At 33.7% G+C, this 140,638-nt stretch overlaps 17 protein-coding genes, 1 long non-coding RNA gene and 2 pseudogenes across 25 annotated transcripts; 10 read left to right on the top strand and 10 right to left on the bottom strand.

The window, feature by feature from the left end:
• Positions 1-4,826: 4,826 nt before the first annotated feature.
• On the bottom strand, positions 4,827-5,743 carry LOC107616111 (uncharacterized). The gene is made up of 4 exons (XM_088498248.1): positions 5,438-5,743; positions 5,263-5,340; positions 5,028-5,180; positions 4,827-4,935 (listed from the first exon to the last, which is right to left on the bottom strand). Exons 1-4 carry the CDS (start codon positions 5,741-5,743, stop codon positions 4,909-4,911), a joined length of 564 nt encoding a protein of 187 aa, XP_088354374.1. The 3' UTR covers positions 4,827-4,908.
• Positions 5,744-5,846: 103 nt separating this feature from the next.
• Positions 5,847-8,145, bottom strand: LOC110266989 (protein FAR-RED IMPAIRED RESPONSE 1-like). The gene is made up of 6 exons (XM_021112103.2): positions 8,008-8,145; positions 7,028-7,764; positions 6,542-6,942; positions 6,298-6,378; positions 5,930-6,207; positions 5,847-5,852 (listed from the first exon to the last, which is right to left on the bottom strand). The coding sequence occupies exons 1-6, from the start codon at positions 8,143-8,145 to the stop codon at positions 5,847-5,849; spliced, it is 1,641 nt and encodes a 546-aa protein (XP_020967762.2).
• A 1,620-nt stretch (positions 8,146-9,765) lies between these two features.
• LOC107616113 (putative membrane-associated kinase regulator 1) lies at positions 9,766-11,435 on the top strand. Its single transcript, XM_016318112.3, has 2 exons — positions 9,766-10,855; positions 11,168-11,435. Exons 1-2 carry the CDS (start codon positions 9,799-9,801, stop codon positions 11,188-11,190), a joined length of 1,080 nt encoding a protein of 359 aa, XP_016173598.3. The 5' UTR covers positions 9,766-9,798; the 3' UTR covers positions 11,191-11,435.
• Positions 11,436-19,766: 8,331 nt separating this feature from the next.
• LOC107616764 (uncharacterized) lies at positions 19,767-21,111 on the top strand. The gene has a single exon (XM_016318695.3). It carries the CDS (start codon positions 19,944-19,946, stop codon positions 20,781-20,783), a length of 840 nt encoding a protein of 279 aa, XP_016174181.1. The 5' UTR covers positions 19,767-19,943; the 3' UTR covers positions 20,784-21,111.
• A 539-nt stretch (positions 21,112-21,650) lies between these two features.
• LOC107618993 (Leucine-rich repeat (LRR) family protein) lies at positions 21,651-25,618 on the bottom strand. The gene is made up of 8 exons (XM_016321195.3): positions 24,788-25,618; positions 23,608-24,059; positions 23,150-23,285; positions 22,974-23,045; positions 22,825-22,893; positions 22,641-22,712; positions 22,287-22,358; positions 21,651-22,202 (listed from the first exon to the last, which is right to left on the bottom strand). Exons 1-8 carry the CDS (start codon positions 25,405-25,407, stop codon positions 22,148-22,150), a joined length of 1,548 nt encoding a protein of 515 aa, XP_016176681.1. The 5' UTR covers positions 25,408-25,618; the 3' UTR covers positions 21,651-22,147.
• A 12,325-nt stretch (positions 25,619-37,943) lies between these two features.
• Positions 37,944-44,371, top strand: LOC107616115 (ARM REPEAT PROTEIN INTERACTING WITH ABF2). Of its 3 annotated transcripts, XM_088500684.1 has the most exons (20): positions 38,136-38,453; positions 38,583-38,746; positions 39,349-39,436; positions 39,526-39,698; positions 39,797-39,917; positions 40,009-40,083; positions 40,204-40,298; positions 40,433-40,508; positions 41,098-41,205; positions 41,328-41,456; positions 41,578-41,646; positions 41,834-41,893; positions 42,044-42,167; positions 42,274-42,413; positions 42,610-42,673; positions 42,792-42,871; positions 43,246-43,310; positions 43,399-43,516; positions 43,602-43,726; positions 43,867-44,371. In XM_088500684.1, the coding sequence occupies exons 3-20, from the start codon at positions 39,434-39,436 to the stop codon at positions 43,958-43,960; spliced, it is 1,719 nt and encodes a 572-aa protein (XP_088356810.1). In that variant the 5' UTR covers positions 38,136-38,453; positions 38,583-38,746; positions 39,349-39,433; the 3' UTR covers positions 43,961-44,371. The 3 variants fall into 3 exon arrangements, with proteins under 3 accessions (XP_088356808.1, XP_088356809.1, XP_088356810.1); XM_088500682.1 differs by lacking the exon at positions 39,349-39,436 and having other exon boundaries at positions 37,944-38,453; XM_088500683.1 differs by lacking the exon at positions 39,349-39,436 and having other exon boundaries at positions 38,007-38,453; positions 41,113-41,205.
• Positions 44,372-45,251: 880 nt separating this feature from the next.
• On the top strand, positions 45,252-46,301 carry LOC148546932 (2-hydroxyisoflavanone dehydratase-like). The gene has a single exon (XM_088500685.1). It carries the CDS (start codon positions 45,252-45,254, stop codon positions 46,221-46,223), a length of 972 nt encoding a protein of 323 aa, XP_088356811.1. The 3' UTR covers positions 46,224-46,301.
• A 102-nt stretch (positions 46,302-46,403) lies between these two features.
• On the top strand, positions 46,404-49,708 carry LOC107617878 (cysteine-rich receptor-like protein kinase 25). Its single transcript, XM_016319754.3, has 7 exons — positions 46,404-47,312; positions 47,560-47,712; positions 47,863-47,978; positions 48,101-48,311; positions 48,428-48,665; positions 48,874-49,024; positions 49,131-49,708. The coding sequence occupies exons 1-7, from the start codon at positions 46,493-46,495 to the stop codon at positions 49,518-49,520; spliced, it is 2,079 nt and encodes a 692-aa protein (XP_016175240.1). The 5' UTR covers positions 46,404-46,492; the 3' UTR covers positions 49,521-49,708.
• Positions 49,709-50,006: 298 nt separating this feature from the next.
• Positions 50,007-52,833, top strand: LOC107617879 (2-hydroxyisoflavanone dehydratase). Its single transcript, XM_016319755.3, has 2 exons — positions 50,007-52,018; positions 52,115-52,833. Exons 1-2 carry the CDS (start codon positions 51,628-51,630, stop codon positions 52,669-52,671), a joined length of 948 nt encoding a protein of 315 aa, XP_016175241.1. The 5' UTR covers positions 50,007-51,627; the 3' UTR covers positions 52,672-52,833.
• On the top strand, positions 50,057-51,158 carry LOC148546931 (2-hydroxyisoflavanone dehydratase pseudogene; annotated as a pseudogene). The gene has a single exon (XR_015900213.1). The product of XR_015900213.1 is annotated as a 2-hydroxyisoflavanone dehydratase pseudogene (transcript).
• Positions 52,834-53,896: 1,063 nt separating the features above from the next.
• RANGAP2 (RAN GTPase activating protein 2) lies at positions 53,897-56,494 on the top strand. Its single transcript, XM_016318741.3, has 2 exons — positions 53,897-54,147; positions 54,705-56,494. Exon 2 carries the CDS (start codon positions 54,716-54,718, stop codon positions 56,312-56,314), a length of 1,599 nt encoding a protein of 532 aa, XP_016174227.1. The 5' UTR covers positions 53,897-54,147; positions 54,705-54,715; the 3' UTR covers positions 56,315-56,494.
• Positions 56,495-57,274: 780 nt separating this feature from the next.
• LOC107616824 (putative ATP-dependent DNA helicase CHR12) lies at positions 57,275-65,018 on the bottom strand. Its single transcript, XM_016318740.3, has 12 exons — positions 64,620-65,018; positions 63,442-63,586; positions 62,553-62,617; positions 61,658-61,846; positions 61,415-61,564; positions 60,845-61,234; positions 60,269-60,528; positions 59,907-60,125; positions 59,559-59,766; positions 59,332-59,485; positions 58,315-58,920; positions 57,275-58,214 (listed from the first exon to the last, which is right to left on the bottom strand). The coding sequence occupies exons 1-12, from the start codon at positions 64,791-64,793 to the stop codon at positions 57,505-57,507; spliced, it is 3,270 nt and encodes a 1,089-aa protein (XP_016174226.1). The 5' UTR covers positions 64,794-65,018; the 3' UTR covers positions 57,275-57,504.
• Positions 65,019-73,393: 8,375 nt separating this feature from the next.
• On the bottom strand, positions 73,394-93,741 carry LOC107616826 (methyltransferase C9orf114 protein). 2 transcript variants are annotated; one of them, XR_001614657.3, is made up of 12 exons: positions 93,445-93,741; positions 93,252-93,299; positions 92,979-93,143; positions 92,795-92,861; positions 92,133-92,194; positions 91,777-91,855; positions 91,386-91,501; positions 91,172-91,251; positions 90,925-90,994; positions 90,734-90,811; positions 90,450-90,636; positions 73,394-73,655 (listed from the first exon to the last, which is right to left on the bottom strand). XR_001614657.3 is itself a non-coding variant. In XM_016318742.3 (11 exons), exons 1-11 carry the CDS (start codon positions 93,658-93,660, stop codon positions 90,574-90,576), a joined length of 1,044 nt encoding a protein of 347 aa, XP_016174228.1. In that variant the 5' UTR covers positions 93,661-93,741; the 3' UTR covers positions 90,266-90,573. The 2 variants fall into 2 exon arrangements, 1 of the variants encoding a protein (XP_016174228.1); XM_016318742.3 differs by lacking the exon at positions 73,394-73,655 and having other exon boundaries at positions 90,266-90,636.
• On the bottom strand, positions 73,864-74,982 carry LOC107616116 (protein FAR1-RELATED SEQUENCE 5-like; annotated as a pseudogene).
• Positions 77,732-83,472, top strand: LOC107616117 (protein root UVB sensitive 3). Its single transcript, XM_088499854.1, has 15 exons — positions 77,732-77,982; positions 78,054-78,111; positions 78,220-78,279; positions 78,358-78,396; positions 78,483-78,545; positions 78,649-78,705; positions 78,828-78,891; positions 79,482-79,565; positions 79,717-79,799; positions 80,661-80,790; positions 81,366-81,458; positions 81,652-81,790; positions 82,360-82,400; positions 82,494-82,681; positions 83,015-83,472. Exons 1-15 carry the CDS (start codon positions 77,858-77,860, stop codon positions 83,108-83,110), a joined length of 1,320 nt encoding a protein of 439 aa, XP_088355980.1. The 5' UTR covers positions 77,732-77,857; the 3' UTR covers positions 83,111-83,472.
• EMB1006 (Pentatricopeptide repeat (PPR) superfamily protein) lies at positions 84,649-89,476 on the bottom strand. 2 transcript variants are annotated; one of them, XM_088498130.1, is made up of 4 exons: positions 89,112-89,476; positions 88,126-88,352; positions 87,057-88,045; positions 84,649-86,377 (listed from the first exon to the last, which is right to left on the bottom strand). In XM_088498130.1, exons 3-4 carry the CDS (start codon positions 87,935-87,937, stop codon positions 85,069-85,071), a joined length of 2,190 nt encoding a protein of 729 aa, XP_088354256.1. In that variant the 5' UTR covers positions 87,938-88,045; positions 88,126-88,352; positions 89,112-89,476; the 3' UTR covers positions 84,649-85,068. The 2 variants fall into 2 exon arrangements, with proteins under 2 accessions (XP_088354256.1, XP_088354255.1); XM_088498129.1 differs by having other exon boundaries at positions 88,126-88,271.
• Positions 93,742-94,859: 1,118 nt separating the features above from the next.
• Positions 94,860-98,615, bottom strand: LOC107619294 (protein phosphatase 2C 70). 2 transcript variants are annotated; one of them, XM_021111204.2, is made up of 13 exons: positions 98,338-98,615; positions 97,993-98,086; positions 97,602-97,772; positions 97,322-97,497; positions 97,073-97,231; positions 96,696-96,839; positions 96,514-96,575; positions 96,097-96,232; positions 95,894-95,988; positions 95,692-95,807; positions 95,449-95,578; positions 95,219-95,273; positions 94,860-95,122 (listed from the first exon to the last, which is right to left on the bottom strand). In XM_021111204.2, exons 1-13 carry the CDS (start codon positions 98,473-98,475, stop codon positions 94,979-94,981), a joined length of 1,620 nt encoding a protein of 539 aa, XP_020966863.1. In that variant the 5' UTR covers positions 98,476-98,615; the 3' UTR covers positions 94,860-94,978. The 2 variants fall into 2 exon arrangements, with proteins under 2 accessions (XP_020966863.1, XP_016177036.1); XM_016321550.3 differs by having other exon boundaries at positions 97,900-98,086; positions 98,338-98,600.
• A 4,852-nt stretch (positions 98,616-103,467) lies between these two features.
• LOC107619215 (small ribosomal subunit protein eS27y) lies at positions 103,468-104,383 on the bottom strand. Its single transcript, XM_016321459.3, has 4 exons — positions 104,248-104,383; positions 104,053-104,154; positions 103,929-103,957; positions 103,468-103,816 (listed from the first exon to the last, which is right to left on the bottom strand). Exons 1-4 carry the CDS (start codon positions 104,248-104,250, stop codon positions 103,690-103,692), a joined length of 261 nt encoding a protein of 86 aa, XP_016176945.1. The 5' UTR covers positions 104,251-104,383; the 3' UTR covers positions 103,468-103,689.
• Positions 104,384-105,278: 895 nt separating this feature from the next.
• Positions 105,279-111,019, bottom strand: LOC148546930 (uncharacterized). 2 transcript variants are annotated; one of them, XR_015900068.1, is made up of 4 exons: positions 110,360-111,019; positions 110,123-110,223; positions 109,109-109,310; positions 105,279-105,621 (listed from the first exon to the last, which is right to left on the bottom strand). It is a non-coding gene; the product is annotated as an uncharacterized LOC148546930 (long non-coding RNA). The 2 variants fall into 2 exon arrangements; XR_015900067.1 differs by lacking the exon at positions 109,109-109,310.
• A 20,015-nt stretch (positions 111,020-131,034) lies between these two features.
• On the top strand, positions 131,035-132,204 carry FAF3 (FANTASTIC four-like protein (DUF3049)). Its single transcript, XM_016318737.3, has one exon. The coding sequence runs from the start codon at positions 131,176-131,178 to the stop codon at positions 132,127-132,129; it is 954 nt and encodes a 317-aa protein (XP_016174223.1). The 5' UTR covers positions 131,035-131,175; the 3' UTR covers positions 132,130-132,204.
• The last annotated feature ends 8,434 nt before the right edge of the window (positions 132,205-140,638 follow it).

Here is a 140,638-nt window from a genome sequence, read left to right as displayed (position 1 = left end):
ACGAACAAACACGGAGATCTTAGGGGATATTCTGGTGGCGGTGAACCATGGACTAAGGAATGGACTGTTGCTGAGCTTAGAGAAGCAGTAAAGGAAGAACAAGTTCGGGAATCGGTATAGATACATATGTACATGTATTTAATTTTTTTACTATGAACCTAGGCTTGAGAATTAATTAATATATGTAATAGGGTCTAATTCGGAAGATTGATGAATTACGAAAATCCGAGAGGGAAAAGGGCAACGTCGATGAACCACAAAAGAGAACACGTGATAAGCGACGGGGTGCACAAGTTAGACCTCGAACTAAGGAGCAAACAAGAAAAAGGCCGAAAAAAATTGTTGCCGAGTCAGATGAGGAAGAATTTCTCACCGAGGCTGACGTTAGCGATAAAGAATTATGTCATGAAGAGAACCCAGGCTCAACATCCTCAGATAAAATTAATGTTCCCTTGTCTCGATATCGAGTGTTGAGTGGCACAAAAAACCGGCAGGAAAGGCAAGTTTAAATGACATTTTTCTTTAAAATCGTATTTATATTCCTTCTTTTTGTGGCTAGATTTGTATGAGTGCAATTATTCATTATATTATCTAATAATTGAATGAATTGGTGTGTATAGTCTTGATCTCCAAGAAGTTTTCGATGCTAGAATTGAAAAATAAGTGCATTTACTAATTATTGATGTTAGAATTTACCTATATGATATGTACACTAGTATTGGAAAGAATATGTATTTGTATCATTTTGGATGTGTTTCAGCAATTAAATGTGTAACGTTATGTAATTTTAGATGTGTTTAAGTAAGTCCTATTATAATGAGTTAAATGACTTAGTGTGTGTAGACATGAGCTCCAAGAAGAAGTTGTTGCTGATTGTGGAGAACCTAATCCTGTGAGCAACGAAAAACACCAAGCTGTCATTGCTAGTATTGAAAATTAAGTGCATTTACTAATTATTGATGTTAGAATTTACCTATGCGATATGTACACTAGTATTAGAAAGAATATGTATTTGTAATATTTTGAATGTGTTTCAGCAATTAAATGTGTAACGTTATGTAATTTTAGATGTGTTTAAGTAAGTCCTATTATAATGAGTTAAATGACTTAGTGTGTGTAGACATGAGCTCCAAGAAGAAGTTGTTGCTGATTGTGGAGAACCTAATCATGTGAGCAACGAAAAACACCAAGCTGTCATTGCTAGTATTGAAAAGTAAGTAGGTTTACTAATTACCACTGTTAAAATTTACCTATGCGATATGTATAATAGTATTGAAATGAATAAATACTAATTGTATCAATTTGGATGTGTTTCCACAATTATTTGGATGCCATTTTGTTAATTTAGATGTGTATAAGTGACTCTGTTTGTGTTATATTATATTGACATAAAGTACATAGTGTGTGTAGTCATGAGCTCCAAGAAGAAGTTGTTGCTGAATGTGGAGCACCTAGCCCCATGAGCAACGAAGAGCATCATGTTGTCAATGAATCGAGTGTAAAGTAAGTACATGTATTAATTATTGTTGTTTCAATCTAGGGATACAATATGTACACTAGTATTTAAGCGATTATAAACTGGATTTCTTTGGATTGGCTATCCATCTTTTATTTGGGGATTGCAGGACATCAAAGTGTTTAGATATGGTTGTGTATTCTGGACCCCACAGAAGTGTGAATAATATGGAAAGCGGCGAAGTTGATCATGGAATGCCCCAAGATGATGTTGAAGAGTGCAATAGGCTTTCCTCGAAACCAACATCTGTCAATAACACTCCACCAACGCCTGCTCCAGTTATAATCCCACCGGATTTTGATGAAAATGCAAAAGAGAAGGTGTACAGATGGGTAATAGATGACAGAAATCCGTTGGATGAAGTTATCGTGTGGTACCGGACACATTATACGTTGGACCTAACACGAAGAGATCTGAACACATTAAAAAGGAGGGAATGGGTCGACGGTCGGGTAAAAAATCTAACAAATAATAACTATATATATAGAATTTTAACCTACTTTTATCATCTCTTTTCATTTTGTCCTTTATGCTTTTATGCATGTGCAGGTGATAGAGTGCATGTGTGCACTCTTTAATGGGCTCCCAGCCAAGAGGTTTCAAGAAGATTTCTACTGCATTAATCCAATGATATTGGTATGATGAACACATATCAATGTTACTTTTTACTTTTTCTTACACCGATACACTTAGTAATAAACTAATACGGAATAAATGTGTACAGGGTCGTGTTATGACACCTATGAATGTTGAAAAATTTGAGGACAAACACAACTCAGAGTATGTGGGGTTAGCAGAATGTTGGGGGAACGAGATCCGTCTGTTCAACAAGGTAGAAGCAGCCAAGAGACATACGGTATATGTTCAAAAATATTACATCCAACAAGTATAAAGTTTTTTGTGCATCCCTTTGTATCTTTGTAAGAGTATCGAAAAATAAAATCCGAGTATGATGCAGTTCTTTGTACCCATCTGCCTGGATAATCACTGGTGGTTGTATGCTTTTCATCCAAAAAGTGCGACATTCTTTGCTCTTGACTCCCTAGTTAGACCCCCTCTTACCGATCATAGGGTGAAAGTGGATGAATATGCGGTAAGTATAAACACGGTCGATACAAATTTCAATCATGTCCAATTAAGATCAATAACCAATTGCATTTGACTAATTTTGGTATGTCCTCTTATATACAGGCCAAGCTTATTGACGAGTTGGCCCAACTCACTTTTTCATGGTACAAAGTCCAGGACGAGGGCATAGGAAAGCCCCTTTATGTGGATGTTCCGATTCAACCAAACAAGTATGGTTCAATGTGATGTCTTATTTTATTGGGTATCAACACCAAATTAACTTGATGCATATTTGCTTTTATCTTGATTGATAGTTATGACTGCGGAGTTTTTGTCATTAAATTCATGGACTCGTGGGATCCAGAAACTCTTGACATGGATGATTATGTTGTGCCAGTTTGGACAACGGTAGGCCATAGATCCATTTAGAACAATGTTTCTAATATTTTTTATGATATTATCGTTTGGTGACATTGAACATTAATGCATGCAGGAAGACATGGCTATAATGAGGAGGAAGTACCTACTAGACATCGTGCTTGATCCGTGGAATGGTTATCTGAATACTGTGGAGGCTGTTGCCCATGCCCCTTTACGCCGTGCACCTCAAAGGAATAAAAGAAAAGAGTTGAGAGATCCTTGGACTGCGCCAAACACTGCTGAGCTAACAAGAAGAGCAGAAGAGGCAGCATGCAAGAGGGCCAATAGGAGAAACAGAAAAATATAGCACTGTGCAGATAAAATTAGCTATTAAGATGGACATATTTTTCTCATTAATCTAGGATACCATCTCTTTATTTTTCGTGTTGTTAGGAGACTCACTTAGCCTTAGTTATTTTCATGTGTTTATCTTTTGTGTTAATTGTTCATGCGTTGTGGATACAGCAATTAAAATATATGCAGATTAATAACTAGGTGTCCGTTTTACTTAAACATTTTGGATCAGTAAGGCTAAAAAAAAAAATTTTCTTGTGCTATTTGATAGAATTTTGGATGTGTTCCAAAAATATGTTCAGTTCGACTGTACTATTTTGTATGTGTAATAAACTTACGACATAAACTAATTTCAACTATTATCTAAAACTACCAACCAATAACATCAATAAAATAACTAAGATGAATAAATACTAATGCTCAAAAAAGTAATATAATTATTTTGGATGTGTTTTAAACATATTTTGTATATAATATCGTACTATTAGATGTGTTATAATTAAAAAATAAGAACATGATTTTTATGACTATACCAGCTACATCTTCTCTCTTAAACGCTAAATTATTTTTTGGCTTCTTTACTCAAAATACTTTATTTTTCTCTCTTAAACGCTAAATTATTTTTTGGCTTCTTTACTCAAAATACTTTATTTTGTGACAGTTCAAATAAGAAACGAAAAAAACCCAACTAATAATTTACATAATAAATATTAGATGCATTTTATCGAATAAAAAATCAAAAAATTAATTGTATTCCGTACGTTTATATTTAAAAACTAGCATTTAGCGATTTTGAAAATGTTTATATTTAAAAACTAGTAATTTTATGATTTTGGATGTGTTTTAGAAATATTTTGTATATAATATCATATTATTAGATGTGTTATAATTGGAAAATAAAAATACAGTTTTTATGACCATACTAGCTACATCTTCTCTCTTAACTTCCAGATTTTTTTTTTTGCTTCTTTACTCAAAATATTCTAAAGGAATTGTCACGTGATTTTTTTATTTCCACAATTTATTAGTCATTTAATTGAGAAAGTAAGTATTTCTGCCGTTCCATTCAAATATAATTAGTTATCAAAATGGATATATTATGCTCTTTAATCAAGGATGTCGTTTTTTATGTTGTTAGGAGACTCAATTAAGCTTAATTATTTTGCTATGTTTATCTTTTATATAATTGTTCATTCACTGTGCATAAGCTTGGTTATGCCAGGTAAAATTTGTTTTCAACTGCTAATTAAATTAACTTGCAGCACATCCAAAATCATAACCCATCTTTTAAATTGGTTCCTGAACACATCTAAAACTCATTCATTTGAACCAATAAACCTAGCCTTTGCAACTGCTAAGTAATAGAACATAGGTAACGTCATCTATATTAATTAAACAAATTACCACTCCAAAATGAGAAACATACCCTACCCTTTTATGACACATCAAAAATGAGATTTTTGTAATATAAAAAAGGAATTAGAACACATCGAAAATTCAGAAATAGAAATGAAATTGTCAAAAAAAAAAAAAAAAACATGAGACACCCTAATATAAAATTGGGATTTGGAATATGTAGATGCTGGAGCTGCTATTGCATGTGTTATCCTTTAGTCAATATTCATATAAGAGTGCGCCTACAAACAAATATAACAAACTAATGTCAACAAAAAATGGATGAATACAACTTAATATATAAATAAAAAGTTCTCTGATGCAAAAATCTTACATGAATAGAAGGGTTCTGGAACGAATTCAACAATGTTGTAAATCCCCCCGAGCTTAAGGAATCCATTTGCGTATTTTTTGCATGATGAAAATGTTCAGGGATACAAGAAAAGGTGTTGTGGGTGAAACAGTCTTCTTCAATAGGAGCAAAATCCTGCATCCATACATGAACAATATTTAAATTACAAAATACAGAAATTATAACATACTCTCTAGCAATAAACACTAAAATAAACCTTAGGGTGTTTGCTAGCAGTAATGCATCTCTCGGTGGCCTTGTTTAAATGTTTGTCTCCTTCAACAGCTGCACCTTCCTGTACATATGAGAATATCTTAAATTCAACAGGCTCAACACATGAAAAATATAACAAGAGCAAGATTATTGTATAAACCATGGCCATTATAACTAACCTTTGTACGTTTACTACTAGCTCGACGTTTCTTAGAACCATTCTTAATTTTCCGGTCCACATCCGCCTCGAGTCTCTTGAAGCTTGGGCGCCCCCTAGGTACCACATGAGGAGGGCTCCGCAAAGCATTTAATCCATCAGAACACTCACTTGTGCATACGCTTTCTGAATGTTTTGCCCGATGCTCGGTAAGTGCCACTTTAGCACTCGCAAAAGCGGAACGCAATATATCAGCCTCCTCCTTGTCATGCACAAAGTCCTGGGCCACATTGTAGAAGTCAACACACAGTCCCCTAAATATATTCATGCTTTCATCAGAGCGTCGTGAGTCGTGACTACTTCTAATATGAGTGTGCTTACGATGAACATTCTTGCTCCACCGAGATAGTATATACGACGATTTCACCTTGTCAACCCTACATTGGGATAAAACCGATAGGACATGGCAACAGAGGATACCATATGACTCAAACCTGAAGCAGTTGCACCTAACCTGGTGTGAAATAGGACAAAACACAACTTCATACTCGCTGTAAAAAGACATCCCCTTAATTATCTTCTGTTGAGTCACTTCATAGAAGTATTGGTTGTCCTTCACTGCCCTTGGAGACAGGTTGCAGTCACACTTTTTGATAAATTCGGCTTGAACATTGCGAAATATGTTGTTGGTGTACTCATATTGGAACTGCTTCTCAATAGGAGAGTTCGATACACATGGGATCAGGCCCCTATTGTCTGCTGCATCGCACTCCAACTCCTGTTGTTCCTTATCTGCAAGACAATTGTCATACTGGTGCACAAATTGAACTAAACTGCTCCTACACGTTAGGTACTTATCAAAGAAAGAATGCATGCTCTCACTCCGTTGTGTACTCCTCATGCCAGCCCAAAATTCATGCTCTAGAAAAACAGGGACCCATATATTGCGAATATGATAGATATCTGCATTTGAAAGACATATTTGCTTTTAAAATAGTCACCTATGTTGTCTCACTAAACATGCATGAAAGGATATTTAGCTTAAGTTCATTTTTTTTACAAAATCTAGTCAACACTTAAAACGACAAATAAACAGACCAATCAAGTTTTGCATGTGCATTCATACCGTTAAGCCAGTTGTTGTCATGAAGGGTATACTCTTCAATGAAGTCATACCATGAACTTTCAAACGATTCTCGCGAATGAGACTCCCAAATAATCCCATGCATTGTAGCTTTAATTTCCTCATATCGGCTCAACTTTCCAAGTTTATGGGGTATCTTCCTCGTGATGTGCCAAATGCACAATCTATGCCTAGTGTTTGGCATGACATTTCGAATGGCTGTTGCCATGGCTCCGCATTGGTCAGTTAAGATTCCATCTGGTGTTTTTCCCATACATTTTATAAATGTTTGCATGAGCCATTCAAAGGACTCAGTCTCTTCGTTGCCCAATAAAGCACACCCGAAAAGACATGACCTTCCGTGGTGATTAACACCCACAAATGCTGCAACTGGCATCTCATATCTATAAAAAAATCAACACGTGGGGCACTCAGTGAGCTTGTAAATTAATGAATCCTATAAAAAATAAACCAAGAAAAAGAAGTTACTTGTTGAGTTTGTATGTGGTGTCAAATGACACCACGTCACCAAAATACTCGTAAGCAGCTCTTGATCGAGCATCCGCCCAAAATGCATGCTTGAGACTATTGTCACTATAGAGACAAATGTCGTAGAAGAAATTTGGGTTCTGCTCTTTCATCCTGGTAAAATAGTCCAGCATCTCTTGCGCATCAGTATCATCTCCATTGATTCGGAGTTTACCAGATATATAATTTCTAACATCCTTCTCAAGAAATTTCAGATTAGAACGACCACCAGCTTCATCAGCAAGCGCCTGAAAAGTCTTCGAAGGTCGTATACCAGCCTGGTCATTGCGTTCAATGACATCCTTAACGTGCATGGTGAGTTCCCTGTTTTTCTTAAACATCCATGACAAACTGGGATCACATCGATGCGTGTGAGTTAATTCTACCTTCGACAGTATCCATTTTTCAAGCTCTGTGTCAAGTTTCACATAGATGCGAGCTTTACAGTGTACAGATGAGACTGTGTTTGACCTATGGGTTACCGGATTCTTCTTTGTTCGGTATCCATCTCTATTACACTGTATGGATTGGTTAATGGGTGTTTTTCCATTCTTGTGGAAGTTAGTGTTTCTTATATGAGGCTCGAATCCCACTTTATTGGCATAGTTGTAGTAAAATTGGCGTGCTTCTTCGAGGGTTCCAAATAGCATCCCCACTTTTGGAATCTCCTCATCAGAAATAGTGGGATGAATTATGACCTAAAAAAACAAAACATACTAACAAGGATTGTGACACAAAAATAACACAATAATACGTGCATATATATATATATATATTTATAGTGCCATTACTCGGATATTTGGATGTGTTCACAGGAATATATATATATATATATTAAAATATAACCTATAATTAGCATGCAAGAAAAAAAGTCGGCCATAAATATCAGAAGAATAAATTAATACATTATAAAAAATTCCAAATAAAAAAATGTCAACTACCTCAGTCGTGCACTCAGTTTCTGTAGCAGAATTGCTTGAGCTATTACAAATATTTATATCGTCCATATCAATATGGGTATCAAATGAGTGAAGTTCTTCTGATGACGGCTGCGTGTTCAAGTCTATAGCAAATGCCATGTTGATGTCTAATATTATAAATAAAATAATGGTCATTATAATATTAGAAAAATACAAAATTGTAATTAATTAAAATATTTGCAAATTAATAACCAAGTGTCCATTTGGTTAAACAGTTTGGATCAGTACGACCAAAAAAAAATCTTGTGCTATTTGATATATTTTTCGATGTGTTCTAGCAATATTATAAGTTCGATTGTATTATTTTAAATGTGTAATAAATTTACGAAATAAACTATTTCCAACCATTATCTAAAATATCCACCAATAACATCAATAAAAAAAATTAAGATAAATAAATATTAATGCTCAAACAAGTAATAAAAATTCCAACTAATACCATGATCATATATGTTAGATATTTTTTATAAATAAAAAACAACTTAAATTAATTGTTGATTATAATAATTTTGAAAACGTTATTGTTCAAATAAGTATCGAAAAAAATCCAACTAATAGTTAAAATAATAAATATTATATACATTTTATCGAATCGAAAATAAATACATTAATTGTATTATTAACGTTTATATTGTATTATTAAAATTGGCACGATTTTGGATGTGTTTTAAAAATATTTTGTATAAAATATCATACTATCAGATGTGTTATAATCGAAAAAAAACAATACAATTTTAAATTAATTGTTGATTATAATAATTTTGAAAACGTTAATGTTCAAATAAGTATCGAAAAAAATCCAACTAATAATTTAAATAATAAATATTGTATGCATTTGATCAAATAAAAAATTAAAAGATTAATTATCTTATTAATGTTTAAATTTATATATTTAAATATAGTATAGTTTTAGATGTGTTTTAAAAATATTTTAAATAAAATATCATACTATCAGATGTGTTAAAAATGAACAATAACAACAGAATTTTTATGACTATACCATCTACATCCTCTCTCTTAAACTCCATATTTTTTTTTTTGCTTCTTTGCTCAAACTACTTATGTACAAAGTATTTTATTTGTAACAACTCTATTAATAAATTAAATAAGATCAACCATATTCCAATTAAATAACAATAGAATTTTTATATTTAAAGTAAAATATAATTAGAAATATTGAAAATGATACTTCTCTTTAAATTATATAAACACGTGTAGAAAGTAAATTTACCTACTTACCTTTTAATAATGCAGAACGAGGGAGAGGGAGTGCTTCAGCTCTGGAAAATGGTGATATGTCTTCACCAACGAATAAGAGAAGAAGAATTCAGCTGTGCGTACCTTTTTGGTTTTGGAACATGTAACGCACTGTGCTTAGAATAAGGAATAAAAGACTTTAGTTGTTACTTGAAGTTCCGAAAATAAAGGAAAGTCACATAACTACTAATAAAGTGGGTAGATTTTAAAATTTAAATTAAATTTATTTATGGATATGTATCTATAAAATAGGAACATGTTTTAATAAAAAATAATTAAATATTATTTAAATCTGATTAAAGGCTGAAAAGTATTGTACAACTAGCATTTTCCATAAAAAAATTGCAGTGAAGACACGTGATAGTCACGTGGCATTGTTGTTAGAGAAGAAGCATTGACCAGTCATTCAAAGCTGTATAAATGGCAGAATCTTGGTCAATAACCAAAACTTTTTTTTTACCTCGAAAGAACAACAGCAGTAGATGAAGAAACAAGATGGGGAGAAGAAGAAGAACGAGAACAAGTAATAATAGACCAAACCCTTCTTCACATTCATCCACTCTTCCACCATCCCCAACCCATTCCTTTTCTTCTTCTTCTTCTTCTGATTTCGAGTTCACAATCTCAATCTCACCTCGAAAATCCTCCACTCTTCTCTGCCCCGCCGATGAGCTCTTCTACAAAGGCCAGCTCCTCCCTCTTCACCTCTCCCCTCGCATCTCCATGGTCCGCACTCTCCTCCTCTCGTCCTCCTCCTCCGCCGCCGCGCCACGTCACTCTACCGCCAGCACCACCTCCACCTCTTCCTCCTTCACCTACGACTGCGATTCCTCCCGCCCCAGCTCTGTCACCGACGACGAAAACAACTTCGTCAACCGCCATAACACCACCATCACCAATGCCTTCCACTGCGACAAGAAAACCGCCACCACCACCGCCGCCACGAATAACAACAACAACAAGTACTTCTCGTTCTCTAGATTCTCCTCTGTTTTCCGCAAAAACCGCGTCGAAACTCATGAGAGCGTCTCTGTTTCCGTTTCTGAACCCTCAAGGTCGGTGAAGAAAATGGGAAGCACCGCCAAGGAGGTTATAAGAAAGTATCTGAACAAAGTGAAGAAGCCATTGTTGTTCTCTCACAAACATAATAAGGATCACCAGAAAACAACGCAAGCGTCATCGTCGTCTTCGAAAAAAGTAGCAAACAGATCCGCCATGGAAACACAGAACGCTCCTCCTCCTCCTCCTTCTTATTCTTCTTCATCATCATTTTCCTGCTTGAAGAAGGAAACGACGGAGATCAATAAAAGCGCACTGGTTTCTTCTTCGTCGCATTCTTCCTTCTCGGGAAACTTGAACTACCCTCGACGAAAGAGCATCTACGTTTCAAGCTGCCCTTCGTCCATGAGGTCCTCTCCGACACACTCCGGCGTTCTCTCCACCGCCGGAGGGTTCTCTTACGCTGATACTTCGACAACGGAAGAGTTGCAGAACGCAATCCAAGGAGCCATCGCTCATTGCAAGAACTCGTTGGCTCAGAACAAAGACTATGGTCAGTACTCAGTAGTAGCCAAATATAATTAATTAATTAATTAATTAATTTTTCTAATCTTTAATTAATGGTGAAAACTCAAGATAAAATAGACCTTACGTGAACTTGATACTACGTGAACTTGATACCACAGAGCTGTTAGATGAAAATTTAGTTAAATCAGTCAAATCATCTAACAGCTCTTAGGTATCAACTTTATGTGAAATCGACTGTACCTGAGTTTCTACATTAATTAATTAAAACGAAACTAGGTTATTATTATTTTTTTATAAAATGTTATATTTTTTTGTTTTTGTTTTTCGTCACATGCAGGTGCAGTTTGTTTCAGGATCTGATTAACCCAAAATTATGATCTGAAAAAAAAAAAGGGTTGCCTTTTCTATGTCTACTTTTGTGTGTCTGTGATTTCTCACGTTAGGGAATCTGACACGAAAGTGATGTAAAAAGAGTTGCATGGTAAGATAGCATGGAAAATTGGAACCCTTTATGACCGTTTATGATCATGCCCCTTTCAAAGTGTAATTTTACTACTTTTGTGTGTGGTGTGTATAATAATTACATTAATTAATTAACTTCATCATCATGGGTTATTTAGCTGCTATATATGCAACAAGATTCCTTTGTAGCTGATGAGAATCTCTTAAGTTAATTATTTGATTGATTATGGAAATTGACTTTTGTTAAATGGTATTTAATGGAGCCGCCCTGTGTTATAGGGTTGTATAGCTGTAGGACTGACTGAATAATTAATATTATAGATTATAGATGTGCCTATAAGGCAGTGTTAAACTTATTATATCTAATCTAATATAGGGGTGGTACTATATCTAAACTCTCATTTATGGCTAATTAAATTTAGAGGACGAAAAATGCATAGGTTGCTATATACATATTCATATTAGGACGCTGTTATGCTATGCTACCTTGGGTAGCTTACTTGATTCTGCAGCTTGAATTTGCCAACATTATCGTTGTTTTATTTTCTTCGTGTATAATTAAAACTAAATACACGATGACCAATAGTTAATATACTAATATTATTCTCTTAAATTGCAGAAGAAACAAGTTGACTTATATATATATGTTATTTTCAAGGAATGATATAGGTCATTTTCCACTAGCAAAATGTAATTTTTTTTATGATTTAAAGAGTAAATGTCTTTTTCGGTCTCTAACCATTTGTTAGATGGACTTCCCACTTCTTAAGAAATTTAAATATTTAAATTGGTCTCTATCTACTTTGATATATGTATGTTTCAATCCCTGGTTAGAGACCGAAAAGGGCATTTACTCAAAGTAGATAGGGACTTGAACGTACATATATCAAAGTAGATAGGAACCGATCTGGATGTTTAAATTTTTTAGGGCGTGAGAAGTCTATCGAACAAATAGTTAAGGACTGAAAATGGCATTTACTCGTGATTTAAATAATCTACATAAAAAAAATTATAAGTAGATATATGGCACAAGAGGGCATAGTAATGTAACTCATTTTTTATTTATTGATAGACTCAATGACAATCTACATCATTCAATTATATTCTTTGCAGCTAGATTCAATTGGGAAAATGAATATTTTCAGCGATGGAATGCTCCATAATTGTCACAAAAGAATAACACAGAATTTTCAAGCTCAATTCTATTATAATATTTATATAGCTCATAAAAGAAGAAAATGCAACTTGACCTAAGCCTAAGCATTTATCAATAGTAAAAGAGTGATTATTTATATAAAAATGTCTTTATGTAGAGATAATAATAGAAAATTATTAAATATATGGCATATTTTACTAAATTACTTAATGTAACATGTGTTTGCACCTTAGTTATCAGTATATCACTTTATTATAAATTAAAAAGATCTTAATATAAGTAGTCATTGTTCAAAATCACACAGTCATTGAAGATATTATTCTTAGAGGATTTCATTTAACTATAAAAATAAAAGCAATAACCCAAAATGTTCTTTGATTTTTAGATGGTATTATATAACAGTTGAAAAATTTTATTTGAGCATGTCAAGTGTTTTTTGTTTTTTAAATTCATGTCAAATGTTCATATCAGTGCTTATCACAGTCAATTAATTAAAATTTAAAATTAAGAGGATTCATTTTCAATCTAAGATATGTTCATTTTCTCATTAATTAATTTAATTTCCAGCAAGAATTGAATTGAAAGGATAGATGAAACAAGATATCATGATCAAGGGGGTTCGGTACCACACGGCAACCAAATTGAGTTTCATTTGATTATGTTCTAACTTTTGACTCTAAAAAAAAGTGACAATAACGATCCCTGATCTGTTATTAAGGGTGGCAATATATATTTTATTCAGTGAGTATTTAACCCGATTTAATTCGGTCGAATAGGATTGTCAAATTGATCTACAGCGGATAGGATAGGATACGGGTAGAATTTTTGTGAGTGTCGAGTTGGGTGCGGGTTGAGTCTCGACTCTATCCGACCAGCTCGCACCCTATATATGTATATATTATATACTTATATAAAAATATATTTTAAGTAGATCATTAATCACTAAAAGAAGATCATTAATTGATAATTGAATACTTTTTTTATATAAAAGTAAGTTATATTTTTAATTATCATCAAGTTATATAATAATATTGTATTTTTTAGTAATCCACGGATAAAGTCGAGTATCCGCGAATTAAAAACAAGTAGAGTTAGGGTTGGGATATTCTCAACTCACAGATAAAGTAGAGTTAAATTTATATAAAAATCTTAACATGCGGGTAGGATTAAAGTTTGATCCAAACTCTACTCTATCCTACCCTACCTGTTACCACCCTTCTTCCCAATGATCATACATCACATATTCAATAATTCAATAATAACATGTGTATATGTATAAATCAATATAATTTTCCACCATTTTCCTTCCAGAAATCACGTATAGCCATACAGATGGGAAGAAGAAGAGAGCCACGAAAATTATATTCATTAAAGAAAACGAACGTGGCATTTACACATCATGAGAAATCAATCTTCCGTTGCCTAATTTCTTTTGTGACATTAATCAAAAGTTGACATCTGAAAAAAACCCATGATAATATTACTTTCATGTTACATTTCATAATATATTATCCACAATTTTGTAATTTATATAACAAAATTGAGTAACCATAATTTTAAAGAGAAAATGATTGGGAGTTCTGATTTATTCGTTTAATTATCTTTTTAACCTCTAGATAAAGATTTATTTTTTTATTTTTTTTAAGTTTTTTAAAAATAATATACATTTGAATTTTTTACTTAAATATTAGGAGGATAATTTAAAAAATAAATTAAAATTCTTAATTTTTACTCATGCATACCCTGTATAACCGTCATCTCATATTCTCATTCAATGATAAAACTAGAAAGTAGAGAAAGGAGCTGGGAGAAGAACAAGAAGCATTTTAATTTATTACATAAAAAAAGTTGGTTTAAAATTGATTCAAACCTGAGACCTGGAAAGAATGCTGGTTTAAGCTTTCAGGCTTTAATTTTGAAGTGAAAGTCTTATTAATACTGATTTTGACGTATAGCAAAGGTCATCTACCTGCCTAAATATGCTTTTAATTAAGCTAATGTCACCATTTTCAAACTTAGATTTTCCCTCGTGTAAGTTGCGACTTAATTATGTTGTATAATTTGATTTGATTTATTCCTACTTAAGATTCTAGATGGAAATTAGAAAGTTAATGTATATACTTAAAATTATGTAGAACTTGTCTCAAAATTTTTAGCTATATTTTGTAAGTTACAATAACTTATCAATAAGGAATTCTCAGAAAAAGGAATAAAGAAGATAACTCAAATATGTATTATTGTGTCTAAAATGTTTAAAAATATCATTCTATTAATAATTAACAGAGACTAAAATAGAGCTAATTATTCTAATTCTGGTGATAATGTTAGTTTTGTTTGCGTCATCTGAAATTATAATGGGTGTTAGCAAATTGATTGGAAATAATTGCGAGTAATAGTATTTTTTAAGAGAAATTGTTTGCATGTTATTTGTGAGACAGATTGTATAGAAGCATTTAATCTTATTACTAATTATCAAGATGGTTTTGGATTTATTGACACGTTGGTGTCCAAAATAAGAAATATAATGCATTGGAATTAGCATGTTAACTTTCGTTTGATTACAAAAGATATAAATACAGTAGCAAATATTATGATAAAAATGACAATGAAGTTATAACTTCATCAAGTATAGCTTCTCTCTTCTTAGAAGGAGATCGAAAGTAATTTTAAACGAATTATCCTTCTGTTTAAGTAATTTCTGATATTTGTTTTTTTTAATTAAATTATTTAAAAAAAAAAACTAAATATATAAATCATAGTGACCTTTTATATATTGCTTCATCCCTTATCCCTTTTCCCTTTCCCACACTACTCTAATTGTAGCCCGGTCCATTATTTTTAACTAGGTGACGTGCTCCTAACAAGCCTGCCTAATTACATAATCAAACAATTTGAAGATGATGGAGCTTAATTTTTTCCAAATTATGTACCATAGTGGACCCAATCAATGTTATATTGTAGTGTCCATTTGGGCATTCCCTGCCAAAGTACCAATCATTAACCTTGACCAAGTCCACGTCATCTTCTTAAACACCAATAATAATATAGGAAAAATTTTAAGTATGTCGAGAACACCGGTATTCCAGTTATTTTACCTGTTGATTTTAATTAATATATATTATACATTTTTTTTATAATTCAGATTAATGATTAAAATAATTGGAACACCAATATTTTTGGTACACTTAAAACTCTTCCAGTAATATATATCTACAATTTACTCGTATAAAAAATATATTTATATAAAAATAATAATTAAAAATAGTTAAATAATTTGATATATTTAATAAAATTATTTAATATAATAGATGTTATAAGACTTTAACTATTATTTTTATAAAAAAATATCTTCGTATGAATAATTATCTTTGTAAAAAAAAAGTGGTTTTATATATTATTTTTATAATTCATTTTCTGTTTTTAATGAATATTTTTTTTTATTTATCATTTTCCTTGTTTGAGCAATGGAAGTAGTACAGAACTACAGATAATCACTACTTTCATAAAACAAAAAGTTTATTTTTAAGGATACTTGAGGAAAGCCTGTCCTAATAAAGTAAGGCAAATATTTTCTTAGGCATTAAATTATGATTAATAGCAAGATTATTAGACCAGCCAAATAATATAATATAATAGCCCTTGCCAACAAGTAGTCAAATCAGAGGACTGCTCTATATATCTATTCTCTTTTATTAATAACAGCTGTTATTCATAACATGAATTCTATTAAATATGAGTATGCTCTTATTGATCTAAGGTCCCTTCCTTGAATAAATGCTTTAGCTTAGGTGTTATTTTTGGATAGAGAAATAGGGGAAAAAAATATACTGATTAAACATTGAAAGCTAAGAAAAAAATAACGTCATGTCAATAATTAATTCATCCTAAATCTAAATTTCATTAAGAATTTATTGTTAATCAATAAATTATGAGGTACTTGATCAAGTTCTACTAATGTGGTGCAAAATATATTTCAACCAAATTAATTAGTAACTAGACCCGTGCAATGTGTCGAGAGATAGATTATTTATACTATATAGTATATTTTAATAAATATTATATTAAAAATATTTTAGAGAACATATTATAAATAGATTTTGAATTTATTTATTTTTAAAAAAAGACATAGGTTATTTATATTAGAGTTATACAAAACTGTATTTTTTTTTTTCATTTTTTGATTTGCATTAATGGCTATACTTTGTCTTTTCTTGTGGTTTTTTTGTTTGTAAATAATAAAAAAAAATAAATAAATGAATGAGAATGAAAAACATAAAAAAATATTATATTAAATTTAAGAAATTTTTTACAATTAGTACGAGAGATTAAGAAATGAAGAGTAGTAAACATGTGTAAGTTGTAGAATTTAAATACTTGTAACTGAAATTTTTTATAATTATTATTATTATTATTATGACACTTTTAATGTATGTTTATTGCATTTAATTAGTACTTGATGTTTCAATTGAATAATAATAGATAAGGGTTTTTTGTTTTAATTTTTTAAAAATATTTTACTAAATAGTGATCGGTTGATTTTCACATTGTAGAGAGAGTTGATATCAGCTTTTATATATTATAAATAGATATGATGGAATTTTAACACGTTTGTTTCCTAACACCTAAATTATATTCTTGATTTTTACCTTTGATTGAATTGGATATCTAGAAAGATGTCACTATTATTTTGTTGATTGTAAAAAAATGATGAGAGGGCATTTAGCAGAGTCTGTGCATAAAACTGTAGCTGTTTCTTTCCCTCATAAAAACTTAAAACGTGCATAGTGCAACTAGTTTCAGATTGTTGTAGTTCATGTTAATTCCAAAGCACCAAAAGGACAAAGAAAAGTGTGGTCCCTCTCTCACCCAAAGCAAACACACATGCCTCACTATCCCATATAAGATGAATTGGAAGGTACTATTCAGTTCTTGTTACATAACTCTTTACTCTTGTCTGTTTCATGTATCATCATGATCCATTCTCTATGGGGCCCTACTTTGAGTGAAACCGTTGGTCAAAATGCAATGTATTGCATTGCATTGAATTCATATTTACACCATCATATGGTGCTACTCTCTGAACAACCTCAACAGTCAGAGAATGAATTATTTTTTACAACTGTCAAAAAACAACTTTTACTGTAAATCACATGTTGAGAACAATAACTTGGGGACCTCAAAGGCTAAAATTCTTGCCATAATAGTGCTTTTTATTTTAGAGAAAAGGACAAATAGGTCCTTAATCTTTTGATCCGCAGACATTTAAGTCCTTGACCTTTTTAAAATTTGGACATATCGATCCCTCATGTTCACTTGGGTCTGTCGGACTTATCGAAAAAATCAAACGTAACTTCTGTTGTACTGACTTGGTTGATACGGATGCATACGTGAGAGAATTTTTAAAATTGAACAAATTAGACTCAGGGATCGATATGTCCAGATTTTGAAGAGGTCAAGGACTTAAATGTATTTTTAAATCTTCAGGGACTTAAATGTCTGCGGACAAAAAAGTTAGGGATCGATTTGTCTTTTTCTCTTTATTTTATATGAATAATTGATTAAGTAATTGATTTGATGTGTACATAGTTGCTAATGTAAAAGCATTGACTAATTGGTGTATTGATCAATCATGAGATGCCTTACACTAAATTAAACTGTGTTGATTGTGCTAGAGTTTTATACTAATGTGGTAGAACTTCTTGCTTTTGATCAAGATCAGCAAATATAGTTATCCTTATAAATTAAGGACAAATCACATGTTTAAGTTTTTGTTCTTTTTCACAAACATTATGCTGTCATTTTACATTATTGTGTAGTTCAATTATAGTCCAAAGCAGGACCACAGAATACACAAGGATAATGTTAATGGGAGTTATACAAAGGCTTGTGCTATTTAAATACTAAAAAGAGTAGCTATTATTCATACACTGGTTTTATTTTTATATATATCTATTATCTCCATACTTGAGTTTAAAAAATGTATAAGTAAACATTAATTTAATTATTTAAGTACTAAAAGGCAAGCAATGTGTAATAATTGAAAGATTTACCCTCCAATGTTCATTAGCTGTCAAGAATTAATTAGAGCCTGCCCAAATCTTAACAGAAGCTTTTTCAAGAGCTGGACATGATCACACACAACTTGTTTCCCTTTTCTTAGGACAATAAACTCAACCCCATGTTGGAAATATAACCAACTGGACCAGCTGTGACCAACTTATTCTGAGGGTAACTTGGTCATTTTCACCAACATATGTTCAATCTTTTAACCTTGTTGTCACATGCCCAAGAAGCTACTTTCATGTGGCCACATGCTTGAGGCTTCTCCCATGTTATAGTTCCTTCATGCAGGGTTGGGTCAAATTAAAGCCTATGTTTCTTTGACTAATAAGGAGTAAGGAGTGTAATTTTTTTAATGTATATAATTAGGATCCTTAAGGTCATTTGTAAAGGCATTCTTAATTAATGGTTTTAGTTTAAATAATATGATCCCCTTCTGTCTTTTCTTCTGTGCTCTTCTGCAATGTATGTGGAGGCCATTACAAGCAATGTGAAAGAGAAAATGCCTGAAATCTGAATACATTCACTTGATCTGCAAAATGTTTGCAATTGATAGCAGCACATGATTTTGTCATCTCATTCAGTGAGATAATATTTTGATGAAAATTATGATATACTATTTTCTTCACTTTTCTTTTTTGAACAGTTATTAATAAGAGAATCTAATATTTGTAATATATTTTCAACCAATTTATTAACTCCTTCCACCCATCTCATCATATATAGTTTGATCTATTGCAATTTCCGAGTGACACTGACAATACTAAAATCTTTTTGGGAGTGAGTAAAAAACTAGTATAGAATTGATTAAGATTCTTGCTAATTAATGCTCTCCATAAATTTGAAAATTTTTACTCTCTTTCCCTCCTCCTTATCATTGAAAGAAATATATAAAATGTTAAATTCATAGAAATAAAACACTAAATTAAAGCATGCAGAGCAAGAGTGTAGATACAAGTGTTTAGACTTGCATTGCATGCAAAGAATTAATAATGATAAAATGCTTTTGTCTTTTACTTCCCAAGGCTTCCATGTGCTGTCCCTATATTCTAAACAGTTTCATAGGTCACCTGTTTCTGGTTTGCTAGACCATTTCATTTTTATAATCTCACCGTTCTGACAGTAGTTAAAAAAAATGTGATTAAAAATTTAGTACCCATATATATAATTCTTCATTTTTAGTGATAAGATAATGACCCAAAAAATAGTCACAAAAATATTTCTACTACTCTTAAAAAGTTAGATGTGACATTAATAACAGTCTCTTCTCCTTTATAAAATCACAATTCTCATGCATATGATAAAGCACAATCACAATTCATCACAACCCTCAAGGCTAGCCACTACCACACCAAACTCCTAAAAAAACTGCAGCATCTACTCTTTCTTTTGTTTTATTCTTTTTTCTCTTCCTACCCCAGAACACAGACAAATAATGGTATCTCTTGAGTCTGTTCCCAGATCCATTGATGCACCTTCAAGCCCCAGAATATCTTTCTCTGCTGAGTTCTTAGATGAGAACAACTTCATCTCCATAAGTCCAAACCCTGAGTATGAAAGAGATAATGAAGAGAAGAAGGAAGGTGCTGCAGAGAGAGGAGGAGCAAAGAATAGTAATAATAATAATGCTGCAGATTTTGAGTTCCTCTCAAACAATGTGAGCAACAACAACAACACAGTGTTAACTGCTGATGAGCTTTTCTTTGAAGGGAAGCTTCTTCCCTTTTGGCAGATGCAGCATCTTGAGAAGCTAAGCAAGATCAACCTCAAAGCCAAAGAGGGAGAAGAAGAAGAAGATGATGATGAAGATGAAGAGTTAGAAGAGGAAGTTGTAGTAGTGACCAACAACAACAACAGTAGCAATAACAAGGAAGAGAGTAGTAGAGTGAACTGGTTTGTGGATGATGATCCATCTCCAAGGCCACCAAAGTGCACTGTTCTTTGGAAAGAGTTGCTGAGGTTGAAGAAGCAACGTGCTTCTTCTTCCTTGTCACCTTCATCTTCTTCCTCATCTTCATCATCTTCTGCAAGTTCACTTGGTGATGTAGCAGCAAAAGAAGGAAAAGAACAAGGATCATCAAGGAACAATAATAATAATAATAATAATAATAATCATAAGGAGCAGCATGTGAAGAGGATCAAGAAAGGGTTAGAGAGAACAAGGTCAGCTACTATTAGAATTAGACCAATGATTAATGTTCCAATTTGCACCCAGGTCAAAAGCAGTGCCTTGCCACCTCTTTTTCCACTCAAGAAAGGAAGATTAGAGAGGTAAAAAAACAAAAGAAAGATTTTGGAGTATTCATAAGTTTGTTTAGTTTGATCCTCCTTATTAGTCCTCAGAGTTCTTCTCAAATAAATTTCCTTATTTGTTTTTATGATCAAATTATGCTTTCATGCTTATTAGGCTAGTTGTTAATTTGGGTGGATCTGAGAGATTTAGAATGTAAATTCTGACTTTTGTATAATCATATGGAATGTGCATTCCCTTGTGATGTCACTAGAGGCCAGAAATATTTGATGTTCTGCATGTGTGGGTAGCTAATTAGGAAAGAAGTGGGGGTCATCTCACATGATGGATGCAGAGTTCCTCAATAAGTGAGTCCCACATGGCTGCTTGATCTATCAGCCTCAAAGATCTGATCAATCGACACAATATTAATGAGTGAGTGGTACAACAATTCAGTTTTCATATGGTATTCAACTTCATAGTACCTCACTCTCCACTTTTCTTCAAAGCAATTTAGCTTTATACTTGCCTCACAATTTACAATTAGAAAATGCTGTGCACTAAGTCAACACACCCCTTCTATTAATGGCAAAGAAGCCCTTCTTAATTTATGTCAAGCATTTCATAACAAAATCAGAAACAATTTCATAGAGTGACAAATCATAGGAATCTTTTAATCTTTTACATTGACGAAATAGACCAAGACCCTATAACTTTGAAAGTAGTACAGTAAGTCAATAACAGAATATAATCAAAAGTGAACAAATGAAGATTGTAAATAGAAAGGTGTACAAGAGAACTGTGGATAAACTTGGTTTTGCAAAAATTAATATGTCGATTAGTAAAAACTAAACGGACTAATGAGTTATATCCACATTTCTCTGGTTACATAAGATGAATTGATGTATCTTGTTTGAATGTGGAAGAAGAGTTAAAATATGAACTATTTCAGTTTTGTTTGATTACAAGAAAAGAAAAATATGCCAGACAACTATATCTCAGGCTCTATTTTTTACTTTCACAATAGCAAATACACTGTTGTTTAGGGTGTCTTAAGTATCCGTTCCCTAAGTTGTACCCTACAATTAGCAGAATACAAACCAGAATGACATACAAAGTATGGGAAACTGGCATCTCATGGACAACCTTAAAAAAATATTGAATAAAATAATGAATAATTCCTATACAAGGATATTTAAGATAGAATTTTCAGGTAAGATTCGAATTTTCAACCGGATTGAGAATCTAGCTCGAAGAATACAAGATAAGGCTGAAATGAAGTTTGATCTTCAGTTTGAGGAGTCGAAATCGAATCATTTCCACAAAAATTAGAAATCTAAGGACAAAACGAATCAAAAGTTCTTCACAAGAGTATTGATCTTGACCACAGAAGGCACTGAGCAAATTCCTCAAGGTGCTGGTGCTGGTGCTGGTGCAGATGATAAAAAATTATTTCCAGACGTTCTGTTATAACATGCAGAAGTGAGAAGTCGGTGAGACAACAATTTTGAATCCCGTGACAAGAAAAGATAAATAGGTTTTAGTTACCTGAGGTTCAGCCCTGGTTTTCCAATAAGGTTTGATGGAACTTGACCTGTCAAATTATTGTTTTGCAGAAATCTGCAACAGCCAAAGAGGGTCTAATCAAGAAACAACAAAGAATAGAAAAGATAAAAAAAACTATAGGGACACTAAATAATGGAACTGAGCAGAAACTGGCAGATTTTCCTCTGTAGAGAGGATGACAGCAAAGACTCTCTGAATGGTGATAAATTGTACTATTTTTGGGCCACACTCATGTAAACAACGTAGTTGTACAGGGCTGACTTAAATCAGGATTCAAGAAACAACACAAAAAACCAGTTTAATTATATTCTCTTGTATAAAGAGGACAGAGCTTACACTTCATGCAAAGTGCTGATGTTCCCTAGGGATGAAGGAATCTCTCCGTCGAATTGATTGTCTTCCAAGTGCCTTTAAATACAATAATAATATCCAGATAGTGAGCTTCATGGCATGAATACATCAAAGTTCTCTGATTTCAAACATTTAGATCATGGAATTGCATACAAAATGAGTTACTTACAATGTTTCTAACAGTGTTAGTGAACCTAGGTCAGGAATGTGCCCTGACAAACTGTTATTTCCAAGCCAGCTACAAAAAAGCAATGGTTTTCCAATTAAAACTTGTAAATACCAGATTCAATGAACTGAGATTTAGAGTTAAGCACCTACATATTAGTCAGAGCTGTCATATTGGCAACAAAAGGAGACAAAGATCCTGAAAGCTCCATACTTGTCAAATTTCTGAAAACAACAGGAAATCATAAGTAACATCATTTACGGAGTACAGTAACATTGGAACTGGAAGGACAAAGTATTGTGCCATGACAGCTCAACTCTGTGCTTACAAAGTCACTACTCGAATGCGGGGACCCGTAGAACATGTGATGCCAGTCCACGCGTACTGCTGAGGCATACAAGGATCACCATTCCAATCAAGTGGAGGATTTCGGAGGCTCTTTTTTATCCTTTCCAAAGCAATAACTGTCCAAAAGAAAGTTCCCATTCATAAACCCTTGCATGTTCAGAACTAACATATTAATGCACTACAATTATGTGTACCATGCTACACCTTGTAATGATTACATTCCATTACTACCACAAGACCAATTTGGAATTGCAACATTTAATTCATAAACACTGTTTGGATGAGTGAAAGTAAAGATCTGCAATATTGTTAAACAGCATTGTCATTGGAGAAATATTTCACCTTTTCCTCTTATTACCTACTTTCTTAATTCTTTGCTATTAGATATTCTAGGAGAACCAAGGTTAATTAAAGAAAACATGAAATCAGAAGATATACCATCTCGAGTTAAAGTTCTTTCCCCAAGAGACAGCACCTCAAAAACTTCGCCAGCGTTGATTAAGGGGCCCAAGGATGAATTAGCAGTAGGGGTCAAAGTTACAGTTGTAGGACCAGAAAGAGGCCACTGGTTGGCAAAGACAACAACACCTGATGAAATGGCATTCAAGTCACGGAAATATGTTATACCATTCACACTTATGTTAAAGATTCTTGATCCTGCAGCGTCATCAGCAAAGTATAGGGCGACATAGTATTTGGAGCTCGGAAGTGATGCCGGAGGCCATCTCAGTTCCAATGATTCCAACTGATCAGATCCTATGTGTGTCTCAAATATCTTAAGAGGAGGAAGGTTCCAAAATCCAGAAACAGAAACATTGTCAGTGTTTCCTTTGGTAGAGTTACCCTGCCCATAAGGCTCCCATATCCGGTCGAACTGATCATCAGGATATCTGATACTCAATTATAGAGAAAAACATCATCAGCAATAATGAGGAATGGAAAGAAAAATAGAACTACAGGTAGAGAGAAAGCAAACTTTGTAAGGGCCTGTTTATTTATTATATGAACAATATAATTTTTTTTTAAGTAAAAAAAGATCTTATTGAAAAAGATAAATTGTAGCTTCTAAAATTTTTTTTTTTTTTCTAGTATCTTTACTATTAAAAATTTATTAAATGCTTAAGAAAAGGAAAAATTTTTTTTTTTTCTGACAACTTAATAACATCCAAACAAGCTCTAAATCCAATAAATTAATGATCATACATATATAGTTTCTATTCAATTCATATGCTTCATAAACTAACTTCTTAAGTTGTAACCTTTCCCAGCTCATTCACTCACTAGTTTCTCTTCTAAACAACTGTATGTAACATATATGGAGCCAGATAATCCAATGCTATAGCTGGACTTAATTATAAATAGGATGTTAGTACTACTATTTTCTCCTCCAATTATTTTTCTTCTCTTTGGTTACCCTCTCTCAGTTCCTCTGCAATTATACAATTCTTTCACGAATTTCTCAATCTAATCCTTAGTTCAAATATGGAGAATTCCACAACAAAGCATCCCAATATTTCCAACAACTTCACAATACAACTAAATCATCATAACCAATGATTTTAATCCAAGGCATATAAATTTTTTTATCACAATGTTAAAAGATAAAAGAAACACTCACCGAATTGGTGATCCTGAATATCCAAAACTGCTCCTTGCAACCAAGCTAAGTCCAAATTTGGTGAAATCCGTGGTGTTATAAAGAGAACCTCCAACAATCAGAAACTCCAAAGCAGATATGAAGGGATCAGAATCCGTGTAATTATTGGACCCAATACAGAAGCTCATGTTCTTGCCCTGAGCCAAGAACACCCCTTCGTAGAGCGTAGAGTTTCCATTGGCATAGTCAATGGTGGTGTTGACCACGGTCCAAAGTGTTCCGTCAACGATCTGGACAAAGACCGGAGGGGAAGGGTGATCGGGACCGTTCACAGCTCCGTAGAAGTACGTAGACCGTAGCAAGTACTTTGCACCGCGATACACGGGAACACTGTAGCAGTGCTTCTTCACCTGATAATTGAAGGACCTGACGGTTGCAAGAGTGGGATGCAAAACAGAGGGTGTTACGTTCTTTGGTGTGCCCGTTGAGATATAAGCCGAATCGGAAATCCATTCACGGCCATCGATTTTGGTCCCCGAGAGCGCGCCGCAGTTAAGGGAGTAACCTTTGGGGAATGTTTGAGAGGAAGAAAGGGTGAAGAGGAGAGGTAAGAGGAGGAGGAGGAGGTAGAGGAGGCGCATGGCGGTGGAGAATGAGTGAATGAAAGAAAAAAAGAATGAGTGGTTGAGTGCTGAGGTGGGTTTTGTTAGTTAATAGTTGTTGCGTTAGTGTTTGAAGGAGTCTTTGTGAAAGGAAGAAGAGGAAGAAGAAAAGAATATAGCTGGAACGGGGACGCGGGAAATGAAGCTTACTGGTCAGAGTTTGAGAGACGGCACTTGTATTGTTTGTGGTGCTTTCGTTGGAAATATAAAAATAATAATAATAAAAGAGGAATACTAGGAGCCCAATAACTTTTGTGATTTGTACCCATCAAATAGACATCGATGATGATTTTAATGGTATGAAATTGGTGCGAGATTTCATCCAATAACTCACTTTTCTTTACTGGTTACATGGTGGATAGAATTTAAAAAAGTTGCTTATCCCTATATTTTTCCATAATAAAAAATACAGCCGGTTGGGGTAGAGAGCATTATCAATTAGTGGGATTTGACTTTTATCTTTGAGTTGGTTTAGACCCATCCGTTGCTTTTCTATAATCCATGTATAAGATTGTAGATTGTCCTGTTTTTTACTTTCTTATACCAAAAAAGGGCTTAATTTAACAAATGCATGGTTCAATGATGAAATACAATTAAAACTATTCAAAGTAATTTTATTTTTAAATATTTTTATTGTACCTTTAATTCAGTACGAGAAGAACTAATTCATTACAAATTAGATTTTTATCTAAGAATTTATCGTTGACTAATAGATTATTATATATACAAGACGAAATTTAAATTTTCGATGTTTATTTAAGTAAATTTGTGAACTAACTATTAGATTAAGCCAAATATTTTTTTTGTGGCTTTTGATAATTTGATTCTTAAATTTTAAAGTAATCTTTTTTTAATATTTTGATAATATATTTTTAAAAACACTTTTTGAAATAATACTATAATCACTATAGCTATCCTAACATAGGTATATGAGAATAACCCAACTAATATATATAGTTAAATTTTTTTTTGTTCGTGATACATAGTTTAATTTGTTTTGTTACTTTCATATTAAAAGTTAAAGTTAGTCATTAGTCACTTGTAAAGTTTTATTTTTTTTTAAATACTACTTGTACATTAAAATTAATTACTAATATATTTATGTATAAATAAGTGTGTGTATTTGTGATCTTATTCTTTATGTTCACATATCTGAGTTTGATTTTGTAGTACCTGGTAACAAATTTATAGCATGCTGAATTTTGAGAGGTGGAGAGACTTGTATCGACAATTCCTTTTGAGGTCAAGCATTTTATTCATTACCTACACTATCCGACTTTAGTTGGCAAAGAACTAAGGTGGAATTGGTGGCCTGTAAGAACAATAGGGTATAGTGCAAAAGAGGGATTATCGTTGGTTATTAAAGAATAAATTGAATTGAAATAAAAATAGCAACTGGAACTAGCTTTGCTACCTGAATCTTTTGGAAAAAGATTAAAATAGACTCTATGGTTTGGGTTTCATAACACTCTCTCAACGGAAGTCTTCCGCTTCAGGCGACATCTAGCTAGTTCAGTTATGTGCCAGAAATGCAATGCGACTCCATAGACAGTAGAACATTGTCCTAGAGATTGTGTATATTCCAGAGTTATTTGGCATATGCTAGATTTTTGAATTATTGATTCGGTTGAAGACTTCTCTATGGAAGCTTGGTTTCGGAAGGTCATGTATGGTAAGGAGGCTCTTTTAGGAGTCGGTGTGTGGTGATTGTGGAGGTATAGATGCAATGACATTTTCAATGCTGAAAATTATTAGACAGATCACAAGGTGGTTGCTCTCGTCAGAAGCACGGTCATATATCTAAGGTTATATATGAACAGGTGTACTTCTTTTAGTACTTTCAAGAACTGTTTGTCTTAGAAACTTTTGATAGGTAATAGCTTTAAAATTAATTGTGATGCTAGTTTGTTTACTCATTTGAGCTTAGTTGGATTCAGTTGTCTTGTTAAAAATTCTAATGAGAGTTGGATTGCAGGTTGTTTTGGTAGTTTTCCTCCCTAATCTATCATCCGATGTGAGTTTTTTTGTAATTTGGAGGGGCTTTATTTTAATTTGGAATTACGAATTGAGAGACATAGTGTGTGAAATAGATTGTCTGGACATTTTTCATCTTTTGCATGACTCAAATAAATTTGCAGATTGGATGACTAAATATAAAGTTAGAAGAAGCAATCCCAATTATATTATTTGGTTTAAGCTTTGTGAAACTCTAACAAATTATTATGTCTGATTTAAGAAATGTGTTTTGCTTTGTATTTTTTGTTGTTGTTTAGACACCAAAAAAATATGTAATTTAATTTATTTTTAATGTATATTTATATTGTAATATGTATTTTATATTGATAATTAATTTTGGTAACTGATTTTAGTATATATATAATATAGTTGTATTTTATTTTGATTTTGTGCATACATAGTTGTATTTTTTTAATTTGGATCCTCTAAATTTTAAATTTGTACTTTAGAGAATAAAGTGTGATATTTTACTTTTGAATGATTTTTCTTTCATATTTATTTTTGATCCCACCTATAAAATAAATGGTTAAAGATCACACTTTATTCTCTAAAGTGAAATTTAAACTTTAGAAAATCCAAATCCGTATTTTTTAATGTAGATTATATGTTCATTTTTGGACCAGCCAGTCACACACTAGCCGTCTAAGAGGGCCTGGAAAATTTTAGTTTGTCTTATTATTGGGTGGAAGACCAGCGATCATGGGGCCAATAATCTTAGAGAATAACTGTGAAGGCTTAGATGGTAAAAGCCCATTTAGTCTATAATTCATTATCAGCCCAACTGGTGTCTTGAATGATAAGTGAATTAGATTTTAGATACATATTCCAGACCGGGAAAAAATAAAACTAGTATTATACTATTATTCCACTTAAAACAACATGCAAAAAGAGTTGAACCTTATAAGGCTATGGGTATGTTGGGAGTGCATTATTCAAGTGGAGAAAAAATTGGATAGTGTCAATTGTTTAATTTTATCTTTTATTTTTTTATATTTATTTTTAGTTTTACTTATAAAATTAATGGTGAAAGATTACAATTTATTCCTTCAAGTATTAAAAAAATTGAAAAAATCCATTTCTTAGATATGTTTGTATTGAGAGGCAAAATCCATAGTTACCAATTCCGGCTCAACTGATAGGTCGAACTGGAGGTTCGATTAATCATCAATTTGGGTTGAGTCATAATTTAAATTGGTCAAACAATAAATTAGATAAAAATAGAGTAATTCACATAAATAAATTAACACTCATTTAATATTACGCATATCACCCAAAATAAAAAATAGAGATCAACCTCGAAATGTTTGCTTCTACTATGCATAATTGGGTTTGCGGCAAGAAGAACAGCACCTAAATTGTCACAAAACAAAGTGGGAGCAACTGGAGAAGTAACACGAATCTCTCGAAGAAGCTTTTGAACCCAGACTAACTTAGCTGCTGTGTCTGTCAAGTAACGGTACTCTGCTTCAGTAGATAAACGGCTTACAGCTTGTTGCAGTAACTACTTGTTGAACGTCAATCATCAAGGTCTGTGGTCCAATTGGCATCTGAAAAAGCAAGAAGACAAAGATCAGAGGATTTAGAAAATTGAATACTATAATTAATCTTACTTGAGAGATAACGCAAAATGCATTTGACTGCCTTCTAATAACGAATCATGGGTGTATGCATGAATTGGCTAACTTTGTTGACTGAATATGTAATTTTAGGATGAGTGAAAGTTGCATATTAAAGACCTCCTACTATTGATCGATAGAGACTAGGATCATCAAAGGAATTTAAACCCTGCAGTGTTAGTTTTTGAGAAGAAAGCATAGGTGTGGCCATTGAATGTGACTTATCCATGGATGCCTTTTTAAGAAGATCACAAATATAGTTAGTTTGTGAGATATGTAAGTCGCTCGAAGGCAAAAAATTAAATTACATGCCTAAAAAATAATGCAGTATCCCTAAGTCTTTTAAAGAGAATATTTGATTCAATTGAAAGATAATAGACTCTATTTCAGATTTATCACTACCTATGATGACTATGTCATCAACATATGCAAGAAGAAAAAGAGTAGAAGAGGTTGTAAAACGAACAAATAAGGAAGGATCAGATGAAGTATTTCGAAAACCAAACATGGATAGAGTACTACACAGTTTAGAAAATCAGGCCCTGGGAGCCTGCTTGAGACCATAAATGGCCTTGTCAAATTTACATACTAAATCAGAATCAGAATTGAAGAGGCCAGGAGGTGGTGGCATGTACACATTCTCAGTTAAATCTTCATTGAGAAATGCGTTATTAAAATCAAATTGTTTAAGAGACCATTCTTTAGATAAAGCCAAAGATAAGATGACTCTAATAGTTGTTGGCCTAATGACCGAAAAAAAGATTTGAGAATAATCGATGCCCTCAATTTGATGGCATTCCTTGGCCACAAGGCGAGTCTTATATTTTTTTTATAGAGTTATCAGGTCTACGCTTAATGGCAAACACCCATATAGACCAAATAATTGTGGAATTGGGTGGTGGCTGGACTAAATGCCAAGTTTTATTTTTCATGAGAGCAGTATATTCCTCTTTCATGGCTTGAAGTCAATGAGAAGAGTGCATAGCTTGAGAAACTGTCCTAGGAACATTATTAACTAAGTCAATATGATTAGAATGTGCAATAAGAGCCTTAGGCTTAGAGATACCAACTTTAGAACGAGTTACCATAGCATGAGTATTGTGAGAAGACAAAGATTCTATGATAGGTAATTTTGGAGGCTAAATTTCAAAATCAGAAATTAATTCTGGTTCAGAATCTGTAATAATCGCCTCAGAAAGTGATTGATTAATAGATGATGAAGTATTATTAGTTGGAGGATGGAAATTTGTATTAGAGTCAGGAAGTATAGTTGAAGTAGGTGGAGCTGAACTTCGAGTACAAGGTAACTATGATATAGCAGAATTTGAAATAGGAATCTAAGGTAACATCTTATGATCATAAAAAGAGGTTAGTGATGAGTCATAGACAACATTCTTATGAAAAAATGAGAAAAAAGAAAAAACGTTTTCATAAAAAATAACATTACGTGCAATAACAACTGTACCATCTTGTTTTAAATATTTAAACCCTTTTGAGAAAGGAGCATAACAAAAAAAATACATTGTTCAGACCAATAGTCTAATTTACGTTTATTAAAGGGTCTTAAGTTTAGATAACAAGCGCACCCAAAAACCTTCAAAATAGAATAACCAGGGAGCTTGAAATGAAGAGCCTCAAAAGGTGATTTCATATTAAGGATCCTGGTGGGCAGTCGATTGATAAGAAAAGTAGCAGCTAAGAAGACATCCTCCCAATATTCCATTGACAAATATGTAGCAGCAAGAATGGTAAGTCCCATTTCACAAATATGTCTATATTTTCTCTCTACAACACCTTGTTGCTGGTAAGTATCACGGCATGACAATCTATGAATGATGCCATTAATATTGAGAAAGATTTTGAATTCATTTGATAAGAACACTTTAGCATTATCTATTTGAATAGATTTAAGAACTTGACCTATCTGAGTTTCCATCATAGATTTGTATTGTTGTGAGATTGTAAACAATTGAGACTTGGTAGTTAATTAATAAGTAAATATATATGTATCTAGTGAAGGCATCCACAATACTCAAGTAATAACGAAAATCAGAACGAGATATAAAAGGAGTAGGACCCAAACATCCAAGAAAACTAATTGTAAAGATGCAGTATAAGTGGTTTTAGAATAAGAAAAATGTAAAGTGTACATTTTTCCTTTACAACATGCTTCACAAACAAAAGATTTTGAATCAACTGTATTAGAAAATAGAAGATTACACTTTTTAAGAACAGATTCAACAATAATTGGAGATGGTAGCCTAGGCGTTTATGCCACAACTCCAAATTTGTCCTACAATTGGCTAATAAGGCATGAAAGTTTGAATGATCATAACATGGTTTTAGAATACAAAATTGATCAAACACATATAGCCCATGTTTAAGTTTTCCCTGAAGGAGCACCTGCTTGGTATCCTGTGATTTAACCACACAATAAAATGGATGAAATTCAAAAAAGATATTATTGTCCAAACAGAATCTTAAAATATTAATTAAGTTTTTATTTTTTAGCTATTTGAGGAATATGTAAAAAATTCTTTAAAATGAAAACATGATTGTTAGATGAATTCTTAACATATGAATAACCAAATTTAGAGATAGGCAAACTTGAACCACTAGCTATGTACAATACTACAATTGATCGGGTCCTGTGTAATCTGAGGGTGAAATCAAACTGGATGCATCATTAGTGAGGTGGTGAGAGGCATCAGAATTAGGATACCAGAATCAAACCAATTACTATTAACGAATCTGCAATTTTCTTTATTTTTGACAAATACTTGGATATGGTAAGGTTCTTTTTCTTGATTATCTTTAATTGATTCTTCAATTGCTTGATCTTTGTTTTGGTTGGTTTTGCAGAATAGTCTTGAAGTTTCTGCCAAATCTCCAAAGCTGATTTACAATGAACAATTCGATTCGATTCTTGAAGGAAGAATCTACAGATGCTAAGAACCAAGAACACAGATTATAGTCTTGTTGCGTCTATTCTGAATATATTGAAGAAATCTTGCCAATAGTCTTTGTTTCTTCAGATTCAAATTTAGCAGGTACTTTTCCTTCAACTATGTGATCTTTTAGATTTTGTCCTTTGATTGTGAAGAGTGCTTGTTACTGTCATGTAACAAAATTTATTTCTTCAAGCTTATCTAAGATAGGAGCAAGAAAGTTTTTTTGATTTGCTGAATTCTCATGTAAAGTCATGGATCAAACCAATGCTCTGATACCATGTGAAAATTATGAAAGAGTTGAAAACAATTGGAAAAAAGAGAGAGCAGAGAATAGTTTATGAAATGAGTAATATTAATCTAAAAATTATTGTTGAGCAACTTTGTTTACATTGAAAGTTATGTATTTATAGTGATAGCATACCTTATGTGACTTCACTAGTGTCTATATTCTCTACAATATCCTCTAATATAATTTCGTACCTCTTCTCTTATTATTTCTTCCTCTCCATTCTTGCTAATTTTTTGCACAATTAGAATTTATTGATGAGTATAGTTTTTTTTTTATTTGCTAAACGTATGTATTTGGTGATTGTGTAATTGTATTCATTCATTTTTCTATTTCTTTGTTAATTGTATTCATAAGTTCTATAATGTCTTATAATCTATATATCACTTCTTTTTTTTCAATAATTTATATTTTTTAATATCATTCAGTTTTAATAATATTGTTAAAAATACACATTGTCATGATTTATAAAAAATAAAATTAGAAAATTAAATATTATTTTTAATTATCAAAATATTAATAATATTTATATTTATATTTTATCTAATAATTTTATCATTATACCATAGTATTTAAATATAACCTAAAAAAAATTAAAAAATTAAAAAAATAACTATTAAAAAAATAATAATTATATGAAATCACGAAAATAAACTTCAATTGAATATTTTATTACTTATAGTCTAATTTATGTATAATTTTATTTTTATAATTATTAAATTTTAAATTAATTTTTTATTTTAAATTATCATTTATCATCAACAGTTATAAAATTTAAATTGATTTTGATATGCTACTAAACAAAATTTTAAATTTTTTAATCAATTAAATTAAATTTATATTATTATTTAATTAAATTATAAAATAATAGTTAAACATAATTATTATTTATATTAAAACGGTATATTCTTTTTTTGTATTTTTTTGTTGAATAATAATATTATTAAATTATATATAAATTTCTAAATTAAATAAATGTATTGTATAATAATTTTTACAAATTAACTTCTAAATTTAATATTAATTTATATATAATATAATATATTCTTAAACAATCTATATAGTATTTTTTTAACAAATTAACTTCTAAATTTAATATTAATTTATATATAATCTAATATATCCTTAAACAATATAATTAATTTAGCTCTTTGTGCCCACACAATAATTTAACCTAATCCTTTTTCAGTTATACTCATACACCTTATATCAGAACTAACTTAAAGCAGTATTATCATTTTAATTGCCAAGTCATAGTAATAAATCGGGAATGAATCTTCTCAATTTTTTTTAATAATTGAGGGAGTAAAGTGTGATCTTATACCATTAATTTTATAAGTAAGACAAAAAATAAATATAAAAGAGAGAGCAATAAAGAATTAGAGATCACACTTTATACTCTCAATTTTTTTAACAATTAAGATAATCCATTCCCGTAATAAATCTTGATACTAATTACTAAGTGTGTTGATATTGACGCAACTGATTATCAATATATATCTTTTCCATATTGATGTGAATGTTGTAAAATCTCTTAACAATGGGTTAAGTTTGATGTATTATATATGGGAAAGTATGAGGAGACAATAGCTTTATTGTACAATGTGTACAATGGGGGTTTAATTGTAATTAAAATTAAATTATAGGTAGCTATTTAATTTTGAATTCTTTTTAATTTGAAATTTGAATTAAATTAGGATTACCCTCAGTTATAGAATCAAAACAACAAACCCCTCTCTCAATCCGCCATTACCTCCTTTCTCTCCATCGCTTCTTCTCTAACCAACCCTTGTCTCTCTTCTTCGTTTTCTCAACCCAGATCACCCCAACCATCACCCCCCAGCCAACCCACCACCGTCGCCCACCCTCTCTCTCTTCTCTTTCTTTCCTCTTTCCTCCATTTCTCCCTGCCTTGTTCGCTGCCCCACGCCCCTGTTCGCGTCTGCCAGCTCTGGCGAGCAACACCCCGGTGCAACCCAGCAGCGGCTAAGTTTTGTGCTGCTGCGACACCATCACTGTCCCGTTCTTCTTTCTCTCCTTCATCAACGCAGGTTTCATCCCTTTCCTTGTTCCCGGTTCTTTCTATTTTATTTATTTCATTGCTTTTAATTCTGGTTTCTGCATATAGATTAGGCTTAGGACTAGTTAATATCTGTTGCTAGATTGAATGTGTTTGCTGGCTGAATTTTATGGGTTGATTGCTACTTCCATTGAACTGAATGCTCTGTTTACACATGATGCACACCATATGCTCGATGAAATGCCTAAATAAAATCTGTATGTTTAATTCTTATGTATGTCCAGCATTTGATAAATTCTATTCTCATGAAGTATTATAATGATGTTTAAGCTTGAATTTTGTTATGCACTTGTTTGTGATTTTTTATCAAAACACCAATTTGGTTAAAAATTCAGATGTTATCAATTGTTTGGTATATTTTTAAGAAGTGCATACCATGTTTTATTGAGTGATTTGAATGAAATGGTTTATTCATGTTGGTTTTGAATATAAATGATCACATACATCATCACTCGTTCTTTGAAGTTCTTGAGCAATTAAAATTGGGTTTCATCAAAATTATTGCTTTTTGAACAAAGGGCTGTGTTTATGTGATTATTTTATACTCTTTGACATGAATAAGTGGGCTTCTTTATTATTGCCTTGATTATTTTCTTTGTGCTAATTTTGATTAACCCTTGCAAATTCAATACACAATTGCAATAACTAAGCTTTCCAGCCTCAATTCACATACACATGAATACGTAGCAAACCATGATGTCGTCGAGGGTGAGAAATCTAATATAGTGAGCAACCTTCGTTGAATGCATTGATAATGAATGGTTATTTTCATGTGAATTAGATGTTCATACTCAATGCAAGTGGCTTATTTATTTTTATGTTTAATGCTTACCCAAATGCATCATAAACATTCATGATTCAACCAAATTTATGAAGGTTTTATGTTCATGGTATGCTTTTATGTATGAGGAATTTGTATGTGTTAATTAAGCATGACATATTAATGTGACGCTGGATGAAACTAGGTCTTCCTTGGACTAACTTTTATTGGTATATGAGTTTATATGGTTTAATGTAAATTGCATGTATAAGCATGAGATTGTTGAATATGAAAAATAGCGAATGTTATTATCATTATTAAGATTTAATTTGATAATGAAAATTAAATAGCCAATAGTTAGTTATCAACGGATGGGCGCTGCATGTTCAGTTTGGAATATATATATGATTACACATGATAAACACTAAATGAATAAAAAGAACAACTCTAGTCACCATTGGCTCTGAAATCGATGTCTGGACTATGTTCTTGGTAGTTGTATCTACTGCATGTTCATGTATGTGATGTATAGTGACATTGTTTGTGCTGGTTAGTGAGGTTTCTTTTTTGGTCTATGTGCTTGGTAGAATGATTGACTTGATTTCTTTTTTATGGTTGCATTGTTTGTGCTGGTTAGTGAGGTTTCAGGCAAATGATATATACTAAGGATTTATCTTATTATTTTTTTTTTGGAATTGTAGGCCATGCAACTGTCGGATGTTATTAAGGTTGGAAGTGAAGAGATGGATCTTGGTTACGAGGTTTGGACTCTAGAGGTCGGTGCTCATGTTGGCCGCAATGAGCCCTACCAATTTGATGGGTTCATGTCTTTGTTAAACTCATTCGACAATAGTTAGTTTCTGTTGGACATGACTTTCAGTACGTAATTCATGTATTAGATACTATAGACAAAAACGATTATCTGGTCTGGAAAGAATGGGTTTATTTTAAAAAAAATTTGGATGTTCGTTTCTAAATATTAATGATGTTCACCGTTATTGTATCCATCCAGATGGTTAATTTATTAGACAAGATGGATGTTCATTCTGATTATATGATCTCACTTATTGATTACACGATTATCGCTACTTACAAATGTTGGATGTTCGTCTTTACATATAACTGGATGTTCAGACCGTGGTCACTATAGCGTCTATTCAGGACGCTTCATGAAATCTTGGCTTAATGTCAAAATTCAAGAACTCAATGCTTAACAAATTCAAGTCATTTGACTCTGGAAAAGTAAATATAAATCTCTAGATAAAGACAGGATGTTTGTTATAGTAAGAATCTAGATGGTTATTTTCACAGAAAAAATAGATGTTCACTTTCGCTGTAACATCTGTTCAAAATGCTTCATGGAAACTCGACTCAAGTTCAAATTTCAAGAACTCAAAGCTTAACAATTTCAAATCGTTCCACTTTGAAAAACTAAAGATAAATCCCTGAATAAAGACATAGTTAGACAGATGTTCACTTTAGCTAGAATAAGGATGGTTCTTTTCACAGAGAAAATGGATGTTCACTTTCATGCATTTTGTAGAATGTCATGCCTGAGTGAATGAAGACCAACATATTCACAAAATTACAAAAGGTAAAAGAGGGTCAACAATGCTAAGAATTCTCCCGATTTTCATGTCAACCATAATGCTAAACTGTTGCCTAGCTCAACTTTCCACCTTCTCAATCCAACAATCATCCACCATGGACACAAATCTTGGTTCCTTCAAGGTCCCACCAGCTTTTCTCCTTGTATTCCCAATTCTCTTCATCATGGTTCTTGCCCCCATGTACGACCACGCCATCCTCCCATTCGCAAGAAAAATAACCAGAACCGAAACTGGAATCACGCATTTACAAAGAATCGGAACAGTGTTGGTTCTTTCTATAGTGGCCATGGCAGTTGCCACGTTAGTCGAAACAAAGAGAAAGAAAATGGCGTTCATGGTCTAACGGATTCAACGGAGCCTCTTCCCATAACATTCTTGTGGGTGGCGTTACGGTACTTGTTTCTTGGCTCTGCTGATCTTTTCACTCTTACTGGGATGATGGAGTTCTTCTTCACTAAAGCGCCATGGAGCATGAGGTCTCTTGCAACCGCCCTTTCTTGGGCTTCTCTTGCCATGGGTTATTACTCCAGCACTGTTCTTGAGTCGGCGATGATGGATGTTGACTCCTCAGTAGACGGATGTTCAGCCGCGTGAGGAGCGATGGAGTTCCTTCCCGCAAGGGCGTAGGCGCGACGAAGCTGGGCGCTACAGCTCCGGTCGGAGGAATCGGAGGCTCCACGTCGCACAGGAGCGGATCGGTTGGCTACAGGTTGCTTCGTGGACAGCTGGGCGGTGGCTGGGGTGGGTGGGGTCTTGCCAAACGACCATTGGGGTTTTTGGGGGGAGGGGGGTAGGGTCACGACGGGGATAGAAGGGTTAAAGGGAAAAATTTTGAATTAGGTAAAAATTAGGGGTAAAAGGCCATATAAAATGAGGATTAGTTACTAATGATTAAATTGCATTATTAATTTAGATTAAGCCAAATAAACAGCCCATTGTATAAATTATATAAATATCTCATTGTCTTAAGATACATAGCATTCATGTTCTTATTTATTTATTTATCTTTTATGATTATTATTATTATTCACGCAATTACTTTCCATCAAATTCTTTTTAATTTTTATAAATACAAAACAATAATGAAATTTTACGGGAATGAGATATCAATTCAAATTTCACTTAAAACACCTTAGCACAAAATTTCATTTCCAAGTTTTCTCATTTTATTTTATTACTTTGTTTGTTTTCAAACTAAGCATAATATTTAATGTTATTGGATTATTCACATATATCCAACCGAAAGAGAGAATTTACTCAATTTAGTACATCAGCCAATAATTTTTATTTTTCAATTCCCAAAACACCCCTCCCTCTTTGTCACTCCTTCAAATGAATCCCAAGTTCCATGTTCTCCTTCTCTCTCTCTCTCTCTCTCTCTCGTCTCTACCATTTCTGTTAACACTTAACAGAGCTCACACATACAAGGACGCACACAAGAGCCTTCTTCTTCGTCTTCATGGAGCTTCACAAGCGCCACGTCCACAGCCTCTCCGAGAGGAAGGGCCAGAAGCGCAAGCTCGATGACCAGCTCCATGCCAACCGCCAGATCTCGCCGCCACCGCCAACGGCCGACGAGCGCGCCGCCATCCTCTGCCAAGCCTCTGACCAGGTCCGCGTCCTTGACTCCACCTTCACGTGGAACGAAGCCGATCGAGCTGCCGCTAAGCGCGCCACTCACACGCTCGCCGATCTCGCCAAGAACGGTAAGTTCCTATGCCTCGCCTTCGATATACTCTTCCGTAGCTCCTTTTCCCTTGAATTTCGGCGACGGTTGAGGTGTTTCTTATCTTTGCTGCATGCATGTGCTCTTCTGTGAATCGTTTGATTTGCAGAGGAAGTTGCTAACGTGATTGTCGAAGGAGGCGCTATTCGAGCTCTGGTTAGGCACCTTCAGGCGCCACCTATCGGCGACGACGACCGTGTGCAGAAGCCGTTGCCGTTTGAGCATGAGGTTGAGAAAGGGAGCGCTTTCGCACTAGGACTACTTGCCGTCAAGGTAACTTCGTTTTGTGCAAGTTGTGAGTTATTTGAGCTGCTGGTTCATGTAATTCTGGCATTCTGCTAGTTGAGATCGATTTTGTAGGATGATAACGATCAATTGTAAATTTGTAGCGTATTGGAGGAAGAGTTTCCTTTGTTAAATTAGCTTTATCGATGTAATTATAAATTGTATTCTTCAATTTGAATTGAGCTGCCGCAGTACTTTTTGGCTATATGATGCCTTGATTTTAAAATAGAGAGAAGCAACAAAGATTATGCCTGTGGTTGCAATTTCTGCATCTGCCTATAGAATTTTGATCATGATGATATCTTGAATGGAGTTGTTCCTGAATCCGCAGGCATGCATTTATTTCAAGGTGTTACATGGAAATGTTGATCAACTGTCAATTGCAATTTTGTTCTTTTCCAAGTGTTTTTGTTCTACTATTGGTTACTCCAATCCCCTTTCAAAGAAATGATATCAATAATAACAATAATAATAATAAACAAAGAAATCATAGGAAGGGACTATGCATATTTGTGATAAGACACGATGTTTTTAATTGATTGAAATCTAGAAAATATTGTGGTAATGATGCATATGGTTACAAATTCCAGATGACATCAAGAGCCTTCTAGTAATTCTTTGCACCTTAAGCAAATCTAGGCGCTGTCACTTTTGACCAGACTTTATATCACGTATATGGTACTATGTATATAATGTAATTGCTTTCCAACTTTTTAATTAGAACTAATACTCGGTTTTTTCTAATTTATTTAAAATGATTTCTACAGCCAGAACATCAACAGCTCATTGTTGACAGTGGTGCCTTGATTCATCTTGTTGATCTTTTAAAGAGGCATAAGAATGGTTTAACTTCTCGTGCCATTAATAGTCTCATTCGTAGGGCTGCAGATGCCATCACTAATCTTGCTCACGAGAACAGCAGCATTAAAACTCGTGTCAGGTTTAGTTCTCCAATATTATCCATACAAACATAGTTCCTGTTGTTTAGTTCTTAACAATATTCTGAATAATATATTGACTATTTGACTTAATATTTAGGATGGAAGGTGGAATTCCACCACTTGTTCATTTGCTTGAATTTGCAGATCCAAAAGTACAAAGAGCAGCTGCTAGTGCACTGCGAACCCTGGCTTTCAAAAATGATGAAAATAAAAATCAGGCAAGTGATTTCTGTCTAAAGTTGGGTATTTATATTAGGTTGTATATGGTACCACTGTATCAGTAAGTCACACCATTTCATGGTTTGCCAGATCGTTGAATGCAATGCTCTTCCAAATCTAATTCTAATGCTTCGCTCTGAAGATGCAGCTATTCATTATGAAGCGGTATTGCCGGAGCAACTTTAATATACAGATGCTAATTCTTGCAATAATTTGAGCTCTGTGTTCTTTTACATAACTTATTTCAGTTATCTGGCATATGCAATGAATTGGATTGTATTACAGGTTGGTGTGATTGGAAATCTGGTTCACTCTTCCCCTAATATAAAGAAAGAAGTTCTTCTTGCTGGAGCTTTACAACCGGTTATTGGATTACTTAGGTATATGGCTGCTCTCTGGATCCTAACAAACTGGAATGCCGTCTCCTCCCCTTTTGTTCTCAAAGTTTTTGTCCCCCCGCAATGATTCCCCACCGTCAGCGTGCATTAATGTATTCTACATGTTTATGGAACAGCTCGTGCTGCTCTGAAAGCCAGAGGGAAGCAGCCTTGTTACTTGGACAGTTTGCAGCAACTGATTCAGATTGTAAGGTAATAAAGCATATTTTTAAGTGTGAATTGGTTTGTGTTATTATACCTTAGGACTTTAATGGAAGGGAAAGGAGGGAAGTTCTTTAGGAAGGGGCCCTTATGATACTTTTATGCTTTTTGCCTTTGAAGAGGTGAGGAAGGATGACAGTTGACTACTGAAATTTTGTTGGGTCAGCCGTTTACTCCTCCAACTTCCAAGTTTGGATTGCTTTGTGTTATTTAAGTTTTCCTTTTTGGTTGTTAAATAAAGATTCCATTGGTTGTAGACTGATGGATAAGAGAGCTTCTATGCTTGCGATAATGCATCATATATTGTAGATTTAAGCAAGCTTTGGTATGCAATTATGTATATTTACCACTGGTCTGACTGTCCGAGTCTTGGTCCCTTTATAGGTTAACACATCTGGTTTTTTAATCCCAAAATTTTCTGCTCAATTTGGGTTTTTAGTAGTACATATCGTTTCCACTTAATAAGGTATTGGTCCAAAATCATAAATTGGTGGAAACTGCAAGAACTGAAATCTGATTCAAACTTAGATTTTATCTCCTTGGTATAGTCCTTACCATTTAAACTTACCTTTATCTTTAGGTTCACATTGTACAGAGAGGTGCTGTCCAGCCATTGATAGAGATGCTTCAATCTCCAGATGTACAACTCCAAGAAATGTCTGCCTTTGCGTTGGGGAGATTAGCCCAGGTTATTCCTTTGGTTCTTTTTCTAATTTCTATGCTTTAATTAACTTGTGCAAATTAAGAATGAGAATTTCTTTGGCGAAGTGTGGAGATTATAACTAAAATTTTTGTTATAACAAAAATCAGGACACACATAACCAAGCTGGCCTTGCACATAATGGTGGCTTGGTGCCATTGCTGAATCTTCTTGATTCAAAAAATGGGTCTTTGCAACATAATGCTGCTTTTGCTCTTTATGGCCTTGCAGATAATGAGGTACGATGTAACTGGGAATTCTTGTGTGATGGTTATTCTTTTCTTAATTACTTGAAAAGCATGTCACTTGTAAAATTAATTGTTCTCTGTTTTTTACTTGATTATTTATTTTCTGCCATAGGATAATGTGTCCGATTTTATTAGGGTTGGTGGAGTTCAGAGGTTGCAGGAAGGAGAGTTTATCGTTCAAGTAAGTTTTCCACTTCATTTGTTAAAACCTACACCAGCTCTGATTTCGTTGGTTATGCTGACGTTCCCTATATTAGTGGGAATCAAAGTACTTAGCGTTTGTATGTGAATATTTCCAACTTTAAGGTCTTGAAGTAAACAGACTAATGGACCTATATTGAACTATATGTAATTGTTTTCTGTTGCAGGCAACTAAAGATTGTGTTGCAAAGACATTGAAAAGATTAGAAGAGAAGATTCGTGGCCGTGTAAGCACATTGCACATTCACATGTTATGTTTAATGTTTTTTTGTTGTCATTAATACGGGATTGGGAAATGATGGTGGTGTTATTATACTGATAATTTGTTTTAAAATTATTTTGTTTAAATATGTAATATTTTAATTTTCTGCTTGTAGGTGCTGAAGCATTTACTGTATCTTATGCGAGTTTCAGAAAAGGGTTTGCAAAGGCGTATTGCTTTGGCTCTTGCACATCTTTGTTCAGCAGGTGATCAAAGAGGGATTTTTATCGAACACCATGGTGTGTATATTTGTTATTTTAAGTTCCATTCATGCTGTTTCAGTGTTTCTTGTATAAACTAGTTTTGAGTTCGTTCTAATTTGAAGCTGACTATCTGTACATGCAGGTCTCGAGTTGCTTATTGGGCTTCTTGGCTCATCTGGCTCTAAGCAGCAACTTGATGGTGCTGTTGCTTTATGCAAGTTGGCCAACAAAGCCTCAACTTTGTCTCCCGTGGATGCTGCCCCCCTTTCTCCAACACCACAGGTAGTTTGGTTGGCCTCTTTACTCAAAACCTCCCTAGAGGTTAATTGAAAAGGGAAAGACACTTCTCATACGATCTCAGGAGGATATATGTACCTAGTTTTCCTCCCCCCCTCCTTTCCCTTTCTTTTCTTTTTTTTCCATTAAATGTCTCTTTTTTATATAAATGTTTATGATCATGGATCAATATTTCTTGCAGGTATATTTAGGGGAGAAGTTTGTAAACAATGCCACGTTGTCAGATGTTACATTTTTGGTTGAAGGTTGATGGTTTAGGGTTTTTGTCCACATTGCTTCATTGTGAAAACTTAAATACTTGCTCTGGTGTTGTAGGTTATTTACTTGTGTAGCTAACTAGGTAATATTTGTTGTTCCTTTTAGGCAAACGGTTTTATGCTCACAGAATATGTCTACTAGCGTCTTCAGATGCATTTCGTGCAATGTTTGATGGTGGTTATAGGGTAAGTATATATTGATCACTATCACTAAGTCATCTTCTCTTACCTTCCTGACCCAAAGCTCTTCAAGAAAGAAACAAAGCGAAACTGAAGAAGCATGCTTTTCCCCCATTTCTGTTGAAGAAAAACTAGAAAGGAGTATAGGCCATATATCAAGGATAACTTCATTGTTGATTTCACTTGGTTTCACAATTTACATTGTTTATCACCCATGGTTTCGGCTGTTATATTCTTTCAACCTTCTAATAACTTATACTGCAATATTTGTTTTTTTAGAATTTATATAATTGATCAAGCTTGTATTGCAATTTCAAGCAGTAACTGAGATAGATTATTAGATTTCTGGCACTAATATACAAATGTTCTATTCATGTCAGGAGAAGGATGCAAAGGATATTGAGATTCCAAATATTAGATGGGAAATTTTTGAGCTGATGATGAGGTCTAATAAATTCTGCAGCCATATCTTTTATAGAAACTTTCTAGTAGTTTTGGGCAACTAATATTCTATTTATTTGATTGATGTCCAGATTTATATATACTGGATCAACTGAAATCACTCTGGATATAGCTCAAGACCTTCTCCGAGCAGCTGATCAATATCTATTAGAAGGACTTAAGAGGCTCTGTGAATACACAATTGCAAAGGTGAGCTAGCAAGTCTTGCATATGGCTGCAGTAATATTAGACTGGAAAAAATGAGCGCATCATGATCAGATGTTTTTTGTCACAGGATATATCACTGGAGAACGTGTCAAGTATGTATGAACTTTCAGAAGCATTTAGTGCAATATCATTGAGGCACTCGTGCATCCTTTTTATATTGGAGCAATTTGATAAATTGAGTGCAAGGCCTGGGTATTTTCTGATTCTCCCAATCCTGTGTTTACTCCTTGTAACTTCTTTAGCTCTGAAATCTAGGGTTTTCAGAAGCATTGTTTCTGTTAATTCATGAGCCTCTTATACTTTCATATTCCTCAATTGTTTACACTTTACAGGCACTCTCTTCTGATTCAGCGTATAATACCAGAGATTCGTAATTACTTCATTAAAGTTCTTATGAAGACCAACTCCCGTAACATTCGACTGTAACTTGCAGTCATCCATTCTTGACTTCTAACCAATTGTGATGTACAGAATGTTGTAGATGTTCCTCTTTGTTGAAGCTGGGAAGGGGGGCCTCCCATCTGGTATAGTCGTATAGTGGTATACACAGCTTGGGTAGATGAGATAATCCCATTCCTGAGCTCTTCATTTTTTCTTCAGTTGTGTAAGCCCCTTCCTGCCTGTAACTTCACTGTCATAGATTTAGCAAATATGACCTTCACGAACGTTGTTTTTTGTCTCGCAATATTGTGATGGTTATATTCTCTGACTTCAATTTCTCAATTAATTCTACATCCAGGGAACTAAAATTGTTGATGAGTTAATGATATAGATGTAATAATATTTTAGCCAATGTATATGTATATATTTGAGTATATGACAATTATATCGGTTAAATAGTCGTGTGGAAGGAATTTGCCTTGCATCTAATAAATCCAAATCAGTGTTGAAATAATTAAATCTTGTCTACAAGAAAGTCTTGCAATGTGGGTTCCGGTTGGATGTAAATTAAAATTGAAGGACTTAAAGCTAGTAGTCAACTGACCCAGGGCATGCTTCATTTAATTAACAAGTAGTTTTTTTTTTTCTTTTTCAAAAGTTCTCCTTTTAAAAGATGATGTTTTGGTCTTTTGTGTAGCATGCAGACAAAGACACAGTCCAACAGCGAATGTGTCTTTGAATTATTCCTTTATAAGTGACACAAATTTATAGATCTACCGTAGTTTTGCTGGTGACTGGTGAGAGCGCTACTTTCCGTAACCACTTTACTTTTTTAGTGCACCATTTTACTTTTTTGTTTGTTAAATAATTTTGTTGACTTGAGCTTGTTCTGTAATGACGTGTAAGTACTTAAATAAAATAAGAATTTTAATTTTTGTAGCTTCATAACAAAATTTACACAAATAGTTTGAAATTAATTAACAAAAATGTTGAATTACTATAAAAATTAATTACATAGTTATTTACTTATTTATAGTGAATGCTATTTAATTTATAAGTAATTTTAGTGTAATTATCATGGGTGATTAAGTCTAAAGAAAATGGTCAAATACTCAAATAGGTGGCAAGAATAGTCTTTTAGGTTGTTTGTCCTTAAATTATTTTGCAAAGCAAATAATTACATAAATAAGTGAATTATTGGTAGGTGATTAAAACTAGCAAAGTAGCAAATCATGTGAAATTAAGAATGAAAGAAAAATGAAATACTAAGTTACTAACTATAAAATGTGCCAGTGCCACCCACCCTGGTCGCCACTCGCCACTTACCTGAACTCAAATGGCTTCTTCCACTGCCAAAAAGATAGTCTCTGAGATCCCCACCTGGATCCGTGTCTACGACGACGGCACCGTCGAACGCCCTCGAAGCTTTCCACTGGTGCCACCTTCCCTTGATGATCCTATAACCGGTGTCTCATCAAAGGACATAATCATCTCACAAAACACCAAACTCTCTGCACGCCTCTACCTTCCAAAGCTTGACAGTGACAAAGTGAAACTCCCCATCTACATCTACTTCCATGGTGGTGGATTCTTCTTTGAATCCGCATTCTCCAAGCTCTACAATGACCATCTCAACAAGTTGCTCTCTGTAGCCGATTTTATAGCGGTTTCCGTGCAGTACAGGCTAGCACCGGAACACCCTCTTCCTGCATGTTACCACGACTGTTGGGACGCTTTACAATGGGTCGCATCTCATGCTTCCAAAAACACCACCAACACCGAGCCATGGTTGACTGATCATGGTGATTTTGACAAGGTTTACATAGGAGGTGACAGTGCCGGTGGCAATATTGCCCATAACATAGCCATGCGTGCAGGGCTTGAGTCTTTGCCTTGTGCTGTTAAAATATCAGGTGCTATTTTATCCCACCCTTATTTCTGGGGCTCGCAACCTGTTGGATCAGAAAGTGTTACGAATCTGGAGCAGAATATGAACCGTTTGATTTGGAAGTTAGTGTACCCTTGTGCACCTGGAGGGATTGATAACCCAATGATCAACCCAATGGGTCCAGGTGCACCCAGCTTAGCTGGACTTGGGTGTTCCAAGGTTCTTGTGCTTGTTGCTGGCAAGGATGATTTAAGGGACAGAGGGCTTTGCTATTACGAAGCTGTGAACAAGAGTGGGTGGCAAGGGAAGATACAGCTCTTTGAAGACAAGGATGAGAATCATGTTTTTTATTTGTTCAATTCGGAATCTGACACCGCCACTCAATTGATCAAACGCATGGCTTCTTTTCTCCTTAATTAAAAGTATATGTATTCAACTATGTTAAATAAATTCGTATTCACAACAAATTACTCCTAAAAAAAACGTATTATGTAGTAATATACTATGTATTTCCTTTCTTAAATGCTAGCTTGAAATATCTGTGTTTTGATGTCTCTTTAACGACTTTGACCCACCCAGCGTCAACGTAGAACTTGAACACGTTCCATACACCCTGTCTCTCACTCTTTCTCTGCTTCTAATAAAAAATTTCCCACTGTGGCAATTGAAAGAACACTCAAAAACAAATAATGCTGCACCTCAAAATCTCTTGTGCTCCTTATCCTTTGTTTTGTTTGATCACTCTGAGCGTTGTTGCATTAATAACTACAGAAGCAGTTACTGATGAGACCTACGCGGTTCACTACTGTCCAAACACAACAACTTATTCTCCCAACAGCATTTACCAAACTACCCTCAACCAGCTCCTTTCATGGCTCACGTCAAACTCCTCAACCGCCAAAAACGGTTACTACAACACTACCATCGGCGCCAACACCCCTAACAACACCATCTACGGCTCCTTCCTCTGCCGTGGAGACCTCACCACCACCGCATGCCACGACTGCGTTTCCGCCGCAGCCAAAAAGGTTCTTCAACCTGATTTCTGCCCCGTGGGGAAGGAATCGGTTATATGGTTCGCAGAGTGCATGGTTCGTTACTCGGACCAACCGTTTTTCTCTGTAGCTGCTGAGGTTCCTGTGTATTCCCTATCCAACACGGGAAACGTGCCAGATGAAAGCCACTTCATGACGGTGTTAGGAGACACGATGAATTCGGCGGCGGAACAGGCGGCCAAGGGTGGCGCTGACAAGAAGTTTGGTACCAAAGAAGCAAACATTTCAAGCTTCCAGACTCTATACACGCTAGCACAGTGCACACCGGATTTGTCAGAATTTGGATGCCAGAAATGCCTCAAAATAGGAACTGGACAATTACCTTCTTGCTGTGATGGAAAGTTAGGAGGAAGAGTGCTGATTCCAAGTTGTAATGTTAGGTTTGAATTGTACCCCTTTTACCATGAGATGGATGTCCCTCTGCCACCACCACAGTCCAACCCAAACCCAAAAGGTACTATGGAATTTAAATTCTCTCTAATGATCTTAGTTAGAACATGTTATGGGTTAATGGTAAGAAATGTGTGCATCAATTTAGCATTCCAAAGATTAGATGCCTCAAATTGATCTTTGAAATGCTAAATTGATGATAGTTTTGAGTACCAAATTGATAATCTTTTAGCGACTATTTTGACTATAATATATACGAAACATGATCAGTTGGTAACTTATATTAGTGGATGGTGATTCAATTTTTACAGATAAATCCAATATAGATGCAGTATTAATAATCGCAATTGTAGTTCCAATTGTGATTGTTTTGTTGCTTTTCTTGGCTGCCTTATGGATCATATCTACACGGACAAGAAGGAAGAAGAACAATTCGGTGCCAGAGGGAACTCTGGAAAGTAGTGGTAATGTGGAAGTTTCATTTCATTTCTCACTTGGATTCTCACTTCCCTTATAACATTAGCACTTTGTTTGAAACTTCTAGTCATATATGCTTGAATCTATTCTAGGCTGTTATGCTGTTAGATAATTCCATCCTCTATGTTCTTCTGCAGTTCAAATTTCCAGCGTAGAGTTCTTGCAATTTGATGTTGATACAATCATAGAGGCCACAAACAACTTTTCTGGTGGCAATAAATTAGGGGAAGGAGGATTTGGTGAGGTTTACAAGGTATATACTATGGCATTGTTGACAAATTTTAGAATCATGGATGATACTTTCCAAGAATTAGATCATTCTGGTTTTGAAATAGACAACAGAAGTTTTAACAGGATGGGTGTTTGAATTTTCAGGGTACACTACCTAATGGGCAAGATATTGCTGTGAAGAGACTATCAAGAAACTCTAGACAAGGAATAATTGAGTTTAAGAATGAGGTACTTTTGGTAGCCAAACTCCAACATAGAAATCTTGTTAGGCTACTCGGATTTTGCTTGGATGGAGAAGAGAAAATGCTCATCTATGAATTTGTTGCAAACAAAAGCTTGGACCGTTTTCTATTTGGTATGTCCATCAGAATATGTACCATGACTATTTTCAGTGAATGCAATTGCTTAAGTTTGTAATTGAAGTAAGGATTGAGTTCTTATTCGCCATTTGAATTTATTTTTATAACACAGATGCCAGCAAACAACACCAGTTGAGTTGGCCAAGACGATACAAAATCATAGAAGGAATTGCTCGAGGGATACTCTATCTTCATGAAGATTCCCGACTCAGAATCATACATCGTGATCTTAAAGCCGGTAATATACTACTAGACGAGGACTCAAACCCAAAAATCTCAGATTTTGGAATGGCAAGACTTTTCGGTGCTGATCAAACTCAAGCAAACACCAATAGAGTTGTTGGAACAATGTAAGTTATTCTTTATTTTAATTATCTACTATTACTCATGATTTGATCCAACAGAAAGAAAAGAAGAGGGGGGGGGGTGTCAACATGAAAGTCACATCCTAATTGAAAAATAAGAATGCTTATAAGTTTTTGTTTTCTATTCATCTTTCTTTTATCACTTTTCACAAGTAAAAAACCACTGCTAAGATACTATTTATCTTGTTTTTAGTGGATACATGCCTCCAGAATATGCAATGCGTGGACAATTTTCTGATAAAACGGATGTCTACAGCTTCGGTGTCTTAGTTCTAGAGATAATATCAGGAAAGAAGATAACATCCTTCTATGATTCAGGCTATGCAGGGGACCTCTTGAACTATGTGAGCTTAGTCCAACCCTCCTTTGGTAGTATCACTTTAGAGCCAAATTAAAATTGTTTCTTTGATTTCATATCACCTAAATGTACTATTTTATTATTGTTCACAGGCTTGGAAACATTGGAGAGATGGGACCCCATTGGAGCTACTAGACATGAGTCTGAGAGAATCATATTCAAGAGCCGAAGTGATTAAATGCATCCATGTTGGGTTATGCTGTGTACAAGAGGATCCAGCACAAAGACCAACAATGCAGGCTATAGTTCTAATTCTAAATAGCCATACAGTTACTCTTGCAAGTCCTGCACAACCACCAGCTGGTTATATTGGGAGCAGATCTCACTCCAATTTCCCAACAAAAGAGATGGTGAACTCATCATCAGACAAGTCTACAAACACAAGCACAAGTCAGAGTTCAATAAATCGGCCAACTTTGCCATCAAAGGAGATGGAAAACTCAAATGTGTCTACCTCCATTACAGAGGTCTACCCTCGCTAGCTAGTGATATATTTGTTCAACTAAAATTCCAAACTGAACTTCATTCACTAATGATTTAGTTATTTGCCCATTGCATAGTGGGCTCATAGTCCCTGCTAAAAAGAAACAAAAATATTATTGGGCACCCAAATTTGTATTATGTTAGGCACCTTAAATCTAATAATTGACACAAGTTTCTTGTTACAAAAGATTATCACTCTCAGTTCTCTCATCGTCGTCAACAAATGGATAATGACAATTCACAAATCACTACAAACACAATTAACAATTATCAGAGACGACCAGGTCAATCCTTGAATTTTCTGCTACAACATAATTACACATAGTTCATCCCAAGTCAAGTCAATCCTTCAATTTTCGTACCTAGACTTTTCTAATCAAACTAAATTACTTTACATGTTTTTTTATTAAATTACCACCTAATTCCAAAGAAACTTCCTCATGAAAATTAGCTTATATAGACTTTCCTTTGAAGGGACAATTTCTAGGCACGTTTTTGCCCCAGGAACTGCATACTTCACAATTCATTAACAGAAATGGCTTCTGCAACGCCCACCACCACACCTTCCTCTAACAAGAAAGAGATTGTTAGAGAGGTTCCTCCATACATCAGAGTCTTCAGTGATGGCACCGTGGAACGGTTAATACAAATACCATTTGTGCCACCACTTCTTGATGATCCAAAAACCGGTATCTCATCCAAAGACATAATCATCTCACACAGCCCTCCAATCTCCGCTCGCATTTACCTTCCAAAGCTCACCAATGAGAAAGAGAAACTTCCCATCCTTGTCTACTTTCATGGCGGTTCATTCTTCTTGGGATCTCCTTTCTCTCAGTGGTTCCATGACTATATCAACAGTTACCTTGCTCCACAAGGAAAGTTCATAGTGGTTTCCGTGGAGTACAGGCTGGCACCAGAAAATCCTCTCCCTGCATGTTACCGTGATAGTTGGGACGCTCTCAAATGGGTAGCATCTCATTCTGATAACAAAACCACAGTTAACACAGAGCCTTGGTTGATTGAAAATGGTGATTTTGACAAGGTCTTCATCGGCGGCGACAGCGCCGGTGCCAACATCGCACATAACATTGCGATGCGCGCTGGCGCTGAAGCCTTGCCGGGCAATGTTAGAGTACTTGGTGCTCTTTTGTGCCACCCTTTCTTTTATGGATCAGAATATGTTCTAGACCCTGAGGTGGATTCTAGCATTTTGGCTTGGAAGTTTGTGTATCCTTCTGCGCCAGGTGGAATAGATAACCCAATGATCAACCCAATGAGTGCAGGGGCACCTAGCTTGGCTTCTCTTGGGTGCTCCAAGATGATTGTGTGTGTTGCTGGAAAGGATCAATTTAAACTGAGGGATCGAGGGGTTTGGTATTATGAGGCTGTCAAGAATAGTGGGTGGCATGGCAAGATTGAACTATTTGAAGAGGCAGAGGAGGATCATTGTTATCATGTGTTGCATCCTGAGACTGAAAATGCTTTAAAATTGAACAAACTCTTGGCTTCTTTTCTCCAGGAGTAGAAGAATGTGTTTAACTTTTTTGCTTTATTTCATTTGTTTCTGTTGGCTTTTCTATGATGTGAGGTGATCTTTCCTACTTATCTGAATAATAGAACGCTTACTTGATTCATCACTTGAGCATGTTGTGATGTGCCGCAACAGAATGTATTCAAACTTCTAATAAAGAAAGGGTAGTTCAGTGCACAAATATTTCACGTTAATGTAAAATTGGGAAAATGACCACACCCAAAAAATATATTGTAAAAAAAGTGTGCTTTTAAATGGGGTAGATATAGATTTGCCACCATCCACTACCTTGAAGCAGATAATAATATTATCAAATCACTGGGTAGGTAGGGCGGCACGAGGAAGCCAACAAGTTTTGGGTTTTCCATTACCATTTCATTGAAGTGACGTTTGACTTTTGTTGTTATTGTTATTTTGACTCAATTAGCCACTTGAGTTGATTATTATTAGTAAATAAGAAATTAACTAATTATGCAGTATTAAAAATCAGAATAAAATGCTCTGTTTTCTTGCACCTACCCCTGTTTCTTCTTCACACCACTCTCTCTGTTTTCTATTCCCTCAAAACTTGAATGGCTTCTTCAACCACCACCAAGGAGATAGACAGAGAGCTTCCACCTCTTCTGAGAGTTTACAAGGACGGAACCGTTGAACGCTTTCTAGGCTCTTCGTATGTGCCACCTTCACCACAAGACCCAGACACTGGAGTTTCATCCAAAGACATCGTCATATCAGAGAACCCTTTAATCTCTGCAAGGCTTTACCTTCCAAAACTTGAAAACCATCACCAGAAGCTTCCAATCTTGGTCTACTTCCACGGCGGCGCGTTTTGCCTCGAATCCGCATTCTCCTTCCTCCACCAACGCTACCTCAACATCATAGCTTCACAAGCAAAGGTTCTCGTAGCTTCCATAGAGTACAGGCTCGCACCAGAACACCCTCTTCCTGCTGCATATGAAGATGGTTAGTCAAATTAACAACTTTAACTTTATTCATTGATAATCAGATAATCACTGTTATCTTATATTAGTATTCGCATACGTATTTGTATTCGTATAGGATGGTATGCACTGAATTGGATCAGTTCCAACAAGAGCGAGCCATGGTTGATGAATCATGGAGATTTCAACAGATTCTACATAGGAGGTGACACTTCGGGTGCAAACATAGCACACTACTTATTGCTCCGCGTTGACCAGTTACCGAACCAAGTCAAAATCTCAGGGGCAGTGCTTGCTTTTCCATTGTTCTGGAGTTCAAAGCCGATTCTGAACGAAGCAGTTGAAGGACATGAAGAGAGCTCAGCAATGCAGGTGTGGAAATTCGTGTACCCTGATGCACCGGGTGGTATTGACAACCCACTGATAAATCCATTGGCACCTGGTGCAGCCAGCTTGAAGGAGCTTGGGTGCCCTAAAATTCTGATCTTTGTTGCTGGCAAAGATGAGCTTAGGGACAGAGGGATTTGGTACTGTGATGCTGTGAAGAAGAGTGGGTGGAATGGTGACGTGGAACTTATTGAAGTTGAAGGAGAGGAACACTGTTTTCAGATCTATCATCCTCAAACTCATAACTCCAACAACATGATTAGTCGCATAGCCTCTTTCCTTGTTTGACCATACATGTTTCTGATTATTATGAATAAGTATATTGAGCAGTGGCAATAAATTTGGGGAACAATTATTACAAGTTAATCGATCATAATAATTATAGTAAAATGTAATATGTTTTTGGTACCAAAACAGATATACAATACAAGGGCTATGCTTTATATATAAGTAAGTATTTTTTCATTCAAATTTTATTTAAATATATTTTATATCAACAAAAATTATTCTCATTAAAAGAGGATGATTACAGGTGTTTTATCTTTTTTTTCATGCGCTTCTTCTTTTTCTTTTAAATACATGCATATGTCATCTTCTTCTTCTTTCAAATTCACTTATACCTCATCTTCTTTCTCCTCCTTTGTTCACGCAAATTCTTCTTCTGCTTCTTCTGCCTCTCTTCCTCCTCTTTTTCTTCTTCTTCTTCTCTTTCGTTATTGTCATCACCAATAACACCAACATTTTGCTAATGAATTATTTTTTCAATCAAATTGAATTGAATTGAATGGACGTAATGTTCTGAATATGAATTAAATTGAATTGATAATCTCTACATTGTAGATAGAGGTGTTTCGAATTTGATTTTATATAATGGATTATGTTTTGTTCATTCTACGATTGTTTCACCATGAGTACGTGTTCGGTTCATTACGCAGAAAACTGTATGACTTTGATTTTATATAATGAATCACCATGAGTACGTGTTCGATTCAGATATTCGAATTTGAATTTGATTTTATATAATGTTTCATTCATTTAGTATTATACAATTGTTTCACCATCAGTTCATTTCTGTTCTGCATAATTTATAACTCTCCCTTCTCACCTTCTACTGCTTGGAGAGAAGGAGAAAAATATAAAAAAAAAATACAGCAACAACAACAAAAGAATAACGATAAAGAAAAAACACGTGAAGAAGAAGGAACGCAGAAAAAAAGTGAAGAAAAATGAGGAGAGGAGAAACGCAAAAAAGAAGGTAAAATTAATTGGATGAACTTAAATGCCAAAATTATTTGGATGTAGAGAATATCTCGTAATATAATATATCATATGCAACAATATTGATTATAAATTATAAATTAATACGTGTTAATTCTTAATTGACGGCGAAATAAAAAACAAAACAAATGCAAGACGGTTTAATTCGATTTGACAGTGAACGGTTTAAGAAGTATAGTAAATAACTAAAATAAGATAAGCTATTTATATTAAAAAAATAAAATGAAAAATCAATAATGAATCACTTTTAAGTTTTAAAATCATTAACTTTAGACAGAGAGGAATAGAGGCTATCATCATTAATCACCATTAACCACATGCCGCATTTGCACTTTTTCAAAAGCGATAATCATTTTCAGGTTTTCCCTCCACACTCTCGCTGTTCCATTTAAATTCAAGGTCTCGCGAGTTTCTCAGTCACACACACACTGCGTTGGCGCTGCAAATAACCCAAGTCTCGGATCACCGTTCAACAGAGCCAAAGAGGTACCATTTTCAAATTTCTAGGGTTGTTTATCTTCTTCGTCGTGTTCTCCATTGCCCTACCTTTACGTAGTCTCAGATCTGTTTCATTGTTTTTTTTGGCTTAAACCTGGGATTTTTATTAGGATTATTTGCCGGCGATTTGCTCGGGTGTTTGTCCGAGGAAACGACCTCGTACTTTAACTGTGTTACATGTCACCTTGTTTTTATTAGGCTCGTTAAACCCTTATTTTGTTTCCCTCATAATACTTTGTGGTTTTACTTTGTTTAGTTTAGGTCATCATTACAAGTGCAGATTATGAATGAAATGGAAGGAAACAGGGCCTTACTTTTGGCAACGAATTTCATCCTGGTTTTTATTTTGTTTTCTTCTGATATGTGATATTTGGTATGCTATGGCTTGGAAAATGTGGCCGTTGATAATAGTTGGCACCTTGATTCGAGGATATACATCTATGGATGCAATTGTTTCACAATAAATCTTCATGAGCTAAATTTTTACTCTTAATTCTGTTGAAAATATTCCCGTTAATTAGAATAACTTACATGGACATTTGTAGGTTTCATTGCTATGGAGCTGAATTCGCCGCAGAGACCGTTTTCAATCAAATTGTGGCCACCTAGTCAGAACACTAGACAGACACTTGTGGAGAGGATGGCCAACAATCTGACAACGAAATCTGTTTTCACACAAAGGTATGGAAATTTGGACAAGGAAGAAGCTCAAGAGAATGCAAAAAGAATTGAGGATGTGGCTTTTGCAACAGCAAATCAACACTATGAGCAGGAGCCCGATGGTGATGGAGGTTCTGCAGTCCAGCTTTATGCCAAAGAATGTAGTAAGCTCCTCTTAGAAGTTCTCAAAAGAGGGCCGGGTCTAAATGGTAAAGAAGAAGTGGTAGCATCTGATAATACCTCTGCACCTGCTGAATCTGTATTTGATATATCCAAAGGCAAAAGGGCCTTTATTGAACCTGATGAGGCCGAGGAACTACTAAGGCCGTTAAAGGAGCCAGAAAATTCTTTCACCAAAATATGCTTCAGCAACCGGAGTTTTGGACTAGGAGCAGCAGAAGTTGCCCAGCCCATTCTCAGTTCCATCAAGCACCAGTTGAAAGATGTAGATCTATCGGATTTTATTGCTGGAAGACCAGAAGCTGAAGCTCTTGATGTCATGAATATATTCTCAACTGCACTAGAGGGTGCTGCCCTAAGGTCTTTAAACCTCTCTGACAACGCTTTAGGGGAGAAAGGTGTTAGAGCATTTGGAGCACTATTGAAGTCGCAAAACCACTTGGAGGAGCTTTATCTAATGAATGATGGAATCTCAGAGGAAGCTGCTCAAGCAATTTGTGAATTGATTCCTTCTACTGAGAAGCTCAAGGTTCTTCATTTCCATAATAATATGACCGGAGATGAAGGGGCATTAGCTATAGCTGAGATTGTGAAGCGTTCTCCTTCCTTGGAGGATTTTCGTTGTTCCTCCACAAGGATAGGTGCTGAAGGTGGAGTTGCCCTGTCCAATGCTTTAGGAAATTGTATCCATCTGAGGAAGCTTGATTTGCGAGATAACATGTTTGGAGTAGAGGGTGGTATTTCTTTGAGTAAAGCTCTTACAAGGCATGCAGAATTGAGAGAGATATACCTGAGCTACCTCAACTTAGAAGATGATGGTGCAATTGCTATAATCAATGCTCTTAAGGAATCAGCACCTTACCTTGAAGTTCTGGAGATGAGTGGAAATGACATTACAGCCGAAGCTGTTCCTGCAATAGGAGCATGCCTAGAAGCAAAGATCTTCCTTGCCAAGTTGAACCTCTCCGAGAATGAACTCAAGGACGAAGGTGCCATCCAGGTAAGCAAGGCTTTAGAAGGCCACGTTCACTTAAAGGAAGTTGATCTGAGTAGCAACAAAATATCGAGGGCGGGGGCTCAACAGTTGGCTCTGACTGTGGTGCAAAAGGCAAATTTCCAACTTCTATTCATCAATGGAAACATCATTTCCACTGAAGGGGTTGAAGAGTTGAAGGACATATTCAAAACTTCTTTGGACATGCTTGGTCCATTAGATGAAAATGACCCTGATGGAATAGACAACGATGAAGATTCTGATGAAGAGGGTGGTGATAATGAACTGGAATCGAAAATGAAGAGTCTTGCAGTTAATTGAAATGTAGTAGTACACTTTTATGTTTTGATGCTCAAGTAAACTCTTTATGGCAGTGTTAGACCATTTTATTCGTAGCAGTTTATGTATTTATGAAGGTGCACCAGTAGAAACATTGAGGATATATAGACATGTATCTGGATTATGTATGTTAATCATATTTTGAATGCTTCCTTTAATTTCTTTTGATGTGTGGCAACCGTGTAGCCTACTCATTTTTTCCCTTGAGGAATTATTCTAAACTAAGATGGAGACCTGCGCAGTGCTGGACCAAAATGTGTATTTTATGAAAATATTTTGGTAATAATACTCTTAAAAATTAGTCTAAACTCCATTGTAGTGTAAACTATTTGTAAATTTTATTACTCTATATTTATTTCTATAAAATTTAAAACTACTTAATATACTAATTGCGATAGTAACATAATACATTTTATTTTAAATAGATGAATTTTGTATGTTTCAAGAAAATTTTTCTTTTGTAGATAAAGTTTCCTGAAATCCATAAATTTAAAGAATATACGGAGTTATAAACTAAAATGTTTTGAAATCTAATGATTTTAACCAAAAGTATGCATGTGCTAATATTCCTTTAGCATGTCTGCATGAAGAATATTAAAGTCAGATTGTCAACAACATGGACTCATGTTCATGCAATCATGTGAAATCAACATATTAATATATTGCATTCTGAATGAACTCATCAAATAATCTAAGGAGAATCTGGTGCACAAGCATTCTGCAGTAACCCAAGATCCCAAGAAGAATCGCATCCAAAAGGTTAGATGTATGCGGTCTAAATGAAAATTACATCAGTGAATAATATTTACTTTCTCATATAAAAAAAAAAAGAGTAAAAAACTGTCAGGATACCTAAATTTTTACAAGAAATTCTTATATTACCCTGTCTAATAACATTTGACAAAGTTTTATTCCATTTTTATCCGGACAGAAGCATGTAAATGAACCAGAAAAATAATACTAAATAAATTGATTGATTTTGCACTAATGCTGATAGACATGTTACAAATACCACAATAAATTTCAGAGCATTATCATTTGTTGAGAAAGTACAAAATCTACTAATGGCTGCTGATAGACTCAGGAACTAAAACCAAAATTGCATTGAATAGCTCTGCTAAAAAAAAAATTATATATATATCAGCCACGACTAACTATAAACTTAATTGGAATCAGTTCCAGCTAGCTCTTCCATTTGAACTCTGTCCTTTGGTATCAGATGATGAACTCTGACCATAGCTTGATCTCTTCTTTCTGTGAGTGTTCCATGATAACACATGCTGGTTCAAGCCACTTCCTTTGACATCCTCGTATGCATGCCTATGGGAATTTGCGCCTTCAAGCTTGGGTTTCTTTGAGGCAGGGGTCACATGGAAACTATCTTCACTTGTTCTGTCATTTGCCATGTGGACACTCTCAGCGCGGAGTTCCAAGAACCTTTCTTCAGCCCCTGAATTGTCGCTGGCTTGTGCTGCGTTGTCAGATGAGAGGTGGTCTCTTCTCTTCCCCCTTACTGAAAGCCTTGATAGATCTTCTCCGTTCTCCACGGCCTTCATCCATTGAAGATCACTTAATGTATCTGCATAAACAACTTCTTTTCTTTTACGCTTTCCAGTAGCACTGCCATTGTTGAAATCTTTGAGCTTTTCATCCTTGTTATGAAGGGGAGAGTACACCCAATCTGGCAATTCATGCTCGTCCATTAAACGAGATCTGTAATTTTCCTTTAGTCTTCTCTCTTCATCCATTTTTTCAAATAGCCAAAATTCCTCATCTGATCGGGCTGCGAGGCGGTTAATTTCTCGCTCACTAGGTACATCTGTCCCAAGTGAACTTGTACCTCTACGCATAATCTCCTCTAGCATTTCTCTTCTATCCTGAGCTGAAATAATAATGCCACATACTCAATTAGTCTGGTTTTTTTGGCAATATGAAGTTATAAACTATATTCAAGCAAATAACAATTCTCAAGAACTACAAACCTGTTGAAGTTGTGTTGAAAAGTCCTGCCTGGATGACTTTTGCATCAATGCCCATCTTTTGTTTTGCACGCTCTAAAATCACCTCTTCAATTGATCCTACACTAACCAACACGAAAACTCTAACTTCTTTCTTTTGACCAATGCGATGTGCTCGATCCTCTGCTTGTTGATCCATTTGGGGGTTCCAATCACTGTCAAATATTATAACAGTATCTGCTGTTTGCAAGTTCAAACCAAGACCTCCAGCACGGGTGCTCAAGAGAAACATGAAGTATGGGGAGTCAGGAGCATTGAATTTTCGTAATAGAGTGCCTCTTTCCTCCGTTTTTGTCGAGCCATCAAGTCTTAGATACTTAAAATCATGAAGTCTCAAATAAATCTCGAGAATATCCATGAGTCTCGTCATTTGTGAAAAAAGGAGGACTCTGTGGCCTGCTCTGCGAAGTTTTGGGAGCAAACGGTCAAGAAGTTCAAACTTACCTGATGCTCTGACAATCTCCTCCTTACGGTTATACATATCATAATCTCCCACAAAGAGGTATGGATGGTTGCAACACTTTCTGAGTTGCATTGTTAAGTTCTGCAAGCTCTTTGATTTTCCAGAACCTACATATTTTTTTCCATATTTACTTTAAAACTTTGCAACACAAGCGGTAAGAAATCGTTAAGCTCACAAGGATCTAAAAATCAACTAATGTTACAGGTTTAGTTTTCCTAACAAAAGTAAGACAGACACCAACAGCAGGTGAAAGAAAGCCAAATTTATCTTGAATTACCAAATATTCATATTTCACTGATTTATAGCAAACTTGCAACAGGTAAAACATACCAATGTAATATACAATTGAAGGGAATCTATGCTTATAGCTTACTTAGCAAAGATCAACTAATTCATAGGCTGTAGGCATGTTGAAAAGAAAGAAAAAAATTCATGAAGATAATAATAACTTGCATTTTACCAAGTTAACAGGAGCAGTGAATTAAGAGATAGCTGCAAAACAAGAAATAGATACAGACCATTGTCTAAGCCAACTCTGCCTACGTCAGTGACTTGTTGATAATATACTTTCTGCCAGGCTGACATATCACATTTGAGTATGACCTGAGATTTCGAGGGAAGAAATTTTTCCACCTCATCCTTTTTTCTTCTTAATATGAAGGGCCTTATTACCTAAGAGTCAATGAAACACTTCAGAAAGAAGCCGCAAAAAGCAAGAGATATAGAAAATGGAAGAGAAATTTACTTGATGTAGACGTCGAATAATCAAAAGTTGTTCTTCATCTGTTAAAGAGACATCAACTCGATCAGCAAAAGGGGCATTAAACCAGTCCTCGAAATTCTGAACAGAGTTGAAAATGTTTGGAAGGAGAAAATTAAGCAGGGACCACAACTCCTGCAAGCTGTTTTGAATTGGGGTGCCAGTTAACAGGAGTCTGCGTTGAATGTGATAGCTGCACACAAGTAAAATTTAAATTAGATAAGAGGACTTCAATATTCAAAAGCTATCCCACTCAATATTCATCAACTATTTTCTTTAGTTGGTACAGTCATCAGGCTGTTTAGCATCAATACCGGTCGTTTAGAATCATACCCGGCTTCCAATGTCCTTGCTAGAGCAGATTCATGATTCTTCAACCGATGTCCTTCATCCACAATCAGGTAGATCCAGTGAATTTTCTTGAGAATTGCTTTATCTCTCATTATAAGATCATAGTGTGTTAGCAGAACGTTAAATTTCCTCTCCCCTAACAAATCATCCTTCATTGCTTTCCTCTCATCCAACCGTCCATCATAAAGAATAGTTGTTATGCTATATCATAAATAAAAAGCACAAGAAATTTGTAAGTGAGTAACTGAGTATAATGTGTAGATTTCACACAGACAGCGATTTCGCTCCCCTCTCCCCACCAGGAGGGCAGGGAATGAAATAATCTGTAGTCTTCCAGCACATACCTTGGAACCCATGTTGAGAATTCATTCATCCAATTTGGCAGAACAGCCTTTGGAGCAACAATCAAATGGGGACCAGTAACACCCTTGTGCTCCATAAGATGTGCTATTAACGAAATTGTTTGTATTGTCTTCCCAAGACCCATTTCATCAGCCAAAATTCCGTTCAAGTTGTTATTAAACAAAGAAAGCATCCACTGGAGCCCTTCTATCTGATATGGTCTTAATTCTCCACCTTGAAGAGTAGATGGTTGCTCAGTAACCTACAAACAAATAAGCTTGTTATATCAATTTACAACATCTTTATACACAAACAACTAATAAGGAGTGACTTTTTCTGTCAATAAGAGAATATAATCATTAGTAAAAAGAGAAATATGAAGTTGGAGGAAACATAAAATATATCGAATCCCATGCACTCTATAATTCATACCAAAAATGAAGCCAAATGCCTACTCTTTATCCCGAATCTGCTATTATGAGAAATGTCTAATAAGGTATAACTCAAACAGCCAACAATTTGTCTAGAACATCAGTTTCTTTATGTTCCAAGTGAAATAAAGGGACCCAAAGACCTACCTTTTCTTGAATCGAATGTATGGCAGAATTGTATTGCCGCTGACCTTCGAGTAAATCACTAGTATCACCATTATGATCAGAATCTATCATATCCATCTCTTCATCAAGAGGTGATTCCTTTTCATTCTTGGAAGCGTCTGACTCAGGTAAATCAACTTCAGAATCTTCCAAGGGTTCTATACCATCTGAATGTTTGGAGTCCTTTTGACGTTGAACAGCAGCTCCTAAATTTACTAGTAGTTTATTGGTTTCTTCAAGAAGCGTGGTTAATCTTTCATTCTTACTCTCCTTCACCATTCTCATGTAAGCTTCTTGATCATCAGCTTTTAACGCTTGGAACCTCAATTTCTCAGCCCGTGTGGCACGTTGTCTTTGCCTTCCATGCCATGCCTACAGAATTACTTTTTGAGAATTCATAGGCCAAGCTTAAACAATAATAAATTATTTCCCAACTCACATAGAAGAGAAAAGACATCTAAACTCCCAAGGACAGTCCACAAAAATGACACTTTCAAAAGATACACCATGTAACCCAAACACCAGTATAAGATAACGGAAGAAACATTGCACCTGAATACCATCATTCCTCTGTTTTCTCCGCTTCACAGAAGCTTGAATTTGCAATTGAAACTCCCGGACGGTATTGAGTATTTCTGCAAAAAATTTTCTTTTTCTAGTTTCTATATGAGTTTTTTCCTCCTCTTCTAATCTCGATAGTCTCTGCATGTGATAATCTTATATGAGATAAGCAGTACAAAAAAATTTCAATACTAGTCTAGAGACTGTAAAATACAGACGAAACATGTGGATCACCTCAGCATCCCTTTTTTTCCTTATTTGATCATCAGCATCCATGGCAAAGGGATCTCCAACACCATATGGCGGACGCTGCAACCTCATCATGCCCCAATCAAACAATTGCCTATCGGGGTATGCACATTTAACATTCAGCCAGTACTCAGAACTCACATCAGACCGAACCTTCGAATGCAACTCTCGTAGCTGCCACAAAAGAAGTCCTTGCCAACAAGGACACAATTTGTTATCGGTTGCAGTTGATTTAAGAACCATAGAAATTCAAGTAATTTCCTCATTAGAAATTATTCCTCAACTATTGGATATGACATTTTTTCCCTTGTTTTCTTAAACTAAAGAGATTCATTTCCATTTACTATTTCAATGAAAATAAATGAATACAAATAGTAACAGAACTAATTTAATCTATATTAATTATGTACATAACTTTTAATACATTCTAATATAAACTATACATAATATCGTAGTCATACACTAAAATGTGGATGGTAATAATACTTAAAAAAATATACTATACTAAGATATGTAATACAATATATAATAAAAAATTTTGAGTAAAATAACTATCATCAACTAATATTAATCTTTATGCTTCAAGCTAAGTTTTAAATTTTTTTTTCATTTTCTAATATGGATTATATTCTATCAACTTGTTCTTGCCTCTTTGAAACAAGGAAAACCTCTGGTTCTGCAAATGGCTAAAAAATATTCAGCTATATATGATATCAAATATATAAAAGGTTATTCTATGTAACAATCCTTACGCATGTCTTAATAATATGTTCTTTCATCACCCAAAAAGAAATCCTTACATAACCTACTATGGGTGAGGTGATAACTAGTTTTGGTAAATAAACTTAGCATCAAAGAAAGGTTCAAGAATCAATTTTACCTTTAGACCATAAAGTTCAAGCAGACACTTTGTTTGCAAATCCTCTCCCCTTGTTGAAGGCAATCCTGATTCAAAACAATAATAAAAGTTTTCAGTAAGGTAGTCAAGATTTTTAAAGGCCATTGGGTAGAAATGATTGTGGAAATAAAGACAGCATGTTAGAACTATCTTAAAGTCACTTCGTCAGTCAATACTTTAAGGGGGATGGTGTTCACTAATATTGTTTTTGTTGTCTCCGTGTGACCTCAAGGTCACGGATTGAAGTAGTCGAATCAGCCACATATGTAATTATCAAGTTAGGCTACCTACATTACACCAAAGGGTGCGGCCTTTTCCCGAACCTTGCTTAACGCAGAATGTTTGTGTACTAGGCCGTCCTATTTCCCTTTTTAATCTTTATTGCCTATTCACATTAGCATCACTGTCAATCCATTGTCAATTTGTCATTACTCAATGTCAACTTAAGTTTCATCATTGACTTATTTTTTGCTATGAGAATAAGTTAGACATTTTCCTAAAAGATATATTTATATCAACGATACAACAACATTGCCTTATTGCATCAAAGGATGTGGTGGAAGCTCAGCCTTAACCTGTTTTTCACCACCTGACGATACTAATATAAACAAGCAAACGTCCTTTACAATAGAATCCTTTTGGAATTTATGCAAGTCATAATTCTAGCTAATTCAATCAATGGGCTTGCATAAACTATACCTCTAAAGATCATTACTATTAAAAAAAATTAAGCAAACATCAATTGATAGTGATCAGTGAACATGATGTGAGCATTTACAAATAAACTCAAATTCTATACCATGTTTACAAGGTCAAAAAACCATAAATATAAATAAAGAGGAGGTATTTCATTTTTACTAAAATTGTTAACCTTCAAGTTCATTTAATCGATGCTGTATCCGATTTTGATAACGGCTTTCCCTTGCTCTCTCTAATTCGGAACCCGACGGGCGTTGCCTAAACAATGCACCTTCAAGGTCTGTAATTAAATTTTCACTAGAATTCCCTATATCATCCTGCATGATGATTAATGAATAATAGAAACATCATTATGTAATAATTTTATCAGAAACTTGAAAGTATAGACAAACTTGAAAGTATAGGCAACACTTGTTCTTGCATTCAAATTACTTATAAGAGTAATCTATAATCAAACAACCAAAATAAGTGTGTTGTAAGATGAACAATAACACTAGAAGAAGTAGAAATATGGGTATGCAGAACATGTAAGTAACATCACTGTTTCTTTGGAGCAAAGCTATTAAATAAATTAATGTATGCCATAATTTATTCTGTATGCTCTTCTAGATTGATTTGCCAAAAGAGTTGTTTAACATTAAAATAAAATATGACTGAGCTAGTGCATATTAAAAAGTGTGTTTTTTTAATACGTTTATGTTTTGTAGGAAACCCAACTCATAACCACAAGTATTTTAGTTGACTCTACTATGGTCAAAGAGCAACCTTCCATCATTCATGCTTCATGAAAGAACTCATAAACCTTGCGTCACCCATAATGTAACTGTGATTCACAAGTTCATGAGAGCTAAAGAAACCTTAAACCTATCGTGCAGACTGAAGAAAAATATAAATTCATGGTAAAGTGGTAAACAAGTCAAATAAAAAAATGATGAGAGGTGTAGCTGGCAGCTGCATTGTATACGAACAACAATCAATAGGCTGAGAAAGACTCCAAACAAACCATTGAGAAAAGGCACATATCACCATGAAACAACAAAACAAACCACCAACTCCAACAACTCCATACCACATCAAATTAAATCCAGCTACAAGTAAAACTAAAACTAAACACCCCATTACAACAATCAAGAGACGAAGCAAAATAAGAATAAAAAAGGGCAAAACTTTCCAGAAATTTCGACATAAGCAGCCTCAAAAACCCAAAAAAAAAAGTCATGAAATTTGGCCAACCCACATAAAAATCAAGATGAAAGAACGAAACTTGAAGAACGCCCATCAAACCCGATTACCCCAAAACATTGAGGAGCACGAAATCGAGAAGAAAGAATGAGAAGGGGAAAGACGTACTTGGAGCTGGTTCTGCGAAGAAGGGTGAGAGTGATAGATGGTAGAAACAGAACTGAGGAGGTGGGGAGGGAGAGGGAGATCACGGGAGAGGAAGTTGAGAGCACAGATGAGGGTGGTGGCGTGGTCGATGGGCGGTGGCTGAGGCTGCTCCTCCTTGAATGGAGCCATAACCATGGCGGGAACAACGGTCCTTGTGTCTTAAACCAACCAATATTTAAAAAAATTGTGAGGGAACTAATCTGTGTGGGAAAGAAGCTTCTCTTTCTCTGTATGTGTGTGTGAGTGAGCCAGAGAGTAAAAAGAACGAGACACGCACACACACTCTCCCGCGCTATGCTTAGACCCAACCCTCTCTTCGGCGCATTCCTTCTCGGTTTCTAGGGATTTAGTTTTACGCCTAAAAGGGCTTCTTTTATTTCCTCTTCGCCAAACACGTCTCTATATTTGGCTGCAATGACCAATGTGCCCCTCGCTTTTATGTTTATTAGACCAACTATCTAATATCTATTAATAACATTTAATTTAATTTAATTTACCGTCCATTTTACATCCAAATTTTTTTAACAATTAAATTTAATTAAATTGATCTAAATTTAATAAAAATCAATTTTATTAGTGAGCTTGTTTCAACTCTTCACAAACATAAATATTTCATATATCACGCTCTTTAATATGATTACATTTAAAAAAATAATTTCTAAAATCACTCTCACTCTAACACAAAAATTTTAAAATTATTCTCAAAATCTTTTAAAAATTTCTCAAAATCTCTGCAAAACTCAAAAATATTCTTTATGCTAGGTTTCAAATTTTCAACAACAAACACCAAAACAAAAATAAAAAACATTATTAAAGATGATGAGAATCTAAATTATCTATTTCTATTTATTTTTTGTTTTCTCACTTGCAAAATACTAGATTCTCGTATTTATGTACAATTTATGTCTTCGCGATAAAATAGAAGTTTCGAACAATATTTCTCTTTGTAGTGCTGATTTTGTGATAACTGTACTAATTCGGTGTTATCTAATGCATTTTAATGAATTTTCTAAATTTAAAATTGACATGCATATATTTTTTGGTTGATTGAGTTATTTTTATGAACTTATTTTAGTGTAAGTATTTAGTAGATTTAATTTGTGTTTTCGTGATAAAAATAGAAGTTACGAATAGTGATTCTTTTTATAGTGCTAATCTTGTAATAATTGTGCTTGTTCTGTGTTATCTAATACATGTTGATAAGTTTTCTTCATTTAAAATTGACATGCATATTTTTTTTGGTTGATTGAGTCATGTTTGTGTGCTAGTCTTGTTTTAAATGTGTGTTGTGATTATTAAGTGCTTTGCGATATCATTCTGAATTAAATGTGATGTCTTTGATCTCATTGACTTGAATTTATTATAATTAAATCACATATGATTAGTGTAGTAGTTATGATTTTTGGTATCATTTAAAGCATATTGATGAATTTTTCTGATTCAAATTAATTTGGATGTGTTTTGTGGTTGATTAAGTTATGTTTGTGTGCTTGTGTTGTTTTTAGCTAGTGTAATGTCATCATTAAGTATTTTTCATGTCATTCTGGATTAAATATAGTATACTTAATCTCATTGATTTGTATTTATTATAATTAAGTTTTTTTTGTGACTTGTTATAATTAAGTTATATATAATAGATATAGTAATTCTGATGTCATTTAAATTATATATAGTGTTGGGGAGGGATCAATTGGTGTCAAGGAGGGTGAAAACAAGGGTTTGAAAGTTTCTTTCCGAGATAAAGTTGTAGGAGCTTCTAAACCTAAACCTCTATGCATGGATTGTGCACTTGTAGGAGATTGTTTGGCTACTGTGCAAGGCAAACAAGGTGATTCCAAACCTCCAAGTGTTACTTTCTCTGAGGAAGGACTCAAAGCGTTAGCAGAACCCTACTTGGGTTCTATTGTGGTGAAAGTTCTTGGCAAGCCTCTTAGCTACTCAGCGATGGTTTTCAAACTCAAACATGTGTGGAGGCTGCGTGGAGGGTACGAAGTTATGGACGTGGATTTTGGTTATTTCATGATCAAATGTGATTTGATTGAAGATAGAGAGAAAATTCTTTTGGGAGGACCGTGGATGATCCAAGGATATAAATTAGCAGTTAAATCATGGTCTCCATCTTTTCGTCCGAATGAAGCTTCCTTTGGAAATACTTTAGTATGGATTCGCATTTTAGGCTTAAACATTCTTTTCTATCAAGAAGAAGCGATGCGTCGTATAGCAGCAGCAATTGGTAACCCTATCAAAATCGATCTCGCCACTAAGGAAGCAGAGAGAGGAAGATTTGCAAGGGCTTGCGTGGAGATAGACCTGGGGTTGCCTGTTGTCACAGAGGTGTTGGTAAATGGTAGCACATATTGCGTTGAATATGAGAGTTTAGATTTAATCTGTGGTACTTGTAGGTGTTACGGGCATGTACTAGCAGATTGCAAAACCGGTAACAAAGCTCCAGCCTTCTCACCAGGCTCACCGAAAGAGACTCCTTCTCACTAAGCTCCCTTGGGTGCGGCATCCACCGCGTCTTTGGAGAAAATAGGTAGTGGTGCGACGGTGGTTGATGCTCACAATCAATTGAAGATCTTATCACCGGCGGTGCACCAAGTCAAGCAAGTTTTTGAATTTGGAGCAATTAGCGGGAATGACCGTTTGGTTAAGGATAGTGCGGATCTTGTGGAGAATAATGTGCATGCAAATCATGTTCTTGATGAAGGAGTTAATATAAATAATAGGTGGACAAAGTGGGTAGAAAAGGCAAGGCTATTCACGTTGTGGATGGGGGTATTAATGAAGGGAATGAATGGAATAAAGTAGTTAGGAAAAGTAAGGCTACGGTAGGTCCACATATTTCTAATGGTTCAATTGGGCCTATGAACAATAAAACCCAAACAATAAATAAAGGAGGATATGTAAACATAAAGAGAAGAGGCTTTTCTTTGGGCCATAAGGAGACTAAGCTTGGTTCTAATCAGGTGAGGAAAGGGGTCAAGGCCAATAAGGCTGAGGTATTTGGCATCTCTGAAGCGTTATCAGAAAAAGCTAAACAGAGCATTGTTTTTCATTCTCCTCTTATTGGAACGGCAAGAAAGAGACACAGATCAGCATCTTTGCAATCTTCCCCAGTGAACCAGAATGAAACAGATGCAACGGCGCGTGAAGAAGGGGTTAGTGTTGAAGGCAGACCTACGACAATGGCAGAAGCCGCAGTATGAAGTAGTAAGCTTGGGTACAATTTTTTCTTTTGTTGATTATGGATAGACTGAATATTTTGATGTGGAATATTAAGGGTGCCTCAAACAAATTGGCACGGGTTCACTGCAAGGAATTAGTTAATAAATTTCATCCATCTTTTTTTATTATTGTTGAAACTCACTCTTCTTTCAATAATTTGAAATCCTTTTGGGAGGGTCTTGGTTATAATGTTGTAGGAATTGTTGAAGCTGTTGGGCATAAAGGGGGAATTTGGTTCCTCTCTTCAATTCCCAACTTAACTTGCCAGCTAGTAAATAGCTTTGATCAATGCATTACCTTTGATTTTTATTTGGATTCTTATAATTGGAGGTGTAGTGAAATTTATGCTAGCCCTCAGTTTGAGCATAGAATTTTTCTTTGGGAGTATCTTTCTAGTTTGGCAACTTCTTTTGAAGGCCCTTGGCTAGCATTGGGAGATTTTAATAAAATTTTCAAAGAAGATGAAGTTAATGGAGGTCATTTCTCCAGCCACAGAGCTGCTTTATTCTCTTCAACTTTGGATGATTGTGGGTTGTTTGATCTCCAAATGATAGGCAGGAATTTTACATGGTATAGCAGAGTTCAGAATAATATAGATATCACAAAGAAGCTGGATAGAGTGCTTATCAATAGCTCTTGGCTTTCTTTATTTCCTGAGGCTTATGCTGAAATCTTATGTCGTCTTCACTCTGATCATTGCCCTATTTTATTAGGTGCCATGGTATTTCTCAGCCAAAGGGAGATAGGCCATTCCGTTTCCAAGCTGCCTGGAGTACTCACCCTTCCTTCAAGCAAGTTGTACAAAATGCATGGAATGGTAATAATCATAGTATCCCTACAAATTTAAATGCTGTTAAGCAATGGTCCTTGGACTTTAATGCTAAGGTTTTTGGTAATGTTTTTGCTAAGAAGAGGAATTTAGAGAATCGGATCAGCGCCATTCAAAAGAGGTTGGAGGTGACTGATGTTCTTTCATTAAGGATTAAAGAAAAGGAACTTAATGAAGATTATAACCGCATCTTACTTCAGGAGGAGTTGTTTTGGTTTCAAAAGTCAAGGGAAAAAATGGGTGCGGTTTGGTGACAGAAACACCAAGTTCTTCCACCTTCAAACGTTGGTTCACAGGAGATTTAATAAGATTAACGGGCTATTTATTTTTGATGGTTCCTGGTCTACAGATTCAAAAATTCTTCAACAAGAAGCCACCTCTTTCTTTAAAAATCTCTTTTGCTCTACGGAGGAGGTAGAAGTGGATTGCTTGGGAGACGTTACTTTGCCTAACCTTAGTGCCGAAGCTTGTGAGACACTTACTGCTCCAGTGACTCTTGCTGAGGTTAAAGCAGCAGTGTTTAGCATGAACTCCTTTAAGGCTCCAGGTCCGGATGGCATTCAGACTTATTTCTTTAAGGAGTATTGGGAAATTGTAGGAGTGGATATTTGGCAGCTTGTGAATAGTGCTTTCAGGGGTAATCTTATTGATACAAGAATCATGGAAACTCTTATTGTGCTTATCCCGAATGTAGATGTTCCTTCTTATTTCAAGGATTTTTGCCCTATTAGTCTGTGTAATGTGGTCTATAAGGTCATCACAAAGGTTCTTGTTAATCGCCTTCGACCTTTCTTGACAGAGATTATTAGTCCTCTTCAAGGTGGGTTTATCCCAGGGAGGGGCGCCCCCGACAATATAATCATTACTCAAGAGATTCTACACTTCATGAAACAGACCAAGTCCCGTAAAGGAACTCTTGCTTTCAAAATAGACTTGGAAAAAGCTTATGACAGGATTGATTGGCGGTTCCTAGAGCATACTTTGGGAAAGTTTGGTTTTCCTTCAGCTACTATCAGATTAATTATGACTTGTGTTCGAGCTTCCTCGTTGAATTTATTATGGAATGGAAATAGATTAGACAGTTTTGCTCCTAGAAGAGGCCTTCGGCAGGGAGACCCCATGTCTTCCTACCTTTTCGTTTTATGTATGGAGCGCCTAGCTGGGTACATTGCTAACCAAGTTGATTCGGGCCTTTGGGATCCAGTGGCAGTGACCAGGGGTGGTCCTAGAATTTCTCATCTCATGTTTGCAGACGATCTTCTTCTTTTTTGTAAAGCGCAAAAATCTCAGGTAGAATGTGTTATGCATGCCTTCCAAAGCTTCTGTAGAGCATCGGAGATGAAGATCAATTTGGACAAATCAAAGGTCCTGTGCTCTAAGAATGTCAATAATAGAAGGAAGGAACTTTTCACTGGTGTCTCTTCTATCCGTTTTACCCAAGACTTGGGTAAATATCTTGGAGTTAATCTTCACCATGCTAGAGTTACTAGAGCCCCTTTTAATGGTATTGTGGATAAGATCAAAGGTAGGCTTGCTAACTGGAAGGGCAGACTTCTCAATAGAGCCGGCAGGCTTTGTCTCATTAATTCAGTAGCGGCTTCCATTCCAACTTATCAAATGCAGGTATCTTTGTTCCCTTCTTCTGTATCTGATAAGATTACTTCTATGATGCGGCTTTTTCTGTGGAAAGGAAAGGTTGATGGAAGGGGTTTAAGTCTGACTAATTGGAATACAGTTGTCACCCCAAAGAAATTTGGTGGGCTTGGCATTAGAGATCCGGCTTGCGCTAATATTGCTCTGATAGGGAAGCTAATTTGGCAGCTCTTTAACTGTCCGGAGAAGTTTTGGGTCCAACTGATTTTTCATAAATTCCTCAAAACGTTTGATACTAGTCTCTTCATGCCTCCCAGAAATGCATCTCATGTATGGAGGAGTATTTGCAAGGCTTTTAATCTTTTAGGAGATGGTTTCACATGGAATATTGGTCCTCTTAACCAATCTTTTTGGTTTGGAAAATGGAGGATGGAAGGTCCCTTGGCAAAGGAAGTGCCGTATGTTCATATTTCTGATTTTGAGAGTAATATCAGTGATTTTTGGGAGGATGGACAGTGGAAGCTTGAGAGGTGCCACACTCCCTTACCTGACCTTGTTAAACAGAGTATTCTTTCGTATAATCCAGATTGTCAAATGGGAAAGGGGGCTGGTTGGAGGTGGTCAGCAACTCCTTCCAATATTTATTCTTCTAGAAATAGCTACTTGTGGCTTTATAAGCGTGTTTTCAGTTGGGAGGAGCAGACCAATTGGCTTTGGTTATGGCGGACCCGAGTTCCCGATAAGTACAAAATTTTCATTTGGCTATGTATTTATAATGCAATTCCCACAACTGCTTTTCGATTTCATAGAGGTTTGGGCAGCTCTGATTTGTGCCCTTGATGTAATACTGAACCTGAAACGATTTCTCACTGTCTTCGTGAGTGCCCCAAGGCCAAAGCTATCTAGCATAGTTTGAATTTGGAAGTTCACGGTCAACAGTTAGATTACTGGTTGCGCAGTGGCATGAATTCCAATGCCTTCCTCTTCTCGGCGACTATTTGGTAGATTTAGAGGGATCGTAACAATGATGTTTTTAATCCAACTAATCCATGAAGAATGGGTAAGGTTATAGCTCTTATTCATGCTTATCAATTTGAACTTCATAAGTTCTTATCTATACATCATGTGTCTACTCCTTCTTATTTGCTGCTTTCTTGGTCTCCTCCTACCCAATTTTCGATTAAAGTAAACTGTGATGCTAGTATATTTGGTGAATCTGTTGGTTTTGGGTGTGTATTGCGTGATTATAATGGCTCTTGGTTGCGTGGTTGTGCTGGTTCTTTACCACGTGCTACTATTCTTCGAAGCAAGCTTTTTGCAATTTGGAGAGGGCTAATTCTAGCATGGGAAGCTGGGTTTAGAGAGGTCACTTGCGAGACGGATTGTTTGGATGCTTTTATCCTTGTTAATGATAGAAACAACCAAGTGCAAAGTTCTGATAATGATTTGGTGACTAAAATCAAAGAGGTCTTAAGCTGGAATTGGAGAGCAGAAGTCAATCTAATTCAAAGAGATGCCAACCAAGTTGCTGATGCTTTGGCTAAATATGTAGCATCTAATTGCATACAGCAATTAGAATGGAATGAGTTTTGGGAAGATTTAACAGTGTTGTTGCAACGGGACTACGTCCCTAGTGTTTAGTGTTTTTTCTTTGTTTCTTCTTATCCTTAGACACCAAAAAAAAAAAAAATACATTGAGTAGTTTTGGTATCATTATAATTTAAATGTTGTATTGTTATTTATTAACTAATTTTTTTATTCTTTACAACTAAAATGACAATTAAAAAAATTATTAAAAAAAATCATAAAAAAGGAGATAGTAAAATATAATGTAAGTGTAAATACATTGAAACAATTCTATTTTTATTGTATAAATATATTATATAACATGATTTTCAATTTTTTTGCAAAATATTCACAATTTACAGTGCTCTACAAGAATCGTATATGAGATTTTCAATAAAATAAAAAACGAACTTATTTACACAAAAAAAAATGTAACAGAAACAAACTTATTTAACTCATATACAAAGCAACTAGATACGAACTACATTGATTAAAAGAACGAATCAAAATTTCGTCAATTTAATTTGATTCAAAACAATAGTTCAATTCTAGCTGGTTCAATTGATCTTAACTTGCATCATATTTTGTTTTCGAAAATGAAAAAGTTATACAAAATCTAATTTCACTGCTTGCTTTTACAAAAATCAAAACGACCATGAAACAACTAAAATTTTGAACAAAAACGAATTCAAATCTAACAATATTGATCGTAAAAAAGAAAAATTTATAGAAAAAAAGAAAAAAAAATTCACAGAAAAATCAAGAAGACAATAAAAACGAAATGAAAGAAGTCATTTACACTAAATTAATTATATATGTTACATTTAGTTAAAAGGTAATTGGCGCATAAATATAAAATACATTATTCCAACTTGATTGAACTAAGTATTTTGCTTGATTCTAAAATTTTTTGTTTTATTTGACTTTAGGTAAGAATATATAAAATTTCACCGAAAGTATGGCTATCACTTTACAATATATTTTTTATTATTAATTTTGAGTATTCAATGTTTATTATTCATTATTTAAAATTCACTTTGTTTGCGATATATTTTAGTGAAGATTAAATTGTGCAATCGAAGAAAGTCGCCTTATCAACATTTTATTTTGCATTATTGTAAGTTTAAATGTATTTATTTTTATAAAAATGTTATGTATACTCTAAAAAATTAGTTATCAAAATAATTATTATTTATTGACTTATAAAAATATATTTTGTTTAATTTATTTTTAATATATAATTTATATTTGTGTCTGATTTTTATTTCTTAGAGTACACTTGTTATTTTAATATTTTCATTAACCTGAATTAGGGTAAACATTTTTCCATTATATTTTTATTAAAAAATATGAAAGATTCAATTCATGCTATAGTCAACTCACTTGTTACACTCAAACTCAATTATGTTCTAGAAGTGGTGCTAGAAAGTAGAAACCCCAACACAAAAGAAAACATATATATATATTAATACATATATGTATATCTGAAAAAAAAAAAAAAAAAAAGAAGAAAGAATTATCAGTCAATCGTGTATGTATATCAACACCAATTATTCAATTAATTGTCAAAACAAGACTTTAGGTTAAAGGTTTAAAATATCATTAAAAAGCTCTAAAACAAGAAAATCTTAAAATGATAATAGTAATACAGTACACAGCTATACTTATACATACATTTCTTCAATGTTATTGATTGAATAGCATTCTCAATTACTTTATAGAAGGACAGGTTGTGTAACTAACGTTAACAGAAAGTATAGCTATTATAGTGAGTGTCTTGACTAAGAAGATTGATCCTGAATATAAGAGAGGTAGCATACTATATAATTTAGATCCTGAATGATCCACATGCAACCATATTATTCAACAACCATTCCATTATCAGCTTTTTCTTTTTAACACATAATTTACTTATTAGCTTTATATACTCAATTAGTCCAAAAGTAAGTTTATTCAATGATCCTCGTTGCTTATTAGTTCAATTCCACTTTACTTTCTTAACAAATCAAAACATAGTATAGTTTGATGGCTCATGAATTTTAGATAGTGTTGGAAGTGCTCCACAAACTCTCTTAGATTGTACCCGTTGTGTATAAAATTTTCAAGCTGCATATTCAAGGCCTCGCATTTCGATGTCGTCTTCAGTCTTGTGAAGAATTTCTCCCAGATATGCGCATTAGACCATGAATACTTCTTTGCATACATCTCCGCTATCCGCGAATGATATTCTAACCCGTGGTTTGCCACGCTGTCCGTCCATATTCTCTCAAATTCGTCAACCTCTAGATCTCCCATCAAGCATAGACAGAATTTCTTAAGAAATCCCAGCCGTCCAACTCTAGCAGTGGCGTTCCTTAACAAATACCAGCTACACAATCTCTGATGTGCACCGGGAAAAACTGTACTAACCGCTCTTCATGGCGAGGTTCCCGTCCATGATGACAAACTTCGGCTGTTTTCCTTTCATTGCCTCAAGAAATGCCCGCAACAACCACACATAGCTTCCTTCACTTTCGTTGCTCAAGATGGCGCAACCGAACACCACCGTCCTCATATGATGGTCCACCCCTGAGAATATTACCAAAGGGCACTTGTATTTGTTACGACCGTACGTTGCATCAAATCCCAGGACATTCCTGAACACGCTGTAGTCATAACGACTTGTACCATCGCACCAGAAGAGATGTTCCAGCCTATTGTCAACATCCAGCGAGTACTTCCAGAACATCCTAGAATCAGTGGTCTTTAGAGTTCCTAAGAACTTCAACGCGGCCTCAGCATCTGTCGCGCCAGCCCGCCTTTGCTTCTCTATCGCATTATATATGTCCTTTATCTCGAACCCAACAGTCTCGAATCCCCCTAACTGATTGGCAAAGGCGCGGAAAATTGTCGGCACCCGCATCCCAAATTTTCTCATGGAATTGATTTGGTGTAAATCGCCTTCCTTGACTACTCTGTGTGACTGCGACTGACCCCTGAACCTCGCATCCAGCATGGGATGATTATAGTTATCGCAGAATTTTTAAACAACCATCGCCCGCTGGCATCATCAACATGGACCTTAATCCAGGCTTCACACCCGCACCGCGTGATCGGTCGAGGATCCATCTTCTTGTCTTCCCGCTGCATGTGATTTCCGTCTCGCTCTCCTTCCCTCGAGCACACAAATATCTGCCAAATGATTTTGCCCTCCGCCCCCTGCTTTGTTCTGCGACCCACCTTGGACCTCCTGACTGAGAATCCCTTGATGCGACCGTATTCTTGTAGTAGTCATAAGCTGCCTGTAGGCTTGTGAACTCCATCGTAAGGACGTTCTTGGCTGTCAGGGAAGAAAATTCAATTGCGCCAAAGGACCCTATCCCGTCAACAATCCCCTGCTACTTCTGCATCTATGTTTGCATCTGCGATGGACGAATCCATCGCTTCTGCTTCCTCTACCAGCACGGTTTCGCCGCTTATTCCATCATCAGCATCCTGCAACGAACAACATGCGGCATGTGTGACAACAGACAGTGGGCCACATCAACATAAACCAGTCAAACAAAAATTCATAACATGAGCAACAAAACACACCTGCGACGCATGGACTCGGTCAAAATTAGATGAAAACTCGTAGCTTGGCTCCACAAACCCATTCGGCTGTAACAGTTCAAAAAATCGCAGTGAGCGAACAGAACATCGGCGTTATCAACCATAACTACGAACACACAACTATAATCCCAGACATCCAAAATAATCCAACTAAAACTCATTCAACTGTAATTCCAGACATACTAAAATAATCCAACTAAAACTCATTCGGCTATGTGCCATTCTAAACGGCAACCTCGAAAAATCAAACGGTTAAAACTATTGGGGGACACGGGGAGGCACGGGCCCCCCAATTGAAATCAATTTCTGCGCATACCTCCCCCGGCATTATCGGACGGTAAAAACCTCGTTGACACCGACAAAGCGTACCTGTGAATCTCGTTGCCCAGTGTGGTCCATTTCCTTCCCTTATTTGAACCTCGAGACAGCCAGATCTCGATGTATGCTTCCACGCCGTTCAATCCCGCGTTCTCCTCCGCCGTGCACCGCCGTCTCCGTGCAGGTCGACCAAAGGAAGCTTCACACTGACTCCAACACAGCTTTCACCCACCTATTAATGGAGTTCGGGACTTTGCTTTAATATCGGATTCTTGTCTCCTCCCCCTATTTTTTTTTCTTTTTTTATTTCATCCCCAACCGCTACTCTTGATTATTTGTGAACCAACCCCAATTTTTTTCGAAAATTGACTTCATTACCTGGTCCACCAAGGTCTTGAATATACTTTTTTCACCGAAAAAATGTCCTTGTCCAAATTAACATCACTGGCATAGTTTGTGGTTGGGGCCACTAAATTATACATTTATACCTTACAAAAACAATAATATGACCCAAAAAATTATACCTATGCTTAAAATATTAATATAAATAATCTATTTATATAATCTAAAATATATATTATTTGAAAGTATATATTAAAAATTATATTGTGTTTTAAAAAAAATTAAAATGTTTAAAAGTTTAAAACTTCTAAATTCTTAAATTTAGCTAGAATTTAAATATTATAAATTATAAAAAATTTAGCCAAATAATTATAATTATAATATAACACTAATATAAAATCTTAGTACAAATATATGTTAAAATAATAAAAATATAATTTTTAATTATTTTATTATAATTCAATTATTTCAATTAAAAAAAAATTCCTTCTGTCGTGTATCCCCGATTAATGCAGCCTCATATGCGACGCGCCAGGTGACAATAATGCAATAATCAAAATAAACGCGGGGTCTTCGCTAACCCGCTCGCCTACTATACCCTCTTTCTCTGCGGAGAATTCAAGCAAGCCATGCTTTTGAGGATCCATATGATGGTTAGTTCGAGTTAGCTAGCTGCTCATTCTCTTCAGGGTTGAAAAACACTAAGCTAATGGTCGACTGAAGCCTATTGAAAGAATTGTCTTCACATCACACTTTAGTCCAGAACGTCACATCTTACCATGATTGGTGGGAACGCGGGTCGCCAGTGCTATGGCATTTGGATTATGTAGATCCAAAATGATGAATGGGATTGTGGCACTCCACTCGCCGCTCGGCTTTTGGGTATGCCATAGCAGCGCTACTTATCTGATATCCCTACAGAGGAAAGCCCTTGATGTTCTAAGTTGGACTCTCTTTATTTGATGCCTGTCTGCTTTCTGCCTGAAGCTTGAAAGTAGTAGTAATGAATAAATCTTCTTGGTTGAAATTGTTAAATTTTTAAAATTAGTAAATTAATAACTGGAGTTGTTCGATAATTGATTCGATTTTCAGAACATTAATATTAGAAACTAAGATTTAGTTTAGTAAAATTTTTACTTTTTAAAAGTTGTAAAATCTGTATTTAATAAATTAAATTAAAAAAAATTAATAAGTCCAAATAATAACAAATATATTTAGTAAAATAATTTTTAAAATTATAAAATATTATAATAAAAATTTATATAAAAATTAAATTTAAATATTAATTAATATATAAAATTATATTAAATTTTTTAATTTTAATAAATACAAACTAATTTTAAAAACTCTCCTTAGTAGTTAGTACCTTAAAAAAATATCCCCAACTTTTAAAAACTATCATCTCAAACACACGAGCTTTTGATTTTCAAAAGGTGAAAACTCAGATGCAATCAATTTTATGTAAAGTTGATAGTTAAAAATCGTTAAATAAAAATTTAGTCAAATCAGTCAAATCATCTAACAGTTCTTGATTATCAACTTGAAGTGAAGTCTACCTCATCGTGAATTCGTGACATTCCACCTTTCCAAAAACACGAGGTGCGCCTCTTTCAAAACTCTACCACCAAATCAAGCCTAAAAGCAAAACAAAGTCAAAGTCAGTTGTAGGATTACAAAACAAGTTTCCAAGTGCATAGTGTGAAGTGAAGAAGAAGGAGGTCTGAAAGTGGCTATGACAGCAGTGTCCAACTCCAACGATACGGCCATAACCTTGGAAGAATGGAATGGCTCTTCCACCTCCAAGCTCTCTAAGACTTTCACCATCCAAGCTTCCTCTTCCTCTGTCTCCTTTAAAAGGTACTCTCTTTCTCGACCATCATAATTCACCTCTTTCCTCTTTTATTCGTGCTTCTCTCTCATTCACGCAGATCCGGTGCCCGTTTCACCCATCTTTGGAGACGATTATTGCAGGCATTAGTTCCTGAGGCAGGCCTTTTCTATTCCTAACATCTCAATAAAATAAAATAAAATAAAATAAAAAAAAGAGGAAACCTGAAATTTTGTAATTAATTGTTTGTTCTTCATGGCATACAGGGTTTTCCTAGCAGTGTGACTGCAGATTATGTTCCCTTTCAAATATGGGATACATTGCAGGTAAACTATGCAATGCAGAAAACAATGTTATTGAGGAATGTTCTTGTTTTGGATTTAACAATTGATTGATTGTGGCAGGGTCTTTCAACTTATACAAGGACCATGCTGTCTACCCAGGTAATTCATTTTTCATTGTGTTTATGTAGTAATCATTGTTTTGTGAATATCTAGGGTTTACCCGTGTTCAATATTATCCCTTTCAGGCTCTCCTTAGTGCTATTGGGGTTGGCGAGAAATCAGCTACTGTGATTGGTGCCACTTTTCAGGTATCAACTATTTGTGTTGTGTCTGATTGGTTAATGAGTGAACGCTAATTGTAAAATGGCGTATGGGAGATAAGAAGATTTTGATTGTTGAAACTATTTACAGTGGTTTTTGAGGGATCTAACCGGCATGCTTGGAGGTATCTTATTCACATTCTACCAGGTATGCATCTCATGTAATTTATTCAAGCGTATGAATTTGAAAATGAAATTTCTGGAAATAACTCCATGTGAAGTATCTTGCACTTTGGCTAACAATATTTCTGTTTAACTCACATGATGCAGGGATCAAATCTTGATAGTAATGCCAAAATGTGGCGTTTGGTTGCAGATCTTATGAACGATCTTGGTAGATTCTTTCACCATTTTTTTTTTTTTTATTTAAATTTTCATGCAACCATTTTCTCTACACATTTCTGAGATGTGCAGAAATAAGCCAATACTAATTATTTAAATTTGAGCACTGATGCGATAGTGATTCCTGGACTGAGATTGCAAATTGGTAGAGAGATGGGGAAAAGAGTAGAATTTTTCAATTATTCAGAAATACTTCGGTGCCATTTTAGATTGACATGACATAAGAATTTGCATAACGGAATTATTCTTTTCTCGTTGGAGACTCGAGCAAGAGAGGTGCTCCCGTATGTTCTGCTTATTGTTAGAATTCAATTTTACAAATTGAACACAAGTGAAAAAAGGGAGAATAGAAAGCATATACCTTTCAATAACACAATTTAAGAATATCAGAGGAGGACATATTCTACACAGAATCCTTTACTTGGCAACTACTGGCTAAGCCTTTTATTTATTTATTGGAAGTAAAAATTATAGCAGCAAAAAAGTGTAAACCTTTGCTGGTGCCAATCAGTGTTAAATAACATATTTCTTATTGCACTCTTCATATGTCAAATTAAATTTTATGCTCCTCTTTGATTGCAGGAATGCTAATGGACCTTATTTCGCCACTGTTTCCGTCAGCTTTTGTGATTATTGTTTGCCTAGGAAGCATATCAAGATCATTCAGTAAGTTCCATCACTTCTTGAAGTTGAAATATAGATTAGTAATGTGATTACGTGTTAGTTGTTAGCTGTAGGTCTCTTACCTCCTTATTCCAAATTTCCAATAAGTAAATTTCTTAATTTAGTCTCTAAATATACTTGAAATTTGAATTAGCTGGTGTTGCAAGTGGAGCCACTAGAGCCGCTTTGACTCAGCATTTTGCTCTTCAGGATAATGCCGCAGATATATCTGCTAAGGTACAAGTTACATTTAATGTTACATAAAAATTAAATTTTCAAAACGCAAAAACAAGGGAGGATGAGACCTAAGTCTTCCACTTTCTTAGAAAAAAACTATTTACTGCTATTATCTCTCTCTTGTTTACTCTTATTTACAAGCAATGGCAGCAGTATATAAGACAATCGCTAGGTGTAGTCACAATAGTAGCAGTTTTTATGTCTGTTACCTTTACCTTTTCTTTTAAAAGTATGTATGTGCATAGTTTTTTCTTTCTGTTTTAGGGTAAATCACCAAAAATGCACCCGGATTATTTTGGTGCTAACAAAAATGTTCCCGAATTTTTGTTATCGACAAAAATGTCCTCAAATTATTTAAAAATGTGACAAAAAAGCCCAAAATGAATATTATTTTTTATGTAAGTGGGAAATGACTTTTGTATTGGACAAACTACATATGCATTTGATCCAAAATTTTATAGTAATATTTAGATAACTATTTAGAAAATACACACAGAAAAATGGATAAAAATTTTGACTTTTAAATTTTTTTCATTTTTTAAAAGTATTATTGGTTATTGACAAAAAAGTCACCAAAAAATATATATACTTAGCGAAAAATCACAAAATTTTAAGGATAAACATTTCTCATTTTTCTAATCATGCTTGCAAAAAACCGCATCAAAATTCGGGAGCATTTTTTGAGAATATATATTTAATGTTGGACATTTTTTGTCACGTTTTTAAATAATTTGAGGACATTTTTGTCGATAACACAATTCGGGAGCATTTTTGTCAACGCGAAAATAATTCGGGTGCATTTTTGGTAGTTTACCCTCTTTTTAAATCATGTTTTGATGTATTAACATCCCATCTCTATAGGAAGGGAGTCAAGAAACAGTGGCCACAATGATTGGCATGGCATTGGGCATGCTTGTTGCTCGCATCACCATAGGACACCCACTAGCCATTTGGGTTTGTTTTTTGTCCCTAACCCTGTTCCATATGTATGGTATGTCCTACACATTTTTATCTTTAATGTATATTTGATACACTTGTCTCTTGCATAGTTCTTGTGTTGCACAATCAACGAGAGGAAAAAAAAAAAATGAAAGGAACACATTGGGCTTATGGACCTTATCAAGTAGTAACTGCTGTTAGAGATTGATAGTATTAACTTGATGACAGTGCTGTAGTTGGTCAGAGTTCAAGTTTCTAATATCAACGTGTTTGGGGAAAATTAGCACTCCAATCTTTTCAGAAAAGAAAAAAAATTGGACAATATTTTCTTTTTTACACCAAAAATAATTTTAGTCTTACAAATATTAGTGGCAGTTTGAGATAGAATGTAAAAGGAATAGGATTTTGATCGCGTTAAAATCTTAAATTAATCCATGACATTGAGATCTTAGGATATCACTTTCTCAAACAGTTGAAAATATTCAACTTAATGGTTCCAAATAGTCTGAAGGTAGATAAATACCGTTTCCATGCATAGCTTCTTTGTAAAGAGGTATTTCCTCCCTAAATACATGTCCTAAATCATTGACGGAAACCTGATGCCCCAAATCTTGTCTCTTTTCATAGCGAACTACCAAGCTGTGCGGTGCCTAGCATTGACCTCATTAAATCCTGAAAGAACCACTATTCATTTGCAGCATTTCATGAAGACAGGCAAAGGTATTATCTTCTTTTATTTTATCTTACTTCATGGTAACTACAACTTATCTTTGATGTCAAGCTATTTATACAGAAAATTTGTTTATTTATTTATTGAATCTTAGCATTAAATTTACTACTCATACTTATTAATTATTAATCTGTATTTCATTTTTCTTATGTATATTAATCCATGTTTCTAATCCTTTTGCAGTTCTGTCACCTGAACAAGTCTCTGCAAAGGAACATGTTTTACCTCTTAAGCTCACTGTATGGAGCTCAAAGAATGCTGATTTGCTGTATACAAAAGTACATTTAGGTACAAGGGTTTCATCATTAGATAACATGGAAATGTGAGTGGCTTCCTTATCCTTTGAGAAATTTTGTTTCTTAATCCATGAATAATACTTTAACAACCTTCTGGGTTCTGCCTTAACATATGATCACTGCTTTATTATTTATTTCAAGATAATGGTTCACTTTCTGTTCTAACCTCTAATGGCCCAAAATCATGGCATTGTAAACTCATGCCATGTTAAGCTCTAACTTTTTGAAAATGTTAAGCAGTTTCTTTTGGACTTGAAACCTTGACAATATACAAGTTCATCGAACTTTGTGAAGAAATGTAGTTTTTATTTTCAAGATATGGTGCAGCAAGAATTGAATTTAAACCTTTTCGTTATAAAAGCTCTACTATATGATCCTTCTCTCCTGCAAGTTTATGCTGTTGGGTGGCGATACATGAGTGGTACATTTAACTAAGTTGAAAGCAATTGTCAATTCTTGCTCAGCATGTGTTATCATTTATCAGTACTACGTCTAAACTTAAGCTGCATGTTTATTCTCGATTATTGTTAGAAATAGCAGTAAAACTTCATTAATAAACCTTACTTGGAATTTTCTTTTTGTTAAATGATGACAGTAAGGAGCATTTGCTTTCTGCAGCATCTTACTATGCAAAAGGTTGAGCTCTCTTCATAATGTTTATCTACTAACTTTCACCTTTCCATTTGATGTCTTAAACCTTAGTTCATTTTTTGTTATTTTCACCTATAGCCAAGTACTTACTAGTTGAAAGGAACGGAACTGTTAATGTTATTGTGCATAAAGATTCAAATGCTGCTGACATTCTGAAATCATTTGTTCATGCTCTCATTCTTGCAACGAATGTCTCTGAGAGCAAATCTTCGCATTCAGACAGCCAAATGTGGATCGATAAGCACTACGACGTGTTTATTCACAAGGTATTCAAGCTTCTGGTCAAATTCTATTTAGCTTCTTAGTTTTGAAAGTGCGACTGGATATATTAACATTGGTGCATGCTATGGTGGCTTTGGTGGCTTCGGTGTCTTAAAAGGTGTTGCTAAAATTAAAGTAATGCTGTTTTACTATTTAACAACGCTTTTATTAAAAAAAAAAAAGTATTATCAAAATAAAAAAAAAAAAGGTGACTTCAATTTTAACATTTGTATAGTCATTGTAGCCACTATAGTCACCGTAACCATAGGTACCACAGACTTCACCATTAACATTTACCACTAATGATACGGGAATTAAACTAAATTGATTTTGGGCAGCTCAAGTCATTAGGCTGGAAAACAGAACGGCTTCTATCACCTATAATATGGAGGGCAAACTGGATCTATAAAGCATCTGAAAAGAAAGCCGATTAGGTTTCAGTACATGAATATTGTTCTAGAGAAGGCGACTAGCAGCACCTTCGGACTGGAGAGTTGCTTGAAGTGGAGTTGAGTTATGGTTGACAACGTTAGCATGATCTTTTATAAGTTATTTATGATTTCGCTGTGATGCTATGAAGATAAAGAAAGCTTGACTAGTTGGTTGCATTGCCCTTCCACCCAACCTAATGATCTGTGTATTCATTTTGGCTCCGAGCTAATACACTCTTCCATCATTAAATATGGTGTTTGACGCATCTAACGCGGATGATACATTCCAGATGTATATGTTAGCACAGTGTATGAGCAAGAAGTTAGAACAAATAAAGCATCCTTTTAATAGATGAATATTTATGTATAGAGCTCCTTTTAATAGATGAATGAATATTTATGTATAGAGCTTTTGTTTTACGGAAAATACATGTTTCCTGAGGCTGCATTTGTTTGTGTTTTTTGACAAGACAGAATATGATTATGAGACGGAGACAATAGAATAAAAATATTAAAAGTTATTCTGTGTATTATGTTTGAATACAATGTACAAGACACTAATGTAATATCTTGAATTATATTTGGATAGATATAAACAAGACAAAAATATTATGTAAAATGACTACAATAGTCATGTCATCCCAAGCTCTCATACCCTCCTCTCTTTTTGTCTCTCACTCAGTTCCTGAAGTTGTAAAATATAACTCAAGTCATGTGTTGAAAAATAGAATTAATATTTATTATTAATTTGATTATATGCATTGTGTATATTAGGAATTAGACATTTATAGGAACTAATCATGACTCAACTAAACCTGTGTCTCAAGTATGACTCAACTGCTGTATGATACTTTATTGTGGCTCGATTATTCACAACTGTAGATTTTAGTCATTCATAGATGCTTAGCAATTAGCATTGAGTAATAAGCAAGTACACTTCTTGTTATTGTCTGTGTCACTTGCAGTTTGTCACTAATTTTTTATATCAATTTTTTTGCATCAAGTAAAAACTAATTTAGTTCAAAAGTATGCACTAACATAAACAAAATTCTGCACTAACATAAACCAAATTCTGCATCAAACTTTTCTACACTAATTTGCATAAAAATTTCTGCACTAATTAAACACAACACAAATAGAATTTACAATTTTTTCAACATATTAAAATCTAAAACAATTTTTTCATTCATTCATTCACAGTATCATTGTAAAAATTTAAGATTCTGTCAAAAGAAAAAATGGTAGGTCTTATTCTTATATAATTTTTAGATGTCTTATTCTTATATAATTTTTAGATTGACAAATCATATAAAACAATAAAAACGAAAAAAAATAGACAAAGAGGAACAAAATTCTGTTTAATAAAAAAATAAAAATAAAAGTAAAGCAACAAGAGGAGAGGCAGAATAATACCTAATTATATGACCAAGAAAAAAAATAAAGAGAGACAGAGCAAGAAAAAGACATTACTTGAAATAGAAGTGAAAAGAGAAGAGACCGAGAAAGAGAAATCAAGAAGAGAATACCTGGGGAAAAGAGAATCCAAAAATAAAAAGTCGTTTGGTACCCCTTAAATCAAGTATTTCAGTTCAAGTCTTGTACAAAGAGAATCCAAACCTAATATCTCCCGTGGGATTTTTATAAGTTGAATTCTAACAGAGCTTAACGAATTAGTGGCCTACATTCAAAAAATAAAATTGAAAAAAAAAAATAAAAAATATCCTCAACTGTCAACCCCTTCCATTAAAAAATGTATGAAATCAAGATGAATATGTGATTGCTTAACAAGATCCCTTCGGCATACAACTTCCTGAAACGATAAAGGTGCCCCCAGAATAAATAAGAACATGGTTGATTGAAGAGGTTATGTATGATAATAACATGTACCGACTAAAATTGAATTCAAGATGCTTCCAATGTCATTCCTTCTGAGAAATAAAAGCGTCAAATTGAACTTACATTCACTGGGCACTAGCATCAGCACTACGTTTCGTTACATGTTTCTTCCTATGCTTCCAAAACTCATCTTTCTGTCTTTTTACTTTTGTGATGCCCATCTTACTATTAACTATACCAACCAAGGCACTCCTATCCTTCCTATTCTTCTTTGCAGCTTTTACATCAAGAATCGACCGAAGCTTCTGGTATGAAGCCAAATCTGGTACCTGCCTAGTCTTGACCATCTGCTTGTGGTAAAAGAATGCACGCTTAAAATCTCGGACGCGAACATAGGCATATATCATAGTCGAATAGGTGACAGAATCTGGTTTTAAGTTGAGATTTTCCATCTCTTTCAACAACTGAGGCAGCTTTGAATGTCGCCCTCCTCGTGCATATGCATTCATCAGCATATTGTATGTCATCACTGTTGGGTGTAATCCCATTTTCCCGAATTCGGAAATGACATCTCTTGCTTCCATGTATCGACCTTGTTTAGCAAAACCATCAACAAGAATGTTGAACGTAACACGTGTTCCTTCAATTTTGTCGAGCATCATCAACTTCCATATTTTCATCAAAGTTTGGGTGTCGCCGGCACGCCTAAATGCATCTAGTAAAGCAGTGTAGGTTTCTATGGAAGGTTTGATTCCTTCCCTTTGCATGCTTTCATATGCAGCATAAGCTTTCTCATGCCAGCCACTAATTGAATACGCATGTATCAGAGCTGTATAAGAATGTGAAGTGGGTTGTATGCCAACTTTCTTCATCTTCAAGAATGCATCGGAGGCCATGTCACACATCTTTTTCTGCTTCCCATATGCGCTAATTACACAAGTATATGATTTCACATTTGGCTTCAAGCCAACATCCTGCATTTCTTCCAGAAGCTTTTCCACAATCTTCGGCTGCATTCTTCTGCTGTATGCATGCATTAGAATGTTGAAGGTAGCCTCAGTAGGCTTAATCCCTTTAGATTTCATCTCAACAAAAAGGCCTTCAGCTTCTTCTACATGATTGGATTTACAATATGCATCCATCAGAGTGTTATACACAATTGCATTTGGAGAGATCCCTTTCTTCTCCATTTCGATTTGGATGATGAGAGCTTCATTCACTAGACCCTCAACACAAAATGACTTTATTAATGCACCTAAAACTTCTTCAGACCATTGGACCCCTTTTCTGTTCATTTTCTCAAAAAACTGCCATGCATCTTTCGCACTATGGCCAAGTGTTCTCATAAGGACAATCATAATAGAGCACGTAACATGATCTGGTCGAATATTTTCAGTTTCCATTACCTCGTACACCTTCCAAGCATCTTCATACCTAAAAAGAGTCAGATTATCTTAGTTCTTGTGCAATAAGGTCATAAAGTTTCGATAAAGTTTATCGTTGTTTATAGGCTGCTTCATAACAAACTAACGAAATGAACCTAAGAGGCTAAAACAGAACAGTCCTACAGGTTAAAGGACTTCAACGTGCCATAAATGGAAAACGGAATTGGAATGAAGACACTTAGCCCTCACTGGAATAACCAACATCTTGCTGAATCATCAAGGTAATGATCAAACAAAGAAAAAAAGTTTCATAAATTTTATTTCGAGCAATTTCAAGAACCCATATTAAAATACAGAAACATTTTAAAAAAAATAAAAAATAAAAACTATAAGAAAACAATATATTTTGCCAGAATTGCAGCTCAAAGATGCTGCATTAAGTCATTTCTAATGTAATACATACTAACAATATTGATCATTATGCTTCAAAAGGTGAAATATCAGCAACAAAACCTTATCCCACTGAGTGGAGGCGGCTACAAGGATTAAATGTCACCACATTGCTGTCATGTCATATATGTGTCTACCCCATCCATACTCAAAACAACAAGCGTCTAATTTTCAATATAAGCAAGAATAACAAGTATTTGATTTGCATCTTTTTTACATACACTAATCTTCCTGAGCGACAAACAAATTACATTAAAAAAAGGTCAAGAATTATGCACCTGCCACCATCCAGAAGGCCTGAAATTGCAGCATTATAAACATGAACATCTTTGAACTCCGTTGTGGATGGCAAGTTCCTGAACAAAACCATCAACTTATCACCCATCCTCGCCCGCCCCAATGCCGGGAACAACACAGTACACGAGCGCGGTGTAACAAGCGAAGGCTCCTGAGACCTCATCCACTGAAAGAAGTACAAGCAACATAATATAAGCTTCTCCTCCTCAAGAACTTCAAGAACCTCCCAGCAATCTTCCTCACTGACCCTCCCCTCAAAGCCTTTGTCCAAAGCCTCTTCAAGTGTCAAATTCTCAGGGAGGTTCCTTGCCAGATGAACAATTTCTCCAACAATGCCCTGTGGGAGTTCCTTCTTCCACTCGATTTTGTTGTCTTCACCTTCTTCTTCCTCAATACTAAATGGAACTTGGTCCAAACCCATCTCAATTTCTTCCTCTTGTTGTTCATCAGAGTCAAGGGCGGTATCCACAGCAAGGTGCCAAGAAATTCGACGGTTCTTCTGGAGGGTCAATTTGCCTTGAGTTAGAGGGTCTTGTGAAGGAACCAAAGTCCTTTCTTTGAAGAATTTATAGATTGGGTCACAGGGTTGCTCTTCTTCTTGTGCTTCTTTTTGTTCTTCATGTATTATTTCTATAGCCTCAACATCTTCCTCTTGCTGTTGGAGATAAGGGAGGAAAATGGGGGTTGGTGTAGAGATTGGTGCATCGTAGGAAGAAGAAGCGGAGAGGGAGAGTGAGGTTGTTGGGATATTGGAGGGTTGAATGAGAAAGGAGGGTTTGGAAAGAGAAGGAGGGTGAAGAAGGCAGGTGGTGAAGGAGCTACAAGGTGTCACTCTCAGGTTCAGAGTCAGACTTCCCATCATTCTCTTTCTCTGCGCAAACGGATTTTTATTTCACTATCGAACTTTTGATGTATTTCTGAATTGTGAAAGAAATTCACGCTACCATTGATCCTTCCTATGTCATCATTCCTGCAATTTTATGGTTGAGAAATGAACCAAGAGGGAAAGAGACAGATGGCAGAGTCGAGTTGAGAGAGGAAGCAAAGTACCGCCAGAGAAAGAAGCGCTGATTACGATGGCGCTTGGAACAAACAATGTGGAGAAGAGAGACATCGCGGTGCTTGGGATGGCAGCGCTGGCTGCAACCAAGAGAGAGGCCACGGCGGCGGTAAAGCACAGCGACGAGTAAAGGCCACTGCCAAACAGAAGCAGGTCAGAACCGGACCGGTAGTTGACCTGGTCATACAACTGGGTCACTGGTTCAACCGGTGGGTCACTGATTCACCCGGTTGAACCGGTCATAATTAAATAAATATGTAAAATTATAAAAATAAAATTAAAAGTTAAAATACATCTCTTCACAAACATATTAGTAAAAATCAAGTATTAGACATAACTGCTTATGCAAAAAAATAATAATAAATTCGTCACTAATACAAAATAATTTCTCAATTTAAATGAACAAGAGAGAACACAAGATAACACAACCGGTTTCTAATGGTGTTTGTGATGAAGACATTTTCAAATTAAAATTCTATCCCCAAAATAAAATAGAAAAATTCATCTCAGAACAATTTTCAACAACAAATTCAACTTAATGATGATTTTCAAAGAAAAAACTTTAGCAAAGTGATTATTTCAGCAAGTCAGTTCAAGGTTCATGATAATCAGTAACATTTAACTCTAATGATTTTTAACAACAAATTCAAGGTTCAATCCCTAACAAATTCAGGCTTCAATCACTAACAAAAATTTAACTAAGTGATTATTCAGCAAGACGGCAACAAATTCAAGGTTCAATCACTAACAAATTTAACTTAGTGATGATTTTCAGCAACAACAAAAACTAGCTCAGTAATATTTTCAACATATTATTCAAGGTAACAAATTATTGTCAGTGATGATCTTTTAAGGAAAAAACTAGTTCAGTGATATTTTCAGCAATAAATACACCTTTCAGCAACAAAATCAAAGTGCAGTGATGAATTACAGCAACAAACTGAAACAGAGAACGGGGGAATTTGTTGGAACTCACCAAATCGGTTTGGGTTGCACGAAAGAAGCTGACGGCGAGACAGAAGACGACAACGACGACCAGCCCCAGGACCTTCTGCTTCTGCCTCTGACGCCGAGAGCGGAAGGAAGGCGCGCGACTGAGTGCGAGACGGTGAGCGACGAAGACGACCAGACGGGACCTGCTGCTTCTGCTGCTGGCGACGACGAGCGCAGGGAAGGGACGCGAGCGCGACCCAGTGCGAGAGGGTGACGATTGACAACACAGAGACCGACGACGAGCTTGATGGGAGACCGGAGACGAGAGAGGGAGAGAGCTTGAGTGCGAGAGCCAGTGAGAGAGGTGAGTGAGCTCAAGCTTCAGGCTTAAGCAGAGAGTGACCACACAAAGAAGGTAGGCCTAGGGCAAAAGCGTTTGAACTTTTGCTGAAGTGAAACGGCGTCGTTTACAAAATATTAAAAAAGAAAAGATAAATTAATTCTTGACTTTTTAATCTGCATATATTTAAGTTATTGAGGATTTAAAAATACATTTAAGTCTCCTGTCATTTTCAAAATCTAGACATATCCATCTTTGAGTTTAATTTGACCAATTTTAAAAACTCTTTTGAGTTTAATTTGACCAATTTTAAAAACTCTTTCACATGTACATCCATATCAACTAGATTAGTACAACAGAATCACGTTTAATTTTTTCGTTGAGTCTAATAGACCCAAGCAAACATGAGAGATCGATATGTCCTAGTTTTGAAAAGAATAGAGATTTAAAAGTATTTTCAAATCATCGAAAACTTAAATGCCTGCGAATCAAAAGGTCAATAACCTATTTATTCTTTTCTAAAAAAAAATGCATGATGCGGTCCGAATTACCTAAACTGGCCGGGTCATCGGTTTGATTAAGAAAACCTCACGGGTCAAAATCGGTTTTTATCTGGTCTGATGTTTGGACAGTTTGAAGAGTGACTTAGTCTGGCCAAATAATTAGATAACTGAATTTTCAGTTGAACTGGCCAAATCGAGTTGGATTTGATAACTATGAAAGCAGCAGAGAGTCTAAAGAGGGAGCAACCATGGATAAAGTTTGTATTTTTTGGTGAGCAAAGGTTAATAAGAAACGAAAAGAAAGCAAAACAAAAATAACGGTAAACAAAACAAAGATGAGCCGCCTATGTCATCCATGCGAAATCGAATATACTACCACGTACCTCAAATTTTAACAATCAGTCGTCGACATTATTTACATTTCGTTGTATCAGCATAAAGGCAGTTTTTATAATTTTTGGGTTCGAAAATTTTCTATAGCAAAGCCTTTTATTTATATTCCTTAGAAAGCACCAATGACTAACAAAAAAAAACAAACGTATTCATTCTATCTTGCAACATTGCAGCCACAGTCTGAAGGATGAGCTGAAAACATAAAAATACTGATGTGGAAGCAACTGTCGCTGTTGATCGCGCTACATGAATTCTAGACGCCACAATATTTAACTCTGCAATGCTCTACTAATTGGTTCTTGGAAGTATTGAAGAGAGATAAGAATTGCTTCCTATTCAAGAAAAAGATGTTCATTAAGCAATGATTCAAGCGGATAGAAAAGAATTTGATTAATCCAACAAACAGATTAGAGGAAAATTAGAAATCACCTCAGTTCGAATTGTCCTACTTCCCTGATGTGGACATGTATTTAAGTATACATTAAATGCATCCCCTGCATTTTTCCCCTGTAACAGGAAAAGGGCTTGTATTCAAAGATTTATGGCAAAATTGATCAAATATTTGATTGGCAGTAGTCTCAAGAGTAAGCACAATGTACAAAATAGTAATTGAACAGTACCTTCAAGTTATCATCTTCTTCAATACTCTCTTCCAGCCCAGCCAATCCACCAAAGGCAATCAACAAATGTCTAACAATATGGTGTAAGAAGAAAAAGAATGAAGTTAATAAATCATATTCAAAAGCTTAATTTGGATCATAAACAACAATAACGATAAGAAAAGCAATGGCTTTTCATACCCAACTCTTAGAAGTTAGAATTAATAAGCCATGTTAACTTAAAGCTTATGCTATAACAGAAGTATACCTGAAAGAAGGTATTTCAAGCTCATGAGACTTAATAATTTGACCATGCTCAGAGGTACCTATTATATAATCATAGCCACCCTGTCACGATAACAATTCATTAGAAGAAAGGGGGGTTGTATGCTCATATAATACAGAGGAGAGGGAGAGAGAAGGAAAGAAAGGAAGGGGACGGAGAAAGAGGGCGGGGGGGTGGGGGGGGTGGGGTTTCATACCTTGTGCATGCAATCCTTAAATACTGAGCTAATATTACGTGCATAGCGCACTTGATATCCCCAATATTCACCTTCTTCCCTAGGCTTGGATGACGACACAACCTGGCGTGGTAAATCTAGATGAAGTACATGTATTTCAAATTAGCATAAATTCATATAGCAAAGATGTTTGAAGTATTTAGCACTGGTCTTCAGCAAAGTGATCGTCTGTAGTTCCTCGATAATCACCTGACACTTAAATTTTCTCTTGTCATGATTATAATTTCTTTTTCAATTTTCCCTTCCCAAAAAAGTTTAACACTAATACCATATGGCACAATTTACAACAAAAAGCTTGTGAAAAATCTTGAGCATAACTAAATAAGTGAAAAGAAAAGATCAAATATATTACCAGAATCCAAATTGCGCTCGGCACCCATGGCTACCGTGACTCTTCTTCCTGGTTCCAGTAGTTGGTCAACTACAACATGCTGCATATGTTTGCGTACTTTATCAGATCATACGCAAATTAACAAGCATTACAACTTTCAGAATGAAATAGAAGAAAAGGAAAAGAAAAATGTAACAGACACAGGGAATGCTGTTACGTTATTTTAATCATTTATCAATGTAATTGGCATAGATGCCAACGTCCAAACAACTCAATGGGGGAACATGAATGAATATGTGGATAAGGAACATTGGGATTGCATGCAGGAAAAGAGAAACATGCTGAGGCATAGTAAACTATGATATGTAAAACCATACCTTAGCTAAACCAACATCAACTAGTGTTCCCGTTGAGTTTGAATTACCATTTATTGTGACACCTACAAAGTTATTGCAACATATCAAAACCTGGCCAGAATGACCACAGAGAAAACAACAAATGAAACACCAATGCTATGCTAGTACAAGGTTTCTAATTCAACAGTTTTTTATTAAACAATGAAGTTAGTAAAAGAGAAATAAAAGCCAGTTCAAACAAAAGAGGTATCATGTCCTCTTAAGTCTTATTTAAGGTACATGATTACAATAAAGATCATGAATCCCCTGTGCATAACCACCTGGGTTAAAAACAATGATAAACAAGTATTATAGGCCTCTTCTAGCAGCTAAGAAGCTTCAGCTAACCAAAACTCAACACACAGAATACATGGATCAGCTGGAGCAACTAGACTCTCCATCAGAAACCAAATATGTAGTTAAACCATTCAAAGCAAGGTCCATTTCTATTGTTTCTCTTTAAGTTTACTCAGGTGTTCCACTACCCATTTGACTAAACTTTCTTAAGTCATTCCTTGTAATTTACTTTTCCCCAAAGGGCATACCTTCTCATATAAGCAAAAGTACCTAAGATGAAAGCTAACCATCCCATACAAGAAAATACATGCTGTACAGTGAAGTTCTACTTGAAAGACAAGACCTACCTTCCCTATATGGACCCCACTCATGTTTGCGCAAATGGTGCGGGGGATCAAGGGGTGGCAACAGGCCCTGCAAATTGCAACACAAATAACCCAAGTTAACCCTGGACTAAACATTCAACAAAATAAACTCTAAAAATGCAGATAATAACAGTAAAGAATAAGCATCATAGTGAGTTGTTCCAACCACAAATCTGAGGCTGTTATGCATAGGGAACAAAGCCTTCCTCAGATACTGAGGCGTCTCAAGATATCGCAGGATTCGGATGAGAAAAGCTGCACCACTTTCATCATCTGAATTCTCCATCACGGGGTCCCTATTTGGCTCCCCATTATTATCAAACACAACAACCTATGTACACAAGAAAAAAAAAAAAAAAGCAATTATCAATCTGAAAACATTCAAAGCACCAAACTGAAAGTAACATATGATAAATGTAGAGAGCAAAGCATTAGCAACCTCGTCGATACAGAAAATAGTTGCAGCACGAGCGATTTGACCAGCCAGCTGAAACAGAACACATTTTTTGAACAAGGATAAGAAACAAAATTAGGAAAAATATTCAGAAACTCTTGAACTGAAGCAAGTTGCTTCTTTTTTATTCCCTTTCAGTTAGTGAGTGAGTAAATAGAGAAGAGAGTAGGGAGCGGACCCGAGTGGCGAGGTCAAGGGTTGGAACGTTGTCAATGATGGAAGCAGGCACAGCTATGCTCACTGTGGCCCTCTCTTTTGGTTTCTCGTTCTTCTTATTCTTCTTCTTCTTCTTCTTGAGCTTCTTCGCATTATCAGAGTCGTCACCGTTTCCATCGTTAGGGTTGAGCTGAGGAGATTCGGCGTCTTCGTCTCTTCTCTTATTCTTCTTCCCCATCTCTCTCGCGATGAACTGATCTCTTTTCAGGGTTTTAGTAGAGACTCCTATTTCCTTCTGTTTTTTCTATTTTTTTTTTTTTATCAAAGATATGGAGACTCAAATCTGCAACTTCTTAATTGAGTATAGAAAGATTATGTCATTTGAGCTATTATTTTTTGGCAAAAATTTAACAAAGTCATGTTACCACCAAGCCAAATGTATCTTCTCTGTTTTCTCTATCTTTGCTTAATCATATTATATCCTATTAATACAACTTTTTTATTTAAATTTTCTTAATAATAATATCCGTTTTGTTAGGAACAATTTCTTTTTAACCAATAATTTGGAAAATGGATTTTTTTTTATTGTCATTTTCATCGGATATTGGAGACCAAGAAATAGTGTGTAAGAAAATGTCATACTTAATAATATATATAAAAAAAAAAGAACCATTATTAATAATCAGCTCATAAAATATCAGATGAGTAAAAATTAATAGAAAGAATTTTTAAAAAAAAATATTAACTGATAGTTAATTAGAAAATAACCAATATAATAATTATTTGACTGCGCTTTTAACTAAATGCACCTTTTTCACAAGGTTCTTGCAAATTGCAATGGTTTGCTTTTTACCTTTACGTGCAAGATGACAAGATCTTTCTCGGTATTATTTCTGCTTGGTGAATCCTTTGTCTCAACGTCCATTTCAAATAGATGAAAATTAAGAGAGTAAAAGACACAATTTTGAATTTTTTACATGTTCTGGTTTTGGTTATGTTTACATGCATGAGAACTGAGAAGTACAAGGCTCTTGTCGTTGTTACTGGTTCTCTTTGCTCCAATACATTGGTGACTTTTTTCTTTTTGGTAATATACATTGGTGACTTTACATTTCTATTTTTAAATTAAAAAAAAAAAAAACACTTTATGAACCTAAACCAATGTTCTTTAGGATCAAAATTGTAGCACATAAACGTTAAATTATTTTTAAATTTTCCATGTAAACAAACATCGTTTTTACTGAAAACAATAATGTTCCAACAAGCACAACCAAAAAGGGGCAAATCTATTTTTGTTAACACCATAATTTGACGACATTTTTTTATTTATGATTTTTGTATTTCTCTGCAATGTATCATTCCATACATCCTAATTTTTAAAACAACTTCGTACCTTGTTCATACTTAGTTCTGATTGAAGTATACCTACTTGAATCCATAGCAACCTAACTTTTTTTTATTTCTATGCGATAAGCTTGGGTAGAACCGAGAAGGGAACATGTTCCGGGGACAAAAATGATATAAGACTATTGCTATAACACTATTTATAATTCACACTATGATTCAACTCTACAAGTATCAAAATCTAAGAAAATTACACAGGTATTATCCTTTGTTCTTTGTGTTTTAGCCTCATTCAACAAGGAATTTGCAATTCTTTCTGCAAATTTCTCTCTATCCGTTGCATATCTCTCCCTCATCTGTGCAATTCAGAAAGGAAAGCAGAAGTGTTAGAACAAGTTGATGGTAAGAAAAAGACTGAACTATAAACATTCAAGTATTCTTTTTATCGAAACCTGAAGAACTAGTTCAGTTGCCTTCTTCATGCTGATCACATCCCATAACCCGTCACTGTACATTTACAGATGCCAAAGTTACTTATATTCAATATGAAAAAATGATCATACAATAAAGCCTAATACTTTCCACGAAAAAAGAGTGCAATATTCAATGACAGTGAACAATGGTTTCACAAAGATATATGTTGCCATTTAAAACAAAAGCATATGTCAGAAACAAAAATCACCTAGCAAGAATGGCGAATGGTCTGCATGCTTTATCAATATGCATGACTTGACTTATATAAGGCTCTGAACTAAACCGTGAATCCTGCTGTTTCAGGAACTTGTCCCCAAGCATCCTCGCAAGATTCATACCTGCATCAGGGTGAGAACCAGAATTGGAACTTTCCAAGTCAATTTTGCTGGCTCAAGAGAATGGAAGGGACTATTCTTCTGGGAAAACAATTGAAGGTTTTATTCCTTCATACCATGTAGACGTTTCTCCCCATTTTTCAATGGATCTCCTGTCTCTTCAATTCGAAGTCTTTCCGAATGATTAGCTACCTTATGATCTTCTGTCATCTTAATGTGTTTGCCATCAACACTAACAAAGATAAATTATAATGAGTTTCATACAAACATTAAGTATAGTCACAACAGCTTACTACTAGACAAAATTATAATACATACCATAAGATACAGGTGGAGTCTCCAACATTCGCACATTGTGCAAAAAGATTTTTATCACCATCAACCCACACCAGAAGCACTGTTGCTGTGCATCCCTGCAAAGTGTTCGTCATTAAAAGCTATAAAACATAAACTGATAAAAGTGACTGGTAAAGCAATCCACGAAGAAAAAAGAAAATGTTTCCTAGATCAGAGGAGAATACCTCACAATCGTGATTCATGCCTGCTTCTGTTTGAGCAAATGCATCTCGAAGAATTTCTGAAGCATCACGAAGTGACAAAACCCTCTCTCGTGCTAATGAATTTGATAATAAATTGCCAATTATCTCAGGAAAAAGTCTGAAACAAGGAACAACAGAAGAAAAAGAAAGAAAGAAAAAGAAATAAGTAATGCATCAATTATTAGATCCATAACAATCGTCAATCATGCATGTTCCATAAAAGTTAAAAAGATAAATATTAATGCAAGTTGTTGGAAAATTGAATATTAAGCAATACCTTCTGTGAAAAATTCTTTTTATTGGTCTGATCTTGGTTTGCAAGTTTTCTTTACATTCATAAGTTGAGGAAAGAACATAGAAGAAGCAATCAAGAATAGGTAAAAAGTTAAAAATACTGACCTGCTAGCAGATTTGGCAGCCCCATCTCCACCATGCCCATCGCAAATGCCAAACACTCCAAACTGCAGATTGGGAACATAGGCAGGTTAAATTAGATAACTCTTGTGAATAGAAGTGAGAAAGTAAAAAAGAAAATGTAAAAGAAACCTTAATTGAATGAGTATTATGAATAAGTCCCAAACCTGATCCAACCCAGGCAGAGGCCACTCATAATAGCAAACATCCTGCATAGGCAGCTTTTTGCCTCCTCGACGCAAAGCCATTGGATCTGATGCCATACCCACCCCAAAGGGAATATGCTGCTGATTTTGCTTAGTAATATGAACCTGCAATGCATTAAAGTCACATAAGACTTTATAAGAGCACACAAATTTAACCACAATAGCATAGCATTCCAAGTATCTGTGTGTGAAAGAGAATAATAGTTCCAAGCAAACAAAATAACTTATGGTATGTTTTGTTGAAAGGTGAAAAGGGTGGAAAATTTTCATTCATGAGCTCCATATGTAAAAATAGACATAAGAGCATCGTGTAAAGGAGATTCCGGCATAATACTTACAATTGCTTTTGATGTTGTTCCAAGAGTTATGATATCTCCATTAGCAAGATCCACCGGATCACTCCAATGCCTGCTTCCAGTCTTTGGATTGTTGATTGGCTGAGAATTTAACTGTGTTCCATTTAAGCTACCCATATCTACCAATTCCCACCTCATTTTCTGAAAAATTCAATCTAATAATTATTATTGCGCTGTATACATATAGAAAACATTCAAATGGAAGTCTCCAAGAACAGAAAAGCGACCTACATCCACATTCCAGTTTATTTGAGCATGCTTTCCTGACACTTCTGAATCATTTAGCAACAAATCACTTGGAGAAACTCTTCCCAAGGTTAGTGGTAGACGAGAGGTATTTGTTGACTGTACAGAACAACGAAGTCCACGAGAAGGACCATCATTAACCTCCAGCGTGAGGCAACTTCCTGTACTTCTAAAAAAAGATATGATGACATGTTTCGCATATTTCAGCCAATGCAAATACATTTAGAGATAAACCCTGATAGATAAAAAAGTGTTAAGAAATTACTTTGATCAGAGATATCTCCTTGCACAAAGTCTTTCAGTCTGTCACTTTCAAAGTTTGATCTTCTATGCTTTGGAGTTTCAACAAATTGAGCTGGGGGAAATACAAGTGTTTGACCAGTAGCATCAACATCTTCCAAATGATCATGAATTACATCTAAAACCAAGCTATCACCTGGAGACAATTAATAGGGCACTACACTATAAAGACTTTGCAATAAAACAGATCAAGAAAGCAGAAAACAATGATAAGAACAAAAGATGTACCAAAAGCTGCAATGGTGGTAATTAAGTAAGACTACCTAGAGGCACATTAGAGGGAAGAGAAATTTGCTTTTGAACAAGTGAATCGTTTTGTGGGACGCGAAAATGAAGTTGGTTGGGAGAGCAAGCACCTTCAGGATCATAATCTAAGGGAAATTCATTGGTCTGATTATGTGAAACCTGAATGTCATCAGCTGAAAGAAGAGGCCTCTCCAGCTCACTAGCCTGAAAATGCAAAAGTAAGATCCAATCAAGGCTTTGAGAATGCAAACTGAAACAACAGATAATAGATCAAATTGACCACAAAATCATAATTAGGAACATTCAAATACAACAGTATTCATATTTATATACAAGTGGAATCAAGAAAAGTGCATGAATGAACACAGAATCATTGGATCAAACAGGTGGCATGCAATGTTATGTTTTGCACTTATTACGAATAAGATGTCAAATTCATATAAATGGAATTGAACCTTGATGGAGGTGGAGGAGGAGGGGGAAGAGGAGGAGGAAAGAGGGAGAAAAAAGCGCCATGGCTTGAAGACGAAGAAGAGAATGGAGAGGAGAAGAAGCAACAGCATAAGGAGGAGAAGAGTGAGAAACAGCGGCATCTTCTTCGTTTCTCTCTCTTCCCTCCAAACATCACAATGCTTCGCTCCTCACCCTTTCCGACAACCTCGCCTACAAATGCTCGAACAACTCTCACTCCAAACTTTCTGGTTTTTTTTTTTTTTTCATTCATTCATTTACTATTTTCTTATTTTAATTCACGGTTTCACTATTATTTTGTCCTAAAAAAATTTAATTTTTAACAAAATAAATCCAGAAAGAAGAAATAATATTTTGGTCACTAAAAATAAAAATTAAATTCTGATACAATATTAATATAAAGCAACTTTACATGCACATATGTATCGACAAATAAAAGTAATTATATTAAACAAATATAATTAAATTATATATAAAAAAATTTATGCGGTTAATACATCAAAAATTTAAAATGATCTAATATATTGTTGAAATATTTATAAAATTATTAGAACATACATTAAAAAGAATCGGGAACAAATTCGATTACTATTATTAGTTAGAGTTAACCATCAACTATATATTCTTCCCTTTGAAATAAACAAATCATCAATTATGTCCCCTGGAAGCAGGTTTATGCTTCAAGTCACGGGGTTATTACTAAATTATCACAGAACTATATATCTCTAACTGATGCGTAAGTGTCATCCATATGTATTGATTAAATTCCTTTGACGTAAGTATCATCCATATAGTAGTATTACTTTGAAACTAAAATTGAAAAAAATAATAATAAGAAGAAGGGGTTTGTAAATTAAATTAATGAGCAGAATTGAGAAAGGACGTAGCTAAGAAAGTGCAGATTAAATGCAAGCATGTGAATTTCTGAGATCCGGGAATAAAGCGGCCGGGGATGCCACAAATTAATTTTGTGGATATTATTTTAACATTTTCGACCTTCATTTCAACTCTTTTCCCTATTCCCCATTCCCCACACTCATGCTTTTTTTCTTTTTTGAATGAAAAATATGATAGTTAATTTTGCTGTATTCAATATCTTTTTTTTTTTTCGTCTTTCCTTCTTCGACATAAATCTATTTTTATAGGTTTGTGTATCACATCAATATTTTTTTCTTGAACGATTTCAACATTAATTTAGCAAGGTGACAAGGTATAAACTTGGTTGTTATCGGTGGCTTTGGGGAGATCTATCTTAGTATTATGATAGTATCTTAGGTTCCGTTGGGCTTAGATTTCACTTTTAGAAAAACAAGGGAAGTGAAAAAAAAGTAGGTTTTTTGTCACCATCAAAAAGACAAAGATAACCTTTTTCGGCTGCCCGTTTTCCTCCCCCCCCCCCCCCCAAAAAAAGGTTAAAAAAAAAGCAACATAGAAATTTGGTGGGGAAAGAGTGAAAGACCCCAAAAAAATGTTGGGGAGAATACAAATGAAAATGAAAATGAAAATGATAGGTATTAAAAGTAAACTATATTTAACCTAAGAAAAAGTGGACACAGCAGTTATCTACATAATTGTCTTTAATTTGCATACCGAGCTCAAAGCATTGGTGTTGAAAAATAAAGGGTCGGTAATGATAGCGGCCATTATGTTCTCACTGTGTATGCAAAATCTGCTCGAGTCTTTTTTTTTTTGCTCAAGTCTGAGTTACTCTTGCAAATGGCTTCGTTTTTTTTAGTACAACTATATATCTTATAAGGGCCCATGACGAATGATTTGACTAGTTATATTTTAGTCACTATTTGACTGGTTGTTTTATTTCAAGTAAGGTATTTATTGCTTTTGACTTGGGCTGTTTTTAATTGTTATATATATATATATATATAAAGAAAATAAATTAATTCCTTAAATACGCAGGAATGGAAACTATAATCAAAATGCGCATACCCAGCAAAATGGGTTATGCCGTCAATTTACGAGAGGCGCCAACGAAAGGATACTGTCATGGCAAAGTGAAGGATTAACCATCCACTTCAAGGATGGCGAACGCGAAATGGCCAACATCGTTATTGGCGCTTGCGAAGTGGACCAAATCATATGAGGCAACAGCGAAATGGAGCATCTCTGTTGTGATGGACAAGAAATGGGGCACTTCATTTCTGGTGACTACGAAATGGAGAAGCATCGGTTAAGGCTGCAAATTTTAGTAGCGCTAGTCCGCGTACGAGCATGCACTAGATGTATTGGATGGTCATGGGAAGAGATGTTGGTTTTGGTTGAATATGAAAGGGGAGAAGGGGGAGGGAACCAAGTCGCAGATTCAGTAGGAGTGAAAGAGAGATAAAAAAAAATTGGTGGTGGGGAAAAAAATTGTCAGCAGTTAAAAATCTTGTGTTGTGGTTTGAAAAAAAAAAAATTTAAATGAGTGGTGATAAAATTAACCTAGAAAAAAATCTTAATCGGTTGAATAAAATTCATATTGCCGCGCATTTGCTTCACAAGGTTAGTTTCAGTGATCATGCTTTGTCAACTATGTTATTAGTACTCTTGTTAGAACTAATTTTATTATTATTTAATGTTGGTTAATGTTGAAAATAAGTAGTATGACCACAATCCAATCAATCACGTGTCAAATAATTTATTATTGTTATTATATTAAAATATTAATATAATAAAGTCTTTGATTAAATTTATAGATTTATCATTGTGATAGTGATCATAATATTAAGAGATAAATCTTTTATAATTTAATCTAAATTGTTCTTGGTCATAGGATTATTAAAAAGGACATTAATAATCCGGAAAGATATATATATATATATATATAATATGGTCTTCATTGGATGAAGATTAATAGATCTCATTTATTACATTATATATATAAATGGTGCATATAGAGATATGATCATTGAATTGACTCACTCTGAGAATTCCTAATGGTTATAATTACCGCATATTTGTCAATAGGATATTCTCAAGATGAACATGGTAACAGAGCTTCCTTTAACCCGCGACTATTATAGTAATTAACAATGTATTTATTATACTTTGATTTCGGACACCTAATACCCTAGGGTGCTAGTTGAATGGATATTGGGTATGATTTAAATACTTGTAGAATTAATGATTAGTCAATGAGGAATCCGTCAACTCTCAGTATTTATTATATGACTAATCTATTAAATTGCAACTTTTTAAGAAGCTACTTAGGAGTTTATAGAGAAGTTGAAAAAATAACTTCTTTCATAATACTACTACTTTTGATCACATCTCTCAGCAAAAAAATCAAACGTAACTCCCGTTGTACTGATCTAGTTGATACGGATGCACACGTGAAAAATTTTTTAAAATTGAACAAATTAGACTCAGAAATCGATATGTCCAAATTTTGAAGAGGTCGCAGACTTTAATATATTTTTAAATGAGTAAAGTATCGTTTTTGTCCCCCAACGTTTGGGGTAAGTCCTAAAGTTGTCCCTAACGTTTCAATCATCCTATTTAAGTCCCTAACGTTTCAAAATTGACTCAATGTTGCCTTACCGTTAGGGATCCGTTAACAAAAATGATACATATAAATAAAATTTAATTTTATCCTTCAATAATATCAATTTTTTACTGTATATAATATTTAATTATTTTTTAATCACATCGAAATAAATTACACTTAATCACATTACTTTCATTCTAAATAAATTTATTTTTTTATAATTTTACACTTAAAAGTTATAAGTTAATATAAAAATATAAAAAAATTATTTAGAATGAAAATAGTGTGATTAAGAATAATTTACTTCGATGTAATTAAAAAATAATTAAATATTATATACAATAAAAAATTGATATTATTAAAGGATAAAATTAAATTTTATTTCTATGTATCGTTTTTGTCTCAAACTTTTTCGTTCTATTTAAATTCCTAACATTTTAAAATCGTCATAATTTCGTCCCACCGTCAATTCTGTTAACAGATCTCTAATGGCAGGACAACATTAAATCCATTTTGGAACGTTAGGAACTTAAATAGGACGATTGAAATATTATGGGCAATTTTGGAACTTACCCCAAACGTTGGGGACAAAAACGATACTTTACTCTTTTTAAATCTTCAGGGAGTTAAATGTCTGCGGACTAAAAAGTCCATGATCGATTTATCATTTTCTCTAGAAAAAATGATAACAAGTCCACAACTGAAAGAATTAAATTTAAAATGATTTAAATAAAAAATTAGAAATCTAGAGAAGTGATGAATTTTCAAATAATTTTAATATATTTGAGATGTGTAATGAAAGATTAGGGATTTCACCATCAAAATTTTCAAATAGTTGAAGTGGTAAATTCTAATCTTATAAGGCAAGGACTTATTTTATGTTCTGGAGATTCTTAATTCTATGGATATAACTAAGAGTAGCAAAACTCCAGAGTTTAATATTCATGATAAACCTTGTCAATCATATCATGCATTTGACATTTATACCTAAAAAAATGACAAAGGCTAAGACTGCTTGTTATTCAACAAAGACCGAATGAATGAAAAGCTGATTTTTTTCGTAACTTAAGAGCAGCCAAGCAAACAAAGAAGAAATCTCTAACTATAGAGGCAAGTTTCACCTTGAGCCCAAAATTGTAAAGAAATATGGGGCAATCCTTCTCGCTCAAACTGCTATTACTAAAGCAGCAAAGCGGCCTGTAGCCCCTTCACCATACGGCGAATTGTTGTGCGCCTACGCACTTAAATGTGCGCCACAAAGAATACCCTCTCCCGTGGATATACCACGCCACCCCTAACTCAAGAGGGAAGCGCTCGGCCTTAGGCGCATCATCAAGCAATCCACATTGCTTGTGTTCAACAAAAAATCCAAAATATAAATAAGAAAAGTCTAAGGGGCCAGCAACTTTTTTAAATTCTGGCCAGTATGTAACCAGTAAAAAAAAAATGAGCCAATGGATGAAATCTCACATCAATCTCGTACCATTAAAACCATCATTGATGGCTATTTGATGGCTACAAATCACAAAAGTTGCTAGTCTCCTAGCAATCCTCAAGATTAAAACCTAACCTAGAAAAGCATAAAAACACGTGTAATGTCCAGCTTTAAGAACCAAAAGTAAGACAAATCAAGCACAAAGAACTACAACACATGCATAACAATCATTGAAGAATCTGAGTAATATGAATCCAACATGAAAGATAAAATTAAAAATCTACCAAAACCATATGCAATATGAAAAGGCTAGGTGGTATCATCAAGTTCTAGAGAAAACTGTGAAACAAAGACAAAAGGCATTGATCCTATTTTAGAGCAGCAAAACTTTACAGTCTAAAAGGATGTCACACCGTTTTAATCCCCTTTCTTCCTAAAAGAGCAGCCCTCAGTCAGCCTGGCTCGCCCGCCGGTTGGCTGGCACAATACTGTCTGGCAGTTTCCGCACACCACGACAGTTTGAGAGTGGCTGAATACAGTGGTACTGCATCCAATCACAAATTTGGCGTGTTAAAACTAATTCGAGTAATTTGAAGCAAGTTAGATATCACTAAATAAAAATCAACACAAAAAAACGGGAGAATCATCCAACTTACATGTTGAAGCAACCTTGGCACTTCACATCCTGCAACAATAAAACAGGGGAAAACAAGAGACATAAAAACGTATTAGAAAAACTAATAACAAAAAAAACGGGAAAGATAATAAGAGAGAGAATACCATGAAGAAAGAGTTAGGAGACTGAACAAGACGCTTGAGCTTGTGTTTTCTCTTCTCAAGCTCAGCTGGAGGGTTAAGCAAATCGATGTCATTCTGAAGAACCTACTCAATCCACATGAAAATTCAGTTATTCAAAGAAACCGCATAGATAATCAAGCACGGATCTAATGAAATGCGAGGAAGAAGGACACTCACCATGATGGCTGCCGCACAGGATTTCGAAACCTCTCAAAGAAACCCTAATTGTGAGTAGAGTGCAGCACCAACCAACTAAATATTACTCTCTAAAATAGGGAACAAAAATTTGGGTCATCCTTAAATGCTAACGGGTGTTGTGCTCCTTGTTTTTTTTTTTTTATTAAAGTTAAGAATGAGATTTAAATTTGTAATTTTTAAAGTGTTATGCTCTTATTAATTTAATAAATTTTAATTTTTAATTCAATACATTTTAATTATTTATTTATTATATTTTATGTAAATGATTTAAATTAAAATAGTAATTTATTAACTAGATTAATAACTTTTTTTATAAGTGTTAAATATTTCTTACAAATATTAGATATTGGACCAAAGTCCAAAAAAAATAAATATTAAAATGACCAAAATATGTATATGGCAGATTTTTAATCCTGTTTTAATACTAAAAAATATATGAATGGTTTATTATTATTATTATTATTATTATTATTATTATTATTATTATTATTATTATTACAATAATAATAATAATAATAATAATAATAATAATATTTTATCAATTCAGTTATTTCATATATTTAAATTTTGGCATATGTTTAATTATTCATGTACTTAATTTAATTATATTTTTTTATTGATACTTTAAATATTTTTAATAGTATTTTGAATAATTTAGTTTTTATGTTAGTACATATATTAAAATGTGACTAAAAAATAAAAAGAAAAGAGTTGAAATAGTGTTTTATTTTAATGACTTAGATAACTTCTAAAATTAGTATACAGAGAGGGATACACTTCCTACTTTTTCTAGAGGCACCAGCTTCCGCCCAAAAATTTGCTTAGAGAGTTTGGTTTTTCGTGATCCAAAAAGATTACAATGGGCCATAAAATTGTAACAGTAAAGTGTTTATAAAGGTTAGGTCCAAAAATAAGTGCTATCATGACCAAAAACGGTTTTTACGAAAGTTAATTAATATAGAAGATATTAAAAAAACGTTGGACTTTCTTTTTTATACGAAGAAAATTATTTAGCACCTCCCCTGTTTTTTCTCTGCACAACATAACGTTTCAAACAGCCATCATCGCCCATGACCGGCAACAATAGGCTGGAAAGGGCCCCCAATGAGCACTCCCGACCACCACAGGAACATGAGAACCAAGCAAGGAACAGCAAAAAGATTAGAAAAGGGGAAGATGGGTTCTCAGGCACACAAGTGCTTGTCCTTCGTCATGAAGATTGGATAGAAGATAAAGTAGAGAATCAGAGAACGAGGTCCTATGCGAACATGGTTACTGGAGCTGGAGCAACATCCGATGAAGACCTATCAGAGACTGAAAATGAAGAATTGATGAGTGACCAGGAGAAAATACCTGAAACATCAGAACCAAGAAAAGATGTAAGGAAAAAAAAAAGAAGACATATCACTTGTGGATATGGGAGACGGTCTGTTCAATATTGTTATAAATGATAATGCTAAAAGAGAACTCTGAAAGCCATGGTGAAAATCCCTAATTGTTAAACTCATGGGGAGAAAGATTGGATATGCAGCAATGAAAAATGAGGCTATAAATGATGTGGGGCAGATTTGGTGGAGTGGATGTCATAGACATTGGCAATGACTTCTACCTGGTAAAGTTTTATGCTGAGGATGACTTCGATCATGCTCTCCTTGATGGTCCTTGAAAAATATATGATCACTACTTGGCTTTAAGATTCTGGGAGCCAAACTTTAACCTCATTCTTACCTCGATTGACAAAATCACAGCATGGGTTAGACTTCCAGGCCTTCCCATCGAACTCTACAATGAAAAGATTCTAAGGAAAATAGGTGACCTTATAGGCAGAACCTGTAAAGTGGATTACAACACCTCGCATCTCTGTCGAGAAAAATTCGCAAGGCTATGCGTGGAGGTGGACTTAGCTAAGCCACTGCTAGGAAGATATATGGTAAATGGAAAGGAATATCAAGTTGAGTATGAGGGCATTCACCAAATTTGCTTTACATATGGCAAAGTAGACCATGAATAGAAAAATTGCGATATTTGGAAGGAATTAAAAGAGGCAAAAGAGCAGCAACAAAAGGAGAAAGAAGAGAAGGAAAAACAAGCAGCAAAAAATATGAAAACAGCAGCAGTAATTCAAGAAGCAGCAGGGAAAAATGAACTAGAGAAAGCAAAAAGAAATAAAGCCACAATGAACCAGGAATCAGATAAGTACGGCCCATGGATGATAATCCAGAGGCAAAGAAGAGTGAGGAAGAAAATGAACAAAGAGGAAGTTGGTGCCAGCCACACCAAAGAGAAAGAAAGTAAGAAAAATAATAAGTCAAGATATAGTGTGCTAGAAATAGAAGAGCTAAATGAAAGTGGAATGGAGAATGAGGAGGAAAAAGAGTCAGAAAACAACAAAAAAGCAGCACAAGAGGAGAAAGAACAAAAGCAAAGAGACAAAGAAAAAGAGACAAAACAACCAAACAAGAATCAAATTGAAAAGAACAACACAACAAAAAACAAGAACAACCAGATAGAACTGACTCAAGCACAAAATCAGCAAATACAAGTAGGAAAAAATCAGAACAACACAAAGAAAGTGATTTACAAGGGAGAAAGCAGCAAGAATATCAAGGAAAACAACATAGTTAAATACAAGGAGAACTGGAAGGCAGCTAATGACGACACGCAAAATCAAAATTTTCAAACAACCAACAACAAAGAGCAAGAATACCATAAAGTGCAGGAGGAAGAACCACCAGACCTTAGAGAGCTAGAACAGAGATCTGATGTGCCTATGGAAATAGACATGCAAAAGGAGATAGAAGACCTGATAATTGGAGTGGAGTGTGAAACTCCCAGAATTAGTGAGAGAGAGAAAGACACAGCTGCGGATATGCAGCTAAACTAATTCCTTCCAAGGGTTTTAATGATTATAATGTCTTGGAATGTTAGAGGTGCGGCTAGTTGTGCTTTTAGACGCACCTTAAAATAATTCTTAAGACAATACAATTCTGACATTGTGATCCTCTTGGAAACAAAAACTAGCGGTAATAATGCTAGAAGAATTATTCAAGGTGCTGATTTCAACAATTTCATTATTGAGGAAGCTCAATGTTTTATAGGAAGAATTTGAATATGCTGGAAGGACAACAGTATCTCTATTACAACATTAGAATCTAACCAGCAATTCATACATACAAGAGTGCAGCATCACATCCAAGATCCCTGGTACCTCACAGCGGTTTATGCGAGTCCACAACCAAACAATGGAAGAGTGATTTGGCAGAATATTGAAAGAATAACAAGAAACATGGGAGAACCTTGGCTGTTAATAGGAGATTTTAACGAGATAAAAGATGGCACTGAGAAAAAAGGTGGCAGACCAATTGATCTTAGAATGTGCAGAAACTTTGCTAATTGGATCGATAGATGCGGATTAGTAGATCTAGAATTTATAGGATCCAGGTTTACCTAGAGAGGGCCACAATGGAAAGGATACGACAAAGTTTTCAATAGATTGGATAGGGCTCTATCTAATCCCTCGTGGAGAACCAAATTTCAAGAAGCGGTTGTCAAAGTCCTGCCTAGAACCAAATTTGACCACCATCCTCTTTTGTTAACGAAAAATGAAGGAACAGATTGCAGGAATGGCAGACCTTTCAGATTCGAAGCTATGTGGTCAATGCACTCGGATTTCAGGCCGTTTTTGAAAAAACATTGGAAAGAGGACAGCATGTTCATTCAAAATCTCAACAGTCTCGGAAAAGATCTAAGTAAATGGAACAAAGAGGTCTTCGGAAATATCTTCAAGACAAAGAGAAGACTTTTAAACAGAATCAATGGCATCCAAAAAAGTATTAGCTACGGGAAAAACCCTTTTCTGGATAATTTGGAAACAAACCTAAAAAGAGAACCAGAAGACATTCTTGACAAAGAAGAAGCTCTCTGGCTCCAAAAATCTAGAGAGCAGTGGATGGTTGAAGGGGATAGAAACACAAAGTTCTATCCCACTAAAGCCATTATAAGAAGAAGAAAGAACAAAATTCACAAGCTTAGAGATGCTAATGGAAATTGGATAGAGGAGGAACAAGAACTGAAAGATCACATCATCAATTCCTACTAAAGACTTTACCAAGAAGAGGTAATCATCACTCCGCTACGGTTAGATAATATAAACATGCCTAACTTGGACCCTTTGGTCTGCAGGAATATGGAGATGATACCAACAGATATGGAGATCAAAAAGGTCCTTTTTAGCATTGGTTCGCTCAAGGCTCCAGGAGAGGATGAATTTCCAGCCATTTTCTTTAAAAACAACTGGGAGGTTCTAAAGCGCAAAGTGTGTGACTACATCAAGGATTGCTGGCGGAATCCCACCCTTTTGAAGGACTCTAACTCCACCCTGATAGTTCTCATCCCAAAGCTCCAACACCCAGAATTCATCACACAATTTAGGCCAATAGTCTTATGCAACGTCGGGCTTAAAATTTTAACCAAAATCCTAGTGCAAAGGCCCAAACCTCACCTAAATGACAGAATTAGTCCACATCAATCAAGTTTCATACCAGGTAGAAAGATTCAAGATAACATCCTTATTGCAAAGGAGGTAATGCATTCTATGAAGAAAATGAAAGGGAAGAAGAACTACATGGCGATCAAAATCGATTTTGAAAAAGCATATGATACAATCAATTGGAATTTTATTCAAGAAAGGCTCCTAGAACTAAAGCTCCCTGAGAAAATCATCCACATCATTATGGAGGAGGTTAGATCAATCAGTTACAACATCCTATGAAATGGCAGCAAAACAGAAAATTTTAGTCCTAGCAGAAGAATTAGACAAGGGGACCTCATTTTTCCTTACCTATTTGTCATTTGCATGGATAAACTGTCACAGTACATAGAGTAAGAGGTGAATCATGGACATTGGATCCTTTTCACGGTGGAAAGAGAGAAAATAAAAATTTCTCATATAATGTTCGCAGAGGATCTGCTGTTGTTTGCTGATGCTTCAACACACCAAATGGAGGTAATAAACAGAGTAATGGAAAATTTTTGCAAAGCTACTGGTTTGAAGATCAATTCGACAAAATCATCAATAGTTTTCTCTAAAAACACTCCAGTGCAAATCAAGCAAAGCATCAAGGAAAAAATAGAATTCTAGGAGAATTAAGCTCTTGGAAGATACCTGGGGGCTATGATTAACAACAACAAAGTGGGAAAGAAAAATTACAAAGCAGTTCTAGAAATGGTGCAAGGAAAGCTAAAAGGGTGAAAATCAAAATGCCTATCACTAGCGAGCAGAATAACATTGGCACAATCAGCAATAAGCCCAAGTGTTAATTTTGAAATGCAACATGAGAGAGTACCAAGGAGTATCTGTAATGAAATAGAAAGAATACAGAGAGGCTTTATATGGGGAGATGAAGATCGGAGGAGAAAATGGCATGCTATCAACTGGAAAACTATGTGCACACCTAAACATGAGGGAGGATTGGGATTTAGGAGACTGAGTTTGATGAATGATGCTTTTTTAATGGAAATCATTTGGCAATTAAAGGAGAACCCTAACTCGCTTTGGGCAAAAGTGCTAATCCAAAAGTATTGCAATGGAGACAGCAACATAAACAATCCTACTGCTAGAAAAGTATATTCAAACCTGTGGAAGGAAATTTTGAAGATTTGGCCAACATTCCAGAAGCACACAATGAAATTCGTTGGAGATGGAACAACAACTAGATTCTGGACTGAGAGATGGGTGAACAACGAGGGCTCCCTTCTTAACATAGCAACTATGAACATAACAAACATAGAAAGCACTGTTAGTGAATGGATAAATAGAGATGGAAATTGGAACAGAGACAGTTTAAAAAATTACCTCCCAGAGGAAACAACAATGAAGATTTTGGCGCTTCCCCCCAAACAAGAAAAATGGCGCGGACAGAATTGGATGGATGCACTCGGATGATGGGGATTTCTCTGTCGCCAGCACGTACAAAGCATTAGCAAATTGGACCAAATCTACAACCACAATCTGGAGTAAAATCTGGAAGTGGCAAGGACCGCAGAAAGCAAAGATCTTTATTTGGAAAGCAAAGCATAACCGAATACTCACTAATCACAAAAAGGCAAGGATGTTTGTAAGTAGAGGAGATTGTCAGCTGTGTCAAAACCATCAAGAAGACCTTCTTCATGCTCTAAGGGACTGCCCCAAAGTCTCCAGTACTTGGGCGCAGCTCATTCGGCCAAGTGCATTACATATTTTCTTCCAAGCAAATAGAGAAGAATGGATGGATATGAACATACAACAACAATTAGGGCATGACCATAATCAGAATTGGATGGATATATTCATTATAGCATGCTGGAAGATGTGGAATTAGAGAAATAAGAAAATTCATGAGCCAAATTATAACAGGCCACAAAATACTCAACTTGAAGTGATGAAGAAAGTGGCGGAAGTCAAGGAAGCTTTTCAGAGAAGGGTGGAGAACCGAATCAACAAGAACAAAGAGATCCGGAACATAAGATGGATGCCACTATCGCAGGAGCGGATGACGCTTAACATCGATGGCACGGTGCAAGGGAGCAAGGAAAAAGCTGGGTGTGGCGGGCTCTTGAGGAATGGAAGAGGCAAATGGGTTGCTGGATTTTCCTTCAATATAGGGAGGTGCACGGCTTATATGGCGAAACTGTGGGGGAATCAAAAAGGGAATGGAACTAGCGTGGACTTTGGGGATAAGGAAAATTAAAGTGGAGTGTGACTCCAAGTCAGCAGTAAAGATTATAAGCAGCTCAAGAAATCTTACAAACCACCCAAATGCTTTGATTAGGGACATCAGTAAGTGGAAAAAGAGGAATTGGCAAATTAGTTTTGTGAATATTTATAGAGAAGACAATAGATGTGCAGACTGCCTGGCGCGCAAAAATTTGAATCTAGACCCAGGATTCTACTTTTGGGATACTCCTCCTAAAGAGGTGCTTAGATTATTAGTAGATAATGAACAAGGGGTATCTCTGTCTCGTTTAATTTCGATGTAATTTTTTTTTTGGGCTCTGGCCCGTCTTAATACCAAAAAAAAAAATTAGAAGATATTAAAAAAAAATCATACAAAAGATAATCCCTACATGTATGGGCGTTCTGTATTTATAAATTTGTTGGGTATGACCATGATGCTAAGATCATTGTCTTTTATATATATTTTTATGCTCTTCTATGAATAAAAAATAATGATATTTCTATAATAAATTTAATTATTCTATGATTGATTATTTAATTAATATATATATATATAACCGTTTTAATAATTGATTTTGGTGTTTCCAAATATTTTTAACGTTTTGCAAATTTGCTACTAAGTATATTGATTCTTTACTTACATGAAGAGTTTTCCAATAAGCTTTTGACATTACTTAGCTAAATAAATATATGTATCGTCAAAATAACAGGTATTTCAAAAATTTTTATAAAAAATTCAAACTCACACATCAATAACATAGTAATGGCTGGCCAACGAGTTATAAATTTAATGATTTGTAGTTTAACTGATATAGTCTCTTTTTCCATCTAAAGATCTCGAATTTGAGTCTCATTCATAATTTAAAAAAAAAATATTTAAACTAGAATAACCTAATAAACTTATCTAGGATGGAAAAAAAAACATATGTTTCCTTAAAAGCAATACTTTTATGCAATACAAAATCTCAAGAGTACCTGTATCTGAGAAGGCAGAGAAACTAATTCTCATAATTGATGCCCAAGAAAATGAAACGTACATGAATAATTGATTTCCTACTTATCATGCAATGATATATGGATGCTAAAAGAATTTAAATATAATTTATTTTGTTCTACAAAACTCTGCTTTTCTATCTATATTTTACTATTTAAAATACATGATAAAAATCCAAAATGCTCCATTCGTATTGCATCAGCAGTTCTTTGTACAATTTGCAACGATACTTTATCCAGTTTTGTATTAAAAAATAAGGCATGCATAAAACTAAAGTCGTATTATAAAAACGGTCACTCATATAAAGATAGTAAAAATATTCTTTTAAAATGGTTTATTTGACTATAGTTGAAAAATATACTCCAAAAACCGTAGGTTAATAATAAAAGTATAAATTATGAATAAAATTAAAGATTTAAGAGAATAAATAATTATATTAATTATTTAACTAATATTAATTTAAGCGACACTAAATATTTTTTTTCAAAATCTCAATTTCACCATAAATTTTACTTAAAAAATTCAAAAATAAATAAGAATTAGTAGACTAGACTAAAAATAGAAAAATTAGCAATAAGAATTGGTAAATTAAAATATAGATATTCAAAAATAAAAAATATTTAAAAAAATTATCAAATTTGTAAATAAAAACTCAACTCATTAAAAATTATTAAATTTACAAAATAAAAAAAATATCAAAATAATAATAAAATGAAAGCAGACAAATAATATTATAAAATTTATAAAAAATAAAATAATATTCTAATAAATTTTTATTAAAAATTCAAATTTTACAAAAATTAAAAAATTAGTATAAGAGTCAAATCAACAATTTTAAGAATATAGCAACATTTTTTAATAAAGATAACACTTTCAATTTATACGACGTATCAAAAATTTAATACATAATAATTTATTTAATAGACAAAGTCAAACGTCATATATATTTTTGTTCGAATTCTCACTTTATAAAAAAATAAAAGTAATAAGTACTATAAATAAATAGATTTTGCTAGGTAGACAATGATTTTTGTGAACAATGTGAGAAATGAGTTCTAAAATTGGCCTAATAAAATAAAAATACATTACACCTCTAAATTATCTACCTAAATCTTAATATTAGAATAATCATCTGCACACCTAATAAATTCAACATTCAATATATCTATTGTTCACATTGTTTAGTATTTTCATTGTTTACCTATACTTTTCTTAAATAAATACATAATTGGCTATCATTCTTTTTCTTAAGTCGTCTTGTTACAGGCTTTGACAGTTGTATTGCGATGAAATCTACATGATAATGGCCTTGGCGCTCACACGCAGCAAACATAATTGTTCTGTGCGTATGCTGCCGAGGTATGATAACTCTTTCTGCTGATGACTGAGTTCGGGCGGAAGAGATATACGTCGGCCTAGTTGGAACACCATGGCGGGAGCACCTGCAAAAGGTACTCCGACGCTCAAGTTAGAGTATGACTTAAGAGAATTAACAATAAGAAGATCAAAGTGAGTTGTGTAACATGTTTTACTCCAGAATTACTTGTTTGTTTATATAGACGTTTTAGGTTGTTCGGTTGGAGTTTGTTTCGGGATTTTCCTCGTTTGCCAAGGTTAGTTTTGACTTGGTTAATGTGGATCCGAGCTCTGGATAGCTCGTCCGGATTTTATGGGTTGATTCCTTTTTTGCCGAAGTATAGGTTACGTGTCATAGCCCCCAAGCTTGCCTTGTATTTGTAAGAAAACAAAGGCGAGCTTTTCTTGGTCTACCTCAGTTATGGATATGTTGTCGGAGACGTACTTTTTTCCCGAGCTTGCCTTGGTTTTCTCGGGAGAGAGATAGTCACGCATTTAATTGATGCTTTGTTTCTTGCGCCAGGTGAATTGATTGATGGGAAACGTGGCTCAGGTTTCGATAACCTCTGGGTCGTTGGATTGTTTGTATATTGATTGAACGGTTGGGATTGGAACGGTTATTAAAAGGTAAAACCGATTCATTTTTCCCAGGTTTTATTACCTTGCTTTGTCCTAGGTGAGCCCCCTGTTTGAGTAGAATTTTCACCTTGCTTCGTCTGTCTCCAGAGAAAAACGAGTAACAAAGGTTGGTTGTGAAAAATTCGGGTCCCCCCCTTTAGCTTTGTTATTCTTTGTTTAATTTTCAAAAAATGGACAAGGCTAAGGTTGTTGTTACAGATGATGATCCCTGAAGTTGGGTGAATGAGCAGGTGAAATGTTGTGTATCTCGTTTCCGTGACGTTGAGTCAGTGAAGGTGTCTTGGGGTCAAATGTGTGGGTCAGGGATGGTTGTGAAGTAAGGATAGAGGTTTTACCTTGTGAGGAGAATGACCGTCTGTGCGAGAGAGTCGATGACTGGTCTTACTTTTACCTCTATACGTGCTTATTGACTGAGTTAGGTGTCCGGCTTCCATTCTCCGATTTTGAGTGTGGAGTTTTATTTTGGTTGAATTGTGCTCCGTCTCAATTACACCCCAACTCGTGGGTTTTGTCCAGGCCTTCGAAATTTTGATGGATGTTTTAGAGTGTCCTCCATCCCTTAGGATTTTCTTTTCCCTTTTTCCAGGCTAAAGGTGTTAGGCGTGGCTTGTGGGTGAACCTTAGTAGCCATCCCCGTCATTCTATTTTCTCTCTGTATAAGTCTTCTTATAAAGATTTTAAGACCATGTTTGTTAATACAAGGCAAAGGATAAGCATCTTTTGAACAGGCCTTATTAAGATTTGTAAAGTCGGCGCACATGCGCCATTTACCTGAGTTCTTTCTTATCATTGCCACATTTGAGAGCCATGTGGTGAAGCGGATCTCTTTAATGAAGTCGGCATTGAGGAGCTTCTTAGTTTCTTCAAGAGCTGCTTTCATCTTTTCTGTTCCGAGATTCCTTTTCTTTTGGGCAACCGGTCGGATTGTTTTGTCGATAGCGAGTTTACGGCAGATGAAACTTAGGTCTATTCTCGGCATGTCCGCTGGTGTCCAGGCGAACAGGTCGGCATTGTCCTGTAGCACCTTTATCAGCTTCGATCGTTCCTCTCCTTCTAGAGCTCGTCCAATGTACGTAAATTGGTCTGCCTTTGTGGTCAGAGAAACTTTCTGGAGGTCGTCTACCGGTTGAGGTCTTTCCTGGAAATCCTCCATGGGATCGAGCTCGGCTAGAGACAGCACCTCAGATGTGCTATGGATTGCTTTCACTTCTTGTTGAGTCTTTTGTGTTTTGTTGGTCTTTTTCATGCTTGCATTGTAACACTGTCGAGCTTGTTGGAGATCTGAGTGTACCGTTGCTATCTTGTCATCCTGGACCTGAAACTTGACATACAAATGTAAAGTAGACACTATCGCTCTGAAGTTGTTCAGGGCAGGTCTTCCGAGGATGATATAATAAGGACTGGGGCAGTCGACTATGAGATATTAGACATCAATAGTTTTGATAATGGGGTGTTCCCCATTGTTGTCTTTAACCATACGTGTCCTTTTATCGGGACTACTAGAGCATCCAACCAGTTCTCCAGATGAAGATTGCATAGCTTTTTTCAGATAGTTTCATTTTTTGAAAAGTTGAATAAAATAGTACATCGGCACTACTACCTAGGTCCAAAAGGACCTTTCTTACCAGCAATTCTCCTGTTTGGATGAAAATTACTACTGGATCGTCGAGGTGGGCCTGGTGAAGCTAGGTCAGATTGATTGAAGGTTATCTCTGGTTCTACTGCATCCTGTTTTGTTGGAGGTATTGTTCCTTCGATTGCTAGTATTGCTCGGTAGCTTCGTTTTCGGGCTGAGCTTGATTCGCCTCCTCCTACATATCCTCCTGATATGCAGTTTATTATTCCTCTTGATGGATTCAGAGCTGTCCATTTCCCTTTTTCCTTTTCTGTTGGACGCTCGTCTTGATCTTGTTTGATTTCCCTGTTTCTTCGCCCTTCGACATACTTGTCCAGAAGTCCCTGCCGAGCTAATCTTTCCAGCAAGTCCTTGGCTATTACGCATTCGTCCATTGTGTGTCCATATTTCTGGTGGAATGCATAGTGCTTGCTCCTGTCTACAAATCACTGGTCTTGAAAACTTCTTGTTCGGGCAGGAGGTTTTACTATCTTGGCGTTAAGAATCTCTTTGATTATGTTCTCCCTCTTGGTATTGAATCTGGTGTAGGTATTAATGGTGTGAGCTTGAAAGGTTTCTTTGGTTCCTTGTTACCTGACAATTTGAAAGTCTTCTCCTCTTCTCTTTTGGTTGGTTGTTTGTCTATTTTATGAGCTTCACGAAGTTCTTCGATCTCCATTTGACCTGCAACCCTTTCTCGGAATTCTTCCAGAGATTTTGGTTTGGTTACTACGATCATTTCTCGGAACTTGCCAGGTCGGAGGCCGGTTTTAAGGGCGTGTAGGTGGACTGCAGGGTCTAAGTCTAGAATCTCCATAGTGGCTTCAGCGAATCGAGCCATGTAGTCTTTTAGGCTTTCATGTTGTCGTTGTCTAATTGTGCCGAGGTAGTCTGATCCGTGTACATATATTCTTGATGCGGCAAAGTAATCAATGAAAGATCTCGCCAGCTCTTCAAAAGAAGAAATTGAACCTGCAGACAACTTAGAGAACCAGAGTAATGCAGCACCATCAAGATAAGTTGGGAAAGCTCGGCAAAGTATAGGCTCATTATTAGCGCCGTTAAAAAATATCATGGATTGAAATTTCTTGATATGAGCGCAGGGATCACCAAACCCCTTGTATGGCTCAAGGGAAATAGGCAGCACAAAGTTCTTTGGCATTTGAAAATTGGTGATCTCTTCTGAGAAGGGGTTGTCTAACGTCAGCTTCTCCATTTGGCGGGGTGATGATTAGGGGGTTCGTATTTCCTTAAGTTGGATTTTTGGAGTTTCCTTCTTCGTTTTTCCCAGCTTTGTTGGCGGATGATAGCTTGGTTATTTTCCGAACTTCCGCTTGAAGTTTGACGATTTGAGCCAGGAGTTCTACTTGTGTGGGTTGTTGGACCCAGTTATCAGCCATATTCGGGATTGGCGATCCTGAAAAAGAAAAGTGTAAAAGCGAAGAATCTTAAAACAGAGAGTTAAACTTAGTGGGGTCTTTAAACTTCGGGTCCCACGGTGGACGCCAAATGTTCCATGCGTATGCTGCCGAGGTATGATAACTCCTTCTGCTGATGACTGAGTTTGGGCGAAAGAGTTATACGTCGGTCTGGTTGGAACACCACGGCGGAAGCACCTGCAAAAAGCACTCCGATGCTCAAATTATAGTATGACTTAAGAGAATTAACAATAAGAAGATTAGAGTGAGCTGTGTAACCTGTTTTACTCCGAGGTTATTTGTTTGTTTATATAGACGTTTTAGATTGTTTAGTTGGAGTTTGTTTCGGGATTTTCCTCATTTGTCGAGGTTAATTTTGACTTGGTTAATGTGGATTCGAGCTTTGGATAACTCGTTTGGATTTGGTTGTTAGTATTTGATTCCTTTTTTGCCGAGATATAGATTACGTATCAATAATGCCTTTTAATTTTAGTAATAGAAAAGTCTCAGCCCAATCTATTTATGTGTATATTGTTATCTTACATTTTTAATAATAATTTTTTTTATCTCAAATTTAATTGTATTTAAATAAATTTATTTTTATATATGCATGGTAAACCATATATAACACTGTTAAAAATTAAAAATACAAGTGACTTAAAAAAATTTATTCATGAATCATAAAAAGATATGTATTTGATAAGGATAAAATAGCTAATTGAAGGATTATTCACTACAAATAAATTAAATAAGGTTGGAGAAATTAAATAAAATAACTACTCACACACTTGAAAATATTTTTATTTAAAAATAACAACTGAAAATTATTAAATAATTTAATATATTTAATTAAATAAAAATGTTATTTGTACATCAAAATTAGCTACTAAAATCAATCACTGATATATTTATGTATAAATACATATATAATTTAAATTATTTTCAATGTGTATTTATAATATATTTTATACTGATGACTGATTTTGATGACCAATTTTAATATACACGTAACATATAATTTGTAATTAAATTATTTAACATAATACATATTAACATCAAGCTGCATTTCTTGTAGAGAGTTTGAGTGACTTAAGCAACGCAGCTCTCTCATTCTGTTGAAAGCAACATGTAATTTCTTTATTTACATTTGTTTTTAATAAGTTTCAAAATTAAATCAACATAAATTATAGTTAAGTTTCAATAGTTTTACCCGAATTTTATTTAGATCTTTATTATTTACCATTTTTAAAAAATCCATATAGAGTAAAGGAATTCCATTCAAATCAAAGTTTTATAGTGCAGAAATTAGTTATTTTTCTTTATTCCTTTTATAAATAACGAGGTAGAAACAATCAAGAAAAAAAAAAACAAATTACACAACGATTACTTTAAAAAATATAATTTCAACCGAATATATATAAACAAACTAAGAAAAATACAGAAAGATAAAAAAATATATGACAATTATATTGTAAATTATGTCTATAAAAGACCAATTTATTCGCACAATAATTTGTTTTACCAAACTCATGGTAGGGGTTCCAAGGCTTCTCTCTTAGGAAATTATTAATTTCCTATCTTATTCGTGGCAATATATATATTAATTATAATCATAAATTATGTTATTTTAAATTAAATGATTTATATAATGGTGATCTCATTTATTGTTATAAATGTTAAATTGAATAAGTCATTATTACTTTTGATTTGGAATTAAATGAGAATAAAATCAGATATTATCTTTTGATCATTAGATAATTATCTTTTGGATTTTAGATATATTATCTTTTGGACTTTAGATACTATTTTATTTGGACTTTAGGATTTAATGGGTATCATGCTCAAATATGAATAGGCCTTCAGGGTTTCGGTCTCCAAGATACAAAGCCGCTGTTGTTGCTCTTTCCCCATCAAAAGAGTTACAGTTCAGCCGCCTAGGAATACGCCTAGGAATACAGAAGGTTTTGGTTGAGAAAGATCGAAAGAACTACAAGACTGAATTCTTCCATTAATTCTTCCATTAATTTCTGACTCTTATGAGTAAAGGTACGCTTCCGCTTTATGTTATATTTTTGGTGATTCAATATGGATGATCTGGGTTAATAAAATTATTTATTCCAACATTCTCAACTTGGTGTAAGATTTTGGATGGCCAAAATAAAAAAATTTGCGAAAGGAAGAACAATTAAATTTTGAAGGTACACATCCACTGCTATTTTTAAGTTAATTTTCACAGGAGCAAATTAAAATTTATATTTAATGTCAAATTCAATCTTAAAAAGATGTCTTAAAACTTAGCAAAGTCACTAAATAAGTATCCAAATTAACGGCTGCTAAAATTTTTTTTAGTGATCTTTGAGAATTTTTTTAGACGTCGATTTCTCGCCTTTTATCAGAGTCATCTAAATTAAATTTAATAGACAAAATTTGGGGTAATTAATGCACCTCTATTTTTCTATGAAATTATTCATCTTTCTTTGTATTCGAAACAACTTAACTTAAATCAAGTGGTAATCTTTAGATAAATAAAGAATTAATCTATAAATCTTATTTTCATCATGAGCTTTATCTCTTTCAAACTTTATTAAGTTTATTCTATATTATTTTCGCTGTTTATGCTATTTAGTACATGACAGAAATGAGGAGCGCAGCACATATATTCGTGGAGACAAGATGCGAAACTTCAGGAAAGATGCTGCAAATTAAAGCACATATAAAATCTGCTTTTGTGACAAGAAAGTGATACAGTTCTTCGAATTATGCTAATGTTTAAGGATGAAAGCAGCTGGAGTGTCAACGAATAATAACGTAATTAAGCTAATTAAGGCTGCTCCATAGCCAGCTTAGTGTTGCAATATATATATGTAATAATAACATATGCTCAAAGATATTCCTCGGAAATTGAGAGACAATCTTTTTAACCTTATTATTATGATAGCAGCTAGCTAAGAACAATTATTATTTAAGCATGTCATGAATAAATAAATAAATAAATATACTACTAAGGATAAAAACTCATCACCTACAGTTATTTTCGTATAAAGATTTAATAGTTGAAAAATATTAAATAATTTATTATTTAATTAAATAAAATATTATTTATATATTAAAATCAGTTATTAAAATTAGTTATTAATGTATTTATGTATAAATATATATGTGGTTTAATTTATTTTTAATATGTATTTATATTTTAACATGTATTTTATATTAGTAGTTGATTTTGGTAATTGATTTTAATATATATATATATATAATATTACTCTTAATTAAATTATTATTTAATAATTTTTAATTATTAAATTTATATGAAGGCAATTGTATATGAAATTTTGATGCTGTCGAATAATTATTGTTGATTAGACGGCAGTAAATTACTCGGAGCCTTATGCAACAAAAGAAGGATAATAACCCCAAATTTCAATTTTTTTTATAAATTATGTACACATTTTAATTTAATCCTCTTTGAAAAAAAAAATTAATTGTAAAATTAATTTTGTATCCCTCCTTAAAATTGAAACCTAGCTTCGCCACTGGAATTACTGTTGCACGTGTTGAGCAAAATTGATCTCTAGTTGGCTTCTTTTTCCTTTTTAGGTTATGGCGGTTTTTCCGATCATCTTTATCACCGCCATTTTGTTTCCCACTTGAATGCCCAAATGCAGGAACTTGTAACGAACCATATTCTAGAGATTATGGATGGTAAATGAATGATATCAGATATTTAACTAATTAATGTTAACGCATGTGTTGTGCTATGCAACTAGTTATCAATTACATTAATATAATTTTACAGCTTTTTCGGGGGCTCGATGTACATTAAAGTTTTGTTCACCAATGTTTCCAAAATTTGATTAATGACCATTAGATTGTTGACATGTTTGCATGGGTTATAATACGTACGTACCAACCTTGATTATTATTTTGTTAGGTTGAAAAGGTGGAAGAGTATAAAAAATATATGAAATCACATATGGTCAAAAAGGTATGGGTGGGCGAAAATTTTATTTTAGCCTTTAATTTGTTTAAACCATGAACTGGATTCTCTATTGTATGTCCTTCCCAATAAAGTTCATTCCTATAAATAAAATTATGTGAAATTAATTTACTGTAAAACTAGGTAAAAACTCAGGTGCAGTCGACTTCACGTGAAATTGATAGTTGTGAACCGTTAGATAAAAATTTAGTCAAATCAATCAAATAATCTAACGACTCTCAGTTATTAACTTCATGTAAAATCGACTGCACCTGAGTTTTCAGCGTGAAACTAACAAGTTGGAAGCATATAATTAAGTAAGCTTATTAGGGTTCATTTAAGGCCAAAGAGGCATGACGTTACATGTATACTTTGTCGTCAAAGATTCTCCATTACTCAAAAACAAGACTAAAGAACGTGCATTTACATATGGATTCTGATGCATATATCATATTTTCTCTCTCTAATCACTAATCAAGCTGTCATACCTAGCTACTATAGCTTCAAGCCTTTAACAGAAACGCCCAATTTGGCACTAATGCAAATTTGATCATACATGTTCTCCATTGAAATAAAATACTCCATCTTTATATATATTTCACTAAGTACATACATTAAGAAAAGGAGTGAATACCTCACCCGGCCCCTGATAATTATCTCGAAAGGACAATGAGGTTTTTAAAAAAAAAAAAAACACTTAATTCGGTCTCTGATATTTTTTTTTTGGGACTGATTAGCTCCTGTGTCAAAAAAACAACATTGACTTTTTTTTGGCACAGGAGCATCGTTGTCCTTTTGAAGTAATTGTTAGGGACCAAGTTGAATTTTTTTTTTTTGTCAAGGGTCTCGTTGTCTTTCGAAGTAATTGTCAAGGACTATTTTGGGTTTTTCTCTTAAAAAGATGGAGAATAGAATTGAATATAATAATCAGAAAAATTGAGGAATAATTAACCACTATCGATTGTTAATATATTGCGTTTTTATTCCTTCAAACTTGAGAACCTAATTAATTAATTAGCACCAAAAGAAAACCCGCATTGAATAACAGAAATATTAGATAACAAAAAAAAAGTTAAAACTTATTTTATTTAACTTTTATTAATTGTTGTTATAATTAATGAATGTTAAATAAGATTTTTTTTTCTTTTTAGCATTACCGTAAATATTATTACAATTTTGGTATAGTTTAACCCAATATTAGGTATGCTCTTGAAAAAACATATAGAAAAAGTGAGGTTAGTGTTTATAATCTGTATGGTGTATTTCCTTCAACTTAATTACAATATAATAAATTTAGATGTTTCAAATAAAAGAAATTTAAATTTTAATATTAAAGTAGAAATTATATTTAAAGTGATAAAACAGTTTTGCATTATCTACCATCGGAGTGGAATATGTAGACTGAAGTAAGAAAGTTACCAAAATTAGGGTTTTAAAAAATTTGAATTGGTTTTTTTTTAAATAATTAATAATAACACGTAAGATGTCATTTCAATTCTTTAATCTTTCCATAATCAAGTTAGCATTTTTTGTTAATAAAAATAATTTTAGTTAATATTTAATTATTTTTATCAAATTTAATAATCTTTTATAGTTTAATTTATCTTTTACGTTGTTTAAATTGTTTTTAAAGAAAATATTTTAAATATCATTTTAGTAATTTACTTAAAAGAATATTTTTTTAACTTAGTTTGCACTAGGATATTCATGAAGTAGAAAGTTCAATGACTAATTTTTTGAATACTGTAAAAGCATAAAATGGACAACCCTCCCAAGCAAATAAATTTCAATCCTATCCTCTAATTAGGGGTGTTATCGGTTCGGTTTGGTTCGGTTTTAGATTAAAAACCAACCGAATTGATATGTTCGGTTCCTACAGACACATAACTGTTCGGTTTGCTGCTTTTACAACAATCGAACCAAACCGAATCGAACCAACAGCGATTTAGTTTGATCGATTTTTTCGGTTTTTAATTTCTAATGAGAAGAATATGAATCACAATAATTAGAGGTTTAAAATAGTCAATAAACTGAAATAATAATAGTAAAACATTGAAATGGTTAGGGGTCGAGGATTTTTGTTATTAGGTTAAAACATTGAAATATATGCATATCTTCGGTTCGGTTCGGTTCGGTTCGGTTTCTGTCGAGCCAACCGAAAACCGAACCGAACCGATCAGTTTTGTCAAAAAAAAAAATCGATTTTTTCGGTTTTTAAATCGGTTGTTGTAATTTTCGGTTCAATTTTGCGGTAATTTTCGGTTCGGTTCGATGACTTACACCCCTACCTCTAATGAAGAGAGATAGTTAAGAGATACAGACCACATCCATCTCTGTCAACTTGCATTGGTTGTTATTAATGTATCTAATTATTTATTTTGAAAGACTAGCTAGAGAAGAGGAAGAGGTGATGTTGAGAATTTCTGCACTCTTTTTTGATATTTTTATTTCCATTAATAAAGTTGTACATTCCTTAGTGTCCTTTTTTCCTATTATTTTTCCGTCTCATCGTACATTATTCCTTAGTTGTAAATATATATATATAAGTAGTGTATGCTACCAAATGGCACCTTTTATGGTAAAAAAAACTATGTACTAGTGACTCGAAATGGAAACTGTATAAGGAACTAAAAATGTAAAGTTCTGGGAAGAATATAGTTATAATGTTATGTATATAAAGTTAGAGGTGTCAGGGAACGATGAACAACTAATTAAAACCCCACTTTCTTCAATAATATATTAATATAAACTTCAGTTTAAATTATTTTCATGCATATATGTACTCTTATGGCTTTCAGTTTTTGACCCCAGATCTTCATGCAAGCTAGCAAGCACTCTTCAACAATATAATTTCTAATGACTATACTTTCTGGAATGGCAACAAAAATTAAGATACAATGCTTTGCTTTAATTTAAACATAATTAATTAAGTAGATATCTGTGTAAAGCATATGAAAGCTTTTCAGTGTTTTAAAAAAACTTTTCTCTAAGTTTTATGAGGGATATTCTGAAATATCATAAGTGAAATGTATGTGGAAGTGAAGTATCATCTAGTAAATAAATAAGAGTGCTATATGCTCTTTGAAGGAAAAAAAAAACAGCCACTTTATTTCTTGAAAAAAGTTAGGAACTAGTATTTTTTAACAATATTAACTAATACTTTGAGTAAATATTTTATTTTTATATTATTATAATAATTTAATTCATAAAATTTTGGTTCGAAATAAGATTAAATTTAAATTAAAAATGAGATTTAAATTTAAAATCGGCTACTAATCTCATATTATTTATATATATATATATGTCTTTTTTTATAGAAAAAAAATTCATTTAAGAAAATAGCTTAAAGACACTTACAAATTACAAAAAAATATTAGATCTGAAACTAACAAAAAAAATAGACAATTTTTATATTGAACTATTATCTAAAAAGAGACATAGTATTTGATTATAGAAAATTTTATAAAACAGAAATAGAGACAAATCACAGTCTCTTTTATTTCTAAATCTATTCAGAAAGTGCTGCAATATAGAAAAATACCCTCCCTTCTTCTCTAAATAAATCTAAAAGCTTTTTGAATTTAAAAATATTTTCATGGACGAAAAGTTTTTCTTGTTGTATCTTCGTCCCAAACTTATAAAAATATATCCAAAACACCCATAAAAAAATATTATACCACAAAGAAGAAATAACTACACAAAAAAGTATTTTTTATCTAGATCTAGGTCTCAAATCTAGATCGCTTGAAAACAGGAACCAGAACTAGAGAAATCGGAGATGGAAAAAGAGAATTTTTGTTAATTATTGGAGGAGAATTTCTGGTATAGATAATTATAAGATGTTTTTTAATTATGTTTATTAATCAAAGAATTAACAACAAGAATCAATCTAAATGTGAATACATATAATGTCTTTTATATTTTCAAAAGAATTTTTTTTTTATTAGTGTACTCATAAATTAACATCTAATTCATCTTATTTGTATAAAATTTTAAGTAAAAAATAAATCACTTAGATTACTTTATTATTTTTGTTGCGCATTCTGGATATTTTATAATCCTATAACTACATACTCTAAATCTATTATAAATTTTAATTTTTAAAATTTAACTAAATCTTATATTTTAAATTTTAAATTCTAAATCATTCAAAAAAAATTAAAAAGATAATTTTATATAAAAAAAAACTTGAATTGATTAATTAAAAATTAATTCTATATAGTTATTCATATATTTTGTTAGTCAAAATGGTTGGGCTTCAAATATCAAGCAATATTATAAAAACTAAACATTATTCCCAACCTCGTAAGCTCACAAGCAATGCTGACATTGGGTAATGCTGACAATGGGTAAGGTAGGGTAGGGTTTGGACCCTACCCTAATCCTACTCGCAGGTTAAAAATTTTATTAAAATTTTACTCTATTTTATCCGCGGGTTGAAAATCTCTCAACCCTAACCCTACTCACACCATAAAGTTCTAAATTCTATCCTACCCTATCCTACCCGCAGAAATATCAAATTTTTTCAAAGTAAATATAAAATTCAATCATTTCAAAATTTATACATATTAATAATATAATAAATAACAAACTAATGCTCTAAATTACTAAATTAATTAACTAGTTTAGTGGTTGTTCACTTATTGTAAGTCATTACATAAGAGAGGTTGTGGGTTTAACTCTCACTTCCTTCATTATATACCTAATTTTTTTATAAAATATGTGTTATATTTGATGTGCGGATAGGGTAGGGTATGGTACACCTTAAACCCGTACCCTACCCTACCCGCAGCGGATAGGGTATCCTACCCTACTCGAACGGGTCGGATCGAGTTGGATATCCGCGAATAGGGTATGAATTGCCAGTCCTACTCACAGGTAATAACTAAATTAATCCACCGGTTTCGGGGATCCCTTCTCTCTTTAATGTCAGAAGTTAACCAACTTAAAATTAAATTAAAAACATAAATTAATAAAAAAATTATTTTTTAACATCTAACTCAAGATATAGATTATACGTTGATTATTACTTTATTATAATTGAATTTTCGTATCACCTCATCATCTACAAACAAACTTTTTTTAACAAAATGTTTCAATAATAAGTTTGATACTAGCTAGTTATTTTAGTTACCAATTAAGAAATGTTTTTAGATTTCTAAATAATTAATTACAAAGATAAAAAAAAAAAGTTTCTAGTATACTAAACATATTTCAGGGGAATCTTTTCAGAGAAGAGATGCAAAGTTTTCTTTAAATTTCATGAAATATTATTTAAGATTCAAAGGTCAATCGTCGTAGCCGACAGTGGGAAAATAAAGGAGGATGAGTTAGTGGAGAATCACTAATTTCCTTTTCGAATGGCTTTTAAACATGTCCGTACGATTTGGGAAGTGTAAACTTTATGGTATATAATATATAGTTAAGTGTAATTCTGTTGGCTCTTAATTAATTGTTAACATGACTTATGAGTCATTATGCCAAATTGCCAATAATTTGTAGGTAGTACACAAATTCGAATTTCATCTAATTAACCACTTATTAACTATTCATAGTTTATTATTTTTAAAGTACTTTAAAATATAATAATGGTTATTAGCTACGTTAGCTTGCTTTCTTTTTTCATTATTATTGTTGTGGTTCTAAAGTTGGTGATTAGGGTTTTTCTAAAGTTGGGAATTAGAGGTTTATAAAGAGATAAAAAGACTAAATTATAAAAATAAAGTTTCGTTCGCCATATCAACTAGTTATTACAGTATTAATGTGTGTTAGAAATTAATTTAACTTATCTTTTTGATGGCAAATGATGCAGAAAGTATTTTATTAGAGACTATCATAAATCTCGAAATTAAATTTCGAAAATAAATTTAAGTAATTGTTAATTTCCAAGGCCATTTTAAAATTTATTAATTTTCAATTAATTACTTAAGAATTCACTTTCTAATACAACAATTGTCAACTAGTATATAGGCTTGTTTTAAATAATAATTTAGGAATATTTCTACAAAAACCTAATTATGATGTATATATATATATATATATATATATATATATATATATATATATATATATATAATGTTATGATTATTACGATAGTCATATAACTTTTACAATAATAAAAAAGTGTTAATAAAATTAAAGTAATATTTTTTAAATATTGTCTAAATTATATAACTTTCGTAGCCACCAATAACAATAAAATATGTAGTTTTTGCATTATTTAATTCCTCTACCATATCTTATTATTCTAAATATACTTTATTCTTTGCAAAATCTATTTACGTTTACAGATATGTAACTTCGTAAATTATGCTTTTTATTACCACAAAAATTTGTATTAATTACAAAATTAGGGACGAATGTATATATAATATTGTGGGGCTAAGGCTCTCGTCAAAATTAAAAAAAAAAAGTTGTGAATAGTATATAATAATAATATTTATTTATTTTATTATGTTATTAAATTTATTTTTACTGTATTAAATTATTATAAAAGTTATTTTATTATCATGTTATATATATTTTATTTCTAATATCAAAATTTTGTAAATTCTTTATTAGATATATAGGTTAGACTACAATTTTTGTTTTTACTGACCTTCTCATAAATTTTTAAGTACACTGATGCACTAATATTTTAGTAAATTTTAACTATTAATTTTAATTATATATATTATATATAAAGGAAAAACATTAATATAGAGGTGAAGATTGGAGAAAATATCCTACGACAAGTTAAAAGTTTTAAGTATCTTGGATGTATTATACAGGATAATTGAGAGATTGAACATGATGTAAATCATAGGATCCAAACAGGTTGGTCAAAATGACGGAGTGTAGCTGGCTTTATATGCGACAAAAAAGTGCCTTTAAAACTTAAAGATAAATTCTATCGCACAGCTATAAGACCAGCTATGCTGAGTGTGACAGAGATGAAGATGTTGAGATGGATGAGTGGTCATACGCGATTGGATAAAATAAGGAATGAAGATATAAGGGAGAGAGTTGGAGTAGCACCAATTGTGGAAAAGATTGTTGAATCGCGTCTCAGGTGGTTTGGACATGTGAGAAGAAGACCGATAGAACATCCAAGGAGGGTGGATGAGATGAAAGATGGACAAAGGGCGAAAGGTAGAGGAAGACTAAGAAGACCATCCATGAAGTGGTCAAACGAGATCTACATGTAAACGGTATCTCTGTAGACATGATATATGACAGAGCACAATGGCATTGTTTGATTCATGTAGCCGACCCCACTTAGTGGGATAAGACTTTGTTGTTGTTGTTGTATATATATTTTATAATTAAAATTAATTATTAAAAATCACTGAAATACTATTATATTAGAACACTTGAAAATTTTCCATATATAATGCGATGAGTCCGACAAGAGTCCGTAATCTTTTGAGGTGATAGAGCATGAAATAGTGAATTTCTCGCTATGATGGAGCTATTTGAATCTTGATACGCCATAAGACAGAACATGTCGTGTCACGTAGGACTCACTCTTGTTCATGTTGGAATATCCAAGAATTTCAAACCCCTTTGCAGAAAATAAAGTTGTAATAAGATCAATCCTACTTTTATGGCCAGAGATTTTCCCAAAACACAATAATGCACGTAGCAGGAAGTCCTTCAAACATGTACCAAACACTACCATTACCATCATCATTACCATTACCATGTTATTATGAAATCATAGACATAAACAATGACGGTAAATTGGTTATTAAAAGGTTGTGTGCTTTATTTTATGTCTGCCATATATATAGGTATCTATTCATCATCATTTTGTTTATACAGAAGAAAATCAATTAAGCAGTTACCGTTTTTGTCAAAGCCTGTTTGCTTAATTAATTGCTGATATTTCGCTTCTTTTTAATTTAATTACTTGCTTTTAGTGAAATAGCAGTCAACCTAAAATTTGACTCTATTCTACATGTCTATATGGTAAATGGTACAAGACGAAATGCACTAATTAAAAGTTGGTCGTCATGAAGAAAGTGAAAATGAACTAAAAAGATAGATATCAAGGGAAAATCAGATTTGAAATTTGGATCTGTATTCTGTAACATATATACTAATGTAATATGGAATATTTGGATCTGTATTCTGTAACATATATACTAATGTAATATGGAATATCATCTAAACTTTTTAAGAGAAGTTAGTGATAGATCAATTTTAACTTATTATTTAGTATATAGCTACATTTTAATTACTTTTATAATTTAGTTTAATTTTGATATATTGTCAATATAAAAATATTTTATTTGTATATTTAATTACTAAACGTTACGCAGTAAAAATAATTATTTTTTTTCATTATTCGGATGAATGGTCATCTAAAAATAAACCTAATTAAACGATTATACAAAATATTTTATGCTGTCAATATATAAAAGTTATAAAAATATATATATATATATATATATATACAAAGATAATATATATAGTAGGCACCTATATAGTATTCATCTTTTCAAATAATGGCTTTAGAATTTCAAGTCCTAATTGATATTTACTTTTACATGTAATATACAACTTTCAATTAGGAGTTTACTGCCACTTAGCAGAGCTATTTTAAGCATGGAGAGAGAGAGAAGAACCATGGATGATTGAATTCAAAGTTCTTTTTTCTCTTTTTTGTTGGTTGTCTATAATATTTCTCGGTTGGACAGATCAATGACTAATCTATCGCGAATCTGAGTTCCATTTAAAGGTTTATCGTCGCCAATAGGTTGTTGCATGCACAAGGTAGGATTCAAACTTCTGACATTTATTTAAACGGATGATTAAATTGACTACTCGAACAATCTAAGTTGATCGGTTGAATTCAAAGTTGTTAGAAGCAAGAGTAGAGTCCCTGAATATAGTAAACAGGGAAGCTTTCACTTTCATGCAATATTTGAGAGAATCCATTAGTTTTCCTTTTGTAAAAGGGAAATAGTAAAGCTGGTAATTTTGCAGCAGAATAAAAACCGTCCCTGTGTCAGCCTCCCTTTACATATTGATTTCCACATGTGGACATACAACCCTGGATTTATTTCTTACATAAAGATTCTGAAAAAGCAAATTTCTGCACAAAATATTATCCTGTCCAATTAGCTAAGAAACCAAAATAACTTACTAATAATGCACGATTGTTGTTAACGGAAATGTTTGGTAACTAAAGAAAATCAGCAAAAAACAGTCATAACTTGCCTTATTTAGTATTCATTAATTGTTGCGATAATTAATTAATGCTAAATAAGACAAGTTCTGGCTATTTTTTTTATCTATCTAGCATTACCCTATTGTTAAACATTAACTACTTGGCTAAATTTTTGATGAGACAGGGACTTTCAATTAGCAATAATTTATGAACCAAAGTCAAAGAGGTACTTACAAAAAATTTTAACAATTAAGTCAATAATCCGTCAAAAAATATAAGATTAAGAGAAAAAATATATCTTAAAATGAATATACGTAAGGCTGGTAATATATAAGTATTTAATCCAATTCAATTCCGATAGAATAGAGTTGCCTACCCAAGAATAGAGTAGAGTGCAAATTTGTTTGTAAGTAGGAAGTAGAATAATAATAACTACTAAACTATTCATGTAAATTACTAATTTAATATGTTTATTTCTTTATAAAGGTAACCTAAAATGAAAATAAAACTTAAAAATAAAATTCCTATATCACAACTTCACAATTCATTTTAAATATCTTATAACCTAATTATGCTAAAAAAATACATTTGTACCGATACGATACTTTAGAGGCAGTGGTAGATGCTGCCAGTAACAATTGCATAAAAAGGAAATATTTATGTTGGGTGATGTGTGGACTAATTAAGAATTGAATTATATTGTATAATTCCAAGTTGGTTAAAAGGCCCCCTTTTGGTACCTAGATGACGTGGCACAAGCACTTTTTGAGACTACAAATTCAGTTCCAACTCCCTTCAACACTTCTCATCCCATTGCCTCTCACATACATTCTCTTCTTTCTCTCTATAACACACATAACCCATTTAATTTGTCCAACATTCTAGAACCAAAAAAAAAAAACCACCTCTATTTTCTTCATCCGTACAAAAACAGAGTAAACAGAGCACACTACTCTGTTTCTTGCTTTAAGCTTTGAACAACGAATATCTCTTCTATTATATTCTATTCTTCTTCTCTAGCTTAGCTTCCACATACAGCCATGGCTGCAATTGTGTGCCGAGGATTGCAGTCACACCTTGAGTCCCAGATTGTGGAGTCAAGAACACTCAGGTTGAGGTTACCTTCCTCAACAAAACCTCTCCCTCCTCCTCTTCCTTCTCAACCCATTGATTTCTCCTTCAAATCCTGCTTCTGGGATTCAAACATCAAAACTCAATACCAGAATCATCATCAAGAAGAAGAAGAAGAAAACAAGAAGATTGGTTGGAGCTTCCTGGAAGCGATATCGCAGGGAACGAACAAGAGAGCAACAGAGAAAGATGAAGAAGAAGAAGCAATCTATGTTCATCCTCAACAGAAGCGTTGTTCTATGGTTCTCAGCCCAAAGAGCTTGGAGCTGTGCACTGAGAACTTAGGGAACGAAAGCGGCACTGACATTGGAGAAAACGGCATTGATGACGTCATCTCTTCCGGTTCCGGTGGCGGGAATTTGGAGACAGGGGAGCAAGAACAGCGACAGTACGAGGCAAGTGGTCAATGTTGTACGGCTAGGAAGAATAAGAAAGCGAAAACCGGGAATTTTCCACCACCTTTGACAACGATGAGAGGATCGGAATCTCTGGTTGTGAGGCCCCACCGTGAGGATGGGCGGTTGGTGATTGAAGTCACAAAGGTCCCACCAACTCCCTCGTGCTTTCAAGCTCACAGGAGCCATGGCCGCCTTCGCCTTTCCCTTTTGAAAATTCACAATCCCAGCTTTGACCCGCAACACAAACATGAAAATGAAGAAGAAGAAGAAGAAACAGAGGAGGATGAAGAAGAAGACGATGAAGAAGAAGAAGAAGAAGAAGAAGAGTACTTTGCATGTGAGGAGAAGAGGATTGAGATGGCGAGAACATGCAAAGAAGGGTGTGAAGATGAAAACCATAATAACAATGAATCATTGTTGATGCTAACTAATTGGTCTGAGCCATTTTGGGTGGCTACTTCCTGAAAAACCTAATTAATATCTCTGCATGTATCAATAAATTTTCTTCCTTTTTTTTTTAATGGATTATTATCCGTCCCTCATGGCTTTTTTTCCCACCATAAACTATGGTTTGGGGTGGGTAGTTATTATGGTTACGATGAGTGCTAGGGGCCAGCAATTTTTGTGATTTGTAGCCATCAAATAGCCATTAATGATGATTTTAATGGTGTGAGATTGGTATGAGATTTCATTCAATGACTCACTTTTCTTTATTGGTTATATGCTGGCCAAAATTTGAAAAAATTGCTAGTTCCTAGACTTTTCCTTATGGCTACTCCTCGATAGTAATAACACAGACAGAGTGAAGGGTGGATGGTGCATGTTTGCAAAGGTTATTCGATCATTCAATAGCCGAAAGTAGTTTTTATTGGTTTCATGTTAAGGCACGTTTTGCATGCCTTCCTTCTCATTCTAGAAATTAGTTTTGTTTCCTTTAACACTATTATTATTATTATTATTATTTGAGAAGTGATAGGAGTCAGCAAGTTTTGTGATTTATAGTCATTAATTAGTCATCATTGATATTTTTAATGGTGTAAGATTTTATCCAATAGTATAGCCAAATTTTAATAAGAGTGTTAATTCCTAAACTTTTTTTTATTATTATTTGAATTTTTTTTACATCAAATTTATTAATTTCTCTCTCCTATTTTGAAACAAGTATGATCTACGAATTTTTTTTTCTTTTAGTTTTATGAAATTTTTAATTAAATATTTATATATTTTTTTAATTAAATCTCTATATTATATTAAATTTTTAATGTGATAAAAAAAGATCTAAATTAATAGTTTTTTTTTGTTAAACAATGTGAATATTTCTAACAGCCCAACACTTGATTGAAAATTCGCTGAAATAATGGCTACTCATGTAAAATCTTTATGTGAAAATAGTAAATGACAACTATTAAATTATTTAACATATTTGACTAATTATTATTGATTTTTAACTATCATCTTTAAAACTTCACATAAAAATGTGAGTAGCCATTATGAAAAAATATAAGAATAAAATATTATTATGTTTAAAGTTTTGATTTGATGTTTATGAAGTAACTGTTTTCTTTAGATTCATAATTTGAATGATCATTTTAAAAAAGAAATATAATTAGAAAATTATACCCTTACTACATTAAAATTAAATTAAATTTAAAAAATAAAATAGAAATCGTTTCCATGGACCAAACAATAATGATTATGTGTTTCATAGGTAGGGTTGATTTATGAGAGATTGATAGAAAGCATGGGTAGACGCGGTGGAGAATGAGGGGGAAGGGGAGGGGACCAGGGTGGCTACTACTTCACATTGATGTTGAAAGTGACTCAGGTTGGTGCAGAGTGGGTACGAATGTCACTATATTAGGGAAATCTTATAAAAACAATTCAAACTAATAAATGCCAAATAATAAAGTTACTAAATTCAGTTCAAATTAAACTTTAGTGCTGCTCAGTTGAAAAATCAAGAAAATATCAAACAGGTAGTAGAACTTTCTTGTTTGTTATTACAATGATATAATATAATATTGGAAATATTTTAAATGCACCGGTATTTTCGGTGCACTTGAAATGTTTTTATAATTGAAAACATTTCAAGACTGGATATTTTAATCGTTAATTTCAATTAATATATTATATATATTTGTTATAATTCAGATCAACGATTAAAATAATTGGAGTACTGTTACTCCCGGTGCACTTGAAATGTTTTCTATACTATTATCAGGTCTCTTAATTGGCGGCTTCACTCATTCACTATTATTCAATACAACAACACTTTCAATTATTGCATCATATATATACTACTTCACTCTTATATATAGGCTATACATAGTTATTAGGTAATCATCTTTTAAACCCAACTCTGATCTCAATAAAATCATTAATTATTTTGACTCAAATTAAACTCATAAAAAGCCAAACCCAACATAACCCAATGTGGTTGTGTGTGTGTGTCACTCCTAAATAATAATGTATGTCATCATACATCAGTCGTTTTCTTATGTGAAAATTCACTAATAAACATGCCAAAGTATATATTACAAAACAAGTTGTTGAATATATATAAAAAGTAGTCTTCGTTCTGTTCCATTGCATGCAAAATCACGTCATTAATTAGAAAGAATAATCTTTTTTCCGGGGAATTAAAATATATATGAAAGAAGATTGTTATTGGGATCGATTAGAGATCTCAAGGATAATGTCAATATATAAGTAAAGATATATTGCGTTGAACCAAGTTGGATTGGTCTAGTGGTTAGTTTACTAATCCGTTTAAGTAAGTGTCGGAGATAAGAATTATAAATAATTTAATATGTTTAATTAAATTATTATTTAATATTTTTCTATTATTATTTTTAAAAATAATTTTATGTGAGTTTTCACTTTTCACTAATGTATGTTATAAAAAAAAATAATTTAATGATAATTTATTTTATTTTTAACAATAATAAAATTAATCGCTAACTAAAAAATTTATAAATATATTTTTTTCTAAAATTAAAAGTGAGACTCGAACTCACAACCTCTTAGATGAATATAAAAAGATTATCTCATCTAAACTATAATTAGTTGGTAATAATAATAAATATATAATTATTACATAAAAAGTAATAATCATAATGCTATTACCACTTAAATTCTGTTTTAGTGGTATTTACGTAATTCTTTTTGTGACGTATATGTAAAATTTCACATACTATATATATACTTCCAAGCACTTTGTCCAGACAAAAGAAATGGTATAGTTATAGAAATTTCCTATATAGATAGAAACTATATATACTTTTTCTTAACACTTAAGCTACACCCTTTTTCGTTCTCAATAAAAAAATTGCATTCTTTTCGAATTATAATCCAAGTCATCATAATCCAACAGAACTAATAAATATTTTTTCCAGAAAAATCAGCAAGAAGAGAAAATAAGTTAAATCATGTGACAAAACATGGCACTTTTAAGAGAGGTTTTGGTGCACTTTGAAACATATATTTCTTTTTCTTCCACAATTTGTTCTTTACTTTCTTGCTTTTTCTTACCCTTTTTTCCTTTTAGTGGCTTTGTGCTTTTAACATGGAACATTTTGGTAGTTACATCTATATTAAGCAAATGCTGGAAGCCCTTTAGTAGTTATTAGTTGAACATAATTAAAGAGATATATATATATATATAAAAAAAAAAGGAAAGTTGAACCCAACCATACTTAGGTGGCATATGAATGGAAGATTTTTAAGTATACTGTCATATCGGTATATCAGTGATTTTTAACCGTTGATCTTAATTATATATATTATATATGTTTTTTAAAATTAGATCAACGATTAAAAATCACTGAAACACCGATACGACGGTATACTTAAAAATTTTCCTATATGAATTAGGGTTTCGTACCTTCCTTTGGGTGTGCCATTTTCACCCTAAACAAAAAAGTGCACTGATCACAACAAGATTTGGTTCATCATGCGTTGCAATTCTCTTTCAGTTTGTACGGTCTCTTCAATTAAAAAATCAAACTATTTTTATTTATTTTTTAAAAATTGCGTGTATATTAAAATTAGCTATCAGTATAAAATATATATTAAAATATAAATACATATTAAAAATAAATTAAACTGTATATATATTTATATACAAATATATTAGTAGCTGATTTTAGTGACTAATTTTAGCGTACGAATAGTATTTTTGATATCCTTCTCATCAAAAGGTGACTATCCTAGCGTGTGTCTTTGCACGAGTAGATCTTATCCCTTTTTTGGTGATAATTCAAAGTAACATATTACAGTTCCAAAATGGAACTGTATGCTATGACAAACCCTTGAAATAATTAAAGGATTCGTATAAATAATGTTCCGATTTCGGGGTCCACTAGATATGTAACTCTGAAACAAAATCTAAACCAATCCCCTTTCTTGAATATTTGAACTTCGTTGGAGCAAACTTGGTACTGTTTAGAATTTTTTCTGCTGATATTTGTAAGCAATATGATTTGAGATTGTCTTTTTCTTTCTTTCTTTTTCTTTGTCTGAAAATGTAATCTATTCAATATTTAAGATAAGAATTTAATGTGATACATTAATATTATCGTATAAATCAGTTTTACCCTATCAAGATTTAACGAAAATATTTGGTAATTAAAATACATTAATAAAAACTAATTAGAATTTATTTTATTTAATATTTTTTAATTATTATACAATTAACGATATTAAATAAGATAAATTTTGATTATTTTAAAGAGTAATGCTATATATATAAATTTTTTGAATTATGTTACGTGTACACCAAAATCAGCCACTAAAATCAGCTAAGTGAGCCAACAGTATAAAATACATGTTAAAATATAAATATACATTGAAAATAAATTAAATTATACATGTATTTATATACAAATACATTGGTGGCTGATTTTAGTGGCTAATTTTAATATACAAATAACATTTTTAAAATTTTTTTATGAACTAAGTCTAATCAAATTAAACAATAAAACTTAGAATAATAATATCCATAATTAATTTTTATTAATATTAAACCAACTTAATTGAATTTAACTAATAAAAAAATTGAATATATAGCATTATTTTTTTTTTGGTTTCTCTAACGTTAGGGCAAAATTAAACTCTTGCATCATATTAAAATAAAGCATTATTTGTCATTTTAAATTTCGATATATCTTATTCATTCCATAGACACACACCACCAAGTTGTGAATGTTTCCAAATAATGTGCAACAAGTATATTCTAAATTTTATTGTGTGTGATCCAATAATGAAAACCAATTAATCCTTCACTTTCTCATCCATGTATGTTAGGTAAATAAATAAAAGAAAAAAAAAGGTGAGGATACTGAGTAGAGAAAGGATGTGTGGGTAAGGGAGCTGAGGCATATACATAGTGATTGAGCTCTTGTATATATGTTTATTATTATTATTTATTTATTTTTTTTCCAAAGATAGGAGACTCAAACACACAACCTCTTAAATGAATATGAAAAAACTATGTGATTTGAACTATAACTCATTGGCTATATATGTTTATTATTAGGTATTATTGCTCCTTTTAATTTCATCCGTACTCTCCATCTTTAATTTCTCATGTGCAAACATGTACTATTACTTCATTATTCAACCGACATATGCGACATTACATCAATACTTCTAACATGTTCCTCTCATAAAATTCCTAAACTCGTGATGATTTATTGTCTCTTTATCATTAAAGTATGTTTCTTTATAGCTAATTGCCGTTACTAACGCGTTTTTATTTATTTTTTACAAATTAAATATATATAATGATAACTAACTTGAATTGGTCGATTGTCAACTTATTCGTTCGTTTAAAGTTTAAACAAGGAGCATTGAAAGTTTAAATTTCGTCAATTTATTAATTAACAACAAATTCTTAAATGGATCTCAGATCTGTAATAAATTAATTATTTTCTTGTTGAGATAAAAAATATTGTGAAAAATTAATATCAATATATATTATAATAATAAATATGAAATTAATCAAGATGAAAAATATTTAGTATTTTAATTAATAAATTTTGAATTTAAATATTTAAAACAATAAAAATATACCTTTGTAAGTTGATTTATATTATTATAAAAGTCAAAATGAATTATATATATATATATATATATATATATATATATATATATATATATATATATATATATATCATACTTTAACAAGCTAAGCCGTACCAAATATGATCTTGTGCCTATTATGTGTAACATACACTTAATTAAGTAGCTTCCAACTAATGCAAGTATGCAACTATATCTTAGTATATATCATAACTAATCTTAATTATGTATATTTGTATGGTAATAATAAGGCCTAATAAGCAACAAGTTTATAAGTGTGATGAAGATTACGTACTAAACATATACGTTACGTTGGTTGCTATGCTAGCTAATATAAAAAGATTTTTAAGTGTACCGTCATATCGGTATATCAGTAATTTTTATATAATTAAGATTAACAGTTAAAAATTATTGACCGATACGACGGCACACTTGAAAACTTTCCGCTAATATATAGTCTAATACACATAATAATATTTAGGAGAAAATAATAAAAATACTCATCTTTTGATTGAATTGAAATTGAGAAAGGGATTTGTACGTGGAGTGATGGTATCCAATCAATTTAAGATTCCAAATCAGACAGGTTGATATGAATGGACCCCAAAATTTAAGATTTTATAGTGTCCTGCATTCATCATCATTACTTTCTCTCAACTAGTTGGACTCTCTTTTAACTTTTAACGCTGCCACATTGACCTTATTGCTTACTTTTCCTCGGTTTTCTTGCAGATATATGGATAATAATTTTACTAATATTTACTTTTAGGTCTATGGTGGGTTCCTCTTATGCTCTTGTTAGATTTTTTAAAATGTTTTTTTTTTTTACTAGATTACTGCGTGATGATTTTGGGAGCAGTGTTTTCCTTGAATCGGATGAAATGATCCATATTTAATTTTTATTACTGAGAATAAATTAATATAATATAAAAAAATTTCAAATATTCTAAAACTATTAATGTTTTAATAATTTTAACGGTTAATTTTAATTATAAAAATATATATAATATATATTAATTAAAATTAACAGTTAAAATTATTAAAATACTGATATATTCTAAAAGTATTAACATAATAATTAATAAAAATATTGGAGAGACTTAATAGTAGGGGTGGCAATGGGTAGGGTAGGGTAGGGTTTGGATTCAGCCCTAACTTGGGTTGAGATTTTTATATAAACTCAACCCTACTCTACTCGCGGGTTGAAAATATCCCAACCCTAACCCTACTCGTTCTTAACCCGCGGGTACCCAACTCTACCCGCAGATTACAAAAAATATACATTATTATATAACTTGATAATAATTTAAAATAGAACTTATTTTTATGTAAAAGAAAAAATATTAAATTATCAATTAATGATTTTCTTTTAGTAGCTAATGATCTTTTGCATTTAGTGAGAGGTCTTTGATTCAACATTCACTTAAAATATATTTTTATATAAGTATACAATATAAACATATATAGAATGCGGGTTGATCGGATAGGGTTGAAACTCAACCCGCACGAGAACCCTACCCGCTGCGGATCGGGTTGACAACTCTATCCGAACGGGTGGAATCGGATTGAGTATCCGCAGGTAGGATACATATTGCCACCCCTACTTAATAGTGTATCTTAATTTTAAAAATTAGTTTATAAACTTTTATAATTAAGAATAAATTAACATAATATAAAAAGAATTTTAGATATTCTAAGAATATTAATATTTTAATAATTTTAATTATAAAAAATATATAATATATATTAATTAAAATTAATAGTTAAAAACAATTGATAGAAATATCGAAAGAATTTAGTGGTGTATCTCAATTTTAAAAGCTAGTTTATGAATTTTTTTTCACATTTAGAAACAATTATTTGGAATGTGAATATTTTGTTAGTAGATAACTCATCAATAACATTAGATTTGAGATATCATATTAAAATTTGGAATTGAATGTAATCTAATATAATTCAATTCTAAAAGTTACTTCATGAGATAAAAGATGTCTCATATTTATAAATATTCTAAAAACTTATACTTAAAAGATGTAGAATTTATAAGTTAAGAAATTCTTTAAAAATATCTCATATTTATAAATATTTTAATAGAAATTTCTTATGATTAGTATAATTTTTTTTTAAAAAAGGACATTTGGATAAAAATATTGAATTAGAAAAAAAATATAGCAGCAACAAAAAAAAAAAGAAAAAGATAAATAGTATAAAAACATATACGTAATAGAAAAAGAAGAGAAATATAAAAATAAAAAATAAAAAATTCAGTTTATATATCATGAGGAATCTAAGTATAAAATTTACAAAATATTTATAAATATGAGATATTTTTTTATCTCATTAATTAATTTTTAGAATTAAATTAGATCAACATTCAATTTCATATTTTAATATGATATCGAATCTAATATTGAGTTATCTACTAATAAAATATTCACATTTTGGACAATTATTCTTAAACATAACTAATCTTTAGAGTTGAGATGCACTACTAAATTTTTTCAATATTTCTATCAATTGTTTCATTATATTATAAAAAAATTATCAATTTTTTTTGAAATATCAATATTAAAATAATTTTAATCCTTAATTTCAATTAATATATCCCACATATATTTTTTTTATAATTGAAATCAATAAAATATATTTAAAATACCTGAAATTCTTCTCATATTATATTAATTTATTCTTAGTATGTAGTACGTAAAAGTTAAAAATGGGTCATTTCTTCATCCTATTAAAGAAAAATACTACTCCCAAAATGATCACATACATCATGCATGAAAAACACTAAAAACAGCTCATCATGCCATTGATTAAAACTAAACACAGAAAAGGTAAATAATATGTGGGCTTCAGAATCTATAAACGGGGATTCAAATTGAAATGCTTC

The sequence above is a fragment of the Arachis ipaensis genome, chromosome B9, assembly GCF_059453495.1.
Source record: "Arachis ipaensis isolate K30076 ecotype BB chromosome B9, ASM5945349v1, whole genome shotgun sequence".
In the NCBI taxonomy this organism is placed as follows: domain Eukaryota; kingdom Viridiplantae; phylum Streptophyta; class Magnoliopsida; order Fabales; family Fabaceae; genus Arachis; species Arachis ipaensis.
Note: the sequence above shows the minus strand (reverse complement) of the source record. Positions and strands in the feature narration are given on the sequence as shown.

Bases quoted from the DNA above. Each gene is read 5' to 3' on its own strand.
- LOC107618993 (XM_016321195.3), bottom strand. From the start codon at position 25,407: ATGCGCCTCCTCTACCTCCTCCTCCTCCTCTTACCTCTCCTCTTCACC. The intron at 23,046-23,149 runs GTAAGCACAGAG...TGTTGTTTTCAG, and splicing joins CGCATTCGAGTAGTGACTTT to AAATTTGACAAGTATGGAGC. The intron at 22,713-22,824 runs GTAAGTAACTCA...TTGTATTTAAAG, and splicing joins CTAACACTGTTAGAAACATT to GCACTTGGAAGACAATCAAT.
- LOC107619294 (XM_016321550.3), bottom strand. From the start codon at position 98,475: ATGCCGCTGTTTCTCACTCTTCTCCTCCTTATGCTGTTGCTTCTTCTC. The intron at 97,773-97,899 runs GTAGTCTTACTT...AATTGTCTCCAG, and splicing joins TCCCTCTAATGTGCCTCTAG to GTGATAGCTTGGTTTTAGAT. The intron at 97,498-97,601 runs GTAATTTCTTAA...TTAGAAGTACAG, and splicing joins AGGAGATATCTCTGATCAAA to GAAGTTGCCTCACGCTGGAG.
- FAF3 (XM_016318737.3), top strand. From the start codon at position 131,176: ATGGCTGCAATTGTGTGCCGAGGATTGCAGTCACACCTTGAGTCCCAG.
- LOC107616826 (XM_016318742.3), bottom strand. From the start codon at position 93,660: ATGGGGAAGAAGAATAAGAGAAGAGACGAAGACGCCGAATCTCCTCAG. The intron at 93,144-93,251 runs GTTGCTAATGCT...TTGTGTACATAG, and splicing joins CTATTTTCTGTATCGACGAG to GTTGTTGTGTTTGATAATAA. The intron at 90,637-90,733 runs GTGATTTCTAAT...TTTCTTGAATAG, and splicing joins GTAGGACAATTCGAACTGAG to GAAGCAATTCTTATCTCTCT.
- RANGAP2 (XM_016318741.3), top strand. From the start codon at position 54,716: ATGGAGCTGAATTCGCCGCAGAGACCGTTTTCAATCAAATTGTGGCCA.
- LOC107616115 (XM_088500682.1), top strand. From the start codon at position 38,207: ATGGAGCTTCACAAGCGCCACGTCCACAGCCTCTCCGAGAGGAAGGGC. The intron at 41,206-41,327 runs GTTATTCCTTTG...AACAAAAATCAG, and splicing joins CGTTGGGGAGATTAGCCCAG to GACACACATAACCAAGCTGG. The intron at 42,168-42,273 runs GTGTGTATATTT...CTGTACATGCAG, and splicing joins GATTTTTATCGAACACCATG to GTCTCGAGTTGCTTATTGGG.
- LOC107617879 (XM_016319755.3), top strand. From the start codon at position 51,628: ATGGCTTCTTCAACCACCACCAAGGAGATAGACAGAGAGCTTCCACCT. The intron at 52,019-52,114 runs GTTAGTCAAATT...GTATTCGTATAG, and splicing joins TCCTGCTGCATATGAAGATG to GATGGTATGCACTGAATTGG.
- LOC107616764 (XM_016318695.3), top strand. From the start codon at position 19,944: ATGGTATCTCTTGAGTCTGTTCCCAGATCCATTGATGCACCTTCAAGC.
- LOC107616824 (XM_016318740.3), bottom strand. From the start codon at position 64,793: ATGGTTATGGCTCCATTCAAGGAGGAGCAGCCTCAGCCACCGCCCATC. The intron at 61,847-62,552 runs GTAAAATTGATT...CTTTTGTGGCAG, and splicing joins TTGAACTTTATGGTCTAAAG to CTACGAGAGTTGCATTCGAA. The intron at 61,565-61,657 runs GTGATCCACATG...TATCACATGCAG, and splicing joins GGAAAAAAAGGGATGCTGAG to AGACTATCGAGATTAGAAGA.
- LOC107616111 (XM_088498248.1), bottom strand. From the start codon at position 5,743: ATGAATATATTTAGGGGACTGTGTGTTGACTTCTACAATGTGGCCCAG. The intron at 5,341-5,437 runs GTTAGTTATAAT...TCATATGTACAG, and splicing joins CTAGTAGTAAACGTACAAAG to GAAGGTGCAGCTGTTGAAGG. The intron at 4,936-5,027 runs GTAAGATTTTTG...ATTTGTTTGTAG, and splicing joins TCCAGAACCCTTCTATTCAT to GCGCACTCTTATATGAATAT.
- LOC148546932 (XM_088500685.1), top strand. From the start codon at position 45,252: ATGGCTTCTTCCACTGCCAAAAAGATAGTCTCTGAGATCCCCACCTGG.
- EMB1006 (XM_088498130.1), bottom strand. From the start codon at position 87,937: ATGATGGGAAGTCTGACTCTGAACCTGAGAGTGACACCTTGTAGCTCC. The intron at 86,378-87,056 runs GTGCATAATTCT...GACTCTTTTTAG, and splicing joins GGCCTTCTGGATGGTGGCAG to GTATGAAGATGCTTGGAAGG.
- LOC107617878 (XM_016319754.3), top strand. From the start codon at position 46,493: ATGCTGCACCTCAAAATCTCTTGTGCTCCTTATCCTTTGTTTTGTTTG. The intron at 47,713-47,862 runs GTAATGTGGAAG...GTTCTTCTGCAG, and splicing joins GGGAACTCTGGAAAGTAGTG to TTCAAATTTCCAGCGTAGAG. The intron at 48,666-48,873 runs GTAAGTTATTCT...TCTTGTTTTTAG, and splicing joins AATAGAGTTGTTGGAACAAT to TGGATACATGCCTCCAGAAT.
- LOC110266989 (XM_021112103.2), bottom strand. From the start codon at position 8,145: ATGGCATTTGCTATAGACTTGAACACGCAGCCGTCATCAGAAGAACTT. The intron at 6,943-7,027 runs GTAACTTCTTTT...ATTTTTTTATAG, and splicing joins ACCACATACAAACTCAACAA to ATATGAGATGCCAGTTGCAG. The intron at 6,379-6,541 runs GTATGAATGCAC...TTTCAAATGCAG, and splicing joins TGACAACAACTGGCTTAACG to ATATCTATCATATTCGCAAT.
- LOC107616117 (XM_088499854.1), top strand. From the start codon at position 77,858: ATGACAGCAGTGTCCAACTCCAACGATACGGCCATAACCTTGGAAGAA. The intron at 78,280-78,357 runs GTAAACTATGCA...TGATTGTGGCAG, and splicing joins AAATATGGGATACATTGCAG to GGTCTTTCAACTTATACAAG. The intron at 79,800-80,660 runs GTACAAGTTACA...CCATCTCTATAG, and splicing joins CCGCAGATATATCTGCTAAG to GAAGGGAGTCAAGAAACAGT.
- LOC107619215 (XM_016321459.3), bottom strand. The intron at 103,958-104,052 runs GTATTCTCTCTC...TTATTGTTGCAG, and splicing joins CTCCTAACTCTTTCTTCATG to GATGTGAAGTGCCAAGGTTG. The intron at 103,817-103,928 runs GTAAGTTGGATG...GATTGGATGCAG, and splicing joins TGCCAAGGTTGCTTCAACAT to TACCACTGTATTCAGCCACT.
- LOC107616113 (XM_016318112.3), top strand. From the start codon at position 9,799: ATGGGGAGAAGAAGAAGAACGAGAACAAGTAATAATAGACCAAACCCT. The intron at 10,856-11,167 runs GTCAGTACTCAG...CGTCACATGCAG, and splicing joins GGCTCAGAACAAAGACTATG to GTGCAGTTTGTTTCAGGATC.